General features: G+C 46.1%; 1 protein-coding gene across 4 annotated transcripts; it reads right to left on the minus strand.

Moving 5' to 3' along the window:
• Nucleotides 1–1,496: 1,496 nt before the first annotated feature.
• Nucleotides 1,497–66,012, minus strand: ACSL6 (acyl-CoA synthetase long chain family member 6). Of its 4 annotated transcripts, XM_059917019.1 has the most exons (22): nt 65,876–65,977; nt 65,425–65,510; nt 47,752–47,972; nt 43,872–43,986; nt 43,113–43,177; nt 42,739–42,840; nt 42,137–42,236; nt 41,373–41,551; nt 40,318–40,350; nt 38,918–38,969; nt 26,661–26,734; nt 25,009–25,086; nt 23,413–23,547; nt 22,878–23,012; nt 21,709–21,804; nt 19,099–19,171; nt 17,154–17,242; nt 16,309–16,425; nt 13,209–13,352; nt 12,077–12,178; nt 11,074–11,145; nt 1,497–1,965 (listed from the first exon to the last, which is right to left on the minus strand). In XM_059917019.1, exons 2-22 carry the CDS (start codon nt 65,507–65,509, stop codon nt 1,828–1,830), a joined length of 2,205 nt encoding a protein of 734 aa, XP_059773002.1. In that variant the 5' UTR covers nt 65,510; nt 65,876–65,977; the 3' UTR covers nt 1,497–1,827. The 4 variants fall into 4 exon arrangements, with proteins under 4 accessions (XP_059773002.1, XP_059773003.1, XP_059773004.1 ...); XM_059917020.1 differs by lacking the exon at nt 65,425–65,510 and having other exon boundaries at nt 65,876–66,012; XM_059917021.1 differs by lacking the exons at nt 65,425–65,510; nt 65,876–65,977 and adding an exon at nt 55,937–56,110.
• Between the last annotated feature and the right edge of the window lie 57,046 nt (nt 66,013–123,058).

The following is a 123,058-nucleotide window of genomic DNA, read 5'->3' on the forward strand; positions in this document are numbered from 1 at the left end:
AATGGGAAAGAGGTTCATTTTCCTCAAGATGTGAAGCTACTTGCCTTTAAAATAGTACGAATATCCAATTCAGGTAATGATTTTCTCTTTTAATTAGTCAAATATATATTAAATATAAAAAAATTAATGCTATGTATAATAGATGTGGCCTTGGACATTTTTAGTATTTGTTTATTTAGAAATGCCTTTAAAAATTAATGTGCACAGAACTAGGTCATCTACTAAAAGTCAAATCTATAAGTGCACGTAGTGGGACTGCAGAGAGAATCCAGCAAAGGAATATGTAAAAGATTGGATAAATACATCAAATGAAGCTGTGGTCGTCCACTTTTGTGAAGACTGAAATATAAGTGTATAATCACTGGTGCAGATTCATCTAGTAAGCCTGTGTGATTATGCAGTTTCTAACCGACAGCATTTATTGACAGTTTGGATTTGCTCCAGGGGAAAGGAGCTTCTGGACTGTGAATACTGCCCCCATCTCTGCTTTCAGAGTCCTGTCTCTACAGAAGAAAACACTTTCCTAGGGACAGTTTCTTCTGTAGATGCAGTCTGTAGCTTGGAACTTAATTGCTGTCCATGCTGGGCTTTAATTATATGACATTGTTGGCACCCAGGTGCAAGAAGTATTTAAACACATAATGCCAAGAAAGGAGGTTTTCATGGGTAAGCTTAGAAGGGTTTAGAGATTCTATGCATGAAATTATTTCCCAAGGAGATATTTATCTATGATGGACGTAAATAGTTTTCTAGGGGTATTTTGAAGAGGTTCTTCAAACTTATGTCGTTGAAAAATTATTTCATTTGGAAATAACATCCCCCCCCCTCCCTACATTCTGCCTTGATAATCTCTTACTGGAAGAAAGTGAAGCTGTTCAGAATTATTGCCATATGGGTTTCCCAGGCCTGGCATGGACACATTGAGAATGGTAAGACTGGAAGAACCCAGCAAGGAACATCAGTACATTAATTGCTGCCCGCCCTGAGCAATAATTCTGGGTTTCTTCTCCCAAGTCTTCCCTAAAGGTCCATTCATTGCAGAGTCAAACAGACATCTTTTATAATTCATGTGGTAAGACATCCATGAATATACACATACTATCCCTGAAGTAGTCGTACATTACATTTTTTCTAGGTAGCTCCTTAATATTTGAATGAGCTTAATAAATACGAAAATGTATTGAAAGATCTTTGTAAAATGTTATGTAAATACATTTGTTTTAAGAATACTTGAATTTGCATTCTTCATAAATAAAAGTAAAAATTGGAGAGAATTTTTTCACTTCAATGAGGATTGTTATGTTTAAAGAATCTGAAGTTATGTAGAATGTGAGCTATCATGTTTTGTTTCAGAATGATTCTGTATTAGTTTTAATTCTTTAAGTCTGATTTAATTGTGATTTTGACCATCAGTTATTGAATGAGGTAGTCCACATTGCCTAGATATTTGCTGTACCTGGTTACTATTGCACAAATAATTAAGTACAATATATCAGTTATGTTTTTCCTTTATGTTTAATAGAAGTTCTGTGAACACTGAGAATATATTACTTTTAGTGGTACACAGTTCTTGAGAAAAGTCTTCATTTTTACAATGCCATTTGTGGTATTTTTAGCAGCTTACTACAATATCATTGTAATAAAAATAAAGTGTACTCGGTGATGAGAGAGAAAATATTGTTAAAGACCTCTTGGGACAGGAAGAGGCTCAGTCATAAGGTCACGTGCTTTTCATTTTCAGCTGCATCATTCTGACACGTTACTTTCAAAAAATAACTATAATATTGCTACATTGTCCATTATACTGAGAAGAACTTCCCTTGAACTTCACATGGAGATTGAGTAAAGCTCTTCTATTTGTTTTCTGAAGTACTCTCTCAGCTCAGGTCTCTTAGCCTTTAGTGTTGGTGTCAGCAAGCCATTTTGAACTGAGAACATATCAGAGTGGATGTGAATGGCTTTAACCTAAAAACCAAATGCAGAATACATCTTTATCAGGAATATAACACAGCATTCATAGCATACATGATAAAAGTAGACAGGCATATGGGAATAGAAATATTGATATAAAAACACTATGCCTATTTAAAAGTCAGAGTTATCCTAATAACATTTCAGCCTATTTGATATGTGTGAAAGCCACCTTTTTTCCTTCTTACTCCTCCATTTAGCCAGTCAACAGAAATGAGATAGTTCCTTACTCTGTGCCAGGCACTGAGGACACAAAGAGGGATCATGAGTGCCCCTGCCCTCGGGGAGTGCACACTGGCATCCAGTAGAGCAGACACACTGGGCAATTATTAGACAATGCGGTATACACAGGATGAAGGGCACCTAACTCAGTTATGGTAGGGAAGAGAGAGGAGCAGTCAGGGAAGCCTTCGCAAATCAGGTGAGTGTTAAAGAACGAGTAAGAGTTAACCAGCAAAGGAGGAGAGGTGGGTGGAGAAGGGCATTCCAGGCAGAGGCAACCCTATGAACAAAGCTATGGGAGTGAGAAATGGCAGAGTATGAAAAAGGAAATCCAAGTGATTTCTGTTGTAGTTACATAAAGCAGGAGGCAAAGCGGGTGAGAGATGAAGCTGAAGTGGTAGATGGGGCAGTTTATAGAGGAAGACAGTAGGAGATTTTTATACAGGCCAATGACATGGCTGAATATACAATTTATAAAGATCTCTCCAAGAGAAATGTGAAGATGGCTTTTAAGAATGTTAAGACTAGAAGCAGGGAAACCAATCAGAAGGACCTGACCAATCCACAGGAGAGAAGAAGATAAGGGCCTTATCTTCAGAAGTGGCAGAGACAGAGACAAGTAAGCAGTTCTAAGAGCGATTCAGAGATAAATGGGCAGGATGTAATAAAGAAGGAGGCAGGCAGCCTTGAGGACTTCCAGGTTTCTGGCTTGGAGGGCTGCATGGACAGTGGTGCCATTCACAGGAGAAATATAAAGTCGGGGGGGGGGGGCATGACGAGTCTGCGTTAAAAAAAAAAAGTTCTGCCAGAAAATGTGATCACATTATTGGAAGGAGGAATGGAGGGATCAGACTTAGTGTTCGTGTTGCCTATTTCCATGAGGCAGATTCCAGGCCTCCTCATGCAAAGTCTCTTTGCAAGGCTGAATGGGGGACCAGAGAGATAGATGAACTAACCTGGGAGGGCCTGGGCAGTCTCCTCCCACGTGGGATTCCAGCTGAAAGAGTGACTGACAGTTCAACCAGAATTTTATGATCTGGGCTTGAGCTGAATCCTGGAGTGACAGTGTCTCTAAGAAATTGTATCCTGACTGACAACTGGGTCTACATTCGATTATTTTGTTGAGACAACAGATCCATATTATTAAATAGCAAATGAATTGCTATATATAGACTTTAAAAAATTAACTCAAGGGCTTCCCTGGTGGTGCAGTGGTTGAGAATCCGCCTGCCAATGCAGGGGACACGGGTTCGAGCCCTGGTCTGGGAAGATCCCACATGCTGCGGAGCAACTGGGCCCATGAGCCACAACTACTGGGCCTGCGCGTCTGGAGCCTGTGCTCCGCAACAAGAGAGGCCGCGATAGTGAGAGGCCCGCGCACCGCGATGAAGAGTGGCCCCCGCTCGCCGCAACTAGAGAAAGCCCTCGCACAGAAACGAAGACCCAACACAGCCAAAAATTAATTAATTAATTAAAAAAAAATGAACTCAAAATATATGTGCTAAATACATATATATTTTCACTTGTTGTTTTGCTTAATTGGCATTCATTGAGCAACTGCCATGTGTCAGGTATAGTGTAAGGCACCAGGGATACAAAGAAGAACAAGCACAATCTCTGCACACATGGAGCTTACAATCTAATGAGGGATGCTGCAGTATGATAATACTACTATAGGGACGAGCAGTTGTCAGTTGCTTTCCCAGTATCACTCCCCATCTTCCATGCTAATAAAACCCAGGTTTTGTTTGGGGCCATAATGGTCTATGTAAACTATGACAATCCTATGTCCTGATTTCCCAGGCTCCCTTGCGGCTAAGGGGTAGTCATAAGATCCATCTGTGGCTAGTGAGAAGGGAAAGTTTTTGCTTTCCTAATAAAAGGTTCAGACATACCTATTTCTACCCACTTTCTTTTTTTCCTTTCTTGAATATGGACAATGTCCAAAGCTGTAGCAGCCACATAAAGTGATAAGCCAACATACTAAGAAGGGAGAGTGGAAAGATAGGCACAGCCTAGGTCTTTGAGGACCTGTACCTGCCTTGGACTGCCTATCTTTGGACTTCTTATGTGAGAACACCACAAAAACACACCCTATGTGTTTAAGACCCTGAGGGTTTTCTTTTAGAGCTGAATGCCTTTCTGATATAGCACCTAACCCAGTCTCTGGAGCAGGAGTCATTGAAAAGGGATGCTTGAGTTGAACTCTGGAGGATAAGTAGGCTTTGGCCAGATGAAGATAGCAAGGGGAAGGGAGAGGCTGTTATATGGCTCTAGGCAGAGGCAACGTGTGCCAAAACACACTTGGGACATCACAAGTATAGGCTGCAGCAGGTGATACAAATAAAGACGAAGAAAGAGATGGGGCTGGGGAGATAGGCTGGGGCCAAATTACAAAGGATCAATATGCCAAGGTAGGGATTTTGGACATAATTCTTTAAACAATTTTTAATCAGTGAGAGACAGTACTAGAATGCGTCTTTGGAAAGATTACCCTGTTAAGAGAGGATTGAAATGAGGTAAAAGTGGAAGCTGGAAGACCAGCCAAAAGGCAAGACTGATGGTGATTTAGGCTATAAAGTTGGCTATGGAGATGGAAATAGATTTGGGGAGTAGAAAGGACAGGACCTACAATTGGTTTGGGTAATTGGCAGAAAAAGAAATTTTAAGACTGGCTCTAGATTTCTGCTTGAGCAGAAAAACTGTAGGAGGAGCAGAAAGATTCTTTGGAGGCAGGAAGATCAAGTATTCATGTCAAGTTTGAAATGCTTCTGAAGCATCCAAGTGGTTTTTGGACATTGGATATATTAGTATTAGTATGTAGGACACAGCTTCAGCCTGGGCTTGAGACAGAGAAGGAGTTTCTTGAGGAGTAGAAAGGAACTGGGGTGTGGGTTACAGAAGCCAGGAGAACAAGAGTGAAAGGTTACTGTGTCATATGCTACCGTCATATGAGAATTGTTAATTAAAATCAATGGATACAATCAGAAAATGACTTATTTCAAAAATCAGTCTATGTACCACCTCACACCCATTAGGCTGGCTATTATCCAAAAAACAGAAAATAACAAGTGTTGGTGAGGATATAGAGAAACTGGAATATATACCCAAAAGAATTGAAAGCAGGATCTCAAAGAGATATTTGTACATCCATGTTCATAGCAGCATTATTCACAATAGCTAAAACAGGGAAGCAACCCAAATGTCCATCAGCAGATGAATGGATAGGCAAAATGTGGCATAGATATACAATGGAATATTATTTATATAAAGTAAGGAAATTCTGACACTTGCTACAACATGGATGAACTTTGAGGGCGTTAGGCTAAGTGAAATAAGCCAGTCACAAAAACACAAGTACTTAGAGTAGTCAAAGTCATAGAGACGGAAAGTAAAATGGTGGTTTCTGGAGGCTGAGGGGAGGGAGGGAATTGGGAGTTATTGTTCAAGGGGTACAGAGTTTCATTCTACAAAATGAAAAGAGTTACAGAGATGGATGGTGGTGATTGTTGTACAACATTATGAATGTATTAATGCCACTGAACTGCACACATAAAAAATGGTTAAGATGGTAAATTTTATGTTATGTGTATTTAACCACCAAAAATTAATAAATTGGAAAAAATCAATGTATGCAAATAGTTGCAAAAAATTCAACATATCAGTGATTGTTTTCCAAATCTCTGATGCTAACAGTTTAGTGTCCTGGCAGGTGGGTATTGTGATATGACAAAGAAGTCTTTCCTCAAAAAATTCTCCATTGCATTCACTGATTTTTCAGATCAAAGACTCAATATACAAAGAAGACTCCTAAAACAGCTACACTTCCTACTTCTTAAAAAGTTTTTAAGAAAAATTCTAACAAATTCTGGCATTTTTTAAACCCATGCTTATAATTTTAAAATGTGATAATTTTCAATTGAGCACAGCATTAATAAATGAGATTCATCTTTGTCTCTTAGAAATTTGTTCAAATGAAGGATTCACTTTTGCTATAAAAAGAATAGCATTTTAAGGGATTCGTGTGTGGTGGGAAGGGGAGGACTGGACTTAAGGCTAAAATTAAAGCTAGCATTATAGGTAGCCGCCTCAACTTTACCTTACATACTGAAAGGATTTCTACTTGGATATCCAGTGTAAATAACTGGAAATCTGAGGCTCTTGGCTAAAAAAAGGCATTATCGAATGTTTCAAAATTTGTTAAGGTTCTTGTAAAAAGTGTTTTGTTTGAAAATTCTCTCAACTCCAATATAAAATAAAATTTTTCTGAATTTTTTTCATGGCAAAATAATAAAAAAAAAAAAAGGAAATTATCTCAGTGTTTTTGATGTTCAAAGAAGCAAGGATTTGGTAAGGAATAGGGCTGCCAGTTTTTGTACCCTCTGGAATATACTTTTTTCCTAATTTGTTTTGATCAAACATAAATCATCCTAGGGGATCCAAAATTCACTGGAAACAGGTCCCAAGGGAGACGTTTTCAGACCATAGTGCACTGAGAGCTAGGGGTTCTGCAGTGGCCTCTGCTGGGGGTAGGTGTGGAGGTGGAGATGGGCGTGAAGGTGGAGTGTAGACAGACACGGGTGGGATGAGATGGGGGAGAGGCAGAAGTGCATTGGAGGCGGGGTGGGGGAGGGATGAGTGAGGGGGCTGGGTTGAGGGGTGGGAGGTGGAAGACAGGCTCTGGCTCAAGCCCCAAACCTACTAGAGCAGCACTGCTCTTATGTTTTGTACATGCTCATAAGGTGCATATAAGATGTCACCTAAGTTCTGCTACTCAAGTTCAGAAATCACCATTTGATAACAAAACTAGCTAGCTTGAAGAAAATATGAACAAAATCCAAATCAAACTTAATCCTAGATACAGTGATTTAACTTAGTAACTCATGTTTACCTCCATGAAATGAAAAACTGAAAAATTGGCAGTGCTAATATCCTTAATTTTTTTTTTTAAAGTTCCTTTCTGATAGAAACAGTATCACATAAAGACTTCTGGCAAGTGTAAACAATCTATCCACCTTCTTCTGTAAATGAAATTAATCATATAATTTTATAGGAGATGCTAATGCCAAGATACAATTTCTACAAGTGTCCTGGCAGCCTGGGTTTCAGCTCATCTGCATTCCTAACAGCATGTGGAGAACATGTGTAATTGAGACAAGAGTCTATGTTCAGTACAGGGACTTGGGAGAACACCTTTGAAAATCCAGCAGTGACAGGCAGAAGCTTCAAACAACACAGTACAGGGAAGATGACTCTCATAGGGAGAGCTACATACACTATTTAGGTGGTAAGTAGAATGTAAAAGAAAACACTATGATCTGAGGAAGAAAGAACTGCATCAGCTGGTAGATTCTGAGTATCTGTCAAACCAGCAACCTGTAGCAAGCCTAAAGTGCTGACTGGGGCATCTGCAGTTCAATGTGGCTCTCTACAACATAGTCTCTGCCTGAGGAGAGGAAACACAATTAAATACAACCTTGCGGGAAGCCAAGCAATATGGCACTCAGCTCACCTTTCAGCCACTTAGTGAGCAGATCAGAGCAGCACTACTGCCAGTCCCTGCTCCAGTCTGACTTACAGCCCTGGGTCTATTTAAATTCTTCCATGAAAATAACCTATACAAATTTCTCCAGTGACTAAAAGTCTAATCAGTAAGTGGGAAAAAAATGAGTCAAAACAGTTCTTTAACTGACCTTAACTGTGGGCCCCAAACCTATAGTTAGTTTTTTTTTCAGACGTAAACCAATGGTAAAACCAATTTTCATTTTTTATAAATAATTACATATTTTCTAATAAAACCAAACTGTTGAATTATGGGGAAAAAAAGGAACGAGAGTCTTTAGTTTCCCTTTATGCCTAACACAACATAAAACTTGTTTTCCAGTTTGCAATAAGCAAAGTTTTTGTTGAGGAAAGCAGGAAGGAGATGCTTAATGTTACCTCCCTCTCTGAAACTACACTCTTGTCACAGAAAAGTGATTCTATAGTTTGTTTTTTTTTTAATTTAAAGATACTATAACATTTAAATATTATATTGGAATATAATGCCTCAAAAGTGTCAATGTATGCCAACTCATTAAAGCACAGAAATTTTCATCATTCTGAAAAAAAAAACAGAGTATTTAAAATCTTTCAATGGTATTACTCAGTGAAACACTTTAACACACAATATTGCTTGCAGATAATAAACACAGAGTGAATAATTTAGGACAAGAGAAGTTTTAAAATTTTAAATTAATTAGGGAAATGCTCAATTCATCTCTGATTTAAAGGTAAATTGATTAGGTAAGTATTCATTTCAATGACAAGAAATACAGTAAAATATATTTAGCAAGGGCTTTGCAGTCAGAATTTGAAAACTACCAGGTTTCAAAGTTCACTTTGTATTTTATATGCCTATGCAAACTAATAAGGCATAGAAATGTCAAAAAAATGGTTAAATCACAGTTAAGTATGCACAGATACTTCCCAAGAACCTACATATTTTAATTATTGATAACCATTATTTTAAATGCTTCTTATCTACTCATTAAATCTCCGTAAATTGATAATGGTTGGCCCAGTTCTAGGAATTGTCTGTTTCTGGAAATTAAATTACATTAATTTTTCATCTAATTCAAAGTTTCATTCAGATCAACGCTGCCCAGGAAGTCTGAACTCCTAAAGCTTCTGTTGAATGATTTAAGCCTTGGGCTTGGATATCTATTTGGCGGGGGGTGGGGGTGGGTAAAAAATTAGCATTAAGCCTTAACTGATCATTCCTTTTTGAGGAAAAGGGAAAAGGACTAGCTGACAATAGATTATGGATTAACTCAAGTAATTTATGTTGAGCTTTGGAACACAACTAGGAGCACACACCAACAAAGAGGAGAATGAGAACAGAGAAAATGAAGAGGTAACAAACAGCCTTGGCAATAAAACTCAGGCCTTTGGGATGCCACATGACTTCTCTGTATTTGAGGTTACCATGGCGAGGGCCGATTATTAGAGCAGAAACTTTGCTTAAGGTGTATGGAAAGTCAAGACTACGTCTCCTCTCAGTAAAAGCTCTAACTTGAGCAATGGTTAACACTGGAACCTTAACCAAAGGTTTCTCTTAAACATAAGCTTAAGAGTGGTAGTCTTTTCCAAGGAGAGGAATCTGTTACAATTCTCCACCTGCTCAGAGGCAGGTCACGCAGCCCACATCCAGCAGGGGGCATGCAAGTCTTGGGAATCACAAGGGTATCCGCAGGATCCCCAGGGCATCCCCAGCGCCCTTACAGCCAACCATTCAGGTAATAGGGAGCCCAGATCAACCAGGTCTCCAACCACTCATTTGTGGCGCCTGCTCTACAGGATCACATCTACAGTCACACAGCTCCCCATAATGGAAGAGCAATGAAGTCAGTTTTAGCAAATTTAGAAATTTAATTATCATGCCAGAACTGACCTTGCATTCAGGAAGATAAATATGACTTGCCTGAATGCCTCAGATTTTACAATTTTTTAAAATAAGGATTTATTCATCCAGGCCTTATTTGCCCTAAAACACACTGACAGATGAGGGTAAAGCAGTTTCTCTCAAGCTAGATTAACGTAAAGATCCATTTCAAAAGAAAAACAATTCCCACAAACCCTGAAACTATATTTAGATTTCCTCAGTTTGAAACTTAAGAAATTAAAGTCTTAATCTGTGGAAATGTTTTCTAATTGTCAAACAACTGCTGTAAGAATTTATATTTAAAATCGGTTTAAGAATGTTTTTAGGTTAACATCAAAATGAACATATATAAAGGGGTTTCCCTGGTAGCGCAGTAGTTGAGAATCTGCCTGCCAATGCAGGAGACACGGGTTCAAGCCCTGGTCCGGGAAGATCCCACATGCCGCGGAGCAACTAAGCCTGCGAGCCACAACTACTGAGCCCATGTGCCACAACTACTGAAGCCCAAGTGCCCTAGAGCCCGTGCTCCGCAACAAGAGAAGCCACCACAGTGAGAAGCCCGTGCACCACAACAAAGAGTAGCCCCCGCTCACCGCAACTAGAGAAAGCCCGTGCGCAGCAACGAAGACCCAACGCAGCCAAAAGTAAATAAATAAATAAATTTATATATATATAAAAAAGAACATATAAAATTTAAAATTCTCATAAACCTCGCAGGTCCTTAATACTATATTTGGGGACACGGTTGGAGAGCCATTTTATGAAAAACAATTATATTAAATACATAATAGGAAATTTTTAAAAATCAGCATATTAATATTTTTCTGTTTGAAGAATTTTTCTTTTTGAATTTGTGACTAAAGAGGATTATAAATGGCATGTGTAAGTAGGACCAAGTATGCTTATGAACTCAGTTACAAAAAAGAACCCCAACCTTGCAAAGACAGAAAGTCTTAGAGATCTGCTGTGTCCACTCCCAACACACTCTTTGTTTCCTCCTCTTTGTTCAGGGCATGCTGGGCTGACAGATCACTGGCCCCAGGAGTGCAATCTTTCTGATGTCCTAGCAAGTAAGCTTGCCTGCTGCAGCCAATAAGACAGTCCCCATAAAAATAAAAATAAGACAGGACTCTGGTCTTGAGTACTGTACGCAGCTTGGAGACACACCATGTAGACATGCTCTACCAGTTACGGCTAGGGTAATATTTCAGCTTTATGAACATCTGTGATTATGAGGACAATGAGCACAGTCTCACTCAGCCTACGACCGATTTTAGTCAGGATGCAGGCTGTTGCAAAGTCAGCTTAGAACAGGCCTTCAGGGGTCCGTTGGTACACAGCCTGCCTGCAGGCCACAGCGTGGAGGATAGGGAATCTAGGTCAGGGTCACTGTTGGTTACTTTAATTCTCATCCCTGCATAAAGGGCAGTAACAGGTATGGAGAAGGTAACAGTTACCTGTTCAAAAGAATGGAGTCCACTTTCTTTTCCTAACCTCACCATATCTTCCAAAATGGCTTTCTTCAGCTCCTGAATTGAACCATATAGGTAAAATTACAAGGCAGAAACACATTTCAAAATGGAGATAGAAGAATCAATGAGTTGTGAGCAAAGTACAACTGGCAATCATACCAACACTCCCCCCACCCTTCAAACCCCCAACTGGGGCTGACGCTCCCTGGCAGCAAGCCAATCACCACCCATCATCTGGCAAGTAAGTGCCCGCATGGCCTAAGGAGTGTCCAACAACAGGCTAAGGGACCAGTCAATTTTGTTTTTTAAAGCAGACCTCTGGTCAGCCTAGTGAGTCTCAGGGGCCCTGTCACCTCCAGAAGAGCCCAGGGCCTGGTGGGAGCTCTAGGGTTCATGGCTGCTGCTAAGAAACAGATCATGTGACTGAGGGGCCGACGCTGAGTCAGGGCACAGAGGTCATCTTCCATAGGACTGTACATGTGCCAGGAGAAGGCTTCTGGAAGGTGTCAGCGGCAAATGTTCTAAGCAGGGAGAACTGTGCTCCTTTTTCAATTCCATGACTGTCTCTCTAAGCCCAGCAGATACAAAAGCTACCTCACATTAGGAGAGAGCAGGGCCAGTGAGTCAGAAGGCCTATTCTCACATCTGACACTGCTGTTAACCAGCTGTGTGGCTTTGGGCAAGCCGCCTCCCTCTCTGGACTCTCCTGCAAGCTGCAAAACAACAGGGCTGGACAAGCTTTCTCTGATGTCTCCTGGCTGGAAAATTCAATAGTTTATCAAGTGTTCTAAGAAGAGATATGAGCTCCTTCTACAACAATGACAAAAGACAAACCTCTGGTTTAGGATTCCCACCATTTATAAAATAAAGTTAGAAATTTCCCTATAGGTTCAAATTTCACTTGGGCTACTGTTTTTGTATGTCCTCTCATTATGCAGTTTCACAGAAGGTCCAGCAGTCTTTTGGGAAACAGCCCCAAGGTACAGACCTTATTTGTGCAGAGCTCTGCATACGTCCCTTCAATTCCTCTCTTCTGGGCCCAAGAGGGCATGACTTCCAGGTCGGGAACGACAATGCCCACCAAAAAGGCCTGCAATCCCACCAAAGGAAAACACAGTTATGACAAAAGCTTTTAAAGTGGTTATTTGTGGTCCAGCGTTAATACTAATCTCTTGGTATTCTCAGACTCCACTCTTTTCTAAAAATATGTATATGTTTATGTTATGAAACATTTCCACCAACATATCACACATTCTTGACAGAAATATTCTTGAATATTTCTGATATATTTCCCTAACTTCGTAAAAAATTAATTAATAAAAAATAAGCTTAAGAAGATTAGGAATCAGTAAGGTTAGTCCTGTATGTACCTTTGATTCTCATGCCAATCTTAAATGAGTACATCTTTAGGATACTAATCAACCAACTCTATAATCCAAAACACATACATTTCTAAGGATTTCCAGACCATTTTCAAACTGATTCATTAGTATGGTCCTCATTCTTTAAGAACACCATTTTAATTTTTAAAGCATTTTCTTAAAAAATAATTTAATAGTCTTTAATTACATATATCCAATGATAGCACAGAATATATTCACAGTGATCTTTCTGACTTCAGATCTAAATGATACCAGAAAGCAGAATAAATATAAATCCTCTTCAAATAATTTAATCCTGTACTATATTAGCACATTAGCTTAATATATTAAGATATATCATCAGTATCATTATTTGCAATACTGCACCTATTTATCTGTAAAGTTCTTATGTGTTATTTCAAAATCAAAACAGCAGAAACCCTGAATCTTGCTTCAGCATACTACCTCAAAATTCCTCTTGGAAGTAGACGGAGCATAAGTTAAAAGTACTGGGAATGTTATTACTACTACTTTAAGCAACTTATTTACCTAACTGCAATTTACCAAACTATAAGCAATTAAGATTTCTCCCTTAGAAAGGCATTTTCTCTCATGATCCTATACGCCGGAGAATACCAGTATCTGATTGGAAATTAGTGTTCATCACTTTAATCAAATACCAGTTACTTAGGAAATCATTCCCAAAGTACTCATCAGGCCCAAAGTACGTGTGGGAGGGCTGAGGCCTAGGGGACTCACCTTTAAGCTGTCCCCATGGACATACACTTGTGCAACAGGCTCGCTCCGGATGTAGATGTTCTCAATCATCTCGGGTGCAATATATTCTCCCTGAGCAAGTTTAAATATGTGCTTCTTCCGATCAATAATTTTAAGAGTTCCAGCCTGTGGAATTGGACAAGCGGCTTCATAAAATGGCGGCATTCCCAAGCCTGAGCCCCTCACTCATTAGTGCCATAGCCCCTCACCTCCCCAACCCCTGGTCTCACCCTGCAAGCCCCAGCGGATCTGCTCGTGCACCTGACATCTCTGCTCTCATGGAGCCACTGCACGGCTGGAGAGGGACGCCGTGAACAAGGGTGGATGGCTCCCAAGCTCTGCTGGGCCCTGAGTGCCCACTGTCCTGTCCCCTCACCATGTGCCCTACTCCCCCTCCCACCCCTGACACCCTGGTGCCCAGCAACAGGTGCCCTCCTCCTCAGAAGGACACCCACCTTCCCATCAGGGCTCCTCTCACCCAGGCCCTCGCTCCAGCTGTCCCTTTTCTCAGCAGCATCTTCAGATTCTCCCCCTTGAACCATGCTTAGGCCACCACTCCCAAAGAGCAGCCTCTCCATCCTTCAGCACATAGCACAGCTCTGGCAGAGGACCCCAGGTGGCATTAGGAGCCCTCTCCCTCCAGGACCTCTGCAGCAGGCAGGCCACCCCTTGGGCAGTGAGTGCTTGTGCCCCTGGCCTCCAGGACCCCCACTCACCTCCCTGACTCCCTTCAATCTTTTTGAATTTCCAAGGTGAATAGGTGGGTCTCTCTCCTTTGGCTCTCTCCTTGAATGTTGCAACTTCCTCACCTTCACTGACGATGCTCCTTGAGGTGACCACCATTTATCTCCTAAGTGGCCACTCCTGCATATGTCTGAGCTTCCAGCCAGAGCTCTTCACTGAGCCCCAGACCCAGAACCTCACTATCCTCCAAACACTACAAAAACCAGGCCTTTTCCCTGCACAATGCAACATGCCCTAAAGGAAGCTCATCCTTCTCCTCCTCAAGCCTGTCCCATTCCCCAAGCCCCAAACCTGGAGATGGCCTTGCCATTGGCCTCTCCTGGGACTTCCAGCAGTCAGGCTCATCTGTCCTCACTCATAAATCCTTCTCACAGCCACCTCCTCCTCCATCAAAACCACTTCCTTACTGAACGTGTGCACACACTCTGGCCCTGCTCTATCTGTTCAAGCATCAGAACTAGGGTAGTCTCGCCAGAAGAGAAAAACAAACAGGCCTTGTTTTGCTCAAAATCCAGGCTGGACATCAGGGCCTTTCCCTACACTGGCTTCTTTGGTCCTCGTGGCACCCCATGAGCTGGGTGTCATCACCTCCATTTCATAAATGGTGAAGGTGAGTATTAGAGAGGTCAGTTAACTCCTCCAAGGCCACACAGCTAGGAGGTGGGAGAACCAGGACTTAAATCAGGTCTTTCTGGATCAGAAACTTAGACCTTTTCCTTGATCTATCTAATACTATTTCAAAATAGTAATAATTTAAAAAACTGACTCCCACAGACTGCCTGCCTACTGCCTTGGGCTCTGAGTTCAGGCACAGCACTAGGTGCTTCACATGAATCAATTTACTTGCTTCTCACAACACCCTGCAAGGTGGGTGGTTTCATCCAAGTTACAGAGCATCAGTGGCAGATCCAGAGTTTTGTGGGACTTCAAGTTTTTTCCAGTTTTGAGACCCCCACCTTTAAGAAAAATAATATAAAATGAAGTGCAGAGCCTTGAAAGGGGCCTATGCAAGTGAAGGCTGAAGCCTAGGCTTCGTTAGCTGATGGGACAATCTACCCTCTGCCAGTGTCCAGGGTCCTGCTGCTTCTCCAGTCTCCCTCCTCCACACCTGCGGGCCCTCAGAATTCCTTGCCTCACACCTCTAGTGTCTCTCTACTTAGCACATGCTATTACTCCTGCCCTGACTGTCCTTCCCACTCTCCCCTCTCCTCTTGGAACACGACTTAAATCCTGAGACTCAGAGCCAGTAGGCGCTTGTCCTTCTCCGCTAGGTGAGCATGGCCCTCATCTCATGCCCATCACACTGGGCTGGGAACTGTCTAAAGATGTGTCTCTCCCCTGAGCGTAGTCCCTGGCCCAGGGATACATCCATGTCTGCTGCAAGAGTGAGGGTTTCTCAAAGTGAAACGCGCAGTTCCAAACAGGGGCAAGTCAGCTCACCAGCCCAGAGGGCCCCTGGAGGGCTCAACATCATTCACCTGTCTGATAAATTCAACATCTCAGAACTCCACCCAAAATCATAGCAATTTCCCAGAGACACAGGAAAGGTTTCCTGGGGTGGGCTGCTACAGGTGGAGGCTCTCGGTTTCAGTGACATAGTTTTTTTCTGGTCATAGTTTCCATCTAAGCATCTCCTGTGTGCCAGGTATTGTGCTAAGGGCTTTACAGGTATAATCTCATTTGTTCCTTACAACAATGACCATAGAGGTAAGCAATGTTATTACCTCCATTTTACAAATGACAGAATGAGGCACCATTACTGATTTTGGCTAAAAGATGGGGGCCACCGCTAAAGAATGCCATGTAGCCTTACTTTCTTATTCTATAACTGAGTCAATACAGAGCCCCAGAGAGGGATGAAGCTTTGCTCAAGGTCCCAAGAGCAGCTGCTAGCAGAGACAAAGGAACGCCAGCATCCTCCTGCCCAGCTCCAAGCTCTTCACACTGCTCAGTGCCACCTCTCAGCTGGCGGCCAGTGTCCATGGGCTCCCAGGCCCTGCCTTTCTCAGATCTCCCAGAGTTACGAGCCCCATGATCCTTGTACTTCATCCATCGGATTCCAGAACACTGTCAGATCTCTTCCTGGAAACCTCTTAAGGGTAGGGGGTAGGCCTCAAACTCCAGTTCTACGCTCCCCAAAGATCCCTGTCACCTTCATCAGGAGGATGCAGGAGGAGGCTCTGGGGGCGAGGTAAGGAAGAACCTCCCATTTCCCAGAGGTATTCTGGAATGATTACTTGTCAGGGTGGATATAAAGACTCCTGCCTCAGAGTGAATCAGATTATACACACCCCCACCACCAACATGTGTGGAGGCCTACGGTTCCAAACATACGTACTGGCAGCCACTTCCCAATGTCTCCAGTGTGAAGCCAGCCGTCGTCATCCAGGGCCTCCTTTGTCCTCTCCGGATCTTTCAAGTAACCTTTGAACACATTTGGTCCTCTCACACATATCTGTAGGGACAAACACCCGGTTTCTCTCAGCCCACAGCATAAGGAATCCTGATATGAGGCTGTCACGAGGCATGTGTAGAAAAATGTACACTATCCCTCAGGAAATCCACTGTGGAAACTACAGTGATGGAAACAGAGGACAGGAACAGCCGCCAGCGTTCTCAACTGTCTCCTGCCTTCTCTCAAGCAGTGCCCTCTCCAACTACCTCTCTGCCGTCCCTTCTTCCTCAGGAACACTGCGGCCTTTGGTATGCGCTGCTATGTGACACTGGATGGGGTCTCATCAGATACTGAAAGCTGGCTGATTCTATCAGAGATGCTTGAGCCCCCTGCTTCATGACCAGACACTCAGCTTTCCTATCTACTCCCATGGAATGAACAAGCACAGGCCAGCTCCATCTACCCCGTCTGGCCTATTTGCAAATGGTCATGTTTCTGCCTGCACAGATACACAGCAACAAGCTGTGCCAGTTAAGAAAAAAACGGATTTTTAAAATAGTCTGCGAATTCCAAATCTTGTTTTGGACCAGCCCAGTCCCAGCCTTGAGGGTTGGTTACTTCATAAACAGGAGAGAAAATGCTCAATTCAGTTGAGTCAAATTAATCAATAATATAAAGTGACTTTACACATAGGGTGAAAGGAAAACAATTCCATTTCCATTTTTTTTTCTTTTACTCGCTACATGTAGAGCATCCACAAACATGAATGGCTAAATGCTCAAGTTTACCTCTCCTTCTCCTTTGCTGGTCCAATAGTTCAGTTCCTTGACATCGACGAGCTTGATATGATTGCAGGGCAGAGGTGCTCCTACGTGTCCTAGAACACCAGAACAATGTGCATTTGTCAGTGTTCAGATCAATTTCAGCACTGAAGATGCTCCACGCCATGTGAAACCCCTCAAGTGGTCAAAGTGGGGAATCGTGGATGGAAAGCAATACACCTTTAGATGGGCATTTGTCACAAGCAAGCATTGATGATAAAACAAAGTTCTGGAGAAAGGAGAGGCCAACCTCAGCTGGGCCTTTGTTTTACATCTGATTCTTAAACAGTCGGTCAGGCTTACATGGCCCAGAGTCAACCTGTACAGGGTCTCTGGGGAGGCTCATACCCACACCAACCACATAGTCAGGATTTTTTATATTAAAACACTTTCCCCATCATTAGATCATATGTTTTGGTTTGGGGATCATAAAATATAGTCATTATTGCTTTTTCTTCCAGTCACCAGACTGTTGAAATGGAAAACAAGGATGAGGCAACTCGCCCCCCCGCCCCCCCAAATAAGACTTCAAATTTTCTTGGTCTTATATACTCCAACCACAAAACTACATCTAAGTCATTTTCTAGTAATTGTGGTTGTTACACAGTTCACTGGCAAGGCGCAGGATTTTTAAGCAGGTGCTGGCCAAGGTCCTGAAATAAAGTGAGCCACGTAAACAAAAAGCAGGCTGTGACACTTTCATTTCTCTTTTAAATGAGAGACTGCCAAATCTTTTACAATATCGTACAAAGATACTGATCCTCTCATACTCAATAACCTTTGCAAGTTTTTATGGTAAGGATGCATAAAAAAGGTAAAACCTCAAAAGCCTCACATAGGAAAATGTAGGACATCATAAGAGGGAAGAAACTGTCCAAAGGAAGGGTATACATGTAAATGATCAGTAAATATGATCGTGGTAACAAGAAAATAGTTAATGAGCCAGGACCTCAGAAAATGGTCCGTGTAGTAAAGTTGCCAGTGGTAGGGAGATCAAAAACTTCACATACAAGATAGGCTTTATTCAGCTAGAGTTTAAGGAGATAAAACTTGTGTACCTGACTTCGCCAAATGTGATTTCAATTTAGAATCCACCTATCATGTTTCTGCTGACTACCTCAAGGTGCTCTGAAAATAGTATTGCACTACTAAGCATATTTCTTTTCTGTGCACATCATCCCAAGTTTTCTAGTTTGTAGTTGAGCAAACTTAAGCGTGAAGGGTGGCTCCAGGCTCACAGAGGAAGTTGGTATCCTGAAGAATTCTTTTGCTGAGTGTTTTTCAGATGATTGTATTTGGTCTAAATTTAGTGACAGCCAATACATGGGCTACCTACTGCTTCCTCCTTGCCCTGAAAGATAGGTCCCTTCAGAATGAGGCTGTGGATAGTAGCTGCTCCTTTCTGAGGTTGCCACTGCCTTTTAGATGTTGCTATCACAGGAGACCAAAGTTCCAAAGAGCCTCTGAAATGGCTCTTCAAGAAACAGTGCACTGGCTGCTATAAACTTGCCTCTCCTTCCTAAATCATATCCAATTCACAGCCTGCTTCCTTCATTCTGAAATGATTGTAAGCAAGACTCTGTGATATTTAGAAACTATAAAATCCAATATATTGATATCATAGGCATTTTTCTACCTGGAGCTGTATTTTGTGATCTATTACTTTTTTTTAACATGACTTCTATTTATTTATAAAAGAAATAGGAAAATACAAAAAATAGTAGGAAATACAAAAATATGTAACAAAAAAAAAAAAACAGATCCATAATGCCACAACACAGACAAAACCACCATCATTGTTTTTCTTCTGTTTCTTCTGCTGTTTCCTAAGTGCCCATGTAAATATACTTTCCACGAGGAAGTTTTAGAACCTGCTGTTCTAACTCATTCCCACATCTCCAGCCAATCCTACCTGATGTCCAGTCCCCGGGTGTAGTGAAGGTACATCCAGCTGTGCACTCAGTTTGGCCATAACCTTCATAAACCTTCAAGCAAAACACAGAAACCATACTGTAGGCGCACACCTGCCTGCAGATAGCTGGCTGCCCTTTTCAGCCAGCTAACCTCTCATGGAGCATCTGGCTGCTCCATGCTGGGGACAGTGGGAGGGGAGGTGCTCTGGAAGTAGGTACCTTCAGGAGAAACTGAACACAGACAACGGCTACACAGGTGTAGCTACTCTGCTTGGAAGAAATGTTATTTTATTTATTTATTTATTTATTTATTTATTATTCAAGACCCATTTATTCTCTAGTTCTGCCCACATGGAGACACCCTCCTTGAAAAGGGGTTGAATCCTTCCGTTCACTTTAACACCCTGTGCTGAAAACATGTCTTCCGAGGTTTCAACTCCGAGATCCACAGTCTTAAAGCGCTGATTCTTAAACCTCGTCTAGATTTCTCCCCTTGGATGGGGGGAAATGCCCCAAACACAGAGAAGAACAGCTCAGGACTGTGGGCTCTGCTCGCCCAGAAGACCTTGCAGCTCCCCTGACCAGCCGGCTGGAGCCAGGATTAGCGCCCTGAGACGAAGGGCGCCTGCTGGGCTGCCGCCCCCGCCCCCAGCTCCCGTCCTCTTCACTAGGCTGGCTGTCACCTCTAGCTTCCCTGGAGTCTGGGGCTTCCAGACGGTCTCTGCTCACACTTCTGTATCCCGCCTGCTGCCTCAGCACTGCTGATTCACACCAGGGGGGAAAAGCACACAGAACTGCTTTTCAGCACACCAACGTTCCACTCCAAAGTTATTTGATAAGCCTGCAGCTTCTTTTTCATCACAGGACACCCCCAAGGCCATGACTTGCCCCGGCTCCCCACTGCCCTTGCCAGCAGACTGGACGTGTGTGGCCACCGTGCTGAGTCGGGCACACCCCCTGGCTCCACTCCGGCGCACTCCTGGAGAACTGAGGGCGGTGCCCTGGGCGCATCAGCAGGATCTGTCCTGAAGCCAGTCCTAGAGTGACAAGAGCCACACCTGCAGGTCTATTCCACTGACCAGACGCACAGGACCGAGCTGGGCCCACGGACCTTGGTCTGGACTGTGTCGGCTGGTCATTCTTGCCTAGCTTCCCAGGCCAACAGCCACTGTCCTTCCTGTACTTTCTTGCTCATCACTGCACCAGCGGGTCACTCCTACCTGCTGCCGTCACACACCTGGCAACCTCGTGTTCCGGGGCCAGCCAAGAACTGAGACCCCAGCAGGCCCCTAGTTCCCAGCAGGCAAACTCCCCATTAAACTACTGCTGCCTAGCCGTGTTCTCGAGGCTTCAGAGCCGGGAAAGTGCGGAGAGCATAGCAATCCGCGGCGCCCACAGCCCCAGACCCACGATGCTCCGCGGAGGCGCCGGAACCTCGCCGCACCCACCCGCGCCAATACAAGGGACCTCTGCACCCGCCTGTCCCACGGACCCGGGCGCACACCCGACCATCGCGACCCACGATGGAGACGCGGGGGGCGGGGCTCGGCCGGCGGCGGCGGGCACTGGGGCGGGCGGGGACCCGGGCTCCGGCCCCAAGGCCGCACAGACCCAGCAGGCCGCCCGCCGCCCGGAAGAAAAGCGAAATGTTATTTTTAACCACAGACACTTAATAGATAAGGTTATATGGTTTGGGATAAAGACTTCTAACTTATTTTCAACCACTGACTCTATTTCTAATTTGAATAATATGTATTAAAGACAAACATTTTAAAATCCAATAAAGTTTTTGTCTCTGTAAGATATTCCCCTTCAGAGCCCCATGTGCTCGCATGAATAGACCATGTGGGAGAGCTGCCTTTAGGAGCGGTCAGCTCATGTTGGTGTAGAACAGGAGGTCAATGTAAGAAGCCCATGGCTTCTTTTCTCCTTCCTTGTTGTTTTTTTTTTTTTTTTTTTTGGTGGCTTGCAGGATCTTAGTTCCCCAACCAGGGATTGAGCCCATGGCAGTGAAAGCACTGAGTCCTAACCACTGGACCGCCAGGGAATTCCCAAGAAGCTCATGGCTTCTAAAGCATAAAATTTTAAGCATGCACATTTATGAAATAGATGTGCTTACTTTACTTAAAACCCACCAGTCACAACTATGTTACTATAGTCTGCATAAGTAGGAATCTGACAAACATTAATTGAATGGATAAAGGAATAAATTATTTTAGCAATGACAAAACCTACTGAATCAAATAAAAACACACAAATGAACTTTTATCCCCCTCCCTCGTGCTCCTTCTCTGGGCTGGGAAATAGTCTGCAGGCTGGAGAATGCAGAGATGCTGGTACAGGTGTGGGACAGGTTCTCCAGCACACTGATGGTCCATATACAGTTTTCTCCCAGAGTGGATACACACCTGGGCTTTCCACAATGTCACAAGGCTATCTTGGCTTTCAGTGACCCTGGGCTTTTTTACATCTTCAGAGAAGGAAGATTTTATCCCACAAAGATCTTGCCCCCAGAATATTTATCTGTACAGTAGAGGGTATAATGAGTTTCCTGCCCTGTCCTAACACTCACCCCACTGCCCCCAGGGAAGGCCACATAAAGGAAATACCTGGCACCCCAGAGCCGCCCGGAGGAATCCCAGGACCGTTGGTGATGCGGGGGCCGCTCCAGTAACAATCATCCGCACACACCCACCAAGACCGGCCTGTGGGAAGAGAGAAGAACCTGCCAGAGTCTGTGTTGCGGCAAGTGGAGTGTAGCTCACCTGGGCCTCACCTAACATCAACGTTCAACAGCTGTACCCTACCTGGACCCTAGGGTTGGGATCAGAGGGGCAGCCTGAGGCTGTACAACACATGAGCTGAGGAAGCCCCCTTCTCCTTCCAAATGAATCAGCCCAATCAGCTTTGCAATCCAACCCACAATATGGCCAACTCTTTTATGTGTTTTGAGATAAGGGCCATTAATCTGTGTGGCATTCTATAATTTTGGTTCTCCCTTTCTTCAAATACACAGCTATTCCTTCACTCTCCCATCATTTGCAAGCATCCAAAACAATTACTGAGGACAATTTCTTCCCACTTCCACCTTAATGGCATGGCCTTTTTTCATTTCTAAATCAATGCCATGGGCTATTTACTATGCACTGCAGAGGTAAAAGAATTTTTAAAACACTTTGTTTCTGTAAGTTGAGCCAAGAGATTTTAAATATTAATTTTCATAGCTAAAAATAGAGTAGTAAGGAAAAATGAGTACTGGTACAAATTAACTACAAATTCTTTGAGTAATGCAGAGCTTTAAAACTTTAGTGAGGAGACAGGAATGAGTAATTCATAAACAGCTTGGTTTAGGAGAGGCTGAAGAGATGGGAAACACAGAGGGAAAGGAAGATTCTTGGTCATCTGGCTAGAAGCTTGTGCTACTGGAAAGCCACTGTGGCCAAGGCTACAGGGAGGGGCAAGAGAATATTCGAGCCCCAAGAGCTCCTTGGTGAACCTGACTACCCAAGGGCAAAGCTGCCCTACTGCCTATAGAGGTCAAGGAACTTACTTTCCAGGAGTCCTTCTTGCTGGTTGCCTTTGGCAAATACAACACATCTCCAATGAACAAAACTAGGTCCTTTAAAATTTCAGTGGTAGCTTAAGCTTTGATTTCATTAGCAAAAAGTTACTATTTTATAAGATTACACACCACTGGGATGAACTTCTCTAATTCTTCTGTAAGGTCACCCATTGGACACTTGGGTGCCACTCTATCATCACTTGTTCATTTTCTTACCTGAATCTTATGAAAGAAGAGTTCATCCCAGATACTATCATTCCTGATGATTCCACTCCGGACCTCAGCCTGTTTACGCTTTGCTGCAAATTCCAGGAGCCAGCGCTTTAATGATGTGTCTGCCTGGCTGAAGATCTGAGGAACAGAAGTTGGAAACAGCTGTAAAGACTGCAGGTCCCACCTCTAGACACACCCCCAGGAAGAAGGCCTAGATTGGCCAGCAGAGAAGCCACACTCTATTTCTGCCCCTGCAGGAGGTCACTGAATGTGTGACATCCAGCTAAAGGTTAACGCTACCAAGGCCCAGGCACGTTGTTGGGAAAGAAGCCCTCCGCCCAAAATCTCCCAACCAGGGTTTTGGAGAATAGGAAGAAAACAGGAGAAGGAGGGGTGAGAGTCAGGGAATACAAGAGAAGAGGCAACTTCCAGGACCTGGGGCTGGAGGTGTAGAAAGCCTGCCTGGGGCTCCAGCCTCTGTCCAAACAAGCAGATATGCAGCTGCTCAGCCTGGCCAGAGACTCCCCGCGGGGCTCACCTTGTCGTACATGCGGTTCAGTAGTCGTGGGACCACAGGGAAGATGGTGGGACACAGAGCCTTCATGTCGTCTGAGAGGAGGCGGATGTCTCCCTGGAAGAAGCCGACGCGCCCTCCGTGGCAGTAGACGACAGACTGGAAGAAGTGGACAGGAAGGGAGGAGTCCCTCAGGGCGGTCACTCCTGGCTGTAATCCAGAGCTGTCCAAAGCTCTGCCCCACATCAAGGGTGCCTGTGACCCCCTCACCCAGCTCTGGCTGCTGCCTTGGGACACTGAAGAAAGCCATCAGAGGTGACACCCCCCCACACACACACACACCCTCCCCACCAAGTCCCACTCAGACATGGAGAGAAGAAGCAGGAGACAGGGTGGAATCCTGAGCCTTTGGGAGATGCCAGAGCAGCCAGTCTCACTGGTGCCTGCCCCTTCATGCTTACTCCCAAAGCCTGGACAGGGGCCTCCCTGGGGACTCAGTCTCTGAGCTGTACAACACCCTATCGGTGTGTCCGCTCCAGGTCTCAGAGCACCTGTGGTCTTCCCCAGGGATACCTCAGCAACTCTGGAAGGGTATGCAGTGCCCACAAGTAATGGAGGTGCTGCTAATGTTGGCGGTGGGAGGCCAAGGCAGAGCCTGGCTGGTTGCTAATGGGACTAAGATTATGCCAGGGACTCCTTTCTGTCATGCTCAGAGCAATTCTATACGGGAAACAGAATTTCTAATCTCTGTTTTACAGATGAGGAATGCAAAGGTCACAGAGGTAAAGAAAGGGATTTGCCTAGAGTCCCAAAACTAGTTCACAGTAATTGCTGGCATTTGAATCCAGGTCTGGAAAGCTTGAAAGCAGGCCCTAGTATACCAGACCTCCCGCAAGGCAAAACGGGAGAGGCTTAGGAGATAGTTTATGCACAGGCTGGTCCCTTAAGTGACACACACGGATAATTCTTTGTCCCCACAACCTCATAAGGACTCCTCCATTCTCTCTGTGTCCCCACAAGGCCTGTCCTAGGTCCAACCATAACACCAGTCCCATCCACAGCCTGAGGGGCCATGATAGTTTGACTCCCCTTTCAACTTTACTGTCTTGTTTTCTTTTTTAGGAGTTTAGTGAGTGATGAAAGTTACAGAATATAGGTGTTTGGGCCATAAATGGAGCCATACTGTACAGAGCTTGAATGGTAAAGCACTTCTGCAGAGCTGCAATGCTCTCTGAGCAGCTGGGGCCTTTCTCAGCCAAGGTGTGTCCATAGGTAAGACAAGCAGGCCTGGGTCCTCCCTGGAGTAGTGCTCACAGGAGGGACAGATCAGGGGGTCCAAGGTCCTCTGACCCCTCTGACCCCTGTGGCACCTTCTGAGGACAGGCCAGTTTAGTTCTACTTCATGCTGCCAGTGACAAGTGTGACACCCTGCTAGGGTTCTGGGTTCTGGGCTCAGACTGTGCCTCCCTGAAGCCAGGGCCTTACCTGCACCATTCGCTCAAACATGTGTGCTAAAGGCAAATAGGAAATGTGCACATCCGCACAAGTGGGAGCCCACTGACTCTGTAAGAAAACAGAAGGAGCCCAGGCAAGGCCCGGTCAGTCAGGCGGGCGTCTTACCTGGATGACTCTCTCAAACATGTGAGCCAGAGGCAGGAAGGAGATGAGCACATCGTCCTGTCTCGGAAAGATCACTTTCTGCAGGTGCCGGGCATGGGAGACAGAAAGGAAAGAAACACTGACAGGAAGACGACAAGAGAGTCATAAAACAATAAAGAGAAAATGACCTGGAGGGGCAAACATGAAGAGGGGAAGGGCAGTGGGGAAGGGAGGACAGAGAGAGCGGTGAGATGACAGCGAGAGAAAAGTGAGAGAGAAAGGAGAGAGAGGAAGTTGAGAGGCGCAGAAAGAAAAGAGAGAGAGACAGAGAGACAGGGCAGTGTAGGAAGCGGAGTGTTAGGTAGAAGCGCCAGTGGGTCTAGGTTATCTGCAGAAGCAAAGAGCCAACTGAAGCACACATAAACCAGCAGAGTCGAGCTCCGCAGGGAAGTCTCCTCTGGGAGGGCCTGCACCTCGTTCAGTCTTCGCGCCAGACCGGCATGCCTCTCCCTCCCCACAGCTGCAGGATCTGCCTCAGGCCCCATTTCACCAACTTTCCTGGGCCACCCGGACAGCGATTCAGAGGGTCTCAGCCTGTTGGCACTTTCTGGTCCTCCTTCGAGAGAAAGGGGCCAAGAGAACCCTAGGTCTATGCCTACTGGGGCTGGGGTACGTGCCCCGGACAGAGGCGTGGTGGGTGGAACCAGGCCTCATAAGCTACAGCCTGGGAACATGGCCTTAAAGCGGATGGCCAAGAGGGACCCCACTCTCCAGGATGGGTCTGACCTCAGGGACATGGGCTGCCCTGGCCAGGGGGCCCCATTCAGGGATGAGCTCTCCTTGGCTGACTTCCCTGCTCTCCGCCCTTTTACAGAGGTCTTCAGTCTCCTGGGCTGGCTTTTGGATGAGTTTGGACAAGCCCAGGGAACCTTGCTCATGGCTCCTGGTCTGGGCTCAGCTACCAACAGTGTCTCACAGTTTTCCACCAAAATATATAACAAATGGGCATATGCTCCATAATGCCACCAGGCATAAATGTGGATAGCGATTTTCTCCACAGTAGAGACAAAGCTTAATTTATAGGAAAAGGTACATTCCTTTCTCCTTAAGGAAAGTGTAGGACATTCAGATACTCACCACTTGTGGAAAAAGGTCCTTCTTTCTTAGCCAGTTAAAAAGTGCTAACATGCTTTTGTCAGGCCAAGTTATCAAGCTTTTTTGATTTTAGATTTACCATTTTTAGGTACAGCCTTAAAAATTAGCAGTTGCCATTGTTTCTCAGACTCTAGTAGTCCTTAAACACAAAATGACTGAATTAAACCCTGACCTACTTGGAAAAACAAGTTATTAAGGATTACTTTTAAATAAAGGTATACATAAAACCACAGGTATCTTAATTTTTGAAGTTAAAAATGAAAAATAGGTTTCCACGTTTTTCTTTCTGGGATCTGAGCACTCTCAGAAATCAACTGAATATTTACCAGGTATGGATCATTTCAGTGTTTGGGGTTAAAAGTATCTGTGAAAGTGAGGTTGCTCTAATGAGAACAGAAACTCCTGCCTGTGAAAGGCAGCCCGGATTGTATCAGGGAAAAAAAAGAAAACCCAAAAAACCTCTGAGGCTTGAGGGTGTCCTTGAGTGACACCTGCATTGGTGAGTCTACTTTATTCACCTCTGTCACTTTCAGAAAGCCTGAGAAATCAGCCACCACGTTCCCATGGGTGAGCATCGCACCTTTTGGGTTCCCTGAAAGGAGAGAGCAAGAAGGAGAATTAGTGGGAAGCTCAAGGGCTACTCCTTGAGAACAGCACTGGAGTCACCAATCCCAGACACCCAGAGCTGTCCACGCAAACCTCTGGCCTTCGTCCACAGCCGCCTTCAGAGTCCCAGGCAGATGAATGCTGTGTCAGGGACCTTCATTCTGTAGACACTTGAAGCCCATCTTGAGGCTCCCAGGTGCTTGAGACCAGAAGGCAGGTGACACAGCTTGGAGTCACCTCAAGTGCCTCAAGGAGTGCCTCAGGCCTGATGGGTTGGCCTGCACCTTCCCTTCTGCCTTCCTCAAGGAGCACAGGCTCTTGGCCTCCAGTCTCCTTATATATATACCCAGTAACCTATGCCACTCTCTGGGCCTGAGCAGTTCTAGTGTCCAGAATCTAGCAGTCAACTGTGCTGGCAGAGGACTTCCTTGCTGCATCCAGCACCTGGAAAGGCCCCAGCTCAGGCCAGGCTGGAGGTCCAGACTGCTGGGGCAGCCCTCCTGCCTGCTCACTGGCAGAGATGGCACATGGATTTCTTGCTTTGTCTTGACACGACCTTTCACTGCTGCTCATGAGGAAGCTCGGGGCTGCTAGGATGGCTCAGAGGACAGAGACCAGGTGGGGACAGAAGGCACAGCAGACTGTGGAGGGAGGCTGTTGGCCATCATTTCATGTCAACGTGGATACAACACTGCCGCTGCTGCTGGACAGATCTGAGCATTCTCAAATCCTGGCCTTGCCCCTCATTGCCAGTGTAACACTGGCAAGCCGTTTTTCCTCTCTCAGTTTCCTAACCTATAAAATAGGGACAATGACACCCACCTCATAGGGGGCTCTATAAGGTCTAAGGACACAGACATGTACAAAAGACATTAAATTAGAAGTTTCCACTGAGGCAGAAGATACAACAGCTGTGAAACTCCAAAAGTGAGGGGCCAGACCATGTGCAGAATTTACCCAAGAAATATCAAATAAACCAAAATGTTAACTTTGCAACCCTCACCCAGACAGAGGTTAATAAAAGGGTTGAGTTGAGGTTAAGAGAGTATTATAGTAAATGCTACTGAATTTTTCACTTTAAAATGGTTAATTTTATGCCACGTGAATTTCACCTCCTTAAGAATATGAATGAATGAGGAAGAATTTGTGAGAAGTATTTCTTCGGAGAGAGAGCTATGCTGAGTGCTACAGCCCATCAAAAGGGGAGAAATGAGGGGTCCTCTCTCCCATCTCCAATCTGAAACCCAAGCTAACTCAGCTGCTAATGAGATTGCTTCAAAACCCCAATCATGTTCCCTACAGCTTGGGCTGGGGGGGTTGGGTTGGGGAGGGGTCCCAAAAAGAAAGGTGAAGAAGGCCGTGGCTGCAAAAAAAATAATAAATCCCAGAAACTGGATATGGAGTCTGCAGAAGGAACATTAGGTGGTGGTGGGAATGGTGTGTTAAAAAGAAATCTTGAAGGAAACAATAGCAAAGATCAATAAAACTAAAAGCTGGTTCTTTGCGAATATAAACAAAATTGATAAACCATTAGCCAGACTCATCAAGAAAGAAAGGGAGAAGACTCAAATCAATAGAATTAGAAATGAAAAAGGAGAAGTAACAACCAACACTGCAGAAATACACAGGATCATGAGAGATTACTACAAGCAACTCTATGCCAATAAAATGGACAACCTGGAAGAAAGGGACAAATTCTTAGAAAAGCACAACCTTCCAAGACTGAACCTGGAAGAAACAGAAAATATGAACAGACCAATCACAAGCACGGAAATTGAAACTGTGATTAAAAATCTTCCAACAAACAAAAGCTCAGGACCAGATGGCCTCATAGGGGAAATCTATCAAACATTTAGAAAAGAGCTAAGACCTATCCTTCTGAAACTCTTCCACAATATAGCAGAGGGAGGAACACTCCCAAACTCATTCTATGAGGCCACCATCACCCTGACACCAAAACCAGACAAAGATGACAAAAAGAAAGAAAACTACAGGCCAATATCACTGATGAACACAGATGCAAAAATCCTCAACAAAATACTAGCAAACAGAATCCAACAGCACATTAAAAGGATCATACACCACGATCAAGTAGGGTTTATCCCAGGAATGCAAGGATTCTTCAATATACACAAATCAATCAATGTGATACACCATATTAACAAATTGAAGAATAAAAACCATATGATCCTCTCAATAGATGCAGAAAAATCTTTCGACAAAATTCAACACCCATTTATGATAAAAACCCTATAGAAAGTAGGCATAGAGGGAACCTACCTCAACATAATAAAGGTCATATATGACAAACCCATGGTCAACATTGTCCTCAATGGTGAAAAACTGAAACCATTTCCACTAAGATCAGGAACAAGACAAGGCTGCCCACTCTCACAACTATTATTCAACATTGTTTTGGAAGTTTTAGCCACAACAGACAGAGAAGAAAAAAAATAAAAGGAATCCAAATCAGAAAAGAAGAAGTAAAGCTGTCACTGTTTGCAGATGACATGATACTATACATAGAGAATCCTAAAGATGCTACCAGAAAACTACTAGAGCTAAACAATGAATGTGGTAAAGTAGCAGGATACAAAATTAATGCACAGAAATCTCTTGCATTCCTATACACTAATGACAAAAAATCTGAAAGTGAAATTAAGGAACACTCCCATTTACCATTGCAGCAAAAAGAATAAAATACCTAGGAACAAACCTACCTCAGGAGAAAAAAGACCTGTATGCAGAAAACTATAAGACACTGAGGAAAGAAATTAAAGATGATACAAATAGATGGAGAGATATACCATGTTCTTGGATTGGAAGAATCAACATTGTGAAAATGACTCTACTACCCAAAGCAATCTACAGATTCAATGCAATCCCTATCAAACTACCAATAGCATTTTTCACAGAACTAGAACAAAGAATTTCACAATTTGTATGGAAACACAAAAGACCCTGAATAGCCAAAGCAATCTCGAGAAAGAAAAATAAAGCTGGACAAATCAGGCTCCCAGACTTCAGACTATACTACAAAGCTACAGTAATCAAGACAGTATGGTACTGGCACAAAAACAGAAATATAGATAAATGGAACAAGATAGAAAGCCCAGAGATAAACCCACACACATATGGTCACCTTATATTTGATAAAGGAGGCAAGAATATACAGTGGAGAAAAGACAGCCTCTTCAATAAGTGGTGCTGGGAAAACTGGACAGCTACATGTAAAAGAATGAAACTAGAACACTCCCTAACACCATACACAAAAATAAACTCAAAATGGATTAAAGACCTAAATGTAAGGCCAGACACTATCAAACTCTTAGAGGAAAACATAGGCAGAACACTCTATGACATACATCACAGCAAGATCCTTTTTGACCCACCTCCTAGAGAAATGCAAATAAAAACAAAAATAAACAAATGGGGGCTTCCCTGGTGGCGCAGTGGTTGAGAATCTGCCTGCCAATGCAGGGGACACGGGTTTGAGCCCTGGTCTGGGAAGATCCCACATGCCGCAGAGCAACTAGGCCCGTGAGCCACAACTATGGAGCCTGCGCGTCTGGAGCCTGTGCTCCGCAACAAGAGAGGCCGCAATAGTGAGAGGCCCGCGCACCGCAATGAAGAGTGGCCCCCGCTCGCCACAACTAGAGAAAGCCCTCGCACAGAAACGAAGACCCAACACAGCCATAAAAAAATAAATAAATAAATATATAAATAAATAAACAAATGGGACCTAATGAAACTTAAAAGCTTTTTCACAGCAAGGACACCATAAACAAGACAAAAAGACAACCCTCAGAATGGGAGAAAATATTTGCAAATGAAGCAACGGACAAAGAATTAATCTCCAAAATTCACAAGCAGCTCACGCAGCTCAATATCAAAAAAACAAACAACCCAATCCAAAAATGGGCAGAAGACCTAAATAGACATTTTTCCAAAGTAGATATACAGAATGCCAACAAACATATGAAAGAATGCTCAACATCATTAATCATTAGAGAAATGCAAATCAAAACTACAATGAGCTATCACCTCACACTAGTCCGAATCGCCATCATCAAAAAATCTACAAACAGTAAATGCTAGAGAGGGTGTGGAGAAAAGGGAACCCTCCTGCACTGTTGGTGGGAATGTAAATTGATACAGCCACTATGGAGAACAGTATGGAGGTTCCTTAAAAAACTAAAAGTAGCACTACCATACGACCCAGCAATCCCACTACTGGGCATATACCCTGAGAAAATCATAATTCAAAAAGAGTCATGAACCACAATGTTCACTGAAGCACTATTTACAATAACCAGGACATGGAAGCAACCTAAGTGTCCATCAACAGATGAATGGATAAAGAAGATGTGGCACATATATACAATGGAATATTACTCAGCCATAAAAAGAAACGAAATTGAGTTATTTGGAGTGAGGTGGATGGACCTAGAGTCTGTCATACAGAGTGAAGTAAGTTCAAAAGAGAAAAACAAATACCGTATGCTAACACATATATATGGAATCTAAAAAAAAAAAAAAAAAAGTCATGAAGAACCTAGCAGCAGCACAGGAATAAAGACACAGACCTATTAGAGAATGGACTTGAAGACACGGGGGGTGAGAAGGGTAAGCTGGGACAAAGTGAGAGAGTGGCATGGACATATATACACTACCAAATGTAAAACCGATAGCTAGTGGGAAGCAGCCGCATAGCACAGGGAGATCAGCTCGGTGCTTTGTGACCACCTAGAGGGGTGGGATAGGGAGGGAGATGCACGAGGGAAGAGATATGGGAACATATGTATATGTATAACTGATTCACTTTGTTATAAAGCAGAAACTAACACACCATTGTAAAGCAGTTATACTCCAATAGAGACGTTAAAAAAAAAAAAAAGGAATCTTATCTGCAGGCTGGTTTTCCCCCAAAATCAGGGGGGAGCGATACAGTGTATACCAGAGACAGAAGCTGATGTGAAGTGGGGAGCAGACAACCAAAGGAAGGGCACTGCCTGCCTCTGGAGAAGAACTCCTCGAAGTGTCCATGAAACGGAGACTGAATTGTAAACTTCTGCCCAAAATCATTCTCCCTCCCTACTTCCATCTGGTGGGAGAGGGCAGAAACCTTCATTAGCAAGCTGGAGGAGGAGGAGGAGGAACACCGGACAGGAAGAGAGGAAGGCATGATCTCATGCCTTCCCCACTAAGCCTGCAGCCAGCCCTGGCTGAGGAGGGAGGTCTCAGTGAAGTGGACAGACTCATATTTTGGACCAACACTTGGAATTCTGAATTAAGATTGTGTTTGTGACTTACAATCCCCATGGGACTCACCTGAGAGGGACGAGATAAGGCATGAGATACCTAAGTTTTATCCAGGGGCAGACAAAGAGCTATCCCCACCAAGCAAGTTTAAAAGAATAAGTTTAAAAGATGGAGACAAAAATATAGTTGCTCTCATAATTATCCCCCATGAGGCCTTTATGCTCAACCTACTGGTGAACTATTTGTCAGAAAGGAGCATCAGTAATGGCACCACCTCTGTCTGACCAAGGTGTGTGGTAGGCAGGGTTTTAACATGTGCTCAGGCACCTACACCCATACTGCAAATCGCAGAGGCGATTCTGGGGACACAGAAAGTTACAGGATTTTAAAAATTATATTTTCTAATACGTAGCTATTAAAATATCCTCCTTTTGAAAAGAAGATCCATGCACTTTATTTCACTGCTTGTCCTTCTTTCATCCCAGCATCTTTCCTAAAACCCAGGCCCATGTTAGGAAATATCCCTGAATTGTCTCCTATGTACAAATCCCACAGAGTCCCTGGGCCCACAAACTATTCTGAGAGTATCACCCAGAAATTTTCACCCATGGATTCCCAAATTCTGGAATTTTCTAAGGAACACCCCCAAAATACTAAGTATGAAATCAGAACTGTCACAAAATATGGTCCTGTGCTATACAGCTTTAGATCTGCTCGGTTGGCCAACTTACACCTAATATAATCTCAGGGGGGATGGTTTGAGAATTTCTAGAGAAACTTGTCTTCATTGATGAAAAATTTCTAAAGCCTCCACTCAGTTCAGGCCAGAACACACACAATGGTAGTAGTTATTCAATTCTGCTTAGTTAGACAAGCCCTTTTCCTCTCCAACATGATGAGAAAAGCTTACACCTTTTAGAAACAAATGTTTTCTTGTGGATATAAATGAAATTCTATAAACTTCTAGTGAGTTACAGAATTTTTAAATATTCCCAGAAATGTTCAAATTATTTCCTCAAGTCATCTCTAGACGTGGTCCCAAAGGATAAAGGAGAGGTGCACGTTGACAACAAATCCTGGGAGAAGACTTCAAGGTCCGAGTTGAGAGGTGAGAGATGAGCCTTCAGAAAGGTTCTGCCTACTTCTCTGATTCAGGACAAGAACATACCTCTGGTAGCATTTGTTTTAAACATGATATGGTAATTTTTCCAAGCTGCTCATGTGGAAGAACAGACTAAGCATTCCTAGCTAGACCTACGTGCCACCAAAGTTGCAGAACTGACGTGTCCTCTGGTTCTCTCCTATTCTGGTGCAACGTCAGTGAGAGGTGCTGCTAGCCAGGCCCTGATGTCTCAGCAGAATGAGACCCATGGTCCGTTTCCCAACTTGCACTCGTAAACTCGCCATCCTTGCACTTCACTTTCTCTTCAGCTACCGAAAGAAAAAAACTCCCCTAGTTTCAGATTCTGCAAACAGCATTTTGGCTTCAGCCAGTGTTCCTGGGTGGGGCACCCATGGCTGATATGCAGGAGGGCATTTCACTGGGTGAAGATCTGCCCTGGATGGATGTTGGTTCCAAGTAGGAGCAGATGTGGGGTGAAGCTGAGCTCAAGGTCTCTCCTGTAGGAGTGGGTGGGAGGGGGGCTGGGAGCAGTGTTGGGTCCTCTGGCTGAGGGCTCCCTGGCTGCTTGTTTCCGCTTTCACACAAAGGTGGGTTATAAAAGACACGAGTGACAGAAATGCTTTGGAAGTTGTATAATGCAGATAGAGTGTTCATGTCCCTGCTAGGGGTTCCCAAATCTTTTTTAGGATTGAGTGTTACTTTCATCAATGCCATATCCACCATTTTTTTAAACATCAAACTTGAGGACTAGCAAGAATACAAATAATAGCTATCACAGCAGCCAATTACTGAACACCAGTGTGGGCACTGTGCTAGGCATTTCATACATGGCAGCTCAGCTATTTCTTGGAACAACCCTATGCTATAGGTATTAGGTGTATTCATTTAATATCCAAGGAAACTGAGGCTTGAGAGACGTTAAGAAATTCTCCTGAAGTTGCATAGCAGGAGTGCCACGATGTAGTTTTACGTATGTGATCACACAAGTCTTGAACGGAATGGTGTAAAATGCATAGGTCACGGTAAGCATTTTCCCAGAAAGCCCACCTGAGCAGCCACAGCTGTAGGGCTGATGGGCATTTACATACTCAGCTAAATGACTGGGCTTCCCTGGGCATCCTCAACTGGAACAGAAGAGATGCCCTGGTTCCAGTGGCCTCCACCTCCTCCTCAGCCTCCCAGCCCCACTGCCACCACTAAGAACTGACCCGGCCAGCTCCCTCATGCTGAGACCCTTTCATATGACTCCAGACACCTGACCCTCCCTCCCCTCCCCTCCCTCTCATCCCTCCCTCCCAAGCTGCACTCCCGTGTCCCTCACCCCAGCCGCTCTCCTGCCGAGTGCTTCAGCCCCCAGGCTTCCTCTGGAACACCCCACTCTAATAACCCCACCAAGCCAATCCAGCTGCCCACCTTTTCCACTCCTCTCACAATGTGACCCCTGAGGCTCACAGTCTCCAGCCCAGGAAAGGTGCTCCTCACAGAAACTGTCACACGGCGCCCCCTGAGACTCTGGTCCATTCATGAGGCCTCTCACCCTCAGGCCAGGACCCTGACTCCATCTCCACAGAGGAGGTCCCCCATCCTCCTGGCCTCCCAGAATCCTTTCTTCCTCCCTTCTTCTCCCAGGTAGGCATCTCTTCATGGTACTTGGAAGCCTCCTCTCTCCCCCAACCCAAACCAAAGCTTTGCGGGCTTTGCTCCATTGAGTTTCACCTCCCTTTCTCCATCAGTGGCTCTCTCTCAAACTATGAGAAACACTTTCAGGTATTTCCAGGAAAACAACAAAATCCCCACCCTCCCGCAACCCCACGGCCTCCACCGGCGGCCAGTCTTGCTCTCTGTCATCCCTTCACAGCTAATCTTTTTTTTTTTTTTAATAAACTCTCTCTTACAGTATAACATACATATGGAAAAGTACCCAAATAAGTATACAGCTCAACAGATTTTTTTTCAAAGTGAACTTACCTGGGCAACTAGTACCCAGAGCAAGAAACAGAACATCATCAGCATTCCAGGACACCAATATCCTGGAAGGCAACCATGGTCCTGACTTCTAAAACCAGAGAATCCTTTATCGTGTTTTTGTAATTTTATATAAAAGAAATCGTTCAATATTTTGTGCCTTTTTTCTTTCGCTCAGCATTAAGTTATATAATTTTCTATTTGTAGATATACCATTCTATTGCTGAAGGGGCATTTGAGTTGCTTCCAGACTTTGACTTTTCAAATCGCGTTGCTGGGAACATTATGCAGCATGCCTTTTGGCGACACAGCCAAGCTTCTTGAAAGAATTGTCCACACTTGCTGAGTTGACATCCTTACCTCCCATCCACTCCTCAGTCCACCATAATCAGTTTCTGCTTCCAACCTCCCCTGTCCCAGGAGCACCAGCAGGTGTTTCTGTGGCAGCATCCTATGGGTCCAGCTTAGCCATCGACAATGCTGACAGGTTCTATTCTCCTCTGGCCTCTCTGGCTGCTCCTGCTCAGCCTTTATTTGGAACTCGTACCCCCATCATTCCTCTCCTGTCAGGGTTCCCAGGCCCTACAACCAGAGGTCTCTTTTCCTCAGTCGACTCCCTCAAAGAAACATTTTCTTTCTTGCTGCTGGTCCTCTGCACGTGCTGTTCCCTCTGCTGAGAATGCCCTTCCTCCTCCTCTCCTCCAGCTGCCAATCCTTCAAGACTCTGCTTAGATTTGGAATCCTTTCTGTCCCGCTGTCCTGACCTCTTGGTGGCCTAGCACTCCCACTCCATGCACCCTGGGATGCAGACCCTCGAGGCAGTGAACTGCCTCATGACATGAGCTGTGTGCTCATGAGGGCAGGGCCGTGTCTTGTCCAGCCCTGTGTCCTCAGCCTCCAACACTAGGTCTGACGCGTAGCGGATGCTCAGTAAATGAGCTGAATGAATGAATCTACATAAATTAGAAAAAGAATGCTAAAAACCCATAGACTAAGAAGGATATGTTTTAAAAGACCACTGTAGGGACTTCCCTGGTGGTCCAGTGGTAAAGAATCTGCCTTACAATGCAGGGGACGTGGGTTCAATCCCACATGCCGTGGGGCAACTAAGCCCACGTGCCACAACTACTGAGCTCGCTCGCACGCCTCAACTAGAGCCCCCGTGCCGCAAACTCCAGAGCCCACGTGCCCTGGAGCCTGCACGCCACAACTAGAGAAGAGAAAACCCACACGCCACAACTAAAGAGGAGACTGCGCACCACAACGAAAGATCCCGCACGCCTCAACTAAGACCCAATGCAGCCAAAAATATATTAAATAAATAAATAAATAATAAAATAAAAGACCACTGTATTTTCTTCTCTGGGAAGGGAGGGTAGCACATGAACGCATAAAGATACATCTGAACTATCATTCATGGGGCCCAAGTCCCCAAACTGGGCTATGTTATACCCACAAATTATCTTTTATTTGCAGAGGGCAGTTCGATTTCAGTCCAGCTGATGGTTATTCTGAAACGAACAACCAACCACGCATCCACCCATTAGCCATCCCTGAGTACAGACAAACCCCAAGCTCTCACCTCCTCCAGGGCCTTCTTGGCCTGACTAGTGGCTCCAAAGCACTGGCTTATTCTGGGAATTTCCACAGATGTTTCCATCACACATCAAGAGAAAAATCTTCCCAGAATGATTCCACCAGAATCATGATTCAAATGTCAGATTCAGATCATATTTTCCACCTTTCCTCATTGAAAGAACGATGTGGCTCTTGATGAAGCTGAGGCCAGGACACTTATCATGGAAGGGAAGCTGTATCCGCAGCTGTGATGTGCTGGACAAGGGGATGGCTACCAGAGGCACAGCACAGGCTTAGGCTAATGCCAAGGAAATCCACACGTGTAGCCAGGCAGGGTAACATCAGGGAAGAGGCCTGCTCACTCCCCCAGCTCTGCCCTGGCACCAGCCACACCTCTGGGGTGGGAGGTGTGGGCACCAAATCACAACCTGTTTTCTAGCCTCCCTACATTCTGCTTCCACCATATAGAGACTGGGAAGGATGGCTCAGCTTCCAATTGTGACTCCATGGTCTGAAAAAGCACTGGACATGAGGCCTGCCCTCTGCAGCTAGGCAACAACACATTTCTGCATCATCAAGTTCTTTTCCAGATACAGGGGCAGCAGCTGTGACTAACTGACTCAGTTAAAACCCAGGGGGCACTCTTGAACAGCAAGGGTCCAAAGCGAAAGGCCACAGTAGTGACCTGCCCCCAAACCCAGGGTGGAGGGACATGTCACCAAAATTTCACATTGTGAAACTCCTGACAAAAAGCAACATAAACCTGAAGGGCATTTTTGAATCCTGGGCTGGCTCTGGATGTCAGCTCCTGGAGAGCAAAGGCTGTGTTATTTCTCTTCTGACAGGGTTTAGCAGTCAGGTGGAAATAATTCTCAGACCCACTTGAGTTAATGGCAAAAACCCACTTTGATTCAATAACATCATGTTTATTGTGATCTACCCACAAGGATTATCCTGCCCGCGGGGCTGGTCAAGGATCTGCCAACCGCTTTGGAGGCTCCATCTGTGGAAGGCGTGGGGAGCCCCAGGTCACTGCCCATCGAGAGCTATCATCAAGGTAGTCCAGCCCTAGGTCTGGAAAAGAGGCTGGAACCTTCTTGCCCCTTCAGGCCAAGGGCAAGTGACTTCCCGAGTCATAAGATGAGATGGAGAGGCAGCAGTGGGGAGAGCACTGGGCTGTGAAATGGGAGAATAGGGCACAAGCCCTCTGCCTCCAATTGCTGCTGGTGCCCCTTGGACAGTCCCCACCCCGCCTGCCTCACAGGTCGTGCTGAGGCCCCAGTGACACAGTGATAGGGTGAACGGGCCACTGCAGGCTGCAAAGTACTGTGCCTGTAACCATGGTCCTCAGGTGCGTTCTGCCTCCCCCAGGAAGCCTTCCTTGGCTGTTCGCACTGACACTGATGCACGTGTTCCTCTGTCAGCACCGGGCATGGACTGCGTCATTTCCTCTCCCTGACAGCCTTGCCCACGGCATAGATCATCTGTGCAGATGATCTTGCCCCAGATCATCTGCACTGCCCTTTCACACACTTTCCCACCTCCAACTTGGCACCTTTAACCACCCAGGTAAGAAATTGGGGACAGGGACTTCCCTGGTGGTCCAGCAGTTAAGACTCCGTGCTCCCAATGCAGGGGGCCCGGGTTCTATCCCTGGTCAGGGAACTAGATCCCTCATGCTGCAACTAAAGATCCCTCGTGTGCTGTAACTAATATCCAGCACAGTCAAATAAATAAATATTAAAAAAAGAAAGAAAGAAAGAAAGAAAGAAACTAGGGACAGTGGTGGCAGGGAGGTTAAGGGACCGGCTCATGGCCCCCCAGCAAGTGGTGGAGGTGGGACTCAAAACCAGGCTCTCAGACACCAAATCCCACACTCCCTCCCTAGTCCCTGACACAAAGTCCAGGCAGGGGCAGGAAAGCAGAGGAGCGAGAGCCCCTCCTCAGAGTAATGACATGACCCAGCTGCCCAGCCCACCTCTGGCCCCAGCTCCAGGAAGTCTGTAGCACCCACCGCCCCTAGACACCCCCAGTCCACACCGTCCATTCACATCCAGCCGCCCCATGCTGCCTCGCGTTGGCCACTGGGAGCAGCAGGAAGGACCCAGCGTCTGGAGCCAGGCACAGGACAAGGCTCAGCCCATCCCACAGAGGGCGCCGGAGATGTCTCAGTCACCCTGCCAAAGCTGCCAGGGAAGGGAGCAGGTGGCCCTGGCTGGTGGGCTAGGAGCCTCTGCTTACCTGTCGTGCCGCTTGTGAAACACACAATGGAGAGGTCACTGGGTTTCGGGGGCTGCAGAGGTGAGAAGAGGAGTGTGTTAAAGAGACCCAGTGTGCCCAGCCTGGGCCCCTCCCCAGCCAGCCCCTCTGTGCACACCCCCACGTGTGCACTGCGTGAGGGTGCCGGCATGTGTCGGCACGTGTGCATGGCCCTGCATGCTGTCATTGGAAAGGTGAGCAGGCAAGTCCCCAGGAAAGAGAAAGAAAAACCAAGGAAACCTAACCGGACATGGACGTCGATCTGTCCCACCAACCTCACACCTGCTCCTGCTGCCTCGCCTACTTGAGTCTGAGCTAAATTCTAATGGGATTGGGTTGCAGTGGCCATACCTAGGCCTCTATCAAAGATCTCACCATTCTAGGGAATGTGACCCACTTCCTCCTTCCTTCCCACTTTCTCCCAAGTGTCTGGGTTTAGGCTTGGGAACAGAAAATGTAACCCAAGAACTGAGCTGCCCACTCTGTCACTAAGATTGCTCTGCATCAGGCCCTTGCCCTGGCACTGTGCACATAGTCCTGGGGTCACCAGGAGGAGCCCACCATGACCACTTGCATGTAGAGGATGGCTTCCCGGAGGATGTGACATGAGTTGAGACTGAAGGACAAGCAAGATCTCTCCAGATGAAGTGACGGTGGGCATTCTGGGAGAGGAACCAGCCTGGGCACTGTCAGAGGCACAAGAGACGGCATGCTGCGGGGCCAGAGAGCAGCTCTCTAAGGCTGGGGCACAGTGTGTGGAGGTGGGGACACACCAGGGGCTCCTCATGGTGAAGGGCCCTGGTAAGCAGGGATTGACCTGCTGAGGCCTCTGTGTGCGAAAGCTCACAGGCTGGTGAAGGGAGCGGGAAGAGCTGAGCTGCAGAGGGAGCTGGAGGCGAGAGGCCTGGTTAGAAAGCTCACAGCCCCTACAAGGCCCTCCCAGGGGCTGTGACCCTCCCTGGTGACTCGAGCCCAGGGAGGATCACTCGGGGACGACACACAGAAAAGTTCAGAGAGCAAAGATGCACAAAGACAGCAGACGCCACAAGGGGTCCACTTCCGAGTCTGTTGCTGCTCCTGTCCATCCCATCCTCTGGAGAGATTGCTACATCGAAAGGGAAAACATAAGACCTCCCAAAGAAAAAGTTACTGGAGACCCAAGGGTGTCCAGGGTTGGCTGCCCCTTTTTTCTCCCTCCCAAATGTCTGCCTCTCGTTCCAGGTCGTCCTGGGTGCCCCAAGGGGACATTTCCTGAGTTGCTTATTAACACGGGGCTGCTACTCTGGCCCCTCTACCAAGCCTTGTGCACAGCGAGGGAGTCTGTGAGGACGTGCCCTGGACACCACAGTGCTCAGTCAAAACCTGCTGGCAGATGAGCTTACCACAGGAACGTGGTGATTCCGCTGACCACAGTCCTGGAAGAGGAAAACACTGTTTTTAAATGCTCGAAAGTTCTAATCAATCAAAATAAACTCAGCACAGTATGCCTCGTTCCCGCGCCAAGCCCAGAGTCCCAGACTCCCTGCCCAGACGTGGCCCGCGCAGAGACACCACCTCAGCGGTCTCTCCTCAGATACGCATCCAGGCCTTGGCCACCCACACATCACAGACAGCGGCCTGGGGCCTAGGAAGAGGCTAAGCACTGTGCACATGCACAAGGGGGAGACAGCCTGAGGGGCCCACGGTACGTCTAGACGCATGCTCAAGACACAGTGGCCAGGTGGCCCGGGCTGGCAACTAAGTGGTCAGGGCTGGAGGGGCAGATGGGGGCTGCCAGCTTAGGTGTGGCCCCTAAAGCCATGGAGGGGCACAGGCCCTCCATGGCTTTGTGGGTATATTTAAGAGCAGACAGGGAGACAGGAGGAGAAATGGAGGGCCCACAGGCCTAGATCCAGGAAGGCACAGTGGGGGTCAGCTGCTACTGAGCAAAAGGCCTGAGGCCCCGGAGGATGTCCTGGGTCACTCCAGCAGGCCATAAGCTGCCACCAGCCTAATGTCTCTGGGGAGGCCATGCAAAGGAAAATTGGTTCTGTTGGCTGCTGGGGGTCTGGGACACAACCGCAAGAACCTCTCCAAGACTTCTGGACCTCAAGTTTACTACAGTCCTCAGGCTCAGACAGTCTGGCTGTTAGCTGGAAATGAGGAGGCTCCTGAGGCTGTGGGGGTAGCTCTGGGGCAGGCTGGCACCACCATCTACCTGTTGGTGCCCGAGTCACTAACTGTGCCAAATACCTGAGCCCATCTCGAAGAGGATGCCTGTGGGTACCAACCCCACTACCCACCACCAGCCCTTGTGAAGCCTGCCCTCTTTGAACCCTGACACACCCTGATGGCCCAAGACATACATCCTAAGGCATAAGACGGGCAGATAACCGGCAGCTCGGGCTCAGTGGCTAACCAGCTGTGGCCAGGAAACAGCCCAGAAGCAGACCCTCACCTCCACAGCCTGCATGGACTTAATGACCACCCCGCAGTCTTGCCCTCTGTCTTTCAAAGCTTCCTCGAATGGTTCCATGAGGATGATCAGCTTGAGCCCCGGTGTCTCCTTCCTCTCCACATGCTCCAGCAGAACCACGGCTTTCTGAGGTTTATCCACAATCACAGTGCTGATGTCGGCTGCAGGGACCACCAAGGAGAGTCAGACTGTGCGGGCACAGGCTGTGACCGTGGGCAGCACATGCCAGGCAGTGGAACCATGGGCTGCGTGTGCCACATGATAAGCTTGTGTGTAAATAAATACGTACGACAGGCCATGTGGGACATGTATTGTGTCCAGAGGAAAGTGCACAGAGCCTGGATGGAGCCAAGGGCAGAAGACCAGGGAATCTCCTGGGGTAGATTCCAAGCATTCCTTTTCTTCAGGCTCAGCCCCCATCGTCCCTGGTCTGCTTGAGATATTCACCACCCCCCAGCATCTTCCTCAAGCTGAAGTGAACTCAGAGGGTTGGCAGCCTACGTGGAGGCTGGTACAGAGGCTCCTTCTTGGCAGCCCTACCCTGTGGAAGGAGCCTTTGGGTGAAGTCCAACTGGGGACAGCTGGACTCAGGAAGCCAACTCAAGGGCCAAAGTGGAAGCCCCCAGCGTTCTCTGAGAGCGGAAGCAAAGTACCTATTAGTGTCAAACAATCAGCATAAGCTGAAAAGGGCTGGGAGGAGGAGGTGGGGCTGGCTGCCAGGGGCAGGAGGGGGCAGCTGGGCTCACCTGTGTCAATGATGTAGCGGATTGCCCCCGGGCCCAGGGTGTCATAGAGCGGGATCACCACCATAGAGTATGTGTAGCAGGCAAGCTCCGCAATGATCCACTGTGGAGACACACAGGTTGGGGGGAAGGGGGAGCACAGAGCAGACAGCAGGGCTGCACTGCCCTCAGGCCTTAGGCACAGGGCTCCCTGATCGGGGTCCTGTGCCGAGAGCCCTCCGCACAAGGCAAGGGATCCATAAAGCTGACCCGTTGAGCCTGCTCCCCCGACGCTCTTCTAGACCTGTTTGCCCCAGGGAATTACGGGGCTCCAAATAACCCCAGGCCCACCTCCGGGGTTTGCATGGCCTTCTTCCCCAGGTCCTTCTTCCCCCATGGCTCAGGGAGCCACTGTTTGGACAGCTAGGTAGGGTGTAGATGGAACTTGGCTGGAATGTCCACCCCTGATGAGGGACAGAGCCAAGGGAGTGGGGGATGGCATGGACCAAGGATCTCCAGTTTTCCTCTTGTCCCAGGCCCTACAGACAGCGGGAGCAGGGCTGTTCTACGGTACCCAAGCTTGTGTTCCACTGATGCCTCTAAAACCAGTTAAGGGAGGTGCTCACCTCTGGTCGATTTTGTGCAAAAACGCCGATAAACTGATCTGTACATGGTTTACAATTGTGCTGGAGAAGTCCAGACCCTAGAAATTCAGCCCTGTCGGCCACCTGCACACAAACATGGGGCAGTAATGGGAAAGCAAGGACTCTTCAGCAGGGAAGGGAGATCCCCAGGTGGGATTTCTATGGTCTGAGGGAGCTCCCCAACTCCCTACCCAGTGATGCTGGAAGTCCTGAGAGGTTGCTGCCAGGAGTTTGGCAGACAGTCCAGGCAAGGAAAAAAAATGACCCTCTGAGAGCCTCCGGGATGCCCACAAGCCCCCCCCCAAGTGCCAGGTCTGTGTGGGTAGACAGGGTGGGGCCTGTCTTCTATTACTCACCTCCTGGTAGGACAGCCACTGATAAGGCTGCTTGGGATTCCTGAAGCCAAGACAGGGTCCATTCCCTACACAGAGATAAGCAGGCCTTGTGCCAGGGAGGAGGGCAGGGTGTGGGAGCCACTGAACCTGCCCATCAGACACCTGGATGAATATCCCATCCTGGGAGGTGGTCCACGGGCCAAGTGAACTGCTCCCCAGCTGCCTGTCTAAACTGCTGAAGTCCAAGAAGGCCTAAAGTACACAAGCATGGCATCTCCCCAGGGAGATCAGGAAGGCCCAGGAATGGGAACTGACACAGCGCTAGTTTCCACAATGACCTGTGTGATGCAGCCCGAAGAGGACATGGAGACCTGGGGGCCACTGGGCAGAGGTGGCAGTTTGCCTCTCTGTGACAACTCCCTTCACCCCACGCCATGGGTCACCCAGACATCTCGGAGGCTCAGGTTCAGAACCATGCCAGCTAGCAGCCTGCGAGTTCAAGGCTCACGAGGGGCTGCCAATAGGAGATATAGAATATGAGCAAAGAGACAGCTTAAGGTCAGCAGTTCTCAGGGCTGTAATAAAGCTGAGGTCAGCCCTTTGGCCTCATAATGCAGCTACTCGTCTGACTGGGTGGCAGGAGGGCCAAGAATGGCTTCTCTCCTCTGGACCTGGGCGTGACTCACCTGCCATACCCCTGGAACCATGCTTGCTCACCCACACCCTTGCACCTGCTCAACCCCTGCCACAGCCCTTCCACACCCCCATGGCCCCTCTCACCTGAGATGCTAAGTCCGCGGCGGAACACCTCGTACATGGTCCTGGCATCGTCATAGTAGTGGGTGAGCAGTTGAGGGCCATCCCCTATCACGGATCGCCGGGCCCCACCACTGTCCTATGAGCCAAGCACAGGCCAGAGAAGCTGGCTGATGCAGGCAGGCAGGGGTATCAGGAGAGGGCACCAGCATGCACCTGGCTTGGATACACACCCGGGCCACATAGTTGGAGCTGGGACACACTCTGTGTGCACTCACACACATGGCCTACACACACCTGGGCTGTACACACACAAACTCTACACACATTCATGTACACGTGGCTTGTACACACTGGACCTGTATGCATCCACACTCAAACACAGGTGGCTCATGCCCAGGGGCCCAGTACACTGGTCTCCCACACACATACACACACACAGCACCCACACACCAGGCAGCATACACTAAATGCCCAGAATCTTCAGTTACTGTTCATACACACCCGTGGTTCACTCATACAGCAGAATGGGGAGTACTGGCTAGAGTCAGGCTGCCCCTTGCATCAGGACCAACCTACCAAGGTGTTGCTGCTATGCACATAGGTTAAGAATCATTTGGGGGCTTCCCTGGTGGTGCAGTGGTTAAGAATCCGCCTGCCTATGCAGGGGACACAGGTTCGTGCCCTGGTCCAGGAAGATCCCACATGCTGTGGAGCAACAAACCCATGCGCCACAACTACTGAGCCTGCACTCTACAGCCCGTGAGCCCCAACTACTGAGCCTGTGCGCCACAACTACTGAGCCTGCATGCCACAGCTACTGAAGCCTGCACGCCTAGAGCCTGTTCTCTGCAAAGAGAAGCCACCGCAATAAGAAGCCCGCTCACCGCAATGAAGAGTAGCCCCCGCTCGCTGCAACTAGAGAAAGCCTGCGCTGCGCAGCAAGACCCAACACAGCCAAAAATAAATAAATAAATAAATAAATAAATAAATAAATAAAAGAATCATTTGGGAGCCGTCTTTAGCTAAGAAGGCTGCCATCCATCATTCACATAACAGTGTGATGAGTTTGAGGACTGGCTGGGAAAAGAGGCCTAGAAGGCAGTGGAGGGAATGGCATAGTAGATGCCCAGGCCCTCGGTGGTATGGATCCAGGGTGGGACTGTAGCAAACACCATCTGTGCTGGGGGCAGGGGAAAGGAGCTGGGCTTCTCCTGCCTCTTTCCCTTCCACATGCCACCCCTCCTCAGGCTCCCGAAACCCAGAACTCTCCAGTATCACGGTTCCACCTCTTCTCTGAGCACTATTTGGGCTGCACTGGGCTGGCCCATGGTCCGCTACCTCTTGGAACATCAGGTCTGAGGAAAAATGTGACAGCCACAGAGCCAATAGCCAAACTCAAAACCACAGGCAGCACTCAGCTGTTCTGCAGTGGAAAGTTCTGTTTGGCCAGTGCTTCCTGAGCACCAGGCCCATGCAGGACCTGTGTGGGAATCTGGGGACAGATACACTCAGACCTGGTTAGCACCCAGGGGGACAGAAATGAGACAGCAAGAGACTGTGTGCCAGGGACAGAAGGGGCTCAGTGGGCAGGTATGTCAGAGAGTGGCCGCTGAGCTGGGTTTTGAAGGATACAAAGAGGGGGCTTCCCTGATGGTGCAGTGGTTAAGAATTCGCCTGCCAATGCAGGGGACACGGGTTCGAGCCCTGGGCCAGGAAGATCCCACATGCCGCTGAGCAACTAAGCCCCATGCGCCACAACTACTGAGCCTGCACTCTAGAGCCCGCAAGCCACAACTACTGAAGCCCACGCGCCTAGAGCCTGTGCTCCGCAACAAGAGCAGCCACCGCAATGAGAAGCCCGCGCACCGCAACGAAGAGAGGCCCCCGCTCACCACAACTAGAGAAAGCCCGCGCGCAGCAACAAAGACCCAACACAGCCAAAATAAATAAATTAATTAAAGAAAGAAAGAAATAGAAAAAAAATTTAAAAAAAAACAAAAGGGTTTACTGGGAAGAATGAGGAACAAGGAATGGCGGTTTCACCAGAGGCAACAGGGAGTGCAAACACATGGGGCAGGAGGCACCTGGGAGACTGTAGGCAATTCATGCCACTCCAAGTGGTAAATGGAGGAGGCCAGAGAGGCTGCATATCAAGGTGAGGAGCCTGAGCTTTAGGTTGAGGACAACGGGGAGCAGGGAAGGATTTTAAGCCAGGGTGAGTGACATGACATGAATTGTTTCCTACCGTGTAGCACACAGGGTAAATGCTACCAGGCTCTCTATGATCTGGGCCCCTCTTACCTCTCTCATCTCATTTCCTACCACTCTCTCCTTTCCTCCTTCACTACAGTCACTCCAGATTCCTACACTCCTGGGGGATGAAGCAAGGGAGGGCTCCATCCTCCCCAGGAAGGGAGGCCTTAGCTGTGTCCATGCCCTGTCCTCCCAGCCAGACCCGTGAGGCGACTCTGTGGCGCTCAACCTGACCCCATCCAGACCACTGTCACCTCCAGCCCAGAAGCCCCCATTGCCTCCTCATGCCTGCCCCTGCCAAAGCCACAGCAAAAACTGGCCCTGTCTCTCCTACTACTGAAAGCCTCAAATAAATCCAGGCTGTCCATCCCCAAGGGTCCCTGCCCAGTTAATGGGGCTTTGTCCTTGCTGGCCTCTCCAGATGAGTTGTAACTGTAAGCTTACCAAAAATAATACATCTTAGTGCTTTCTCTGCATCATCTCACCAAATCCTTACCATAACTTTAGGAAGCAGATACTCTTTTTATTGCCCACTTGACACATGAGGAAACTGAGGCTCAGAGAGCTAAGAAACTGCCGAGGACCATCAGGCTAGTAAGAGGCATGGCCAGCCTGCAAACCCACGGCTGCTGGTAACCACAGGCTACCAACGCATCCGCAGCCCCTCTCCACCTCCCAGCCACACCACATGAATCGCCATTTCCCAAAGCCACCAGGTGTGTTGTCACACACTCTCACCTCTGCACACATCATTCCCTTTGCTGCAAAAATGCCCTAAAGATCCCAGCCCTATCTCGACCTGAGCCCTCTCCCACCAGGCCAAACTCTGTCATGCCTTTGATCGGTACCTGCACGACATACCATCGAGAGCAAAAGCAAGGTGCTGCACGGTGTATGTGGTTATGTTATCATTTTAAAAGGTGGGCAGACATCTATACATTTGCTTGTGGACAACTGCTAACACAGTTCTCAGGGGAAGAGAACTTAGAGGCAAGGGGAAGAAGGTGGAAGCTTTTCAGTCTGTGTCCTTTGGTTGCTTTTGAACTGTGTGACTATATTATCTATTCAAAATAAATAGAATTAAAGTTTTTTAAAAAGGCAAAATAAACTCCATAAACTTAAGAAAGAAATCTTACTGGTCCTTCTAGACAGAGCCTGGAACACCCTTGTCCAGGCTGGGCCACCATCCCTTCTTCCCTCAGTGGCTCTACCTGTGAGTCCGTGTGCTCTGGGAGGGCAGGGCCCTGGGTGGGCTCAGCTCTGGGTCCCAGCTCCAGACCAGGGTTGGGCACAGGGAGAATCTGGGAGGGAATTTACCTGGCAGCCCCTTGAGCACATGCTTAGACTGCCTACTGTAAGGCAAGTCTGTAAGCCAAGGCACCCTACCCAAGAAGCAGGCAAACCAGAGGCCCAGGGCAAAGCCAAGGTCAGTCTCTGCCCAGGCTTCAGTTACTGGGAGAGGCAGAAGGAGCATCGAGTAGGAGAGCCTGCTCAGGGCCACTTCTGGGCTTTCTGGCTGGCTGCCGGGAGAAAGGGAGATTCTCTGGGCCATTTGAGGTCAAATAAGCCACAAGTTTGGCTTCTTCCTTCAAGATGCCTGTCCCCCGCCTACTACTTCCCACAGCCCAACTGCTCACACCCTGCTCACCTCCACCTCCTCTGACTGCATCAGGAGATTGCACGGCGGTTGCAAGGCCTTTGGCCGGTGAGTGAACCAGTAGGCGAGGATGGCAGCCAGCGCACCCACACTCACGAGGGTGGTGGCTGAGAGGCTGCGGAAAAACTGGCCCAAGTCGCCCAGCTCGGGCAGCCGCAGCACCCTCAGGATCTCCTGAGTCTGCATCTTCTCCAGAAGCGAGAGGATGTACTCTGCGGGAAACAAGAGGCAGGTGAAGGAGGAGCCCTGACAGGAGGCAAGAGAGCAGTCCTGGGCCTCTCCTCCCACTTGTCTTGCGTCACAGGCAACACACTAATCTTGGCCAGGCCTCGAGCGAGTTGGGGTATACAGCCTTCTGGTGCAACACAAGTGTATCCTGAAAGCTGGGCGCCTGGAAGGGCCTTTCCCGGTGACAGGCCAGAGAGCCCTTAGCAGTCATACCTGACAGTCAGACATCCGGCCCAGTTTTCCTGAGAAACATACACTCAGGCCCTGGGCCCTGCCTGACACGTACTTCCCCATCTTTGAGGAGTAGAGCGTGCTCTGACAGCTCTGGACTGAACACCTCCTGAGCCCTAGGGCCCGGGTGTACTGCCTCTCCTGTGTGGTCACAGCATTTTGCTTATCCTTGCTCCTGCGACGTGGACTGGACAGAGGGGCGGCAGGTGTGCCTAGCACAGTGCCCAGAACGACTGGGGGTGAAGGGATGCAAACTCCTTCCACTCCACCTCAAAGCTGCCAGCACCAGGCTCTCACCCTAAGGGACCCAGAGAAAGCGAGGTGGCAGAGGCCACAGACCAGCCCTGACAGACACTTCCTGCCCTCAAGATCTGAGGACAATGACCTACCTGACAAGGGTCCAGGGGATGACACACAGCAGAGTCCCCTTAGGCCCACATCCTGGCCCACCATGGGGTCTCCTTGAAGAAAAGCTGTAGCCAAAGGCCTGCCAGTGCCAGAGGTGATGCTGGGGCCATCTTTCTGAGGAATAGCAGAGTTCCCAAGAGCAGCCAGGGTGAGGTCCAGGCACTGCTCTCTGACCCCAGCCTGCACTGCAGCTCTGCACCACCACAGACCAAGACCCAAGAAGAAGAGCTGGCCCCACCATTAACTAGGCCTGTGCCGTCCTCCCTGGGATCCCATCTGCTAATGTCCAGAGGAAAAAGGAGGTGCCAGAGGGGAGCAGGAGTTAAGCTGGTGGGAAGGGAAAGGAATGAAGGCTCGGAGAGAAAAGGCTCAGCAAAGTGCTGTGTGCCCTCCTAGGGGTAACGAGAAACCCTCGTGACATTGCATATGGTGGTCAGGGTGTCACGCTCACCCACTGCAGTCCAAGTGGACACAGTGGGCCTACAGCGGCACATGGAGGATGCCCTGACGGGGGCAGGGGGAGCTTTTCTGTGAGAAGCACTGGTGACTGAATTTGGTTCAAAGAGGGAAGTCTCCAAGTGCTACCATGTCCTCCTGTTAGCTGCTAAGTGAAGTAGTGCTGGCAGAACAGACATATGGCCAGCTGGGCTCAGGGGTCTGCACTTCGCCTAGGACTGAGGAAGGTAGCCAGGGAGGGCCCGTTGGATGCTTTATCCCCAGTGGGGCCTTCTTGGTGTTACTGTCCACCTGAAGGGCCTAAAGCTGGAAGTGCTGTACGACACCTATAGGTCTGCCAGCGCAATGAGGATTGTGTGGGCTCCAGGCTGACAGTCACTGGCCTTCCACCCCCCACCTTTGGGTGCATGGCTGTTGTTTCCCTTCTTGGGAAAGAATGAGAAACCCAACAACAGCTACTCTGCAGCCATGGGATATGAGCCAAACAGCAATCGCTTGACCCCTAAGGGAAGAGAGATCTGCTGAACTCCCAATAAGTGGCATTTGTGCTGAACTGTAACATCACCACACCAAAAATAAGGTCGATGCTGTGCAAAGCCATTGTAGAGAAAGCAGGCAAAGCTCCAGAGTTCAAGTCCCTTCTCCTTCACTTATGAGCTATGCTAGGTTGAGCATACCCCACTTCTTTAGACCTCTTCCTTCCCCATCTTTAAAATGGGGACATTATCACTCAGGCATGTAAAGCTCCTCATGCTGGATCTGGCATAGCTGGAGGCACGCTGGGACTAAAGAAATGGCTAAAGGTATGCTTGTCAGACCAAGGAGACTGCTCAGCCCAGGCAGGAGTAACCACTGGACAGAGATGGCCGAACCCAGGTAGTACGGACCCACAGGAGTTTATGCTCTACGGATGGCATGACAGGCTGTCTGAGTCCGGGGAACGCTCATCAACCACCTACAGGCTCTGGGTGAGAGAAGTGAGCCCCCAGCCAGCCAGAGCATTCTCACTGAGTCCCTGAGCCGGAAATCCAGTTTTACCAGCAGCCTCCTTGAACTGGATCAGTTTTGAGGCCATCCCACAGGAACAAACCACTCCTGGCATACTGGTCAAATTAAGGTTCTGCATCAGCAGAGGGCAGGCTATGGACCGCGGTGAATTCACCAAGGAAAACTGCTCTGGGGAGGACCCTTGGCAGGAGGCCAGCTGGCTTTCCTGGGAGATTTACTTCCTTAAGCTGCAAATGGCAGACTAAGTCACAGCCAGGCGCATCAGATAAGTGACTCACTACATAGTGGAAAATCTAGATATGCCCACCAGCTCCTGGTGTGAGCTCTGAGAGCTGAATGAGGTTTCCTCTAATGGACTGAACTGACTCCGTGGGCTAGGAAGCCAAGGCCCAAGAAGTCCCGGCTCAGCTCTGAGGCTCAAGTATGTGGTCCCAAAAGTTTTAGAGAAAACCCCGGAAGGATGCCTTACTACCACCAGTCCCTGGCCCTTGGCAGGTGCTCACAGGCCCTAAGCTACAGCCAAAAGTGGGCACTGGTTGCAATGCTGGGGTTGTCACAGAGCACAGACAAGAATGGCCAAGCCATCCACCCACCCACCCATCCACCTACCCATTCACCTAGCAGACCCTCATGTGGCCTCTGCTCTGAGCTAGCTCAGTGCTGGGCACTGGGACAAGCCAGATGTGGGCCTGCCCGCAATCTTATAGGGGAAATACATGAGGCAGTGGGCAGTGCCGTGAGTGCAGTTTGGGCTGTGATCAGGCATGGGGAACCAGAGAAGATGCCCAACTCAGGTACGGAGAGTCAGGGCAGGCTTCTGGCAAGAAGTGGTATTGATGCTGAGACTGAAGGAGATAGAGGAAAGGGTGTCCCAAGCAGAGGGAAGCAAATATGCAAAGGCTGGAGCTGAGGGAGACCATGGGCACTTAGCAAACTAAATATTCTCTCAGGAAATAAAGTCTTGAGCCCATGAAATCGTGTACGAGGGTCAGTGCCACAAGTCTGAGGCTGGTTTCCCAGATGTGCAGAGCTTTCGGCCATCACCAAAGTATCACAGTTTCCAAGAGAGGGAAGAAGAGAACTTGCCTAAACTTCCTGAATTGCTAGTATGTGGGAGCCCATGCCTACACACTGCACTGCTCAATCCTCATGACAGCTCCATGTACTCATTATAAGGTGAGGACATAGAGACTCCACTGAAGAAGTTACCTGCCATTCACAGGGGCACAGTGAGCGAGCAGGGGAGCCAGGACTCGAGCCCCAGACGACTACGGCCTCTCAAACCACTGCCTTGTGTTGCATCGCAACCCTAACCCTTGCCTACATTGTACCATCCATACCCAAACCCATGCTCTCCTCTGCAGTAGTGCTGAACCCACAGAAAACCACCTTCAGGCCTGCTCAGAAGAGCCCAGGCAGGTTGCAGGGGGTAGGGGCCACCAGAGCCCGTAAGCAGGGATCAGCCAGTCAGGCCAGTCACTTGCTCTTCAGCACGCACACACCACAGGTGGGCTCCCTCCTGGCCTCACATTATGAACTTGCCATCTTCCCATGGCTGGGTTCTCTTCCAGGAAGCCCACTCGCCTAGGACACTGGAGGGTGGTGGGAAAAAGACTTGGCCACCCACTCCTCCTCAGGCTTCTATTTAGGTGCCCACTCCTAAGGAGGCGTCTAAAGTGACTGCAGCTCCTCTAGTCCTAAGGCTGAGCCTGTGCCCCTTCCTGGCTGGGCAGCAACCAGAGGGTGTCATTCTTACAGGCTTGCCAACCTCAGACAGTCACGGGTGCTTGCACATACCATGAGATGCCCTTCAGACCGCCGGGAGCCACTGGAGTGGAGAGCTGCAAATTCAGGTCCTCTGAGGACATGGACCTCAGAGCCAGCCTGTGCCACCAGGCCTTTGGCTTGGGAGTCTGGTCTTATCTCATTATTTCACAGGGCCTTGGCCTCTTCTGACCTCCTCTCTTTCTCTGTCCCTGGGGTCCCAGCCATGGCTGCCTCCTTCCATGCCCCCAGGAGGCTCTCTTGGTTGCAGCAGCATGGGGCACGGGGGGCAGGGGGGAGGGGGACAGCACCCAAGGGAATCAGTGGTGCTGGTGTTGCCAAGGGAGCGGCTGTGAGTGTTTGTAAATATTCACCTGGCACGGGGACCCAGCCCTCAGCATCAACTAGCCTCCTCTCCTCTAGCACATCCTATGCCTTCTCCTTGGGCATAGACCAGTTCAGAATACCAAGTGGTGGCACAGGCTGGGGGGAGTGGGACTTCCCCACCTTGCCCTGTCTTCTGCTGATTCAGGGCACATGGAAGGTGGGTAGTGAGAGGCATAGCTGTCAAAACCCAGGAAGGGAGAGAATGGGAGGAAGGGGGCCCTGGTCAGAAGTATTTTGACTTCAAGGGGGCAGAAGCAGAGCCCCAGGGCACATTTCCAGTGGAGATGGCCCTGAGATCCATGGCTCCACTCCAAGAGCTCTCTGCTGGTCCAGCTTCCTGACTCTACACCTTCACGATCTAGCAAGATGGTTCTATCAGGACTACTTCCTAAACACCTTCCAAACCTGACCACTCCTCTCCACTCCTCTGGCCTGGCCTGGTCCAGCCACCACCAAGTGCTGTCCAGACTCCCACACCAGTCTCCTCACAGGTCTCCTTGTTCTAACCAGTGTTTACACTGATACCAAAGTTATGTTCCTGATACACAGACATAACCATATCACGCCGCTGCTCAAAAACCTTACCTGGCTCCCTCCTACCTTAGGACAAAAATTCAAACTCATCATGCTGGCACTGAGACCCTCCATGATCCTCAGATTCTTCCCTCCCCTTAGAATCACACCAGCTTCGCTCTGTATCAGCCTGGAGGCAGGTGGGGGTCCTTGCAATGGGGTTCTGGGTCTATGCAAACTTCTGAGGGCTTCAGAAATGGGGAAGCACAAGGCAAGCCAGCAGATCATTAAAGAACCTCCTTAACTCCCAATGAAGAGCTCTGAAATGAAATCATAACCTCCCAGGGGCCAGGGGCCCCAGCAAACAAGCCAGGGAAAGGGCCCAAAGGGGAGTTCTGGTGCTGGACTGACCCGGGTCCAAATCCTGACTCATACTCTTGACAGCTGTATGACCTTGGACAAGTCACTTTACCCCTCTGGCCTCATCTCAAAACTCTCATGGACAGAGAATAAGGTACCAGGCACGCAGTAAGGGAGACATTCAGTAGATAGAAGTTAGCTGAAGTAGTTACTCTGTCTCTGCCAGCCAAAAGGGCTCAAAGACAACTTGCAAAATTACATGCATTCACACCCTACCTTTCCAGCAGGCTCCTGGCACTGGGGAGGCAGCTGAGCTGGTCCCACTAGTACCAGCCTCCCTTTATAAAGGATGTGTGGGGCTTAGGGAGAGAGCTTACCACATCTTGATCAAAGCTCAAAAGTGGCGAAGGCCCTGCCCCAAGTCTGCCCTCCTGGGGACAGCTGATGGCAACGAATGCCTGCTCTGAGAAGCCGGCTGGTGGTAGAGGCTCTAGCAGTGGTGGCAGAGGCTCCCTGGCAGCTGTGGCAGCAGGTCTGGCAGGGACCCGGGCACAGAACAGCTCTATGGGGAGCTGCTGGCCCCTCCAGGCCCCTCGCTGCCCCTCCCCTGCATCTGCACACGGGGCAGTGCTGGCTCAGATCAGCTCAGAGGCAAGCAACCCAGCCTTAACCCCAACTCTGCCAGGTTGCAAGAGCCTCAGTTCACACCCCTCTGCTTCTCCCCACCCCTACCTTGTCTTCAGTCCTGGAGAGGAGTTTGTCAGAGGGTTGCTTAAGGACAAAGTCTTCTTACACATCTATCTGTGGCACTGATTAAGGGCCAGGCCCGCAGCCATGGGCTGGGGACCTGCAGGCTGCACGAGCGGTAGGGGTGGTGGGAATGGTGGAAGTGGGCGTGGAGAGGCCAGATCCCCGGTGCCGAGGGCGACCTGCACCGGGCGGCCTGCACCTTTGCCCAGGAATCTCCTCCAGCACCTTCCAGGGGCTGCCTCCACCCCCACCCCAGAAGGTCACAACCAGTCTACTGGGGAGAGGAAGGAGATTAGGCACAGTCCCGGATAAAACATCTGCTCAGAGATGCTCTGGGCAGTGGGGACACTCCAGACCAAACACCAGGGTCAGCAGGTAGAAGATAATGGCTTAGCTCCCCCACAAGACCCCAGGGCAGCACACCAGCCCCTCCTTAAAGCCTGCCCTGAGAGACGCTTTCCTGGCTTGCCAGGGGAATGGCCATCCTGGAGCCAGAATCCACACCCAGGCCTGTTGGAACCAAAGCTGAGCCCCAAACTCCCTCAACGCCTCTGGCAGACAGACTGGGACAGTGAGGTCCCAGGACACCCAGGGTCTCACTCCTGCAAGATTTCTCCACTGGGTGAGGAGTTGGGGTGGTGATCGCGTATGGCCTTTTTTGACTCCTACTTCCACAGCCAGGGTGTGGCTGGGCTCACAGCAGGCACATGGAGAGTAAAAGGCAGGTCCAGCCCGCAGGAACCAGCTCACCACTCCCAGGCCCTACTCACAACTGGTGCTTCCAGGACAGGGCCGCTGTCTGCCCAACGCCATCTTCCTCTGCAGCAAGACCGCCCCAGGTCTCGGCCTAGCACTCTGAGTTCCCTCTCAAGAGCTGTGTTCATAACCTGCCTGGAAACTCTAGAGCCCGCAGGCCTTGCAACACTTTCCCTGGGGCTGATAGGGCTTCCACTGCCCACCCCACCACCTGGGGCAGGCGGGCTGCTCAGAGAGCTTCCTACCTCAGCAGCCCTAACCTGGAACTTGGCAAAAGCTTGCCTGGGCCCCCAGGCCCCAGCCTCCGGCAACACACCTGGAGGAAGCTTTAAAATGCACAAATGCCTGAGGACCAACCCTCAGCCCCCAAAGCCCCTTTTCCTTCCTTCTTGGCAGGACCCTTACTTTTCTCTGTACACTTTCAGAGATGTTGTTAACTAAGACGAAAGCCTCCTTTAATGCTTCTCAGGGCAGCTTCTGGGGCAGAAAATCCAGTGGACACAACCAAGGTTCTGGCTGACGGAAAACCACACAGGGTGCCAGAGGCAGAGAGTCACGGCCCAGCAGTGCTGCCCCAGGACGTGTGTGGCCCAGGCACTAGGTTAGGAAAAGCACAAATCTCACCATCACACCTGTGTGACCCTGATCTGTAGAGACACAAACACAGCAGCCCACACTCAGCTGGCCCCCACCCCGTCCACACAGGGATTCACGCTTGTCTGGGCTGTGAGAGGGGCTTTCTCTCCACCTTCCTCCTGGGTTTTAATTAGAGTCACAGAACCACAGACGACTGGGGCAGACATGGGGTCAAGGGCCTCCCCGAGCTGGGAATTGCCAGGTGAGACCCACCGCATGTTCCCCCAAGAAAGACGGGCCCAGGATTCAGGCTTGCTGGGTTACAGGGTGGCTCGCCTGCCGAACCTCCCTGAGGAGGCTGATTATAGCTCTGAAGGTTTACTTAGGCCTCTTGAATGTAGAAAGGCCTAACTAAAGTTGGCTGTGCCTGACCACTGCACAGGGCCCCTGTCTCAATAGCCCGAACCCACCGTGAACATGCCTCCCTTCAGCAATTCACTGGGGGTGGGAAGCAGCCCCCAGCACCGTCCGCCCCCATCCTCAGGCCAGCACCTCTCAAGAATCTCACTCACCCTAAGCCCTGGTCAGGGAACATAGGCCCACAGTCCTGACAACAGCACCAGGAAGCCAGGCTCAAACAATACTTTCAGACACTTAAAAATACAAATAGCCTTGAGAGCAGAGGAGCAAAGAGAAACACAGTGTCTTTCACGAGCTCTGAGATAAAAGTTGTCCTTACCACGAATCAGGCCTGACAAAATTCTCAGAACGAGGAGGGACAGCACAGGTTATGACAGTGGCAACGCTCCCTTTAGAAATATTTCCAGGGGACGAAGACTAGGACTGACGGTGTGGATGAGCCTCGGCCTCATCGTCCTTCCTTCCACACCAAGCCCTGGGATGGCAGGCAGAACCCTAGGAACAGTGGCAAGGGCCAATGAGCGCTACACAAGCAGAGGACACCCCCTGGCCAGGCCCCACTGTGCAGGAAGCCAAATCCTGTGGCTGCAACATGATCCTTTCCCCTCCCAGCCCATCTAGGTTAGGGCGACCAGTGTCCTGGCCTCAGGAGCAGTGATCCATTTCCATCACTGGCCCAAACTGAGGACACAATGCAAACCTTACAGGCTCAAGCTCAGAAAGAGAATATGGGCTGCTCCAGGCAGGGACATGCTGTCAGAGCTCAACCGCAGGTGGCCAGGGGTACAGGGGAAAGAGGATGTAACCACCTCCAGCGAGGGGGAAGCACCTTGCAGGAGGGAGGAGGTTCTGTTGAGATGCGGTTCGTTGAGGTGGGGGGAGCAACAGAGGGATTTGCTTTTGCCCACTTGTTCCCTCAGGAGCAACTGGGGACATCCTGCTGGGGAGTGGGCTGAGGGGAGATTCACAAGGCAGAACAGAACCTAAGACATATGCTCAGTCAGGGAGGGGGAGCAAGGAGATCAGGAACAGGGCGGGAAGGAGGGTTCTGAGAAGGGGACAGAGTCCTAGAAAGAGCCTACTGGATGCTGGGGCTCCTGGGAAGGAGGCAGCGAGGCTGGGAAGATAGCATTTAGCTGCAGAGGGAAAAAGATGGTGATTTGTACTATATATAGCCTCATGCTTTCGAAGTCCCAGCCACAAGCTAACAGGGCCCACCCACTCACTCACCTGATCTAGCACCTTGGGGTTTTAGGATGCCAAAGTGTCCCAGGCAAGCTGTCCTTCCAGATCCCAGCCAAAGGGACCCCTGCTGCAGCAAGGAGCCAATAAGGCGCCTATACCCACCATTCCAGGGGTCACTGTTATTTTGCAGGAATGACAATGAGCAGAGAAAAGGGAGTTTTGCTTTGGTTAAACGTAAATTTTCTGGGACTCTGATAAACAGCTTAATTTTCTGGCTTCCTCATACTTTGACCAAGTTCCTCTTCTGAATGGCACAAGGAGAAACAAATCTGACCCTCACTCCGCTCAGCAGAAGTCTGTGCTGGTCAGTGGGACCCTGCCACCTCCTGAATCATCCCTCTGGAGGCCAGGGCCACACAGCAGCTGCTGCCTTTCACCACCCTCCAGCCACCAAGACCTGCTGTTGGCCGGTGAGAGCCGGTGGCATCCACAGAGTTAAAACCAGGCTCAAGCAGCCCAGCCCTCAGCTGGTCCGGAGGACTGAGAACGCAGGCCTCCTTTTCAAGGCCAGGATGAATGGGGAATATGCAAATCACCGCCTCCCGAGGAGCAGTGGCAGGGGAGGGCCCACTGCTGGCAGGCCCACACCTCTCCACCCGGGTCTGTCACATGAAAGTGTTTGTATTCCTGCTGCTGCCTCTGGCACCCGGCCAGGCTGGGGCTGTTCTCACCGGAAAACAAAAATCTCTTTCAGACCAAAGCAAAACGAGGCCCTGGCTGGCCCGGGAAGGTTGCTGGACGTTGTTCACACCAACCCACTGAGAGCACCCATCGCCTGGATTCTCACTGAACCCACCACCTTTCCAGAGGGAGCTGGAGGGAGGCCTCTGCGGCCGCTGCGGAAAGAAAGCACTGCGTCAGGTCAGGGTGGGCGGGACCAAGAAATGGGATCGGAGCATTCTGAGGCTCTGTTGTTTTGTCCTTTTCAGAAATAGTAATGACTGGGCCTCAGGTAGCAACCTTTTTGAATGAGGGAACTTCTGGCAATTCTCATGGTGTTGATGGTAAATGTGGACAAAGAAATGGGAAGAAAAATGTGACAGTAAACAAAAGCCCTTGCAGTGCACTGACAGGACTTTGAAGAATGGAGGTCACATGTCTTCTCCGCCTGCTGCCCAGAGTGCTGCTGCCACAGGTGCCCGAGAGCTGTGGGTGGGGTTTGTGACCCAGAGCACAATGTGCACAATCACGCTCCAGAGCTTGGACTCCATCCCCCACAGAGGCTCCAAGAAAAGGTCAGACTTCAATCTTGTTCAGACTTTCAGAGGCCAGAAATGCTGCTCTTCTGACACCCTAGGGTCACCAGGAGCTGTCCATTAACCATGGCACAAATATATAAATGTCTGTATCTATATCTATCTACTTATTTTTTAAACAAATGTATCAATAACAAAACAAAAACCCAACCAAACTGCCAGCATATTTTATTGCAAGATAGATGGAAGAACATGATCTCAGAATAAAGGAGAGTCATTTGACTTGAACAACTCACAGTGTTGCCTTCATTTTCCATATTTTTTTGGAATGTATTGTTGCAAATTTCCTCATTACACATAGCACCGTGGATGATACTGAGTGAAGAAACCAGGCACAAAATAGTGCACACTCTAGGCACTATTCTCCCACATAGAGACAGGACAAACACAGGTGAGGCTAATCTATGTGTACAGCACAAAGCTTATAACCTATGAAGCATGGCTGCTACTCAGACTCCCATTAACAGGAGACAATGACACAGCAAGATCTCAATCACACATATGATCATTTAGCCTGAGAGGAAATCTAGGACAAAACCACCTGGGAGCTGACTCTGAACCAATAGGAGGGTTTGTAGATGCTCCACAGATCTCCTGCAATCCAAATGAAACAGGCCCTGTCAGCCTCTCAGCCCAGAGAAAATGCCCATCTTTGATGACCATGCTCTGCTGCCTCCCTCCTCAGGTCCTCCTACTGTCAGCTGGGGCCACACAATATGCCCATGAAGCCCAGAGGCCAGGCATATCTCTGGGACGGTTCATGGGGCTGCCCCAGGGAGGAGAATCAGGAGGTAGAGGAGAAAGAGAAAAGAAATGTCAGTCCAGATGGAAAAGGGGTCTTCACAGGTCACAGCTTTCCCTGCTGTCTGACCTGTGGCAAGGAGATCAGGGACACATGTACCCAAATCTCCCAACAGCCCACTGGCCAGGGGAAGGGCACCCTCCCTTTCTCTCCACCACCCCAGGCAGAGCCAGGCTGAGGGGGAGGCAGTCTGCAGGCAGGGTGGGGGCTGAGTATGGGTGAGTCGAAGGTGTCCCCCAGAGAAGCACATCCAATCCATCTGCGGGAAGGTACATTCTCCACCACTAAGCAGGGTCCTGGCGTCTAGGTGGCTTCATGCAGCTAGGGGACACAGAAGAAGGGCCAGAAACACTGCTCCTTCCAAAGTCAAGAGGGGGACTTCCCTGGTGATGCAGTGGTTAAGAATCCACCTGCCAATGCAGGGGTCACAGGTTCGATCCCTGGTCCGGGAAGATCCCACATGCCGCGGAGCAACTAAGCCCATGCGCCACAACTACTGAGCCTCCACTCTAGAGCCCATGAGCCACAACTACTGAAGCCTGCATGCCTAGAGCCCCTGCTCTGCAACAAGAGAAGCCACCACAATGAGAAGCCCGCGCACTGCAACAAAGAGTAGCCCGCCACTCTCCGCAACTAGAGAAAGCCTGCGCAGCAAGGAAGACCCAACGCAGCCAAAAATAAATAAATTAAATAAGTAAATTAAACAAACAAAGTCAAGGGGTCACTGCAGGCCTAGATGGGTCCTCCCTGAGGCCCCCTTCTCCATGCTGATACCTGCTTTCCTCTTATTGGTCTCTAGGGCCTCACCATCAGCCTCTGGCCAACCTCCCTGTCCCATCTCACTGGTGGGCCCACATCCCATCTTGCTGCCCACTTTGTCCCAGCTCTGGCTACCTTCCCATCCCCATCTCTGTCCTTGCTGTGTGGCCTCCAGTTGGCCTTGCTGTCTACTCTCTGGTTGACCTTACTGTCCCTCCCAGTATCCCTCCTGTCTATGTGGCAGGACCTACAGTCAGTGCCCAGAATGGTTTATAGCCAAGGCTGGGGCAAGGGTGTGTGGTCAGAAGGAACCCCACTGGGGACTCTTCAGCCACCAGAACAATCTAGAGAAACAAACAAACAGAAAAACACACTAGCAGGACAAGTCCTGCTCAGTCCCCAATTATCTACCTCCTGTACTGGTAGGTCAAGCTGTGGTACCCTGGGAGTAGGGCAGTGTTGCCAGTGTTGATTAGTGGGCTCTGTCCCAGAGCTGCCCACTCAACCTAGGTCTGTTCCTGGCCCTAACAGGTGCCAACCCAGATTTGCTTACCCCAGGGTCTGGGAACAGATGCTGATTGTTACCTCACTGGCACCATCCAGGCCTGGCTTCCCATTCTAAAGCTCCAGGAGACAGTTACCTCACAATGCAGGCCTGAATGAGCAGATGACAAATCAGAAGCTAGCCACCCCCAACTCTCCATGGACACCCCCAGGCACCCCTACTCCCCAGAGTAGCTGTCGGGAGAGGAAAGTTTTCCAGGAAGAGCTGGTAAACAGGCACAGATGGGACTTCTTGGGATTTGAAATCTTTCAGGTTCTGAGATTACAGATTGGGCTTCTGAACAGATAGCTCAGCTTGGCTCAGAATCTGTCCAAGCCCATTTCCCATCCTCCTACTTCTGCCTGTCACAGATCCCAAGCCTCACATGAATCAGGAGCCACGCAAAGTAACTGGGTCTGAGAATGACCACACCAACTATGGGCTCCTGGAGCAGCTGAGCAATTAATTATGTGGGACCACCCCTGGGCCTCACCTGAAGGCCAACCCCAAGGGCCCAAAGTAGCATCTCACTAACAGTGCTTCCCTCCTGGGGCCCAATGGGTGGTTAGTGGGGACTCTGGCCAGGCCAACGCAGGAATGGGGCCATCACACCAGATCATCCAGTGAGCTGAGGACCTTGACTAGGGCCTCCTTTCAGCTCTGCTTGGCCGGAGTTCCCAGCCTACTAGGAGACTGGAAACTTGGAGCTCTAAGGAAATAACAGAATCTCATCCTCAGAGAAGACTATCTTCTATGAAACCAGTCACACCACAGCTGCGAGTGTGGTCATTCACTCACTTGTTAATTCAGCAAACACTTCTGGAGCACCTCCTTCTGTTCCGGGTTCTCCACTGAAGGCTGATCTGGCTCTGCCTGCAAGGAGTTCACACCTGCTTTCCCCTACAGCTTCTACCATATTGGTGATATCCCCCAGCTAGGCATAGAGCCTGGCACCCAGTAGCAGAACACTCAAGGTCTGTTGTCAGCCAATGGACTTGTAGTGAGAAAACACCTCATTATTAAGATAAATTATTCTCAGGGAATTCTTCATATCATTCATTTATGCAATCAGCACTGATGTACACTGTGTGCCAGCCCTGGCTTGGGCGCAGGAAGGAGACACCCTGGCTCTGCCCTCAAGGAGATCATAGGGCTAGTAGAAGAGGCAAAAGACTGTAGTTCAGTGGCACGTGTGCCACCAGGAGATGCATGCGGCTTGAGGGGTGCAGGGACAGTGTCACCTTGGCCATCCACATGCCCAGTTTGGGCCGTATGTCCTTGATGCAGCTACCACACAGAATGAAGCCTGTGCTGCCTGGCCTGGCCTTCTAGTGCCTGCAGAGGCCAGCCCTGGAGACCTCGCTGGCTGAGCAGAGTCTGTCCCTAACTCTCATTGATCCATCTTCCCAATCTTTTCTCACACGGATCCCTCTGCCTGGAACGCCTTTTCTTTCCCTACCCCCTTTCTGCACATCCGAATCCTGCACCTCCTCTGAGGAAGGCTTAGCTCAAGGTGTTATAACTTTAGCTAACATTCAGTAAGCCCTTTCCTATGTGCCAGCCCCCGCTCTTTGCTCTTTACACCTGTCTTCTCTTTAAACCCTCCCCGTCCAAGGACTGCTCCCTTGTCTGTGCCCACTGACTAGCCTGCTGGAGGGGCTCAGGCCCTGCCTGATCCTGCCTGATCCTCCGGGTCCCTCCTTGGCCTGGAGTCTGAGCATGTGGTCTGACTCACAGCTCTCAGGAGTTGCTTCACCACTGAACCTCCTTGTGTCTTTGTGCCGCATCTATTAAATGGGCTAACAGCACCACAGTGTTGTGGGTAAGATTAAAGGAAAGCTTGGGGAACTGTAGAACATGGTGCTAGACACGTGATGGGTGCTCAGGGCAACAGCAGTCAAGTCAGCATGTTTGCAACAACACTTCCCCCATGAAAACACTGCTCCCCCCCAAAAAGTACTTCATTCAACGAATATCTGAGTGCCTACTATGTGCCAGGCGCTGGCTAGTTACACACTGCAGCTTCTGTTACACCAATGCCTGTAACTTCGGCCTCTTTTTGCAAACTCCTCATGCTCACTTATCCTGCATGCTGTGTGTGGGGGACAGTCCTGGGTCCCATCTGGGGCTGTAGCTGAGCCAAGTTCGCCCTTCTGAAGGTCAACCCAAGAGCCCCTGTAATCACAAAGGACAGAAAACCAGCCAGAGAGCAGAATGGCTGGCTTCTGCCGCCCCCTGGTGTCACCGTGCTCTCACTGGGAGCACCCCTGTATCCTATCACGGGCCGGGGAGGAAGAGAAGGCACTGAGGTACGAATTCTCCCACACAGTGGTGCACCATGTGCAAATCCAGGCCTTCTTTTGTGAGGCGTGCCCTCAGATGTTCTGCCTGGTGCCCCACCATCTGTCAGGGCCCTGGCTGCCTTCTTGGGCCCCCTGGGATGGCCCCAGACCTCACACCAGTCCTCCACCCTAATGGGAGCAGGGGTGTGGTGAGAATCTGATGGGGCTGGGCTGAGCTAGGCTGTGCAAGTCTGCACCTGCCCTGGACACCTACAGCCAGGTTGCTGCCACACCAATCTCTGCCACCAGGGCCAGCCCCCATTCCCCCAAGGGTCACAACTAGGGCCTCCTACCTTCCCCTTCCTGGAACCCAGCCTCAACTGGGCCATCCTTGGGCCACAGTTATTCTCATCCATAACATCACAACAGCCTCCCACTGCTCTCCCAGCCTCCACCTTCCTCCTTCTGGCTCAGCCTGGCCACTGCAGCTAAATCGAGGGCTCCTCTGCCCCCCTAAATAAAACCCTCTTCTCTAGAATCCCCTCCCATCCAGACTCCATCCCGACTCCATCCTCTCCTACAAGCTAGGCTCCTGAGGCACAAGACCCTAAAGATCCACCTCCCACCACAGTTCTTCCTGCACACTTTTGCTGGCCTGATTTTCTCTACCTGGGGTTTGGCCTACCTGACTGACAAAACACCCCTATATGCTGCAAAAGCCCACTCAGACATCACCGATGGTCGGGTATATGGTTGCACAGACTGGACACCGCAGAAGGACACAGGGCTGCATCAGCCTAGAAATTCATCCACCAGGAGGGGAGCCTCTTTCTACTTTGTACAAGGGTGCCATATGGGCAGGCAGAAGTGCCAATCCATTGCTCCCATAGTCCTCTGAGTGCTCACAGCACTGAGACCGTGTTTTCCTGGGCCAGGCACAGCATCTGACTCACCACACTGGGTCTATTTTGTTTCCTTGTTTATTACTCAACACACAGGTGGGATCTGGGCTGGCCTCAGCGGGGAACAGGACAAATAACAGCCCTAGCTCTCCTAAGGCTCAGAGCACATGGCTGCTTCCCCCATATAATCAGTTCCTCCTCCAGGTGGCTCCCCTCTACCCTTCCCTTGTCTCCCTAGGGCTGGATTGGGTGGCAAACGGCACATAAATCTACAAAGAGTAATATCACTTCAGGGTGCCTCTCCTATTTCTAACTGAGCCAGAGAGATTTGGCAGCTGCCATGGGACCCTGGCGATTACAAGGTAGAATGTGTTCTCAGTGTTAGCCTAGGTGTCCTCTCTGCCCTCAAAGAAAGGCTGGGGTCCAGGCAAAGTCCCAAGCAAGGTGGACATGATCTGGGAATGCCACAATGTGTCTGAAGTGGGTACCACACACCAGCCTCAGTGTCTCACTCTTACAGCAAGTATGGCATCTTTGAGGAATTTCCTGTACCCACTGAGAAACTTGGTCTCCAGGGAAGAAGCTGTCACCTGTACCAAGAGTCACCCTGCTTGACCATTCTGAGGCCCCTGAACAGTCTTTCACTGAGGCAGTTTCCCCATTCTAGGAGGCGCCTGACCGCTTTGGGAAACACTCCACGCCGAAGCAGGACAGAAGACCAGTCTGAGTTGGCATCTGCTGAATCCCACTTTCAGACAAGCATCCCGCACTGCAAGGACTTTTTTTCTCAGAGGCTGATGACTCCTGCCACGTGTGGCTCTGTAGCCCCCAGGCACTTCCCTGTAGCCACAGAAGACCAAGGCTCCAGAGAGCTACCCTTGGCTACCATGGCTGGGTGGGGGCCTCCTAAGGGTAGGGCAAAGGGGTCCTGGCACAGGGAAAAGGCTCTGAGACCATCATCCAAGCAATAAATGGTGGCTGTTACTATCATCATCATCATCATTACCATTATTTTGATAACTTCTGCCCTTTATCCTTAACCCTTTCTCTAGCTCCAACCCTGCCTGTTGGATGAGCACATCAGGCCCAGAGTGCCCCTGCACGGCTTGTCCTCAGACACGGCAGACAGAAGGAGCTTAGGGAGCTGAGGGGATTAGGGAGGCCTCACTCTCTCCCCAGCTCAGGAGAGGTGTCCCTGTGGCCTGACTCAGGGCAATGGTGTCAGGGGATGCCCACCATCACCTGGCCTACTGACCCTCTAGGTTCAAGCTTGATACCAGGAAGCACTTAGCAATGATGAATCAATTAAAACTCAGATCAAATCCTAATCTGTCAGATATTATCCGTGTGACATTGGGCAAGTCAATTAACCTATGAACCTCAGTAAAAAAAGAGCACCACCAACCTCCTAGGATTTGCTGTGAATATTAAATAACACAGGCAAAGTTTCAGTTAAGGATTTCAAAAGGGTCGCCTTCCTCCCCTTCTTCGGCTCAGAAAGAACCTTACTACCTCCTCTGATGATGCTGTTTGAGCATGAAATAATAATAAAACTAACATTTATAAAGCACTTGCTCTGGGCCAGGTCCAGCTTAAAGCCAGTTTAAGGTTCGAGCACTTCACATACATTATGAGACTGAATTTGCACATGGGGGTATGGGTGGGGGTGGGTGGAGACCCTTTAGTGGTATCATAACCTAGAGGAACCCAACATTCACAGAGGGGAGTGGCTGGTGTAGGCAGCAAAACTGGTGAATGACTGCTTCTGGGGTGAGAGCCCAGGTTCTGTGTGGGGAGGGGGTAAGAGCGTTGGGCAGGGATTCAGAGGGGGTCCTCAAGGTTTCTTGAGAGGATGCAGGGGTGAGAGGCTGACTCCTGTGAGGCGGAGAGGTGGGCGCTGGCAGGGTGGGGACACAAGCCATGGCCATAGCTAAGGAGCCAGGTGAACCCTGCTTTACAGAAATCGTGTACTCTGGCTGAAGGGTGGGCAGGAGGGGTTGTGAGGAGGCCCTCTCACCAGGATCAGGAAGCCCCAGGTCAGTCCCGGTCATGTCCTTGACCTGCTGCGGGACCTCGGAGTCCAACATCCTCAGGGTCTGCATCCTGGAGATGGACAAGGATGAACTGTCTGTCCCTGGACTTGGCCTTGGGGGACGAGTGGGCTCAGGGCCTAGTCTGCTCAGCGGATGGTCCTCACCATAAGGGGCGGGGGGAGTCGAGAACCGGAGGGAAGTTGTTGTGAGGTCGAGGAGAGCAAGGCCCCTCATTTTCACTGACACAGGCACTTCCCAAACGCGGCCCGGAGCCCGCCAGAATTTGGAAGAGGGAGACCTGGGTGGCCCAGGGTAGTCCTGAAAGGATGGCTCGGCAGCCGGGGCTGGGGGATCACCCCCTGCCCGGGACCAAGACCCCACAGCGTGCCAGGGATGAGGGTCACAGAAGAGGACGGGGAGAGGGGGGAGACTTACCCGAGAACAGCCAGAGGGAGCCCCCCGACACGAGGAAGAAGGTCAGCATGTCGGTCAGCGGGACCCAGATGGGCCCGGCACGGCCTCCCCGGCCCACAGCCCCGCAGCCCCAGGAGAAGCCGCGCAGCCGCTGCCGCCGGGTATTTTTAGCCCCCGCCCCCCCCCCCCCCACCCGGCTCCGCAGCGCCCCGCCTCCGCGCGCGGCTGCGGAGTCTTCGCTGGAGGGGGAGGGCGCCACGCGCCCGCTCTGCACCGGAGCCCCCTTCCAGCCCCCTTCCAGCCCCGCCGCGGTCCAGGTCCGGGCGCTCCGCACGCTCACAGCCGCGTGGGAACCGCCGAGGCCCCGGGCGGGGGAGGGGCCAGGCTGCAGAGCCGACCGGCCCTCTCCGCCCCGCCTAACGTCACGACCTGGAGTTCTGGGGGAACCGGCAGGAGAGGGCCGCACGGGCGACGAGCGCAGGAGCGCGACACCGCGCGCACCCCACCAACGCGCGACCCTTACCCCTACCCAGCGCGACGCTGGCTTTTATGGCTGGGCGGGCTCGGGTGGCAGAGAGGTCGCGGTCACCTGTTCTAGGAGGCACACTTGTCGGTGGGTCGGTTCCCGCTGACGCTAACGCCCCCTAGGACCCCAGTTTGCAGACACCAGGAGCCTCTGGGTGTCAGGTCTGCAAGCCAAAGAGGAGAGAGGGCGGTGAGGGTCTATTTAGGATCTGGAAAAGGGGCAGCTACGCCGGATAGTGCCCATATTCTCTGGGGACTTCAGATCTCTCCTTCTGGGAAGATTGGATCTGAGGCCACCCAAGGTCACAGGAGGCTCCATGTGGTAACAGGCTGCCACACAGGGTCACATGAAGTCACAGGAAGCCACATGGAATCACAGGTGTTTCACCAGAACACAGGCAATCCTGGTCTTCACACACAGTCTTATGTGGCACATGAGGTCTCAAGAGGCCCCTAGTAGCTAAAATGAATGGCCACATAGGCACCCACGGTCACAGATCGCCACACTGCTAGCTGAGCGGTTGTGTTACCAAACTGAACTCATCCCGCCTGAGGCACAGCAAAGCTAACCTACTGACACCAGGTTTTGGTGAAGGAAAGTAGTGTTTATCGCAGTGCTCCAAGCAAGGGAGTGGAAGATAAACCTCAGATACACTTGGTCTTTGAGTTAGGATTTTTTTTAAGAATAAACAGGATGGAATTAATCATCTTGTGACATTTCTTCATTGTAGTTTTGAAAGTCAGGATGTCCCTGGTTTATGATGCTCTGGCCAGGTGGTCCATGGCTTGCAGTCTGTTAGCTCATCTTGCCCTGGAGAAACAACCTGAGTTTGTATATTAATGATGATATCTCTAATAGCTTTTAGTACGTTAATAATGTTATCAACAACAGCAATTTTAGTCATCTGATTCTGGTTGATTACTGTTTAGTTAGCAGAGGATTGAGGTCAGAGGGGACAAGAAAGGGGATAAAGTTTTGGGTAGAGAGATTAATCATAAACTCAGTAAAGGAACTCAATTTTAGGGAGACTTGGCTTCAATCCTGAAACTGAGCAGGGTCCTGTGGGGCTCCCAGGCACAGAGGTTTCTTTTTGTCCCCCATTTCTTGTAGGCAAGACTCCAGCCTCCGTGACCTTCCCGGAGTTCCAAAGGGCAGATTCGAACAGTTGCTAATCAGGGGAGGAGCAGCCAGGAAACCACCTGAGTCAAGATTAGGAGACCTGGCCATCTGAGACAGCACACACCCTAATCTTGTCAGCAACCCCACCCTTGGGAAGTATTGTCATAAAACTCCTCATCAAATCATCCTGGGTTGGGACACACAGTTTTTTGAGGCAGGAGCCCACTGCGTCCCCCTTTGCCTGGCAAAGTAACAAAGCTATCCTTTTCTACGTCACCAAAAACTCTGTCTCTCAGATTCTATTTGGCACCGGTGTACAGAGAAGTTGAGCTTTCAGCATCAATCCCCACTCCTGTTTTAACTTTCCCCCAAATCTTTGAGGGAACAGAGTGATGACTATTCTATTTCCTGCTGAAATGGGGCATAGTCCTGCCTCAGTTTGGGGAATGGAAACATTGCATACCAAGTTGGACATGTTTCCGAGTTCCAGGTCTTAGACCTGAGACTTATGTGATTAAATTTTAGTCCCCTGGTCCACCATTTTGGTGCAGCAGCTTATAGCACATTTTATTTATTTATTTTTAAAAACATCTTTATTGGAGTATAATTGCTTTACAATGGTGTGTTAGTTTCTGCTTTATAACAAAGTGAATCAGCTATATATATACATATATCTCCATATCTCCTCCCTCTTGTGTCTCCCTCCCATCCTCCCTATCCCACCCCTCTAGGTGGTCACAAAACACCGAGCTGATCTCCCTGTATAGCACATTTTATAATCAGCTAACCAATTAGAAGTAAGAGGAGGAGTGACAACCCAAACTTTAATAAACCTTGGAAAATAGATCTCATTCCCTGAGGAATTCAGGAGAATAAGCCTGAAAACCAGCCTGGACCTGGTACTAATGGGGAGACTTGTAGCCAGGTAGCCAGTTTCCTAATTCTGTGTAAGTAGGTTTTAACTTCTGATGTGGTATTAACATATACATAACAGGAGCTATTAACTACTACACATATGTTTCCTTTTTCTGCTAAAATCTATTCTAAAGCAATTTTATTGTCTAGTACTAGTCTGGCTAAAGAATCTAATGCCTTCTGCTGGGAGGCTAAAGCTGTCTCATTTGTTACTAATATTCCTAAAGTAAGATCAAGATTTCATAGTCACCTTGCGACCATAAGGTTTCAGTTGAGGGCTGCTAGCAGATATTGAGAACAGCCGGTGGTGTTCTTGAGTCTGATACAGTTCAGAAAATTCAAGTCCTCAGTAATATAGGAACAAGTCTGAAACCATGGCCACCCAGCTCTATTTGGGATGTCTGAACCACAGTTACTCTATTTTGATTTCTAAATGCAATTTTTTCCTTAATGGTTAAAGCAGATGTAATACAATGTATGTTCAATAAGCCACAGAATAGGCTGTTCCAGTCTAATTTAAATGATGTATAAGCCAGAATGATTTTCCTAGACCTCAATATGTGAAAATTTCTTTGATCATTTACCCTTTTGTTTGCAAATCTTTCGATAGATCAAAATATTTGTCCTGTGATGCCAAGATGATTGCTGCCTCCCTGAATCCATCATGTCCCTCAGTGCTAGACCTCCTTTCTGTTTATACATATCTATACCTATATCTATATAGATATCTATATCTACTATATCTATCTATCTATCTATCTCTATATATGCGTAGAGAGATATGCCTAGTTATCTACATTGGGTGAAAACTAATCAGACATAGTGAACAAGTTCAGAGGTCTGATTATGGGGAAACATTTTATAGGATATACATTTTATCCATTACACCAAATTGTCACACAAATATTGTACATGTGCTTTTAGCAGAAGACTTAAAGCAAGCAGTGATACATGTCATGAGCAGTTATACTCTGATAACTTCACTAGAGAATTTTCCTCCTATCCTGAACATTGGGGCAACAGTATGGTTAGAAGTAAAACAATAACTTTCAATTTTGATAGGAGACAAACATTTGGTAAACAGTTCAATTGAATTAGTAAGATGGGTCTTACAGACCTGGTCTAGATTCTTGGGCCAACAGTCTACCACTGCTGTCATCTTCTTCTCCTTCTCGTCTTGATGTGGGTGTCATTTGCAGTCAGTAGTCCTTTCTATAGGCCAGTCCAGTGAAGACACCCTTCTTAAGTGGGAAATCTGAATTCAAGAGTCAATTCCTTTCAGTTTTGCTGTGCAAGAGCTACTTAAGAGTACCTAATAAGGCTCTTTTCATCTAGGTTAGAGACAGTCCTTTAACTGATGCCTTTTCCAGGATGAATAATTTCCTGGTTGCAGGTCATGGGGCATCTGATCTTCATCCAAAGATAGACTGCTGTGATAAGCTTCAGAAACAAATTTAGAGTGTCCTTTTAATAATTCAATTAAACTTTACAATAATGTAGTATAATAACAAAGAGTTATCTGGGAAGTGAGTCTTAGGCAGTAAATACAGTTCTCAACTAACAAAACTAGAATTTAATATCCACTGGAACATAATCTTTTTCCCTCTAAAATTACTCTCATTTCTACCAAATATAGCCAAATTAAGACTAATTTGTCGGGCTTCCCTGGTGGCGCACTGGTTAAGAACCCGCCTGCCAGTGCAGGGGACACAGGTTCGTGCCCTGGTCCGGGAAGATCCCACATGCTGTAGAGCAACTAAGCCCGTGCGCCACAACTACTGAGCCTGTGCTCTAGAGCCCACGAGCCACAACTACTGAGCCTGCGTGCTGCAACTACTGAAGCCTGCGCCCCTAGAGCCCGTGCTCCTACAACCAGAGAAGCCATTGCAATGAGAAGCCCGCGCACAACAACGAAGAGTAGCCCCCGCTCGCCTGCCGCAACTAGAGAAAGCCCGCGTGCAGCAACGAAGACCCAACACAGCCCAAAAAGGTAATAAATAAATTAATTAAAGAAATAGAAAAAGAAAAAAGACTAATTTGTTTGCAAAATAAGTCTGGTTTTAGTAAACTTGGCCTGATTATTTACAAAAGTGTAATTGATCATATAGGCTCTTTTAAATCAGCTGTGCTGGAACTTTTCATAAGGAATCTCAGATTGAACTTTTTAAAAGGACTCTCAAGCCCAGGAAAGCCATGCCAGCCAAGGGCTTATCACAGATTCTGCTTGCGATAGCTATAGATTTGGGTGAATTCTTCTCTTCTCGAGGCCCCCCAAATACCTTGAGATTCCTGCACCTGTCAGGAGATAATCTTCCTTATTCACCTGATAAGGCTGCTGGAAACCTAAGAGTTTATAATTTCTGGAGGGATCAGGTAGAGAGAAAAGATAAATGTTTCAGTTCTGCTTATGAAGGTGTAATTTATCAAGCTGCTGGAAGTCATAATTAGCTTAAGCGGAAAGTTTTACTTATGTCTGGAAAACACAGATTAAAAGTCAGTAATATTTCAGATAAAAACCATTTTAAAAAACCATATTCTCCAGTTCACTCAGTCCTATGTAACGAATCCTTTTTCTTAACAGTTTTATGCAGCCATCAGGATTCTTTTTTCTTACCCAGTTCAGTGGCATAACCTGCAAGATATCAGAAACCTGTACTTTCTATGAATCTTCTTGAAGATGAGGCATTTTTTGCAAAAGCATCATAGTACAATAATAGCTATCTATAAATGACAAAAAACTTCAAAAGGCATCATTAAAGTCTTATTACAATGCAACTGACAAAGAAACTTGGTTACTGCTATGACAGACAACATCGTAAGATAATAACTAGAATTATGACTGATAGCGTTTTATTAGGGCATACCAGATTTTTTAGGAATTCCATATAATTTCTAACATATCTATATTAAAAATATTTACCCATACAGTATAACCTGAGATTGTTTATCACTCTTTGGCAATGCTTGCCATGTAATTTAAAATACCAAATAATCCTAGTTAGTTTAATATTTCTCTCTGAGGTTCTTCAGGGGCCCTTTGGAAAACTCAAAGTTAGCTAGAGGTCAAATGAACTTTAGTTAGAATTTGATCTTTGGGAAATTTGTCAAAAATATCAAAAAGTCTCAAAACACTTGGTCAAATAGGGTCATAGGTCACTGTGAAACAGTACTTATTCACTTAACCAAACTGACAATAAAAGATATCAAAAGCAAATACAAAAAGTTACAACAAATTTCTTAAAAGCTTGTAAAGAAGCTTATAATCTGTTACCAAAAGCAGCTCAATATTAAAAAAAAAAAGAACAAAAACCCTTTGTTCTCTTGACAGAGAGAAACCAAATTCAGGTTTTTCACCATCTTACCTTTAATATTAACATTGATTTACTCAAATTCATTCTGATTTTAGTTATACCTGACCACATACAGAATTCCTTTCTTTTTTTTTTTTCTAGGAATTTTCTTTATATTTCCACTCAACTTTTATGTATTTTTTTTTCTTATTAGTCATCCATTTTATACACATCAGTGTATACATGTCAATCCCAATCTCCCAGTTCATCACACCACCACCCCCCCACCACTTTCCCCCCTTGGTTTCCATAGGTTTGTTCTCTACATCTGTGTCTCTAATTCTGCCCTGCAAATGGGTTCGTCTGTACCATTTTTCTAGGTTCCACATATATGCATTAATATACGATATTTGTTTTTCTCTTTCTGACTTACTTCACTCCGTATGACAGTCTCTAGATGCATCCACGTCTCTACAAATGACCCAATTTCGTTCCTTTTTGTAGCTGAGTAATATTCCATTGTATATATGTACCACAACTTCTTCATCCATTCGTCTGTCAATGGGCATTTAGGTTGCTTCCATGACCTGGCTATTGTAAATAGTGCAGCAATGAACATTGGGGTGCATGTGTCTTTTTGAATTATGGTTTTCTCTGGGTATATGCCCAGTAGTGGGATTGCTGGGTCATATGGTAGTGCAATTTTTAGTTCTTTAAGGAACCTCCATACTGTTCTCCATAGTGGCTGTATCAATTTACAGTCCCCAAAACAGTGCAAGAGGGTTCCCTTTTCTCCACACCCTCTCCAGCATTTGTTGTTTGTAGATTTTCTGATGATGCCCATTCTAACTGGTGTGAGGTGATACCTCATTGTAGTTTTGATTTCCATTTCTCTAATAATTAGTGAGGTTGAGCAGCTTCTCATGTGCTTCTTGGCCATCTGTATGTCTTTCTTGGAGAAATGTCTATTTAGGTCTTCTATCCATTTTTGGATTGAGTTGTTTGTTTTTTTAATATTGAGCTGCATGATCTGTTTATATATTTTGGAGATTAATCCTTTGTCTCATGATTCATTTGCAAATATTTTCTCCCATTCTGAGGGTTGTCTTTTCATCTTATTTATGGTTTCCTTTGCTGTGCAAAAGCTTTTAAGTTTCATTAGGTCCCATTTGTCTATTTGTGTTTTTATTTCCATTACCTTAGGAGGTAGATCAAAAAATATCTTGCTGTGATTTATGTCAAAGAGTGTTCTTCCTATGTTTTCCTCTAAGAGTTTTATAGTGCCCGGTCTTATATTTAGGTCTCTAATCCATTTTGAGTTTATTTTTCTGTATGGTGTTAGGGAGTGTTGTAATTTCATTCTTTTACATGTAGCTGTCCAGTTTTCCCAGCACCACTTATTGAAGAGACTGTCTCTTCTCCATTGTATATCCTTGCCTCCTTTGTCATAGATTAGTTGACCATAGGTGCATGGGTTTATCTCTGGGCTTTCTATCCTGTTCCATCGATCTATATTTCTGCTTTTGTGCCAGTACCATATTGTCTTGATTACTGAAGCTTTGTAGTATAGTCTGAAGTCAGGGATCCTGATTCCTCCAGCTCCGTTTTTTTCCCCCAAGACTGCTTTGGCTATTCGGGGTCTTTTGTGTCTCCATACAAATTTTAAGACTTTTTGTTCTAGTTCTGTAAAACATGCCATTGGTAATTTGATGGGGATTGCATTGAACCTGTAGATTGCTTTGTGTAGTATAGTCATTTTCACAATATTGATTCTTCCAATCCAAAAACATGGTATATCTCTCCATCTGTTGGTATCATCTTTAATTTCTTTCATCAGTGTCTTATAGTTTTCTGCATACAGGTCTTTTGTCTCCCTAGGTAGGTTTATTCCTAGGTATTTTATGCTTTTTGTTGCAATGGTAAATGGGAGTGTTTCCATAATTTCCCTTTCATATTCTTCATCATTAGCGTATAGGAATGCAAGAGATTTCTGTGCATTCATTTTGTATCCTGCAACCTTACCAAATTCATTGATTAGCTCTAGTAGTTTTCTGGTGGCATCTTTAGGATTCTCTATGTATAGTATCATGTCATCTGCAAACAATGACAGTTTTACTTCTTCTTTTCCAATTTGGATTCCTTTTATTTCTTTTTCTTCTCTGATTGCCATGGCTAGGACTTCCAAAACTGTGTTGAATAATAGTGGTGAGAGTGGACATCCTTGTCTTGTTCCTGATCTTAGAGGAAGTGCCTTCAGTTTTTCACGATTGAGAATGATGTTTGCTGTGGGTATGTCATATATGGCCTTCATTATGTTGAGGTAGTTTCCCTCTATGCCCACATTCTGGAGAGTTTTTATCATAAATGGGTGTTGAATTTTGTCAACAGCTTTTTCTGCATCTATTGAGATGATCATATGGTTTTTATTCTTCAATTTGTTAATATGGTGTATCACGTTGATTGATTTGCATATATTGAAGAATCCTTGCATCCCTGGGATAAATCCCACTTGATCATGGTGTATGATCCTTTTAATGTGCTGTTGGATTCTGTTTGCTAGTATTTTGTTGAGGATTTTTGCAACTATATTCATCAGTGAGATTGGTCTGTAATTTTCTTTTTTTGTAGTATCTTTGTCTGGTTTTGGTATCAGGGTGATGGTGGCCTCATAGAATGAGTTTGGGAGTGTTCCTTCCTCTGCAATTTTTTGGAAGAGTTTGAGAAGGATGGGTGTTAGCTCTTCTCTAAATGTTTGATAGAATTCACCTGTGAAGCTATCTGGTACTGAACTTTTGTTTGTTGGAAGATTTTAAATCACAGTTTCAATTCCATTACTTGTGATTGGTCTGTTCATATTTTCTATTTCTTCCTGGTTCAGTCTTGGAAGGCTATGACTTTCTAAGAATTTGCCCATTTCTTCCAGGTTGTCCATTTTATTGGCGTAGAATTGCTTGTAGTACTCTTAGGATGCTTTGTATCTCTGTGGTGTCCATTGTAACTTCTCCTTTTTCATTTCTAATTTTATTGATTTGAGTCCTCTCCCTCTTTTTCTTGATGAGTCTGGCTAATGGTTTATCAATTTTGTTTATCTTCTCAAAGAACCAGCTTTTAGTTTTATTGATCTTTGCTATTGTATTCTTTGTTTCTATTTCATTTATTTCTGCTCTGATCTTTATGATTTCTGTCCTTCTGCTAACTTTGGGTTTTGTTTTCTCTTCTTTCTCTAGTTCCTTTAGGTGTAACATTAGATTGTTTATTTGATATTTTTCTTGTTTCTTGAGGTAGGCTTGTATAGCTATAAACTTTCCTCTTAGCACTGCTTTTGCTGCATCCCATAGGTTTTGGATCGTCATGTTTTCATTGTCATCTGTCTCTAGGTATTTTTTGATTTCCTCTTTGATTTCTTCAGTGATCTCTTGGTTATTTAGTAACATATTGTTTAGCCTCCATGTGTTTGTGTTTTTTATGTTTTTTTTCCCTGTAATTCATTTCTAATCTCATAGCACTGTGGTCAGAAAAGATGCCTGATATGATTTCAATTTTCTTAAATTTACTGAGGCTTGATTTGGGACCCAAGATATGATCTATCCTGGAGAATGTTCCGTGCGCACTTGAGAAGAACGTGTAATCTGCTGTTTTTGGATGGAATGTCCTATAAATATCAATTAAATCTATTTGGTCTATTGTGTCATTTAAAGCTTGTGTTTCCTTATTAATTTTCTGTTTGGATGATCTGTCCATTGCTGTAAGTGAGGTGTTAAACTCCCCCACTATTATTCTGTTACTGTCGACTTCCTCTTTTAGAGCTGTTAGCAGTTGACTTATGTATTAAGGTGCTCCTGTGTTGGGTGCATAAGCATTTATAATTGTTATATCTTCTTTTTGGATTGATCCCTTGATCATTACATAGTGTCCTTCCTCGTCTCTTGTCACATTCTTTATTTTAAAGTCTATTTTATGTGATATGAGTATTGCTACTCCAGCTTTCTTTTGATTTCCATTTGCATGGAATATCTTTTTCCATCCCCTCACTTTCAGTCTGTATGTGTCCCTAGGTCTGAAGTGGGTCTCTTGTAGACAGCATATATATGGGTCTTGTTTTTGTATCCATTCAGCAAGCCTGTGTCTTTTGGTTGGAGCATTTAATCCATTCACATTTAAGGTAATTATTGATATGTACATCCCTACTACCATTTTCTTAATTGTTTTGGGTTTGTTTTTGCAGGTCCTTTTCTTCTCTTTTGTTTCCCACTTAGAGAAGTTCCTTTAGCAGTTGTTGTAGAGCTGGTTTGGTGGTGCTGAATTCTCTTAGCTTTTGCTTGTCTGTAAAGCTTTTAATTTCTCCATCGAATCTGAATGAGATCCTTGCCAGGTAGAGTAATTTTGGTTGTAGTTTCTTCCCTTTCATGACTTGAAGTATATCATGCCACTCCCTTCTGGCTTGTAGAGTTTCTGCTGAGAAATCAGCTGTTAACCTTATGGGAGGTCCCTTGTATGTTATTTGTTGTTTTTCCCTTGCTGCTTTCAACAGTTTTCTTTGTCTTTAATTTTTGCCAATTTGATTACTCTGTGTCTCAGCATGTTTCTCCTTGGGTTTATCCTGTATGGGACTCTCTGCACTTCCTGGACTTGCGTGACTATTTCTTTTCCCATGTTAGGGAAGTTTTCGACTATAATCTCTTCAAATATTTTCTTGGGTCCTTTCTCTCTCTCTCCTCCTTCTGGGACCCCTATAATGCGAGTGTTGTTGCATCTGATGTTGTCCCAGAGGTCTCTTAGGCTGTTTTCATTTCTTTTCATTCTTTTTTCTTTATTCTGTTCTGCAGCAGTGAATCCCACCATTCTGTCTTCCAGGTCACTTATCCGTTCTTCTGCCTCAGTTATTCTGCTATTGATTCCTTCTAGTGTAGTTTTCATTCAGTTATTGTATTGTTCATCTCTGTTTGTTTGTTCTTTAATTCTTCTAGATCTTTGTTAAACATTTCTTGCATCTTCTCGATCTTTGCCTCCACTCTTTTTCTGAGGTCCTGGATCATCTTCACTATCATTATTCTGAATTCTTTTTCTGGAAGATTGCCTATCTCCATTTCCTTTAGTTGTTTTCCTGGGGTTTTATCTTGTTCCTTCATCTGGTACATAGCCCTCTGCCTTTTCATCTTGTTTATCTTTCTGTGTATGGTTTTTGGTCCACAGGCCACAGGATTGTAGTTCTTCTTACTTCTGCTGTCTGCCCTCTGGTGGATGAGGCTATCTAAGAGGCTTGTGTAAGTTTCCTGATGGGAGGGACTCGAATTCCTTTCTAAAGATTTTTTTTTCCTCTTGCAAATCTTCTACAACTTTCTATATCTATATTAATTTGTCCTTTATTTTCTCTCCTGTTTAGAAATAACCAGATTTCAGACGAAATTATTTTCCCTTAACAAGATGCCTTTCCATTCCTCATACCTTTTTCCTTGCATACAAAGATGTTTTCCTTATTAATTTTTAGTTTTAATTACATATATAGTTAGAATTCTCAACTCTTAAAAACCTTAATTTCTAGTGAAAACTAAGAAGTAAGCAATTATGAACTGTCTTACATTAGCATTCTGTAGATTGGCAAACTTATAAATATTATTTGTAATTTCTAAATACATGTGCTTACTTTCCAAAAATGTCTTGGTGTGACACTAAACATATTTATTAATAGTTCTAAATATCTTTATTGTCTCTGTAAAAGGAAGCCTATGTTCAGCAATTAATGTTCCAGTATCTTATTTTATTTGGGAATGACCTAGATATTTTGAAAACTTTCATCACTTAATTTAGCAAAACTTTAGAGTTTCAAGCAGCCAAAAGCTGGAGAGACTGTTTTTAAGCAGACATTCCTAAAACATAATTATCCTTGAAGAGTTTACCTAAAAGCTTTTATCTCATTTATATTTAATTGACTTATAAAAATTTCATCATACCAAGTTATTATTTTTTTTGCTGACAAATTTTGTAACAGATATAATAAGATCTTATTTGACATCTAGTAAACCTAGGTACGATAAAAGTATTATACTTAATGTTGATGGCTCTAAAGACATGTCTGTGTTTTCTTTTAATATTTATTTATGTATTTATTTGGCTATGCCAGGTCTTAATTGCAGTACATGGGATCTTCGTTGCTGCGTGCAGGATCTTCCTGGCAGCATGTGGGATCTTTAGTTGCAGCATGAGAACTCTTAGTTGTGGCATGTGGGATATAGTTCCCTACCCAGGGATCGAACTCGAGTCCCCTGCATTGGGAGCGTGGAGTCTTAGCCACTGGACCACCAGGGAAGTCCCGACATGTCTGTATTAATTAAACCAGTACACTTAAACTAACTTTAATACCAAATATTAATTTAATATGAAATATTTCCCAGTTCATGTAAACCTGAAATTCACTGGGGTTAGTTACTTTTATATTTCTGGGAATTATGTATGCACTCAACTTCCTTTAAGCCGATTAAATAGAGCTATTTAGAAATTAATTTTGGTAAGACTGAGACCTTCAAGATGGTAGAGGAGTAAGACTTGGAGATCACCTTCCTCCCCACAAATACATCAGAAATACATCTACATGTGGCACAACTCCTGTAGAACACCTACTGAGTGCTGGCAGAAGACCTCAGACCTCCCAGAAGGCAAGAAACTCCCCATGTACCTGGGTAGGGCAAAACAAAAAAGAAAAAACAGAGACAAAAGAAGAGGGACGGGACCTGCACCTCTGGGAGGGAGCTGTGAAGGAGGAAAAGTTTCCACACACTAGGAAGCCCCTTCGGGTGGAGATGAGGGCTGGGCGGGAGGGGGAAGCTTCAGAGCCACAGAGGAGATTGCAGCCACAGGGGTGCAGAGGGCAAAGCGGAGAGATTCCCGCACGGAGGATCAGTGCCACCCAGCACTCACCAGCCCAAGAGGCTTGTCTGTTCACCCACCAGGGCGGGTGGGGGCTGGGAGCTGAGGCTCCGGCTTCGGAGGTCAGATCCCAGGGAGAGGACTGGAGTTGGTGGTGTGAACACAGCCTGAAGGGGGCTAGTGTGCCACAGCTAGCCAGGAGGGAGTCCGGGAAAAAGTCTGGAGCTGCCTAAGAGGCAAGAGACCATTTTTTCAGTCTGCGCGAGGAGGGGGGATTCAGAGCATCACCTAAACGAGCTCCAGAGACAGGCGCGAGCCCCGCAGCTATCAGCTTGGACACCAGAGATGGGCAGGAGACGCTAAGGCTGCTGCTGCAGCCACCAGGAAGCTTGTGTGCAAGCACAGGTCACTATCCACACCTCCCCTCCCAGGAGCCTGTGCAGCCCACCACTGCCAGGGTCCCGTGATCCAAGGACAACTTCCTTGGGGTGTGCCTCAGGCTGTTGCAACGTCATGCTGGCCTCTGCCACCGAAGTCTTGCCCCGCATTCCGTACCCCTCCCTCCCCCCGGCCCGAGTGAGCCAGAGCCCCGGAATCAGCTGCTACTTTAACCCCATCCTGTCCAGGCAGGAACAGACGCCCTCAGGCGACCTACATGCAGAGACGGGGCCAAATCCAAAGCTGAACCCCAGGAGCTGTGTGAACAAAGAAGAGAAAGGGAAATTTCTCCCATCAGCCTCAGGAGCAGCGGATTAACTCTCCACAATCAACTTGATGTACCCTGCATCTCTGGGATACCTGAATAGACAACAAATCATCCCAAAATTGAGGTGGTGGAGTTTGGGAGCAACTGTAGACTTGGGGTTTGCTTTCTGCATCTAATTAGTTTCTGGTCTCATGTTTATCTTAGTTTAGTATTTAGAATTTATTATCATTGGTAGATTTGTTTATTGATTTGGTTGCTCTCTTCCATTTTTTTTTAATATATATATATATTTTTTTCCTTTTTCTCTTTTTGTGTGTATGTGTATGCTTCTTTGTGTGATTTTGTCTGTATAGCTTTGCTTTTACCATTTGTCCTAGAGTTCTGTCTGTCCATATATACATATATTTTTTTAGTATAGTTTTTAGCGCTTGTTATCAATGGTGGATTTGTGTTTTGGTTTGGTTGCTCTCTTCTTTCTTCCTTTCTTTCTTTTTTCTTTTTTTATTACTTAAAAAATTTTTTTAAATATTTTATTTATTTATTTATTTATTTTTCTTTCTTTCTTTCTTTCTTTCTCCATTTTCTTCTGAGCCGTTTGGCTGGCAGGGTCTTCGTGCTCTGGCCGGGTGTCAGGCCTGTGCCTCTGAGGTGGGAGAGCTGAGTTCAGGACATTGGTCTACCAGAGACCTCCCAGCTCCACATAATATCAAATGGTGAAATCTCTCCCAGAGATCTCCATCTCAATGCTAAGACCCAGCTCCACTCAACCACCAGCAAGCTACAGTGCCGGACACCCTATGCCAAACAGCTAGCAAGACAGGAACACAACCCCAACCATTAACAGAGAGGCTGCCTAAAATCATAATAAGGTCACAGATATCCCAAAACACACCACCGGACACGGTCCTACCACCAGAAAGACAAGATCCAGCCTCATCCACCAGAACACAGGCACCAGTCCCCTCCACCAGGAAGCCTACACAACCCACTGAACCAAACTTAGCCACTAGGGGCAGACACCAAAAACAACGGGAACTATGAACCTGCAGCCTGCAAAAAGGAAAGCCCAAACACAGTAAGTTAAGCAAAATGAGAAGACAGACAAACACACAGCAGATGAAGAAGCAAGGTAAAAACCCACCATACCAAACAAATGAAGAGGAAATAGGCAGTCTACTTGAAAAAGAATTCAGAGTAATGATAGTAAAGGTGATCCAAAATCTTGGAAATAGAATGGAGAAAATACAAGAAACATTTAACAAGGACCTAGAAGAACTAAAGAGAAAACAAACAATGATGAACAACACAATAAATGAAATTTAAAACTCTCTAGAAGGAATCAATAGCAGAATAATTGAGGGAGAAGAACGGATAAGCGACCTGGAAGATAAAATACTGGAAATAACTACCACAGAGCAGAATAAAAAAAAGAATGAAAATAATTGAGGACAGTCTCAGAGACCTCTGGGACAACATTAAACGCACCAACATTCGAATGATAGGGGTCCCAGAAGAAGAAGAGAAAAAGAAAGGGACTGAGAATATGATTGAAGAGATTATAGTTGAAAACTTCCCTAATATGGGAAAGGAAATAGTCAATCAAGCCCAGGAAGCGCAGAGAGTCCCATACAGGATAAATCCAAGGAGAAACATGCCAAGACACATATTAATCAAACTATCAAAAATTAAATACAAAGAAAAAATATTAAAAGCAGCAAGGGAAAAACAACAAATAACATACAAGGGAATCCCCATAAGGTTAACAGCTCTTTCAGCAGAAACTCTGCAGGCCAGAAGGGAGTGGCAGGACATATTTAAATTGATGAAAGGGAAAAACCTACAACCAAGATTACTATACCCAGCAAGGATCTCATTCAGATTCGACAGAGAAATTAAAACCTTTACAGACAAGCAAAAGCTAACAGAATTCAGCATCACCAAACCAGCTTTACAACAAATGCTACAGGAACTTCTCTAGGCAGGAAACACAAGAGTAGGATAAGACCTACAATAACAATCCCCAAACAATTAAGAAAATGGTAATAGGAACATACATATTGATAACTACCTTAAATGTAAATGGATTAAATGCTCCAACCAAAAGACACAGACTGGCTGAATGGATACAAAAACAAGACCCGTATATATGCTGTCTACAAGAGACCCACTTCAGACTGAGGGACACATACAGACTGAAAGTGAGGGGATGGAAAAAGTTATACCTTGCAAATGGAAATCAAAAGAAAGCTGGAGTAGCAATTCTCATATCAGACAAAATACACTTTAAAATCAAGATTATTACAAGAGACAAAGAAGGACACTACATAATGATCAGTCCAAGAAGAAGATATAACAATTGTAAATTTTTATGCTCCCAACATAGGAGCACCTCAATACATAAGGCAAATGCTAACAGCCATAAAAGGGGAAATCGACAATAACACAATCATTGTAGGAGACTTTAACACCCCACTTTCACCAATGGACAGATCATGAAAAAGGAAAATAAATAAGGAAACACAAGCTTTAAATGATACATTAAACAAGATGGACTTAATTGATATTTATAGGACATTCCATCCAAAAACAACAGAATACACTTTCTTCTCAAGTGCTCATGGAACATTCTCCAGGATAGATTATATCTTGGGTCACAAATCAAGCCTTGGTAAATTTAAGAAAATTGAAATCATATCAAGAATCTTTTCCAACCACAATGCTATGACACTAGATATCAATTACAGGAAAAAATCTGTAAAAAATACAAATACATAGGGGCTGAACAATACACTACTAAATAACCAAGAGATCACTGAAGAAATCAAAGAGGAAATGAAAAAATACCCAGAAACAAATGACAATGAAAACATGATGACCCAAAACCTATGGGATGCAGCAAAAGCAGTTCTAAGAGGGAAGTTTAAAGCAATACAATCCTACCTCAAGAAGCAAGAAACATCTCAAATAAACAACGTAACCTTACACCTAAGGCAATTAGAGAAAGAACAAAAAAAACCCCAAAGTTATCAGAAGGAAAGAAATCATAAAGATCAGATCAGAAATAAATGAAAAAGAAATGAAGGAAACAATAGCAAAGATCAATGAAACTAAAAGCTAGTTCTTTGAGAAGATAAACAAAATTGATAAGCCATTAGCCAGACTCATCAAGAAAAAAAGGGAGAAGACTCAAATCAATAGAATTAGAAATGAAAAAGGAGAAGTAACAACTGACACTGCAGAAATACAAAGGATCATGAGAGACTACTACAAGCAACTATATGCCGGGGCTTCCCTGGTGGCGCAGTGGTTGAGAATCTGCCTGCCAATGCAGGGGACACGGGTTCGAGCCCTGGTCTGGGAAGATCCCACATGCCGCGGAGCAACTGAGCCCGTGAGCCACAATTACTGAGCCTGCGCATCTGGAGCCTGTGCCCCGCAACAAGAGAGGCCGCGATAGTGAGAGGCCCACGCACCGCGATGAAGAGTGGCCCCCGCTTGCCACAACTAGAGAAAGCCCTTGCACAGAAACGAAGACCCAACACAGCCATAAATAAAATAAATAAATAAAATTTAAAAAAAAAAAAGAGAAAGAAAGCAACTATATGCCAATAAAATGGACAACCTGGAAGAATTGGACAAATTCTTAGAAAAGCACAACCTTCCGAGACTGAACCAGGAAGAAATAGAAAATATAAACAATCACAAGCATTGAAATTTATACTGTGATTAAAAATCTTCCAACAAACAAAAGCCCAGGACCAGATGGCTTCACAGGTGAATTCTATCAAACATTTAGAGAAGAGCTAACACCATCCTTCTCAAACTCTTCCACAATATAGCAGAGGGAGGAACACTCCCAAAATCATTCTACGAGGTCACCATCACCCTGATACCAAAACCAGAGAAAGATGTCACAAAGAAAGAAAACTACAGGCCAGTATCACTGATGAACATAGATGCAAAAATCCTCAACAAAATACTAGCAAACAGAATCCAACAACGCATTAAAAGGATAATACACCATGATCAAGTGGGGTTTATCCCAGGAATGCAAGGATTCTTCAATATACACAAATCAATCAATGTGATACACCATATTAACAAATTGAAGGAGAAAAACCATATGGTCATCTCTATAGATGCAGAAAAAGCTTTTGACAAAATTTAACACCCATTAATGATAAAAACCCTCCAGAAAGTAGGCATAAAGGGAATTTACCTCAACATAATAAAGGCCATATATGACAAACCCACAGCCGGTGAAAAACTGAAACCATTTCCACTAAGATCAGGAACAAGACAAGGCTGCCCACTCTCACCACTATTATTCAACATAGTTCTGGAAGTTTTAGCCACAGCAATAAGAGAAGAAAAAGAAATAAAAGGAATCCAAATCAGAAAAGAAGTAAAGCTGTCACTGTTTGCAGATAACATGATACTATACGTAGAGAATCCTAAAGATGCTACCAGAAAACTACTAGAGCTAATCAATCAATTTGGTAAAGTAGCAGGATACAAAATTAATGTACAGAAATCTCTTGCATTCCTATACACCAATGACGAAAAACCTGAAAGAGAAATTAAGAAAACACTCCCATTTACCATTGCAACAAAAAGAATAAAATACCTAGGAATAAACCTACCTAAGGAGAAAAAAGACCTGTATGCAGAAAACTATAAGACACTGATGAAAGAAATTAAAGATGATGGAAACAGATGGAGAGATATACCATGTTCTTGGATTGGAAGAATCAACACTGTGAAAATGACTATACTACCCAAAGCAATCTACAGATTCAATGAAATCCCTATCAAACTACCAATGGCATTTTTCACAGAACTAGAACAAAGAATTTCACAATTTGTATGGAAACACAAAAGACCCCGAATAGCCAAAGCAATCTTGAGAGAGAAAAACAGAGCTGGAGGAATCAGACTCCCTGACTTCAGACTATACTACAAAGCTACAGTAATCAAGACAGTATGGTACTGGCACAAAAACAGAAACATAGATCAATGGAACAGGATAGAAAGCCCAGAGATAAACCCACGCACATATGGTCACTTTATCTTTGGTAAAGGAGGCAAGAATATACAATGGAGAAAAGAAAGCCTCTTCAATAAGTGGTGCTGGGAAAACTGGACAGCTACACATAAAAGAATGGAATTAGAACACTCCCTAACACCATACACAAAAATAAACTCAAAATGTATTAAAGACCTAAATGTAAGGCCAGACACTATCAAACTCTTAGAGGAAAACATGGGCAGAACACTCTATGACATCAAACACAGCAAGATCCTTTTTCACCCACCTTCTAGAGAAATGGAAATAAAAACAAAAATAAACAAATGGGACGTAATGAAACTTAAAAGCTTTTGCACAGCAAAGGAAAACATAAACAAGACGAAAAGACAACCCTCAGAATGGGAGAAAATATTTGCAAATGAAGCAACTGACAAAGGATTCATCTCCAAAATTTACAAGCAGCTCGTGCAGCTCAATATCAAAAAAACAAACAACCCAATCCAAAAATGGGCAGAAGACCTAAACAGACATTTCTCCAAAGAAGATATACAGACTGCCAACAAACACATGAAAGGCTGCTCAACATCACCAATCATTAGAGAAATGCAAATCAAAACTACAATGAGGTATCACCTCATACCAGTCAGAATGGCCATCATCAAAAAATCTACAAACAATAAATGCTGGAGAGGGTGTGGAGAAAAGGGAACTGTCTTGCACTGTTGGTGGGAATGTAAATTGATACAGCCACTATGGAGAACAGTATGGAGGTTCCTTATAAAGCTAAAAATAGAACTACCATACGACCCAGTAATCCCACTACTGGGCATATACCCTGAGAGAACCATAATTCAGAAAGGGTCATGTTCCACAATGTTCATTGCAGCTCTATTTACAATAGCCTCTAGGACACGGAAGCAACCAAGAGTCCATCGACAGATGAATGGATAAAGAAGATGTGGCACATATATACAATGGAATATTACTCAGCCATAAAAAGAAATGAAATTTGAGTTATTTGTAGTGAGGTGGATGGACCTAGAGACTGTCATACAGAGTGAAGTAAGCCAGAAAGAGAAAAACAAATACCGTATGCTAACACATATATATGGGATCCAAAATAAAAAAAAAGGTTCTGAAGAACCTAGCGGCAGGACAGGATTAAAGACGCAGACATAGAGAATGGCCTTGAGGACACGGGGAAGGGGAAGGAGAAGCTGGAACAAAGTGAGAGAGTGGCATGGACATATATACATCACCAAATGTAAAATAGATAGCTAGTGGGAAGCAGCTGCATAGCACAGGGAGATCAGCTCCGTGCTTTGTACCCACCTAGAAGGGTGGGATAGGGAGGGTGGGAGGGAGACGGCAAGAAGGAGGAGACATGGGGATATATGTATACATATAGCTGATTCGCTTTGTTACAAAGGAGAAACTAACACACCATTGTAAAGCAATTATACTTCAATAAAGATGTTAAAAAAATTTTTTTTGGTAAGACCATCCAAATATAAAGACATATATTTATAATGCACACATAAACATATAGACACACACTAGAGATTTCATCGCTTCATTTTAAAACTTAGCAATGAATCAGGTATTACAATATAAAACTCACTAGTTTATAAATAACAGTTGGAATAAGTTTTAAAAGGCCTCTTTTCCCTTTTTTTCTTCAGTCTCAGGAATTGGAGATGGTCTAGATAAGATAAAGGTGAGTTCCTGAGAGCCTGTTAGAACATTTACATCTCAAAGGCACAGGGAGAGAAAAGCAATTTCCCCCTAGAAGGACTTGTTCCTTTAGGGTAAAAGTTCTGAAAAGATGTTTTATCAAGCCAGCAAAACCAGTTTTGGATTGTTAAATGAGCCTTGTCTTGGTCATTTATCTCCAGAGCCTAAAGAATATTGTGACCATGTGGTGTTACCAATATAAGTTTGACTTTAGTCACAGAACCATAAATAAAGGTGATCCAATTTCATAGGATGCGTCATAAAGGGCTATTTTTAGGAACTGAACTTTTGTTGCCCATGTCTGCCAACTAAAATAGTGCACCTCCTTCAACACAAATATACACTCACACACCGTACATAAGTCAAACCAGTTCCGAAAGGCTCAAATCCAAACCAGTTCCCAAAGGCTCACTTCAATACAATAGCATAAAAGCCTACACATAAGGAATTTCATCACATTTTCCTTCCCTTTTACAAAACAGTTCTAGTTGATAGATGGCATTATAATTTAGAGAGCCACTGGGGCCATTGTTCTCCCGATTTTAAGGAGTACTGAAGTCAAGCAGTGTTACAATAAAATACAATTTTTTTCTTTTCATAGATGCATAACTAAAATTTCCCAATTCTGTAAAATACACCCTAGGGGGGGCTACAAGATGGAAAAGAGCTCTGATTACCTATTATTAGCTGTTCACGGCCAGCGTTGTCAAATATCAAGCAAACAAACAAACCAATGCAAAGCGGTCTCTCGGGGTCACATTTCCCTAATTCAAAAGGGAAAATCTCAACCAATGCCCTGCCAAAGATGAAGACAAATGCAACAGAGAAGAATACCCTGCTGTTGTCACATATGAGCTCTGCTACTTGCCAGAGACCTCTCATCAAGCCAGTGACTTGTGTCTTTCACCACATAATTGAGAGCTCCATCAGCCAACAATGCCCAGTCAGCAGAAAGCCCTCGGGGCTCTCCATGAGACAGAAGCATTCAGGCAGCTGCTAGACAGGATCTGAGAGCCACCATTGGCCAGGGGCCAATGTGCCGTGGGTGAGATGTCTACATGGGATGGTGGTCCTTTTGTGGTTGTAAAAACTGTAACTTAACTAAACTCTGGGCTACTCGCCTAATGCTCAGCAAAACCAATCTACTGACACCAGGTTGTGGTAAAGGAAAGTACAGCATTTATTGCACAGTGCTAAGCAAGTGAGTGTAAAATAAGCCTCAAATCCACTCCAACCTGGTCTTTGAGTTAGGGTTTTTTTTTAAAGGGGAAGGACCAAGAGGCTGGAAATAATCATCATCTTGTGACATTTCTTAATCCTAGTTTCATGAGTCAGGATGCCTCTGATTTATGATTCTCTTGCCAGGTGGTCCATGACTCAGGGTCTGTTAGCTCATCTTGCCCCGGAGAAACAACCTGTGTTTGTACATTAGTGATGGTATCTATAATAGCAATTTTAGTACATTAATGACGTTATTGACATCATAGTCATCTGACTGGTTGATTACTGTTCAGTTAGCAGAGGATTGAGATCAGAGGGGACAAGAAAGGGGATAAAGTTTTGGATAGAGAGATGATCATAAACTCAGTAAGGGAACTCAGTTTCAGGCAGACTTGGTTTCAGCTGGACACCTTCTGTTTCAGTGTCTGGGATTGAAAGGAGGAAGCCCAGTTGCACATTCTTCTGGGAGAATGAGTGTAGTTATTTTGGTGGGTTCCAGTGGACACGTACACCTGGATTTCAAGGTCACCTCCTCCAATACTCTTTCTTGTTCTCAAATATGCATGTGCCAGCAGGTCTCCAGCACCGAGGACAGTGCTCAGGCAGCCTAACCCTGTCTATAAGCAGCCCTCCCAGGCCAGGCATTAGCTGACCCAGGAAGAAAAGGGTAGGAAATCAGAGAGCAGAGGTCAGGCAGTGGAGGGTGGAAGGGCCAGAGGTCTCTTCAGACCCAGCAGAGGCCACCTTCCCTGTGTGCATGTGCGCTCACAGCTCAGCAGCTAGGGTGTGAGTTTGTGTAGGGGCCTGTGCCTGTAGTACCAATACATGACATGTGTGCCCAGCCTCTCTATGTACACCTTGTGGATGCAAGTGTGCAGGTATATACCTCTGAGACACTTCCTGTGTTTATAATAGGCACTTCCACCTTCTTCCCCATCGTAGAATCTGGACTCCTAGGAGAGCTGCTCCTGCTGAACTCAGACAGCCTGGCAGGGACTTTGGAATCTCTCATGCTCCAAGCTTGGCAGGGATCCTCCAAGAGAGTGTCATATGGCTGTCAGAATCCCATCCCTTTACTCCCACTAGCAGCAGATTAACTAAAGACCTTCTGGTACTCAGGAGGAAACTCAGGGGAAACCAGAAGGCTGGGCAGAAAGAAGGTATGTCTCCATATCAGATTATCTTAGAGAGGTGGACAGATAACTTCTCCTAGGTCAGGGAGCCAACAAAGCATTTCTTCGCATAGCAAGTGGCCCAGGAGCCATGCCTCAAGCCCCAGGCCCAGCCTTCCTCTGCAGCACTCAGCTGCAGAAGTGCTCCAGGTCCTTGTGTGACTCCTGGCAGCCTCCTCTCCAGAGTGATGTCATGGGACACATTTAGTGTGGCCTCCTGCAGGATGTCGCATCCAGTTACTACTCCTACAGCTATCTCTGCTACTTGTGAACATTTTAATTCAAAAACCTGTACTGAAGCTGTGACACATTACAGCTTAACGTATTATTTTCCTTTTTTTTCACTGAGCGTGGCTTGGTACCTCCCTGAGGAATGGGGAAGGAAGACCAGGAAGACCTCTCCTCTCTAGGCCTGTTCCTATCACTAGGTAAGGGGTTTTGTTCTTTCCTATCCTGGGCTTCAGAGATCTCCTTCCTGCTCTGTGGTTTTCCATCTATGCACCATTTGTGAGCCTGGGCAGTTGTGACCCTGCGTGGGTGTGGCAGCCATGGAACCCAACAGGAGGGAATCCAGGGCCCAGAGATACCTAGGCCAGGCTGGAGGACCCTTGGATTTCTCTTTTTTAGCAAGGTCACCCACAGTAGTGGTCAGCACTGTTCATGCCATCTCCTCCCAGATCAGCATCTCTGAGAGGGCAGGCAAGCATGATCCTGATCATGTTTTCAGCCCTGGCACAGGGCCTGACCCAAAGAATGCAGAGAACATTATCCCACTAAACAGAGCAGGAGACTGAAGTCTAGAGGTGAGAGCATCTGCCTCAGGTCACACAGCACTTCTGGCCTCCAGACTCTTATTTGTTCATTCATTCATTCAGCTCATGTTTACTAATAATGTGCCTGGCCCCCTCCTGGGCACTGCAGGGGCAGGAGAGACAAATAGGAAGCAGCAGTCACAGCAGGCCAGGGTGGTGAACGTGATGACACACATTCAACCCAGGGGAGACCTCCTGGAGGAGGAAAATATTTGAGTTGGGCTCTAAATCTTGCCAGGCATCAAAGTGGGGCATAGGACAGCACTCCCAGTCCTGGCTCTGATGTTGTCATGCTGTGCAGCCCTGAGCAAGTTTGTCCCTCTCTGTGTTCACTGGTACAACTGGGGGCGGATCTAGAGGTTTCTGGGCATCAGGACTAACTAGTGATAAATCTGCTGCCTCTTTATCATCACAAGTGGCAACTTTCTGTTCTGCAAGGCCTCATGTCCACTCTATGTCCAACCTGCTAGTGACCCTAAGAGCCAGTCAAGGATGGACTCAGTCACATTGGGCCCAGGTTTTCCTGCAGCTAGGACATCTGGGCCATGCTTCTCTGATAGTGATGGACCCTCTGTTATTTGAGCTCGCCAACATTTTTGAACACTCTCCTATATTTTGATATTTTGATTGTATACACATTGTAAGTACCTCCTTCCCAAGGTAGAATCCAGAAAACTTTCTTTTCCAGCCTCCCTTGCAGGAACAGGTAGATAAGTGACTTAGACTGTACCGGTGAGATGAACCCTCATGAGCCTTTGATTCAAAAGCCAACAATGAGTGGGAGAGAGTCCTACATGTGGGCTCCATCTTGCTGAAACAAGGCAGAAGCAAGAATCCGCCTGCCAATGCAGGGGACACGGGTTCGAGCCCTGGTCCGGAAGATCCCACATGCCGCGGAGCGACTAAGCCCATGAACCACAACTACTGAGCCTGCGCTCTAGAGCCCGCGAGCCACAACTACTGAGCCTGCGTGCCACGACTATGGAAGCCTGCGTGCCTAGAGCCCATGCTCCACAACAAGAGAAGCCACGGCAATGAGAAGCCCACGCACCACAACGAAGAGTAGCCCCCGCTCACCACAACTAGAGAAAGCCCCCATGCAGCAATGAAAACCCAACGCAGCCAAAAATAAATAAATAAATAAAATTTTAAAATAATAAATAAATAAAATAAAATACATTATTAAAAAAAATGATGATGCAGAAGACTGCACAATAACACAGAGAGATGTTTGCGGCATGTGGCCAGTTGAAAAATGCAGGTTATAAAACAATATATTCAGTATGATTCCAATTATGTTTAAAAGCATTTATACATTCATGGGAAAAAATGGAAGAAAGGGTAATAGTGATTATCACTGAGTGGTCAGATTATAAGGGTTTTTTCTTTTCTCTTCTTTGAATTTACCTGTATTTTCCAAATTTGCTACAATGAATAGACATTTTTGCAACAAGAAAAAAATCTATTATAAAAAGAAGTATTTCCAGAGCTCTCTCTTGGTTCAGAAAGGGTTGGGGTGTTTGAGAGGGAGAAGCATGTCATGGGAAGATCATGACAGAAATCAGAATGATGTCCCCTCCTACATGGCATGAATTACAAGGTGTGAGTAGAGGGGCAGTGTTACTGGACTCCTCACATCCTGACCTGTGGTCTCTTGGCATCTGCCCCAGTCCTCCCCTTCTCTGGTGGCCATTAGAAGTCCCACATGGTCAGGACTGGAGGTGGCCATGAAGACCTTAAGAGTGACTCATGGCAGCCCAGGAAGATGTTATAGAGGGTAGGAGGTGGACAGAGGCAGACATTTTTAGAGGTGGTGGAAGGAGGAGCTCTCGAGGAGGGGCCAGTGCTGGGAAGTCAAAGGAGAAGTGAATTTTCAGAACAGGATGGTACATCTCCTGGAGGGAGTCAGGCTGCTTCCCAGTCTCAGAGCTTATAACAGGGAACCAAAAAATCAATGCCCAAGACATTGCCCACATGGGCTCAGACCCACAGATAACAAAAAACAGTGCTTTGAGAGGGCACCCTCTGGGCCAGGAGAGAAACAAGAGCACAACACAAAGCACTTCAAAGATTAGGACTGACATATATACACTACCGTGTGTAAAACAGATAGCTAGTGGGAACCTGCTGTACAGCACAGGGAGCTCAGCTCAGTGCTCTGTGATGACCTAGCTGGGTGGGATGGGGATGGGGGGGTGGGAGGGAGGTCCAAGTGGGAGGGGATATAGGTACGCATATAGCTGATTCACTTTGTTGTACAGCGGAAACAAACACAACATTGTAAAGCAATTATACGCCAATTAAAAAAAAAAAAAAAGGTGGGGAAAAAACTACTGGCTAGAAATCTGCTAGAAGGCACCAGAAAGGTGCAGAAGGGGCCTGCCAAAAGAAACAACCCCAAGGACCAGTGGCTGACTCCCCAGAAGAACCACCTAAGTGGGAGCTCAACACATCTGAGCCAGCTGTCCCATCCTCCCTAATCCCACAGAGGCCCAGGGAGGGGCAGGGACTTGCTCGAGGTCACACAGAAAATTAAGACAGAGACCAAAACATGGACAGTCTGACTCCCAGTCTAATGTGCTATCCATTACCCCCTAAGGAGAATTTTATTTAATTTGAAGACATAAATAATCACTATATTATATAAAGTGTCTGAAACCATATAAAAACATTATTTGTCATCTAATTCAATTTATGAAGTAAATACAGACAGAACTCCAAAAGTTGATGTGACATCAAACTTTTAAACAATTAAAAACAGACTTGGGGCTTCCCTGGTGGCGCAGTGGTTGAGAATCTGCCTACCAATGCAGGGGACCCGGGTTCGAGCCCTGGTCTCGGAAGATCCCACGTGCCGTGGAGCAACTGGGCCCGTGAGCCACAATTGCTGAGCCTGCGCGTCTGGAGCCTGTGCTCCGCAACAAGAGAGGCCGCGATGCTGAGAGGCCCGCGCACCGCGATGAAGAGTGGCCCCCGCTTGCCACAACTAGAGAAAGCCCTCGCACAGAAACGAAGACCCAACGCAGCTAAAACTAAAAATAAATAAATAAATAAATAAATAAACAAATACTTTAAAAAAAAAAAAAAAACAAAACAGATAGGCCTCTAGTGAATATCACAAAACAGAAGCAGACTCACAGATATAGAGAACAAACTCGTGGTTACTAGTGGGGAGAGGGAAGGGGGAGGGGAAATACAGGGGTAAGGGATTAAGAGGTACAAACTACTAGCTATAAAATAAGCTACAAGAATATATTGTACAACATGGGGAATATAGCCAATATTTTGTAATAACTATAAATGGAGTATAAACTTTAAAAATTGTGAATTACTATATTGTACACATTTTACTTTATAATATTGTACATCAACTATACTTCAATTAAAAAATAATAATAAATTAAAAAAAAAAAAAGATAGGCCAGGGACTTCCCTGGTGGTCCAGTGGGTAAGACTCTGTGCTCCCAATGCAGGGGGCCTGGGTTTGATCCCTGGTCGGGGAACTAGATCACACATGCATGCCGCAACTAAAGATCCCGCATGCTGCAACGAAGATCCCGCATGCTGCAACTAAGACCTGGCGCAGCCAAAATAAATAAAAATAAATAAATAAATATTTTTTAAAAATAGGCCAATATCAGATATAAATATGGGCACCAAAAAAATCCTAAATAAAATTTTAACTGATGATTAAATATGTAACTTGAATTTCCACTAACATAAAATAGAATCTATCTCCAATGTGCCAGGCTGATATGGAACAAGCAGTCATGGCAGTACCTAAAGATTTGTTGAGCATCATCCAGGTGTAATTACACAATGAGCTCATATTCTACCCTCAGCAACTCTAAGATATAAGGATGCTAGGATTATCTCTGCAGCAGCTTCTTTAGGAAATGTTGCTCTCACTATGACCTTCAATCCATCCATAGCTTTACAATGGGGGCTGTCATGTTCACACATGTGACTCTGTACCCTGGTCACTAATGATTGGTCAAAATGACCAATAACTGGAACAATAGCTGGACCCATTGTAGTTCTTCCCTGGGAATTTGGAATTGGAATTTTAGTCCTTTTCTGCAGAGAGTGCACATCTGCAGAAAACATGAAAAATGAAGCAAATACACCCAGAGAAGCAGAGATGAGAAACAGAGAGAAATTCATTGTTGAGTTCTCTATGGGCCAGTGAGGGGTGAGGGAAGTCAGTGCGAAAAACAAACCAGAAGAGGGCTCAGGCTCAACTATGTTGCATCTCAAAACAAATCCCCAGGGAAAGATTTTTTTAGCCAGTCCATGCTAGATTCTGAACTTCTGGTGACCTGCATTTCCAACTGTGGCTGCATCCTTGATTCCAGTGTGCCCTGGAGGCCCAGCTGCATTCCTGTGTTTGGAGCATGTGAGGTACTTCCCAGTGACCTCTAATCAATCTTTAGTGACCTCTAATCAATCTTTAGATGGCTTGGGTAGGTTATTACTGCTTGCTATCATTTGTACTAAAATACCTCATTTTGCAGATGAGGATATTGAGGCTTAGAGAGCTGAAGTAACTTGCCTAAGATCCCACAGCTAGCCTGAGATTTGTCCAAAGCCATCCAACTCCCAAGCCCATGTTCTTTCCTTTATACCTATTAACAGGAAAATTGGCAAAAATCATATTAAAGAGGAATCCACAACAATTCAACATATTTTCTCAATAAAATCTCTCAAAATTAGGAATAGAGGATTTCCTATGTAAAAAAGAAAAGCAAGAGTTAATTTCTGGGCTTCCCTGGTGGCGCAGTGGTTGAGAGTCTGCCTGCCAATGCAGGGGACGCGGGTTCGAGCCCTGGTCTGGGAAGATCCCACATGCCGCGGTGCAACTGGGCCCGTGAGCCACAATTACTGAGCCTGTGTGTCTGGAGCCTATGCTCCGCGATAAGAGAGGCCACGATAGTGAGAGGCCCGCGCACCGCGATGAAGAGTGGCCCCCACTTGCCACAACTAGAGAGAGCCCTTGCACAGAAACGAAGACCCAACACAGCCATAAATAAATAAATAAATAAATAAATAAATAAAGACTTTCTATTTCACTGTCTTTATAAAAAAAAAAAAAAAAGAGTTAATTTCTTGGGAAGAGGAGACTTGAATTCAGGAGCCAATCTACTTTCTAGTGGGAAAAGATGGCAAGTATAACCCTAGTAACCCAAGTCTTTGCTGTCATCTCTAAAGCTATTAAAGCCTCACTGTGGTTTGTGTGGGGAATACCCCAGAGAGAAGGAAAGAGAATATCCTGTGCATTCATAGAAACACTGGGGGGAACCACAATCTCTCAGTGATGACATACAGCAGGGAATCCACCCAAAATACCAGTTCATCCTGCATACATGTGCTGTACAACTCCAACCTCACTCAAAATAATTTCCAAAAAATCTTTTTAATCTGTAGAATGAAAGCTCCCAAACAAGGAAAAGGTAATGGAACGTAAAACACCCAGGATGGACATGCTGGGCCCAAGCGTATACTGAAGAGAGGACAGTTTCACAAGGTGAATTCCCAGAGAACGTGGGGTAAAGAGTGAGGGAGGTGATGCTCACCTGTGGGAGCATCAGACTGAAACCCGCAAGGCCACCCTCTCCACCCAAGAGAGGCCTGCCACCTGCCACCTCCTCCACTCAGTACTTATGCTGGTATGTGCTCAGTCATCTGGCATTCAGGAGACACTCAATACAAGCCGGGTGTTGCAGGATTTCAGAATGAAAGAGAAATCATGAAGCAGTTGTAAATACCAACAGGACCTGTTCAGGCGGAGAATTAGAAACAATTCGCCCTAGGGGCAGCATTTTTTTGTGCCAAAGTTAGCATGGGCCTTATGGGAGTGGGGAGGATGGACCTCTAAACTATGACCTTGGAAAGGCTCAGGAAGGATGTCCTCAGGTGGTGAGAGCAGGCATTGGCACTTGAAGGAAGAAGGAGATTGGCAGACTGGTCCTCCTTCCAGGCACCTCTGCTCCCTCTGGCCCCCTTCCATGGACCTGCCCAACAACATATACACATTCAGCTCCTCTTCTTCCTTGGGCTCTCCCATTCCCTTCACCATGTTCCTCAAGGGCAGGTCCTCCTGCCAGAGCAGGAATTCAGGGCCTCCAGCTAGCTTCAAATGACCGTAACCAGATTCTACTGAACCTCCAGCTGTATTACCCACAACTCCCCACCATGCACTCTCTGCTTCACCTGGTTTTTGCTCCTCCCAGGAGACCTGATTCCGTGGTTCCTTGGCTGGGCAAACCGTGTCCGTCCTGTCTCACCCTAGACATCTATCCAGATCAGACTCATCTTTCCAAGGCAAGCACAAATGATCCCCTTGGGGGAAGATCATCCATATTTCTCTGAGGACAGGAGTCCATGTTGATCTGTCCTCTGGTTTGAGGTACTCAAACTTAGTTCTTCCTCCACCTGTAGATGGAAGAGAGAAGGAGGAAAGACCAAAAGTGAGCACCTAGAGGGTAGAAACTCTAAAAGAAGCAACTAAAAACTTTGGTACTACCCAGGAGTGTTTGTAAGGTGATTGAATATTTATTAAATAAGAAAACAAATGTAACAGAAAATATACAGGGAAATATTTCCTTTACAAAAGCAACAAAGAAAAAAATAGAAAATGGGAGTAAACAAGACATGTTCAGGACCTAGATGAAGAGCAAGAAGACTCCAATGAATGAAGAGATGAATGATATTCCTGGATTAAAATACTAAATATTACAAAGATATCAATTCTCCCCAAAGTTTTATTTACATTTAATGCAATCTCATTTAATTAATCTCTTTTGTTAATTTTTAAACTTAACAAAATGGGTTTAAATTTAATTTGAAGAATGTTCATGTACAATACTGGCTGAGACATTTTTTAAAGTAGAATAATACTAAAAATTAGGGACAGGTGGTGGTGGGATGAATTGGGAGATTGGGATTGACATATATACACTAATATGTATAAAACAGATTACTAACAAAAAAAAATAAAGAAAAAAAAATTAGGGACTTCCTTGGTGGCGCAGTGGATAAAACTCCGCGCTCCCAAAGCAGGGAGCCTGGGTTCGATCCCTGGTGAGGGAACTAGATCCCACATGCATGCCGCAACTAAGAGTTCACATGCCACAGCTAAGGAGCCTGCCTGCTGCAACTAAGGAGTCCATGTGCTGCAACTAAGACCTGGTGCAACCAAAAAAAAAAAAAAATACTGCCACAATAATAAATGCCACAATAAATAATATAATGAATCACACAAAAATTAAATCTGTGGCACAGAAATAGATCAATTTACTAGAAAGCTCAAACACTAAACAAAAATACTACATGAAATTTTTAAATTTTGCAACTCAAAAATATTTATTATATGAGGAGCTCTTACAAATCAATTAGAAAAAACACACCCTGAAAAGAATAAGGGGCAAGAAGATGACTAAGCAATACAGAAAAGAAAAAAAATACAAATAGTTTGTAAACGTAAAAATTAGCCAATCTCACAAGTAATCAAAGAAAAATTCAGTAAAAATAAGGTACATCTTTACTATTAATTATCAAAGTTTAAAACATGGTAATAGATTCCACTGAAAAGGGTTGAGGACATGTGTTTGGATCAGCCTTTTGGGGTGGCAGGGCAATCAGACAAATGTATAGAAGTTTTAAGTAAGCACATTCAATCCAGCAATTGCACTTCTAGGAATCTATCTTCTGAAAGTAATGTGTAGCAATAGCTATATATGAATAGTCAAAGATGTTCAGCCTGATATTACCTATAGCATAAAATATTTGAGGCAACTTCAATATTTACCAACAGTGGGTTATATTTTAAAAATTATTATATACACATAGGATAAAATACCATGCAGCCATTAAAAATAAGGGCGTAAGAGAATACATAATAATGCCAGAAAATGGTCACATGGCATTAAGTGAAAACAAGCTGTAAAATCCACTCTTCTGACAAATATTTATTGAGCGACTCCCAGGTGCCACTGAACAGCAATGAACAAGATAACGTTCTTACTCTCATGAAAGCTTCCATTCCATTATAAAATTTATAAACCGGACTCTAAGCATGGTTCCAACTAAAAAAAAAAAAAAAAAAAAGGAAGATGTGGTTTATAACCACATCTCCCTTTATATAAGGGAGTCAAAAAAGACACAAAATGATGTGTCAAGAGAGAAAGTTTGGGATTGAGGGTGGTTTTTGTACTCTTTTTGATACTTTTCTGAGTTTTCCAAATTGTTTGTCATGAACATATATTACATTTGTAGCCAGAATGAAAATCAAAAAATGTCAGCTCTTTTCAAAGAATGTGAGTGGGACCTATGCAGGCGGTGGCTGTAGAGAAGACAGGCTGGGTAGGCGTGGGCTGGCTGCTCTGGGGATGGAGTGAGGGGATGCAGGGGAAGGACCACACGAGCGGAAGTGGGTGTGGGTTCCAAATAACACAGGGTGAACAGTGGGAGGAAAGAAAAGTCCAGGCAAAGGAACATCTTATAGGTGTTTATCTAATATCCTCCCCCACAAAATCACATTGATCCTGATTACGGTGTCTTTCCCATGAGTCAGTGTCCTCTCATGCCCAGGCATGGCTGAGGCCCAAGCCTCCCCTGAGGACAGAGAGGTTGCTCACTGATTTGACTCAATCCTTCCTAACCTGGCTTTTTCTTTTTTGAATCTCTGCTGCCTTTTTGGAAATTGGGTTTCAGAGTTGATCACTCATTTGATCACTTGTTCACTTTCATTTACCAAATGTTGTCACTTTGGGGCTCCTTCTAGTGTCCAGGCAATGGTGGCCAAGATTCTTGCCCACACCCTGAGCTGTTATAGATGTCCCCCCTGTCATTCCAATGACAATCAGTCCAGCCACGTCCAAGCCAAGTCTCTCTTCCCAAAAGACCTGAGGTCCCAGAGTCAGCCATGGATAGATCTTGCCCCTGGGAATTAGAGTGATGGTCTTTGCATGCTGACCATCCCTCACGTGGCTTCTTTCACTGGTGTGAATGAAGCTCTGCGGTGGAGTTTGGTATTTCCTCTTTGCAGCATGAGCTAAGAAACAAAGCTCAGAAGGAGGTTAATACTTCAAAACATTATCATGGCACATGCGACAGCTTAGACTAGTTTATAGGGCTTCTCCCAGGCCAGGTACCACCATCATCTTAGGGCAGCCTCCAGGATGACCTGGACTTTTAGGACTCTACTCCTGCCCTCCCCTTCCAGTCAATAACTTCTGCGACCCTGGTTCTCCCCTTTCATCGCCCTTACCCTTATACATCCCACACAAACAGGGCCTCATGACTTTCCAGCACTCATGCTGTTCTTCCCAGCATGCTGGCCATTGGACCTCTACTGTCCCTCATCCTTCACTTTCATTTCTGTCCAGTCCCAGCTGCACTGCTGCCCACCCCTCCCAACTCCCTATCAGTCGTTTTTGTCAGAACCCAGGACTTTCCTCCTGTGCTGATGCCACAGTGAATAGGGCTTAGTCCTTTACTTCACTCTGCTCACCCCTGGGCAAGCCTGGTGTGTTGAGAGGAGGTGGATGTGGGTAGTCACAATATGGTAGGCTGCATGCTCTAACACCAAGTGGTCTGAGGGGCAAGGAGGGGCTCCTAGCCCAGGGCTGCTCTGAGTCCAAGTTCATCCCAGAAGAGAGAAGAAAATGACTGTCCTGTGGTCAGGCTGCTCCCTTTGGACCAAAGCTCCGTGGACCACGTGGGCACTGAATCCAGCCACGATGACCTAAGTTTTACTTGATTTCATGACCCTCCCAGATGGCATACCTTTTTTCTTCCCCATTGACAGCCAAACTCCTTGAAAGAGTCATCTATATTCATTATTCCACTTCCTCACCTCATAGTCTGTCCCTGAGGTGTCACTTGTCAAGGTCATTGATGAGCACCATATTGGAGCCATGTCTCTGTTCTCATCTTGCTTTTTTGCTCAGCAGCTTTCAACTCAGCTGAAGGAAAACATTCTCCTGAATATTTTCCTCTCTTAAGTCCATGATTACACATTCAGGCTTTGCTTCTATCTCACTGGCTGCTCCTTTGTTCTCCCTTTGCTGGCTTCTCTTTAGAAGAGTCCTTCCTCTAAATGTTGGCATGCCCCAGGGATGAACTCTCAGATTCGCATTTATACTCCTCAGGTATCCTCTTCTAGGCTCATGCTGTAAGTACTGTCTATACACCAATGACAAGTGTTTATTTCTCACTCTGACCTCTCTCCTGAGCTTCGGACTCCTACATCCAGCTTTCCCCTTGGTAGTTCCTGTTGTACATCTAAGTGGCATCTCTAATGAACCATGGCTCTGTGGACCTTAGGGCCGCTTTCCCAGAATCCATTCTGTTCCTCCCCCTTTTGTAAGCAGATATTCCTGTCCACACCTCCAGGGATGGTCTCTGATTGGTGAAGACAATTAATATAACCCCATTCCCATTTGCTACAGTGATTGGTGATCTAAATTGATCCAATCAAATAGAACAAAAGTTTAGAAATTTTGTTTAATGGTTAGGCAGTAGAAGCTTCTTCTTCTGGTGGGTGTTGAGACTGAAACAATACAGTCATTTTATCCCACTGAGGGAAGCCAGATTGAGGACAAAGCCAGGTTAAGGATCCATGGATGAAAACATGCTTGAATTCTGGACTTTTCAGTTATCAGAGTCAATGCATTCCACTTGATGTTTAGGCCAGTTTGACTTGTACTTTGTTACTCTCCAATTGGAGCATCATGAACATATGAGAGTAAATACAGAACTCTCATGTCCCTACCACCCTATCAACCTACTTTTCTGTGGTCTTCCCCATTTCAGTTCATGGCACCCCAATCCATTCAATGGTTCAGCCCAAATCTTCCAACTCATCCCTGACTCCTTTTATACTCTCACACCCTGTGTCTGTCTGTCAGCAACTCTTTCAGTTCTGCTTTCAAAATATATGGAGAATCCATTCTCTCCTACTCTTGTCCCACTGCTGTCTACTCTCTCACAGCAGCCAGGTGAATCTTTCAAAAACCTAAAATTAGATTACATCATGAGCCTGCTTTAAAATCCTCCAACTTGGAATAGAATTCAGAGTCCTTACCAGGCCTAACGACTGTATGCAATCTAGCCCTGCCTACCTTATTGACTCATCCCCTTCCACTGCCCCCTCCCCAACTACACTGGTTTCCTCTTCCTCAAAGTCTCCCTGTACTCCCATGGAAGGCCTTGGCACTGCTCTTCTATATCCCCACTTCTTCCTGTGGTTGCTTCTCTCTTGTCACTCAGGTGTGGACTCAGATGTCCCCTCCTCAGGAGGCCTTGCCTGAGGACGCCACCTCATGGTGCTCACCCACTCAGACTCTATCACAGTGCCTTGTTTTATTTTATTAATGACACTTATCACTGTCTGAAATTGTCTTTTTTTGTGCATGTGTTCACTTCTTTATTGTCTGTCTCTCTCCCTCTCCTGGTAGCTCCTTGAGGGCTGGCCCAGTCTTCTTCATTATTGTGTCCTAAGACCTAACATTCATTGCATTTGGACAGATTGTGAATCTCAGCAATGTTTGTGGCCGTCAAAGATGCAGCAGATTGTTGAGGCCTTGCTAATGTAGGACGCTGTGTCCCACTGCAGTGGAAGCCCCGAGTCCTCCACCAGGCTTCTGGGCAGAGCGGGGGTGTGGAGGCAGATGACAGGGCCCAGGGGAGAATCCGTGAGGCTTTCAGAGACCTGGGCTCCAGATGGTGGTTCACATTAGTTCCTAGCTGGTCTATGGAAAAAGCGTCAGAGAAAAGGGGCCCAAGAAACCTCTGCGGCTGCCGTCACAGGAAGCCCCAGCCCAGAGAGGCCTTGGGGCGGGGTGTGTGTGGGGAGGTCTCCAGTCACCCTGAGGCCTTTGGTCACAGATTCCACTACTGCTGGGGCCCAGAGTCCCTGGTGTCAGGGACCACCTTGACCATTGCCGTTCCGAGGGCAGGCAGTGCTATCTAGGAGGGAGTGGGCACTGCTGCCATCACAAGGCCTTGGGTCACATCCAGGACTCAGCCGGACTGAGGCCACTCAGGCCCAGGCCAAGGAGGGGCTGCTGCTCACGTTTCCTGGCACATACTTCCTTTCTCCTTTTAGAGAAGCAAATGTCGCTGGGGCCTCGGCCACAGCTTCCTGCCTCCTTCTGAGATCAGAAGCCACAGCTGCAGTCTCAGTGGCTGCCCTGCCAGACTAGCTACAGAGACCCAGGGCCAGGCACACTGCCCCCACCCCCACCTTTCCCAAAGTGGGTGCTCTAAGAGCAGGGCGTGCCTAGTGACAGCCCGTTTGATAACTCCAGGAGCGGTAGCTCTGGCTCTGAGGGACCAGAGAGCTCTGGGCAGATCTGCACTCAGCACAGGTGCGGCAGAGCTCCCCACCACTCCAGCTCCATGCTCTGGAAAAAATCACCGATCCACTAAGCAGTGGGCGCAGACGCACATACTGAGGGGCTGCCTGTGGTCGGCCACCGTGGGCTGAGAGCTTCACTCAAGCCCCCACTGGCTCCAAGATGGACACCTCTCCCTCATCCGACCCTGCCCTCCAGCTAGAGCATGTCTGTGGTGCTCCACTGGGCCACTCTCTCTGTCACTGTTGCCCATGCTGCTTCCTCCTTTCCCTGCCATCTTCCCTCCTGTCGGCTGACTTCCCATCTTATCCTTCAAGAATCAGTTCACAGGGCCTTCTTCCTGGAAGCCCTCCATCAACCCCACCAGCTGGGTGGAGGCACTTCTCTTTGCTCCCACGACCTCAGCACCACATTGTGTTCTCAAGGAGGCTGCCACCAAGTTCCCCAAGGGCCGCCTTGGCCACCGTATTTTAATTCATTATCCCTCCCTCCTCTTCTCACCCATTCCCAGATCCCTTACTCTGCTCTACTTTTTCCAAAGCATTTATCACCTTCTAATGTACCATATACTTTTTATTAGGACCTTATTGTTGTATTGTCTTTCTCCCTGCCAAGATTCACAAGGGCAGGGATCTTTCACTTATGTATCCTAAGCCCTCAGAAGAATGTCTGGCATTTAGCTGGTGATCAAAATATATTAGTGGAATGAATGAAGGAAGGAAGGAACCATAGTTGTCTGTTTACTTGTTGGTGAGCTCCTCGAGGGCAGGGCCTAAAGATAAGAAATCTCTATATCCTCAGCACTCAGCCAAGGATTGTGTGCAGAGCAGGAATCAGTAAATTAAAGCCTTCAGGCTGGCATTCAAGGCTCCCATCATCTACAACCAAGATTCTTACCAGCCTCATTCTGCAAAGTAAAGCAGGAAGGAAGTGGTTATGGCTAAAAGGGTGGCCACATGGGTTGGCTTTGCCATCCTCACCGTGGCTCACTCCTGTCTGCCCACTCTGTCAATGTCTGGATCACTGCATGAATGGGACAGATGCTCAAATCTCCTGCCAATCATCAGTGGAGAGTTGAACCTGGGTGTGAATGATTCTAATATCTGAGCAAGTGTGTGAACTTCATCAGCGTGAGTTTTGTGACCATAAGATATGCTCTGGGGATACTCAGAAATAACTGAGGGATATTGTAGGGGACTGGATGTGTGTGGGAAAGGGCATTTCCTGCAATTGTCCCAATTCCTGTAATTACAGTGGGGAGGGGAATTACATATTATAAATCAAGGAGGAAGGAATCAATTCTTCATTAAATGGTGATGGACAAAATGGCTATTTGGGGGGAAAAAAAAGCCTGTTAAAATCCCTACCTCACACTACCCAACAAAATTAATTCCAGCTGCTTAAAATGAAATGTTAAAAAAAAAATAGAAGAAAAAATATATATCCTCTCATTTGGTGGGAGAGGATTTTCTAAGAACAAAAAGCAATGAAAGAATTCATCCAAGAGAAATCAAAGTATATATCCACATAAGGACTTGTACTTGAATGATAGCAGTTTATGCGTAGTAGCTCCCAAACTGGAAACAACCCACGTTTTCATGGCTAGATAAATGTTTAAACAAATTATGGACCAGCCACACAATGAAGCACTACTCAGCAATAAAAAGGAAGGTACCATACATTTGCAGCAACATGGATGGACCTAGAGATTATCATATTAAGTGAAGTAAGTCAGACAAAGACAAATATCATATGATATCATTTATACGTAGAATCTTAAAAAATGATACAAATGAACTTATTTACAAAACAGAAATAGACTCACAGACATAGAAAACAAATATATGGTTACCAAAGGAGGTAGCGGGGAGTAGGGCAGAGATAAATTAGGAGTTTGAGATTAACATATACACCCTACTATATATAAAATAGGTAAACAGCAAAGACCTCCTGTTTAGCACAGGGAACTATAGTCAATATCTTGTAATAACCTATAATGGAAAAGAATCTGAAAAAGAGCCATATAAAACTGAATCACTTTGCTGTATGCTTTAAACTAAAACAACATTGTAAATTAGCTATACTTCAATAAAAAATCATTAAAAAAAGGAAGGTACTATTGATACATGCAACTGCACAGGTGACTCTCAAAATAATTATGCTGACTAAAAGAAGCCAGACAAAAACGACAACATACTGTATGATTCCATTTACATAAAATTCTAGAAAATGTAAAGCATATAGTGGTGAATGGGTAGGAGGAAGAGATTACAAAGGAGTATGAGGAAACTTTTTGGAGTGATGCATATGTTCATGATCTTAATTGTGGTTATGCTTTTACACTTGTCTTCATATGTTAAAACTTATCAAATTGTACAATTTTAAAATGTGCAGTTTATTGTATGTCAGTTGTATCTAAATAAAACTGCTTTCAAAAAAGTCAGTGAAAAAAATCACAAAATGGTAAATGGATTTTTAAACTTCTGAGTTATACCTTACATGTAATAATATGTACAGGTATTATGTGTACAATTCAGTGAATTTTTATATATGTATACACTTCTGTAAGCAACACTCAGATCAGGATCTGGGACATTTCCAGTACTCCAGAAGGCTCCCTCATGTCACCCACTACACAATATTCCCCCAAAAGTAACCCAAAAAAGGCCAGTTGATTTGCTAGCAGACAAATTTAAAACTTCTATGTGTGAAAAATCACCTTGAATTACATTAACGAGTACTTAACATTCTGGAGAAAATATTTTCCACAAATATTACATACAAAGTGTTGCTAATATGGAAAGCTCTTACAAGGAAAATACTTGAGATGTCAGTGGGAAAATGGGCAAAAGACATGAATGAACAAGTCATGAAGGAAGAAAGGAGGGAGAGAGAGAGAAAGAGAACAGAGAGAAAGGAAAGAAGACATTTAACCAGTCAGTCCACAAGAATTTATGATAGGACTGCTGTCATCTAGGCACTGAGCTAGGTGCTGAGACTGTAAGAGGAAAGAAGACACAGTCTTCATAGTGCACTGAGAAAGGTGGACAAATGGCCATTAAAAGAGGTGATCCAGTGGTTAGGACTCCACGATTTCACGGCCAAGGGCGCAGGTTTGATCCCTGGTCAGGGAAATAAGATCCCACAAGCTGCGCGGAGTGGCAAAAAAAAAGAAAAGGAGAATAAAGTCTTTAATCCACTGAGGAAGCACAGGGGCTTTCTGAGCCTAGAGTAGGTGTCTGACCCAGCCGTGGAGGTTCCCTGGAGGAAGAAGTGTCTGAGCTGAACCCTGAGAGAGCAAGAGGAGGGAGGTGTGGGAAGGTAGGGGTGGGGGAGGGGAGGACACCAGCATTTGTTCCTGAGTGCAAGAACAAGTGAGTACAGGCCTGGACGGGAGGGAAAGGAGCATGAGCTGCAGGGGCAAGGGGAGTGATGGGAGAGGAGGCTGAAGGAACGAGAAGCCATGGCCTTGGGCACCAGGCAACAGAGAAACTCTGAAGCATTTTGAGGAGCACGAGAGTGAAATCACTAGACCTGAATGCCCATGTGCTTCAGAGGGAGCAAGGCCTCCAGCAGTGCTCTCTTTAGGGTAGCCTTATTGGGTAGTGGGCTCACAGCACACACTGGAGCAGAAAAAAAGGAGAGATGAGGCTGGGGAGAGAACAGAACTGCCACCCAGACCTCAGTCCCCCTCCTTGTCACTTGTGGTCCCTAGGCTCTTGCTTTCCTTATTAACTTCCCGTATTTCCCAAGAAATCAAGGAAGGAAGACTTGATGACAATTACATAAAAGGAGAACACTGGCAAATATTAAGCTAGTTGTGTTTTCCCAGTAAATTATGTTGCCCCACAAGGCTTCCCCAATTCCTGCAGATGCAGTATGAAGCACATAGGACTTCCAAGGATGGATGTTACCTCAGAAACAGAGAAAAGGCTTTAAACTTTCAAAAGCTCAGACTCTTAAGGGATTCAGGACACAGGGAACAACTGCAAGATGATTTAGTGCCAGGTCTCTTGCCCAACCTGATAAAGGTTTCCTGGGCTGGTGGAGGGGAGTGTTCAGGGTAGGGGGAGCCAAAGTCCTGTCCCTTCCTTAAGTTTGGCCACAGGGATTTAAGGGATCTCAGTGTAGAAGGGTACTCCCTTGTCTGGTTTAGCTAGAGGTTTTCCAAACTAGTAGAGGTGAAAAAAATGATCAAAAAAAAAAAAAACACCAAACCCCAAAAAACTAATCCAAAAGAACAAAAATAAATAAATAGAACAGGCAGGAAAAATGAAAGTCACTATGTAAGATGATAAAATTTATCCAAAATATGACAGTAATATTACATTCGAATTAAAAACAATGAAACATTCCAAGTAAAAGATAAAGGCTGTCTGACTAAATTAAAAAGCAAAAGGAGTGGGACTTCCCTGCGGGTCCAGTGGTTGAGTCTACAAGCTCCCACTGCAGGGGGCATGGGTTTTATCCCTGGTCAGGGAACTTGGATCCCACATGTCACATGGCGCGGCCAAAAAAAAAAAAACCAAAAGGAGAGACATATCTAAAGTGTAAGAGAAGTTGAAAGCAAAAGACTGAAGAAAGATATACCATGCAAGCAATAACAAAAGAAAGTGAAGTAAGACAAAATTGACTTTAAGACAAACATCCTTTTAGAAACAAAAGGATTTAAAAATTCATTGTCACTTTATAACAATGAACTACTCAACTCAAGAGTATACAATTTAAATATTATATGCATAACTTCAAAATACGTAAAGGAAACAGAACTATAAGGATGATAGACATATTCACAATCATGGTGGAAGATTTTCTCTGTGATTGACAGAATAACAACCAAAAATTCCAAAAATTCAGTAAGGATACAAAGACTTGAACAACACAGTAAGAAAATGTCCTAACCAATTTTGATGAATGCACTTTGTATAAAATGCTTTATTCATTAACTAAAGAATACAGAATCTTTTCAAATACACATGGAACATTTATAAAAATTGACTATATACTAAACCGTAAAGTAAGTCTTAACAGATTTCCAAGGGTGACATCATCTAGAGCTACACTATCCAATATGGTAACCACTAGGCACATGCTAAGGACTTGAAATGTGGCTAGTCCTAATTATGATGTGCTGTATGTGTAACATATACACTGTATTCTGAAGACTTAGTATGAAAAAAAAATCTAAATTATGGCATTAATTATTTTTATATTGATAACATGTTGATACTATTTTGGATATATGAGGTTAGATAAAACACATTATTAAAATTAATTTCCACCTGCTTCTTTTTACTTTTTTAAATGTGGCTACTAGAAAATTTTTAATTACATATGTAGCTTGTGTTATATTTCTATTGAGCAGCACTAATATAGAGCATATTCTCTGACCACAAAACAAGTAAGAAGAAATTAGTAGGAAAAAAAAAGAAAACTAGAAATCCCCAAATACTTGGATATTAAGAAATACACTTCAAAAATAGCCCACATGTCAAAGAAGAATTCAAAATGGAAATTAGAAAATATTTGAACTGGATAATGAAATACAAAATACAACTTACCAAAATCCGTGAGATGTTGCTAAAGCAGTAAATAGGGCAAATTTTAGAGCAGAGGTTGGCAAAATCCAGCCAATGGACCAAATCCAGGCCACAGCCTTATCCTGTAAATAAAATTTTATTGGAACTCAGTTACTTCCATTTGTTTATTTATTGCCTGTTGCTGACTTCGTGCTATTATGGCAGAACTGAGTAGTTTTTTTTTTTATTTATTTATTTATTTTTGGCTGTGTTGGGTCTTCGTTTCTGTGCGAGGGCTTTCTCTAGTCGCGGCGAGCGGGGGCCACTCTTCATCGCGGTGCGCGGGCCTCTCACTATCGCGGCCTCTCTTGTTGCGGAGCACAGGCTCCAGATGCGCAGGCTCAGTAGTTGTGGCTCACAGGCCCAGTTGCTCTGCGGTATGTGGGATCTTCCCAGACCAGGGCTCGAACCCGTGTCCCCTGCATTGGCAGGCAGATTCTCAACCACTGCGCCACCAGGGAAGCCCAGAACTGAGTAGTTTTGACAGAGACCTGTCAAGCTAAAATATATTTACTGGGACTTCCCTGGTGGCACAGTGGTTAAGAATCTGCCTGCCAATGCAGGCGACACGGGTTTGAGCCCTGGTCTGGTAAGATCCCACATGCCGTAGAGCAACTAAGCCCATGTGCCACAACTACTGAGCCTACACTCTAGAGGCTGTGAGCCACAACTACTGAGCCTGTGTGCCGCAACTACTGAAGCCTGCGCGCCTAGAGCCCGTGCTCCGCAATGAGAAGCCACCACAATGAGAAGCCCACGCACCACAGCGAAGAGTAGCCCCTGCTCGCCACAACTAGAGAAACCCTGCACCCAGCAATGAAGACACAATGCTGCCCAAAAAAAAAAAAAAAAAAAAAAAAAAAAAAAAAAAAAAATATATATATATATATATATATATATATATATATATATACTATTTGGTCTTTTACAGAAAAATTATTTGGTTTAGAGCCTTAGGTACATATATTAGAAATAAGTAAAGAGTGAAAAGTAACAAGTTAAGCATCCACATCAAGAAATGTGATGAAGAACAAAAAAATAAACCCAAAGAAAATGTATGAAAGGAAATAATAAAGAGCAAACAGTAATGAAATAGAAAATGAGCATATGCTAGAAAGGATCAACAAAGCTCAAAGCTGGCTTTTTGAAAAACCTAAAACAATTAACAAACCTCTAGTGAAATAATAAAAAAAAAAAGTAGAGAGAAGAATTAATAACCAATATCAGGACCATCATTGCTAATGTTGCAGACATTAAAAAGATAGTAGCATAATTTGAAAAGCCATATGCTAACAAAATTTAGAAAAAAATCAACAAATTAGGATAAAATTATAACCTCAAAATTGACTCAAGGAGAAATAGAAAACATGAATAATTCTACAACCTATAAAATAATGGATTCAGTAAGGAAACTCTGACCCCAAACGGGTTCAAAAGTGAATTCTTCCAAAATATTCAAGGAATACATAGTTCCAATCTTATACAACCTCCTCCAGAGACTGTAAAATGAGGAAACACTGCTGTGATACCAAAACTGGACAGACAATATGAGAAGGCATTCTCACTAGAATAATGATATGCTTTATCATCCAAACCAGGGCACTTTTGAGAGTGAAAGAAACTGCTATTAATAATGATATCAGGATGACAAGTATTAACTGGGGTTGTCACAAGCAAAACAGGACATATGTTCCCCTCAGTCTCACTCATAAACATAGATGCAAAAATCCTAAAAAATATTAGGACACACAAACTAGCAATACATAAAAATGGTAATAATATAATGATAACCATGTTGGGCTTTTTCAGAATACAGATTATTTTAACTCTAAAAATAATGTGATTCACCACATTAATAGATTAAAGAAGAAAACACAGGATCATCTCAATATATGTAGAAAAAATTTTGGTACAATTAACATCCATTCATGATTAAAAAAAAAAAACTCTCAGCAAGCCTAGGAATAGAGGGAACTTCCTTAATCTGATAAGGGATATGTGCAATAAACTTAGAAGAAACATACTTAATAGTAAAATGACTGAATCTTTCCCTTTGAGATCTGTAACAAGACAATGATGCATGATACCACTACTTCTATTTAACTCTGCACAGGATGTCCTAGCCTGTATAGTAAAGCAAGAAAAATAAATAAAAGATATAAAAATAAGAAAAGTAGGAGCAAAATGCTGTTATTCACAGATGGTTTACTTGTATATGTATAAAGTTCAAAAATATCTATAGGTAAAGTTTTAATAATGATAAGAGAGTTTATAAATTTGCTGGATACAAAATCAATCTATATAAATTATATTTCTCTATACCAGAAAACTTATTAATGTGAATTTTTAAAAAGATATCATTATTAATATTACACCAAAATACCAACTTCCTAAGAATAAATCTAACAAAAGATGTAAAAGTTCTCTACTGAGAAAATTTTAAACTTTATTGAGAGACGTTAAAGAAATAAAAAAAGGATATACTATGTCCATGGATTATGTCTTAATATTTTAAAGGATATCATTTTACTTAAATTGATATATAGAATCAATGCAATCCCAAACTCCCAGCATTTTGGGGGGTGGGGTGGGGTGAGGGGAGAAACTGACAGGCTGATTTAAAATTGACGTGGATAAAGAATAGCCAAGACACTCTTGTTTTTTTTTTTTAAGATTTTTTAAAAAATTTATTTTATTTATTTATTTTTGGCGTGTTGGGTCTTCGTTGCCACGCATGGGCTTTCTCTAGCTGCAGCGAGCGGGGGCTACTCTGTTGCGGTGTGCAGGCTCCTCATTGCAGTGGCTTCTCTTGTTGCAGAGCACAGGCTCTAGGCACGTGGGCTTCAGTAGTTGTGGCTTGAGGGCTCTAGAGCGCAGGCTCAGTAGTTGTGGCGCACAGGCTTAGTTGCTCCACGGCATGTGGGATCTTCCTGGACCAGGGTTCAAACCCGTGTCCCCTGCATCAGCAGGCGGATTCTTAACCACTGAGCCACGAGGGAAGCCCCTAGCCAAGACACTCTTGAAGAAAAAGGACAGGTGGGAAAATTTGCTCTACCAGATATATTATACATTATAATAAAGATGAATTATAAAATTTAAGACAGTGTGATATTGGTTCAAAAAGAGACAAACAGATCAATGGAAGAGAAAAGAGAGCCCAGAAAGAGACCCATACCCACATATAAATGAACCCTTGAAATGCGATTGTGATAGTAATGCAATTCAACAGGGAAAGGACAGCCTTCTCAAAATGGTGCTGGGAAAAATGAGTATTAATATGGAAACAAACCAGAGCCCTACCTTATACTATCCTGGGTCAATTAAACACATCAATATGAAAAGCAAAACTATAAAGTTTTTATGTAGTATATGAGAAAACCTCATGGCCTTGAAGTAGGGAAGTAAGAAATTACTAAAGAACTTCGTTTCCTCAAAAGATACCATGGAGTGACAAGAAACAGAGTGGGAGAAGATATATGCAGCATATGCAATCCACAGAGCGTTAGTATATAGAATATTTAAAGAAATCCTACAAATAAGAAAGTTGCAGACAATCCCAGAGCAAAAGGTTGGACAGATGCTTCACATTAGAGGAAATCCAAATGGTTGATAAACCTATGAAAAAGTTCTCAACCTCATTAGTAGCCAGCACAAGGCAGATTTAAAGCACAATGAGATATTATTTATGTCTACCAGATGGTAAAAAATTTTCAAGTCTGGAAAACCAAAGAGAATTAGAAAAACTTTTAGAATGAAGAGACTTTGGCAAGATGGTAGAATAATTCATTGCCTTTTCCACCAGCCTCTCTTCCTCCACCCTGAGCAAACTCCATGGCAGATCTAAATCTACTTAGCAGACATTCCCAAACATCAATGTATACAGCCTGGGGCGGTGCCAGATCCTGCCATAAGCAATAGGTTTCCAGTCACTAGAGCCATCTTCACGTGGTGCTTCCACCTGCTTGCTACCCTGACTGCCTGGTGTTCAAGCCCAGAATGTTTATTCTCACAGGACTCCCAGACTAGTCCCCTATCCCCACCCAGGGCTCCTAGGGCACAGGAGGAAGCCGATGTGGCTCACCACGGAAACCTCTGGGCCTAGTACACATGCTCTCATCAACAGAGAGAACTGTAGGTAAAACCGAGCCATACAGGAGGGCAGACATTGCTCTCTGGGTGGGTGAGGAAGCTGGGAGGGCCACACAGAGGTGACCATGAATTGAGTCTCAAGATGAAGAGGCATTCACCAGAGGGTGAGGAGCCAAGGACCCCCAGCTGAAGAAGGTCCAGGGATCAGGGTGGAGAGAACCTTGGGATTGGTGCTCTGAGGGCCCTGTCGCTACACTGAGAGATCTGAGCAATAGGAAACCTCAAGAAGAGTCCCAGGTCAACTGAGAAAACATCTAGACTAGATTTGTTTTTAGGAGTAAAATATACATAACATAAAATTTACCATTTAAATCATTTTTAAGTGTACAGTTCAGTAGCATTAAGTGCATTCATATTGTTGTGCAACCATCACCACCATCCATCTCCTCTTCCATCTCCCCAAACTGAAACTCTGTACCTATTAAAGGATAATTCCTCATTTCCCCCTCCCCTCAGCCCCTGGCAACCACCATTCTACATTCTGTCTCTATGAATTTGACTACTTGAAGTGCCTCACATAAGCAGAGTGCAATATTTGTCCTTTTGTGTCTGGCTTATTTCACTTAGCACAGTGTCTTCAAGCTTCATCCATGTTGTAGCATGTATCAGAATTCCCTCCCTTTATTAAGGCTGAATAATATTCCATTGTATGTATTTGCCATATTTTGTTTATCCATTCATCTATTGATGGACACTTGGCTTGTTTCCACTTTTGGCTATTGTGAATACAGCTGCTACTGTAGACTGAAGGTTTTTGTCCCTCCAAAATTCATATGTTGAAATCTAATCCCCAAAGTGATGGTATTTGGAGGTGGGGCCTTTGAAGGTGATTAGGCCATGAGGACAGAGACTACATGAATGGGATTCGTGCCCTTATAAAAGAAACCACGGAGAGCTCCCTTGCCTCTTCTTCCGTGTGAGGTTATAGCGAAAAGACAGTCATCTATAAACCAAGAAACAGCCCCTCATCAGACACCAAATCTGCCAGCATCTTGATCTTGGACTTTCCAGCCTCCAGAACTGTGAGAAATAAATTTCTGTGGTTTATTAGCTACCCTGTCTATGGTATTTTGTTAAAGCAGCCCATACAGATTAACATAGCTGCTGTGAACATTGATATATAACTAAAGACTAGATGTTTCAAAGTGAGGAACTAATGACATTTCAATTAAGAAAACAACCATTAGGGAATTCCCTGGTGGTCCAGTGGTTAGGACTTCGTGCTTCCACTGCCGGGGGCCCTGGCTTGATCCCTAGTCGTGGAACTGAGATCCTGTATGCTGCGTGGCATGGCCAAAAAAAAAAAACAACCATTAGAGAGGCCAGTACAATTATTGGGTGGGCCAAAGGGTTCATTCGATTTTTTCCATAAGATGGCTCTAGTAGCACTTAGTTGTCTTTAACTTCATTCGATACAATTTTGTTAGATTGTATGTGACAGCTGTCATATCAGCGTGCATTTAAAAAAAGACTTATCAAAATTGGTGAATTTTTGTGTAGCCATTTTAATATTGAAGATGGAAGAGAAAAGCAACATTTTCGGCATATTATGCTTTATTATTTCAAGAAAGGTAAAAACGCAACTGAAACACACAAAAAGATTTGTTCAGTGTATGGAGAAGGTGCTGTGACTGATCGAACGTGTCAAAAGTGGTTTGCAAAGTTTCATGCTGGAGATTTCTTGCTGGACGATGCTCCACGGTCGGGTAGACCAGTTGAAGTTGATAGCGATCACATCGAAATAATAATTGAGAACAATCAACGTCATATCACTTTGGAGATAGCCCACATACTCAAAATATCCAAATCAAGCACTGAAAATCATTTGCACCAGCTTGGTTATGTGAATCGCTTTGATGTTTGGGTTCCACGTAAGTTAAGCGGAAAAAAACCTTCCTGACCATATTTCTGCATGTGATTCTCTACTGAAACGTAATGAAAATGTTCCATTTTTAAAACAAATTTTGACGGGTGATGAAAAGTGGATACTGTACAATAATGTGGAACAGAAGAAATCATGGGCAAGTGAAATGAACCACCACCAACTACACCAAAGGGTCGGTCTTCATCCAAAGAAGGTGATGTATATATGGTGGGATTGGAAGGGAGTCCTATCTTATGAGCTCCTTCTGGAAAACCAAACAATTAATTCCAAGTACTGCTCCCACTTAGAGCAACTGAAAGCGGCACTCAACAAAAAGCGTCCAGAATTAGTCAACAGAAAACGCATAATCTTCCATCAGGATAACGCAAGACCGCATGTTTCTTTGATGACCAGGCAAAAACTGTTACAGCTTGGCTAGGAAGTTCTGATTCATCCACCGTATTCACCAGACATTGTACCTTCGATTTCCAGTTATTTCGGTCTTTACAAAATTCTTGTAATGGAAAAAAATCTCCATTCCTTGGAAGACTGTAAAATGCACCTGGAACACTTCTTTGCTCAAAAAGATAAAAAGTTTTGGGAAGATGGAATTAAGAAATTGCCTGAAAAATGGCAGAATGTAGTGGAACAAAAGGGTGAATACATTGTTCAATAAAGTTCTTGGTGAAAATGAAAAATGTGTCTTATTTTTACTTAAAAAACTGAAGACACTTTGGCCCACCCAATAAAAAACAAGCACATTTCATATTGTGTGGTGTGGGCTATACTCTTCTTATCCTGTAGACCCCTGGGTATGGCTCCCAGGAGGTGGAGGATGGCAAGAGGGGTGAGGGAGAATCGAAGGCCTATTTAAATAGAGGTGAGGGGAATTTAGGGGGCCAGGATCCCAAACTGACAAGGACCACTTGTTTCCTGGTCTGGAAGGAGCCCTGTGGATCCTCAGTGGGGATTTCCTTAGGACGAAAACTAGGCTATGTTTCTCTTGGGGCCTGGTCCAAGTAGGTTGACCACTGGAGGACAAAGCAGGGGTGATATGAGCAGAGAGGTGTCCAGAAAGGCCGCTCTGACAGCTGTGGAAAATAGGGTTGGAGGCCAGCCTGGGAGCTGTGGTGGGAACTCAGGTAGCCAGGCCTGGGTCAGGATGTGGGTGCCCATGGGAATGATGAGAAGTGGACGGAGCAGGGAGGTACTGGGAAGCAGATGCAGGCAGTGGGGAGAGAGTTATGAGCAAGAGGGTGAGGCCGATGGCGGCGACCAAGCCACGGAGAAGGAGCTGGGTCTGGGTGAGCCTGCTCAGGGCATAGGACAAGGAAATACTAGGGAAACACTCAAAGATAGAATCCCAAGAGGAATCAACCCCGCAGCATTAATGAAATTAACTGCAGAGTGTGGGAATCATGATCCAGACTCAAGTCAGATGAAGAAACCTCTAGAAATGCAACACTGGGCACAAAGTGACTCTTTACAAAGCGATTATTTTTCCCAGAGGAGAAGGAACCCCTTTGAAATCTGAGATACAAATGAAAATGGTGTCTCACCTCTTGTGAGCTCTGCTCAGAGGCTCCTTAGAGGCCTCCATTATTAAGATAAATAACTCCACAATAGGGTAGATAAAAAATAAATAAACTGCTACATAAACTTATGACACAATTGTTGGTAACCCTGAGACCAAACTTGAGCAGCCTGGTTCAGAAGCCAGATGTTCAGCAGCTGAGATCCGGGACAGAGCAGAGCAGTAACCGGAATATCAAGGAGTCGGACTTGAGACCCGGGACCTGAGCCCAGCTCTGCTCCCTGGGAGAGCAAAGGCCTGGACTCGGGGACTCTACACAAGGTTGTGAGAGTTAGTGGGCAGCTCGGTAAGGACACCAGGGCATCATCCAGGGTTTTCAGGAAGATACTCAACTTCCTCAAGAACTTGTTAAAATCTCTTGCTAGGATGTGTTCTACTCCCTTTGAGGAAATCACAAATTTGGGTCAGGTGTGGGAAAGGTGGAAGGTGTATGGCAGGTGCCATGCTCAGTCGGGGCAGTGGGCGCCCCAGCCTGGTTGGCAGCTTACCTGGGATGTGGTCTTGGGGATGGTCAGGGTTTGCAGGAGTTCCTGTGGACCACAGATAAGAGAAGCCAGTCAGCCTTTGGGGGAAGCCAGGAAGGCAGTGGGGGGCCTCTATGACTAAGCAGGTATTGGGTGGCAGCTCTACCCCCAGCCCCGGAGGGGTTGGTCGCAGAGGAGGGGGTAGGAACTGGGAAACGGGGGCAGAAAATCTGCTCCTGTTTGGGAAAGGGCAAGACAAGGTCACTCACTCTGACCTGGAGTGGACTCTTCTGGGGACATGGAGACCCCGGTGCCGGAGGCACCCTCCCAGCTTCACATACCTCATGCTACTTCAGATTTTTACTGACGGTTAAAGACACATTAAAGATACTGACAAACTTCTCTAAGGCGTTCCAGAAGGGAGCCAAGTTAGACTTCAGATGGGCTTTTCTCTGCAGGGACCAAGAGTGTGTGAGGCAGGGCTGGGGAGGGGCTGTCCTCCTCGTGGCCTTGTCTGTCATCCCGGATGCCTCCTTTCTGGAGACGTCTTCAGCAGAGCCCTCCACCCTCTCCCGCAGCCCGCCAGCTCACCAGCTCTGTCCTGACTCCAACCCCAGGAAGAACCCAGCTGCCCTAAGGGTACACACCTGAGGTGGTCACAGCATGTTCTGGCAAAGGCCAGTCAAGGCAGGGCCCATCCCACCTCCTGGCTCCAGGTGGCCTGGGGAAGGGGCTTGGGTGAATGGAGAACCCTTCTTGAACCAGCTGCCAGAGAAGAACCCAAAGGGAAGGAAGCCAGCTTGGCTAAAACAAAATTTTAGAACTCCCACACTTGGGAAAACACATCTACGACACAACCCCACATGAGACAAAGAATAGGGTGATGGACGTATCTGCCATTAAGATGCCAGGTAAAGATTAAGACTCAGGCGAGACCCATTAAGATGCCAGGTAAAGAGTTAAGACTCAGAGGAGACCATCCAGGTGCGCCTGACCCCAGTGCACCCAAGCCTAGAGCAGTGACCAGCAACACGACGGCAGTCACCAGCAAGGAGACAGTGGGCCCTCAGCTTCAGTGCTCACCTTCAGCATGTGCCACTGATCGAAGTGTTTAGATTCCTGCAGGGGAGAAGGGAGAAGCCATGAGTGCCACTGGCCTGAGGTTGAGCCAGGCTGTCCCTGTCCCATGCCCAGCATGGCCCCAGCTACTCACAGAGGTGATCGTCAGGTTATTCTGGATTTCAGAGAGGATGTACCAGTAGCAGCAGGCCTGGGGCTGGCTTCAGGGGGTCCCTAAGGGCCGGGGGTTTGGGAGACTGAAGGGAAGGAAGATGAGGAAGCAGGAGGCAGAGGGATGCCCACATCTCTGGGCTGCTGGGATCGACTGTGGTCCTCCCTGATCCTATGGAAATCTGAAAAGGCCTGGCTTCCCTTAAAGGCCCAGGGGAGTTGGGGGGAGGTTGGGAGATGGGGTGATGGTGGGGTGTGTGAAGAAGCCCCAGGCGGGCTGATACCCTTTTCTGATATAGAACCTCCATGACAAACAAGTCAACCTATGCATCATTTTCTGGTACTCAATATCAGTAAAACTTGACAAACTGTTCTCAAAGCATTTCTTTCTTTCTTTTCTTTTCTTTTCTTTTTTTTTTTTTTTTTGGCTGCAAGTCTTGCAGGATCTTAGTTCCCTGACCAGTGATCAAATCTATGCCCTTGGTAGTAAAAGCGCGGAGGCCTAACCACTGGATCACCAGGGAATTCCCTCAAAGGTTTTCACTTCACCTTACCAAGGAAGATAAGAGCCACTGCCCACCGGACAGAGTGGGCACAGGTGAGAGGGCAGCCTGGCTCTGAGCTCGCCCAGGCCTATCTGTGCCTCTTCCCGGCTGGGATCTGGTCCTGTTGCCCTCTGACAGCTCCGACTCTCTGCCCCCATCCTCATAGGCCTCCCACTCTCTGCCTGAGAGGCAGACAAGATTCTGCCTGGGAACATCTTCTATGTGGTTAACAATCTGTGTGAAGCCTCAGACACGTAGAAGGGTACACTTGACCCTTGACCAACACAGGGATTAAGGGCACCGACATCCCCCCAGTTGAAAATCCACATGTAACTTTTGACTTCTCAAAAACTTTACTACTAATAGGCTACTGCTGACCAGAAGCCTTACTGATAACATAAACAGTCAGTTAAGACTTATTTTGTATATGTACTATATACTGTATTCTTACAATGAAGTAACCTAGAGAAAAAAATGTTAAGAAAATCATAAGGAAGAGAAAATACATTTACAGTACTGTACTGTATTTATTGATTCCACAAGTTTATGTTGTGTTTCTAAGATGAATTGTCTGCCTGTCAGTACCTACAGCAATGCTGTCTTATGTGATACCAAACACTGTCGATGTTACGTATATTACTAACAGTAGACATCAAAAATGAAAAGATAATATGGAGAAGAAATTCATACTTTTTTACAGGTATAAAGATTCATGCATTGATAATGAAGAAGCAGCAAAATGACTGCTTTATTGTAGCCCAGCGTAATCAACAGGATTGCTTCATGATAGCCTAGCCTATACACTAATGAATAAATCGTTATACAACTGTCATGGCACACTGTATTACAGTCATATTCATAATACAGTATTGGAAACACTGTTACATTTTTTAAAAACCACCAATCTGTGACGATATGCTGATACGAAATTTCTCCAATTACGAGAGGCATACTGTAGCATAATGCGATTCTTTGAAAGCAAAGTTATCAAACAGTAAGAAAACTAACACATTATTAATTTTATATTAAATGTCACTCACTTTATGCCTACATAAGGATAGACTAGTATCCACATATATTTTATGCATTCATGACATACCTTTTCCTTAATTTCTTCAATATTTCTAGGCTACACAGCTCATCTGTCAATTTTTTCAAATTGTTGCAAATCTCCAAAATTTTTTCTGATATATTTATTAAAAAAAAAATCCATGTATAAGTGGAACCACACAGTTCAAACCCATGTTGTTCAAGGGTCAACTATATTTTTAAAGAGCCTGGAACACTGTGTTACTAGCATTTAAGTCCCAACATTGTCACCTCACAGTTTTGGGGCAGCTTCTTTGAGAACGGGGACTGTGGGGCTGAGGGCCTTATATGCCTGTCCCTCCCCTGGCTCCTGGTTTTGTCTGAGATAAATATAATGAACACAGTAGGAATGAATGCATGTCCCAAGTCTTTGTGTTCCAGGTGAGCAACAAGAGAGTGACAGGCACCAAATGCCTATACATTAATAACAAGAATGACATGGCCACCCCCAGTTCCCCGGATACTGGAGCAGTGGCTAGTAGGGTTGAGGTCAACAGACAGAACATCTGCATCCCCAAACCCAGATCTACTTGGGAGCACTTCCTCTGCGACTTGCCTGGCTCCAGACCATCCCTGAGATGTTAGGTGTCCCTTCTTCCAGTCCTCCCCCACAGTCCAGATGGCAGAAGCTGCCCCACTTCTGGGCTTCCCTTTCCTACCCCACCCCAGACCCCACCAGGCTTATCATCCTAAACTGTGCTTCTCCATCTGTCTTCTCTATTAGACTGAGCTTGGGGAGGAGGTCCACTCGGCACAGATGTGCCCCGAGGAGGCCGCATCCCTGCAGCATGGGATAGAATGCTGAGGGTGCAGAGGTTGAGGTTGTACAGGCCCCAGGGAAGGAGTACAGAGCTGGGTGGGACAGGAAGTCGGTCCTCTCCATCTGAGCCCACCCAGAAGGCTCCTTCCTGCACTCTCTGCTCAGGTGGACACGTGAAACTGATGACACTGCTTGGCCAGCCAGGAGCCCTGGGCTGCCTCCTGTATTGATAAAACCAGGCGGTGTGGTCAGGGCCACCAGCGGAAGTGCAAGTGAGGTCATGGGGAAACTAAATCTGACACATGATGCAGTGGAGAGGGTGACAGAGGAGCTAGTCATGATGACAGAGTCCTGGGTCCCTGCCAGCGGTAGGCACCCAGAAACTCCACCAGGCCTATGGGGGTGAGTGACAGGAAGCAGCAGGAGTGAACCTCTGGATGAATGGGCCCCAGCGGCCAGGACCTCGGACACTGTGCCCCACTCTGAATGTATCTGGGCAACAGGCGGGACCAAGCCAGGCCTGCAGGGGTCTGTAGGACGGGGCCCAAGGACCCACTCTGAAACCCACAGGGTCTCATCCTACAGACCCCAGGCAGCAGTTCTGGGCTGGCTCTCCTGCCCCAGCTCTAGCAGGGCCTCCCTTGTGCCCGCCCAGGGCAGGGCACCCTTAGCTCATTTCCCTTCGTGATCACAATCAGCCAGCCTGTGGAGGAAGCTTTCCCTGGGCTGGGTTGATGCAGGTGCCTGGGGTGAGATCACTTTCTTACAGGGGGCCAGGCCTCTCCCAAGGGGTCAGGCAGGACTGTGCCTGCAGGCAAGGAAAGGAGGGTTCCTGTGATTTCACTTGAAGCAGCTTCTTTAGAGTCAAGGCAAACCTCAAAGGAGACTCCTGGAGGAGGCCCAGGCTCCGCCTGCTTCCCCTGAGAAGCTGCAGAAGCTCTGTGGAAGGTTCCCACCTGTCCGCCACAGGGGCAGCTGGGCAGCCCTTCTGAACCACATTTGCTTGGAGGAATGCGACTCTGTTCCTCGCACAAATGCGCCATCCTTGCTCCCTTCCCAGCCCTTCATGGCCTCCTCTCGTGGCCCCTTCACCCTGCCTCAGGGGCCTGCCTTTCTACACTCTAGCCCAGCGAAGCCTTGTATTGTCCCAACCTCTTCACCCTCTGACCCCTGGATGCCAGCCCTCAAGGTCATCCCTGGCAGTCAGCTCACATTCCCCGACCATGCCACCCTCCATTCTTCAATGGCTGACTTGGCCTCCTATTTCCCAGGGAACACAGAAGCCATTGTCCCCTCCTGCCACCAAACCCACTGCACCTTCCCAGACTGGGCCCACCCAGGCAGCCCTCCCCTGAGCTCTCTGCTCAGGTGGGCGTGTGATACCCGATGTCGGGAGCCCTCCCTGTGACCATCCCCCTCAGGCACTCACTGCACTGGCCCAACATCCAGGTCTCTCACCTAGTCCCAGCTCATCTCCAGCAGAGAGATACTCGAGTTTCCCTGCCTGGAAAGATCCTTCTCTGACCCCTTGACTCTTCTAGCTGCCTTTCTCTCCTTCTCTTCAGAATAGATCTTCGAAGAGCTGCCTGCCCTCTCTGTCTCACCCTCCTTCACTCCTCAGCCCACTGCCACCGGCTTCTGCCCCCACCATACACTAAAACTGCTCTCCCAGAGGCTCCAGTGGCCTCCTTGTCAATAATCCCAGTGGCCACATCTTATCCTTACCCTATTGTCCCCCTCCCGCCACCCGGCATCACCTCCTAATTTGTCACTTTCCAGTGCTGTCATGGTGGGTGCTCAGCCTCTGGGGTCAGACAGACTGACTTGCTTGCATTCAGCCCTGGGCGATGTTGCTTCCTAGCTGCATGAACTCAACCTCTCTGAGCCTCAGTTTCCTCTTCTGTAAAATGGGGATGATAATCGTCCCTGCCTCAGGCTCATTGTGAGGATTAAATGAATTAACCCATAATAAGAACTGTGTGCCCGGCAGTGGAAGTTAGCTGATAAGAGTCTTTACCTGCATCTGGTTTTCTCCATCCCCACCAGAATCAACCAGCTCCAGCCTTCCCACTATCTGTGGTCCAGAGAACTTCCCCGCCTCCTCACTGGCCAACCTGCTGTCCTGATTCTTCCTAGCCATTCTCCCCACAGTAGCTAGACTGGGCTTCCTGGGACCCAAACCTTCCAGGGACCACACCTGTCCCTGGCTGAAAACCCCACAATGCTTCCAGTGCTCCTAGCATGAAGCCTAAGCCTCCTCCTTTCATAGACTTTATAACTATTTTTAAAACAAGAGGCAAACTACAAAGGTCAAGATTTACAATAACACTACTCAGAATTTTTCTTTGCTACAATACAACGTGAAGTCAGGACTGTTTAAGAAGGCTTGCAGGAATGTTCAGCCTCCATAGCTTTAAAATTCCCTCAAAAAGCTCATTTACATAAAAAAGAGGTTTTTCTCTACAAGAAATCACATTTTTTGTGTGTGTGCACAGGTCCCAAAACTCTTATATAGAATGTAATACCAAACCACAGTTGAGTATTTAAGCAGCCCTGGGTCTCTGGGACACGAACCCCCGCCCCTGCCTGAGCTGAATACTTTAAATCGGAACTTTTTTTTTTAATTCTTATTTTTCTTCCACACTTTAAAGTTGAAATATAGTTAATGTACAATATTATATAAGTTATAGGTGTACAGTACAGTGATTCACAAAATTTAAAAGTTATACTCATTTATCGTTATTATAAAATATTGGCTATATTCCCCATATTGTACAACATATCCTTGTAGCTTATTTTATACCTCATAGTTTGTACCTCTTACTCCCCTACTTCTATATTGCCCCTCCCCCCTTTTCTCTCCTCACGGGTAACCACTACTTTGTTCTCTGTATTTGTTAGTCTGCTTACTTTTTGTTATATTCACTAGTTTGTTGTATTTTTTTAGATTCCACATGTGAGTAATATGATACAGTATATCTTTCTCTGTTTGACTTATTTCATGTAGCGTAATGCCCTCCATGTCCATCCATGCTGTTGCAAATGGCAAAATGTCATTATTTTTCGTGGCTGAGTAACATTCCACTGGGTATATATATGTGCCACATTTTCTTTATCCATTTATCTGTTGATGGACACTTAGGTTGCTTCTATATCTTGGCAATTAAATCAGAGCTTCTTAAATGTCATGTGAATCACCTGAGGACCTGGTCAAAAGGCAATTTTTGAATCAGAAAGTCTGGGGTGAAGTCTGAGGGTCTGCACTTCACACAAGCCCCCAGCTGATGCTGAAGCTGCAGGTCCGAGGTCCAAGCTGAGTAGGAAGGCTTTATGTTTGTCTCTGCCCACAAGATGGTGCATCTCTTAAGGAGAGGAACTGTGTCTGCTTTATTCACAGTGCCTGCACAAAGCAAGTGCTTCGTAAAAGTTTGTTGAATTAATCGTTCTTAGTGGGTACCCAGTCCTAAGGCTCCCTACTTGTTTCTGTTGCCTCTTTTCACTCATGCCTTTGAGACACTCCCCTTGCTTTTTGAGGATGCTCTGGGCCCAGACCCAAGGGCTGAGCTAGGAGCCACGTATATCGGCCACAGGCATTATTCTCATGACATTTCCTTGCACCACAGCCTCTTCACCTGCCTCTGCTGCAACCACATGTTGGTCCTTGTCTTCACCAGATCTCCTTCTGCTCAGAAGCCTGAAACACCCAAATTCCCCTGCCTCAGCATAACCTCCTATCCTTCATCTCCCCACACGGATCACATCACACTGCACCCCGGCCCCTGGCATTTCCATCCTGTCTCTCTTCTCCCCCACCACCACAGCCCCAATCATCTCAAAGAACTCTTCCCCATGTCCCTGTTACACTTATCCCTTTACCAACACCCCCTGCCCTGGGCCTGTGTCAGGGCCTGACATGCCCCATGGGGCAGCAGTTTATCTCTTCCTTCAGGGGCTGCCCTCTAGGCCCCCCACCCTCCTAGTTTGCCTGCTTCCCACCTGGCTGCTGCTTCTCTGGTCCTTTGTGGACACCCCCATGGTCTATCCCTGCCCTCTGCCCTGGTCAGCAAACCCTTCCTTCTGGCCTGCATCTGCCAAATCACACTTCAGCACAGACTGGGATCCAGACCCCTGAGACACAACTCTCTCCTTTGGTCACTGGACCCCATCACCAGAGGCCCAGCAT

The sequence above is a fragment of the Balaenoptera ricei genome, chromosome 3 (assembly GCF_028023285.1).
Source record: "Balaenoptera ricei isolate mBalRic1 chromosome 3, mBalRic1.hap2, whole genome shotgun sequence".
NCBI classification, from domain to species: domain Eukaryota; kingdom Metazoa; phylum Chordata; class Mammalia; order Artiodactyla; family Balaenopteridae; genus Balaenoptera; species Balaenoptera ricei.

What these genes read in the sequence shown, in the direction of transcription:
- ACSL6 (XM_059917019.1), bottom strand. Translation starts at nt 65,509, where the DNA reads ATGCAGACCCTGAGGATGTTGGACTCCGAGGTCCCGCAGCAGGTCAAG. An exon ending in CCTGGGGCTTCCTGATCCTG is followed by an intron (nt 47,973 to 65,424) that starts GTGAGAGGGCCT and finishes TGTTTCCCGCAG; the next exon opens with AGTACATCCTCTCGCTTCTG. An exon ending in AGTGGCTGTCCTACCAGGAG is followed by an intron (nt 42,841 to 43,112) that starts GTGAGTAATAGA and finishes GTTTGTGTGCAG; the next exon opens with GTGGCCGACAGGGCTGAATT.